Source organism: Salvelinus namaycush, chromosome 5, assembly GCF_016432855.1.
Source record: "Salvelinus namaycush isolate Seneca chromosome 5, SaNama_1.0, whole genome shotgun sequence".
Taxonomy (NCBI): Eukaryota; Metazoa; Chordata; class Actinopteri; order Salmoniformes; family Salmonidae; genus Salvelinus; species Salvelinus namaycush.
The window spans coordinates 50,635,151-50,779,329 of record NC_052311.1 but is presented as its reverse complement, the minus strand read 5'-3'; the positions used below and the strand labels follow the sequence as shown (position 1 = coordinate 50,779,329).

Here is a 144,179-nt window from a genome sequence, read left to right as displayed (position 1 = left end):
CTTTCAATAAATGACAGTGTCAATCAAAATATGGACTGATAACTTCCAATGAAATAATAAATGTGTTTTCACAAACGTTTAGTCTGGAAGTAAATAAACCATCGAATCAAAGTTCTGCATTATCCAATTATCCTACCTTTTATTCCTTCTTGGGTAAAAAACAAACAAACAGGTGGTACATCTACCACCCACGGTAGTAAGCCTTTATGAGCGACCCCTAGAACGGCCCATTCCTTCTCCCCTGAGTGTGTGTTCATACCTTATCTAACTCCTGCTCTGAGACCAGCATGACCACCAGCGAAACCTTCTGCTCCCACACCATGAGCCAGAAGTCGGCGGCCGTGCCCGACAGCGGCGCCTGCGTGGCGATGAGGCGCGGGCAGTAGGGCGACAGCTCCTCCACAAAGCTGCCGTTGATGTAGTCGTCCTTCCCCGAGCGCAGCAGCACGCGGTTACAGTCGTAGGGCATCACGTCCTGGTGACGGTTCTTCATGGTGTAGCAGCGGGCGATGGCGATGGACAGCTGCCTGGCATCCCTCTCCTGCCCCTCCTGGAGCTCCTTCCACCGGGCATCCAGCGGCGACAGTCCACCTTCGTCCACCGACGGGCGCTCCAGAGACTCCACGGCCGACCGGAAGCGTTCGAGTTCGCCGCAGAGGCGGGCTACGCGTTCGGGGGCTTGGTACGGGTCGCCCTGGATCAGCCGGACGCCCTGGGAGCTCTTCTTGCGGCGCTCCCCGTCTTGAGGGTCAGCCTTGGTGGGTTGGAGGACGTTGGCGGGGGCCTTGGGGCCGCCGGGCTGGCTCTCTGGGCTGGAGGAGAGCAGGTCGTCTGTGATGGAGTTCTGGCGCGGGAAGAGGGAGGTGGAGGGGGATGAGGAGGAAGGGAGAGAGGGTGGACCGCCAGGGGTGGGGGCTGGGGAGGGCCTCTGGGGGGCCAAGCCTAGGGAAGAGGGGCCTGGGGAGGGGGAAGGGGAAGGGGAAGGTGAGGGCGAGGGAAGGATGACGTTAGGTGGGAGGGCCACTGGAGGAGCTCCAGCAGTTGGTGGAATCATGTGTTGGGGAGGAGGCCGAGGTTGGCCCATAGAGGTGGGCTGTGGTGGGGCTCCGGGAGAGCCGTTCACACCTAAAGGAGTAGCGTACATGGTGGGGGTCATGGGGGCTACAGGCTGGGGAGCCTGGGACTGTTGGGGGGCTGAATGAGGCATTATAGGTGGCTGGTAGCCCTGTGGTAACTGGGGCTGGTAGACATGTTGGGGGGGTTGACCAGGGAGGGGCATCTGGGGCCCCTGAGGTGGGAGGGGGCCCCTGGGCAGGTAAGCCTGAGGGAGGTGGACATGATGGGGCTGGGAAGCAGGGGGCATCTGCTGGTGCAGGCCAGGGGGCATGGGCTGGCTGGTGGGGGGCAGGTAAGCCTGGGAAACTGGGGGCATCGGCTGGCTGTTAGGGGGCATCTGCTGATGAGGGCCAGGGTGCATTTGTGGATGAGGGTGCATTTGCTGGGCGTTGGGATGCATTTGTTGTTGTTGGGAAGGTAGCATCTGCTGATGAGGGTGCGAGGGCATCTGTTGGTTGGCAGGTTGCATGTATGGTTGGGAGACAGGGGGCATGGGCTGGGAAGTGGGGGGCATCTGTGGGTGAGGGCCCCTTGGGATCATGTGTTGGGGCTGTTGGGGAAGGTAGCCCTGCTGAGGGTGTTGAGGCTGATAGCCCTGTGGTAACTGGGGCTGGTAGCCATGCTGGGGTTGTGGCTGGGGCTGACCAGGATATGGTTGTTGATATTGGGGGGGCATGGGCGGCCGGGGCTGGTGCTGGGGGGGCATGTACTGTGGGTAACCCTGCTGGGCCTGGGGTCGGGGCCCGGGCATAGCCCTGGGGGCAGACTGGTAGCCAGGGGGCAGCTGCCCAGGAGGGTGTTGGTACTGCTGCTGTGGATGTTGGTGTGGTACCTGGCTGGGCGCTTGCATGGGCACCCCAGGCTGGGTCATGTACTGTGGGTACACACCCATCTGTGGGGGAACAGCGTAGCCTGCAGAGACAGTAGGTGGTACAGTGTGGCGTGGGGCTGAGTTATAACTGGGGATGGGGGTCTGGATACTATCTACTGTAGTAGTGGAGGGACGGAAAGGGGCACGGGCAGGCCCGACTCCCCCAGTTTGGGGGGCTTGCGGCTGGGGATAGCCAGAAACAGGGGTCTGCTGGGGGGGTAGCTGAGGGAAGGGTCCGCGAGGGAAACCCTGGGCGGGGAGCGGGCCAGGGAAATGGTGCGGGCGAAGGTTTGGGGGGAACTGAGGGGTATAGAGCGGTGCCCCAGGTGCCCCTGGCCAGGGTAACGAAGCATTGCCACCCAGATTGGCACCAGGAAGGAAAGCCTCAGGTCCCGGGCGAAGGGCAGAGTGCAGGGAGGGGTGGTTGGGGGGTAGACTACGGAGCTCGTCAGGCAGGTCTCCTCCCAGGCTCAGTATAGCAGCGTTGATCTGGGCTAGCTCAGCATCCTCCAGACTAGAACAGGCAGAGTCCACGTCTGAGCCCCCCTTGGACCCCAGGGACGGTTTGGCTGCAGTGGGCCGAGAAGGGGGATTCTTCTGAGTCTCCCTGTCCAGCACGGCCTTCCTCTCCTCCTCCCTGGCCTGACACAGAGTCTTAGCTCTCTCCAGCAGGCGGGAGGACTTGGTCTCCAGGTCCTCGTAGAACTCCTTCCCCTCCTGGGACTTCTTCATCAGGTCCTCGTAAGCCTCGTAGGACGCCACCAGGGTCTGCACCGTGCCGTTCCACCTGAGAGTTGGAGCGAGAGAAAGGAAGGAGGAGAAGAGAAAGGGAGAGGTGAGATATCTTCTTCAGTAACAATGACATGAGGCGAATGCTTATGTTTCTAGTGTTTCCATTTGTCTGCTCCGATTTGTTTGTGTGTTCTGATTCTCTTTATTGGCCCCGTCCCTATGGCCTTGGACTGGAACAGCGTCAAAGTCCTTTGACCAATAGTACTGGTGTCCCACTAAAGCCCTTCCCAAGCCCTTGCTCACTTGTGTTCCGTCTCGGCGAGACCCTTGCGGACCGAGGCGTATTGCACGTTGGCTTCCGTCAGCGCCTTGAGGATGTTCTCCTGGGCAGACAGGTTCTGGTCGATGTACACCTTCACCTGCTCATACTTCTTCAACTGCTCCTCAAACAACCTCTATAGGGAGGGAGAGAGGGGGGAGAGAGGGGCAAATGTTACATATAGTGTGTTAAGAGGCATGCATTAGTCTAGTATTTCCTGAAGATCAAACCCACACACAATGTCCTGTACCTTCATGTCAGTGCGCTCGGTAGTGACAAGGGAGGAAGTGATGTCGTCCTGCTGGATGAGGTCACGCAGCTGTTTTTCCAGGGTGCTCCTCTGGTCCCTCATCTCCTGCACCTTACCCAGGATCCTCTTCATGCACTGCAGCCCTGCCACCTCCTCTGTAGGAACACACACACACACACACACACACACACACACACACATTTAGAAACACTCCAAATGACACCATAACTCTTTTCCACTTTCCTATACCCACCCTGGTTGAGTTGGGGCCTCGGCAGGGCGTCTCTCAGGGCATCCAGTGGTCCCCCCAGCAGCCTCAGGTTACTGATGTGCAGGTTCATGGCTCTGTGCAGCTCTGTGTTGGTGAAGCTGGCCTTCTCATGGGCCTCCATGTACTTCTCCAGGTCCCTGCGGATCTCAGCCAGGGTCTGGGCATGTGCCTGAGGGTGCAGCTCCGCCGCGGGGCCTCCTCCCACCGACTCCTGCAGCGCCCGCACCCCGGCCTCGTCCTCCTCCAGCACATCCCGGATCTCCCTCAGAGACGCCTCCACGTCCGTGAACACACCGGACAGGACTGAGGGAGAGAGACATAGGGATAGTAACAAAGGCTGTGTGAGTATGTGTGTGTGTGCGTGTGACATGTGTATGTGTGTGTCCCAGGCCAACCACTCACCCTGCATGGACTGAATGAGGCTCTTGACGGTGTCTGGTCTGACACTGAGCGCAGCACACTTCTCCATCAGTACAGGGGGGATGTGACTGTACATGTCCAGGTTATCTACTGAGTCTGGCTCCAGACCCAGAGAGTCCATAAACTGCCTGTAAACCCAGAGCTAGATCAGTAACCACACAAAGTCACTATATTAAATCGTAAAAGGCGTACCGAGACGACACAAATACACACACAGCCCTTCCGACTCTCCTACTCACTCTAGAGTCTCATTCCTGCTGTCTATCTTGGCCATGATGTCCCGTAGCAACTTGGCCTTCTCTTCACTGTAGAGAGAGGAGGCCTCGTGGGCAGCCATGGGCACCAGCTTGGCAAACAGGTCTGGGCCTGTGACACTGGGATCAGTTGGGTTCACGGGCAAGGCCTTCACCAGGGGGGCACCTAGAGAGGACATGATGACAATGAAAATCCAAATATAGTATATGAAATGCAGGAGAGGTTGTGTGTGAGGAGAGGTCATAGGTCAGGGTTCAATGTGACCTTTGACAGAAGCAAGAGTCTCGACCGAGGGCACAGTCTCATGGTAGATGAAGTCATTGTCTTTCTTGGCAGAGTTGAACCTACAAGGGACAGGGGATAAGGAAGAGCAAAATAAAAGGAGAAGACGGATCAGAAAGAGTGTGACTGTCTACCTATCTCAAAGATTCTACCAACCTACCCACAATCAGAAGTGAATATAGCTGCTTACTTTCCCCCTATCACATCCATGGTGAACTTCAAGGCCTCCTGCACACTGTCCGGCTGACCCTGCTCAAACAAGAGAGAATGAGAGATGAGGGGAAGGAGCATAAAGACAGTTCCTTTGTTATTGTAAGCTTGATAACAGATACAAAAGAATCCATTTCAGAATGCCAAATGAAAAAGGTTACACACACAGAGTCAATTGGAAGGTGACTGTACCTTGGCCAACTTGATGGCTTCACTGAGTTTGTCTAAGGAGCTCTGCAGGTAAGCCAGCTGTTAAAAACACAAAAACACACAGCTTTAGAAAAATAGGTGTATGAGGAGAGACATTGGTATGCATGTAGAGGAATGGAGGTATGCAGAGGAATATACACAGGGGGAATAGGGATAGTCAAGAAGGTGACATACCCGCTCTCCATATTTCTGTTGCTCCTCAGCCTGCTTCCCCATATGCAGCTGAAAATAAATAATGTTATTCAATAAAAGAGTATCCGTAAACCAAATTGAGAACACATTCGCAATACACTCCCTCACAACTCACTGTCCGGTCTCAAACTCACATGGGCGATGGACGCAAAGTAGTAGATCTTCATTTGCACCAGTTTCTTCCAGTCCTTCTGGATCTTACCCAGCATGGAGGCCGTGTCAGAGTTCTCCAGAGCCCTGCACGCCTCCTTATAGTAGTCCACCACCTAGACCAGGCCAACAACAGAACAGTCGCACACCTGGGTCATACTCATTAGGGCATACCGTAGCGAAACGTTTTGCAACAGAAAACAATTAGCATTTTCTTATTGGATAAGTTCAGTTAGTCCCTCCCCGTTTGATGCCTATTGAGAATGACCGCTCTATGGCAACTGAGGTCTAGAGGGTGTAATCGTGCCCTGCTACTACGTCTTGTGTTGAGAGGAGAGAGATTTACCTGAGCACTGATGCGGGCTACAAGGAAACTCTTCCTGTTGTCCAGCATGGACTTCTCCAGGAGACACTCCTGAGCCTGACCCTGAATGGAGACAAATAATAACGATGAAGTGTGTGTGTGTGTGTGTTCATGCTTGTGAGAACACATGCATGTGCGCACGTGTGTGTGTGCGATAGTTACCAGCATGAGGTTGATGTTGAGGTTAAGGATCTGGTGACTCATGTCCACGCTGAAGTTGTGGCTGAAGTGGTCCCTCAGGTAGGAGAAGGCCCCCGCGGAGCACTGGAAGTGTGTACATGACACCTTCATCCCCTAGAGGGAGAGAGAGAGGGGAGGAAGGGAGACAGAAGGGAGTGAGGATGTAAGCGATAGAAAGAAGAGGGCAATACAATGGATGTCAGTGTGAGATGTCATGGAGAGAGAGGTTAACGTGTTGCTTCTGCTCACCTCTTCGGACACCCTGTTATCCATGGCTCCCAACATGGAGTGGAGAGCACCTACAGAGAAGACAACATCATGGCAATCAGGACATAGCTGTTTGACGGCTGGTTAGGCCCTCAGTGCGGATCTAAGGTCACTTTTACACTTCACCACTCAAATGGTTCAACTCACCCAGGTTGTAGAGGATGCAGGCTTGCTCATAGCTGATGTCATCATGAGTGACTGTTTTTCCAGAAAATATTTCTGTCCTGATAGGAGAGAATGAAATTGTTGACACACTGTTTTGCATACATAAGGGTGTGGTGTGTGTCTACATGTTTGGGCCTGTCTGTATTTGTATGTATTATGGATCCCCATTAGTTCCTGCCAAGGCAGCAGGTACTCTTCTTGGGGTCCAGCAAAATTAAGGCAGTTATATGCAATTTTAAAAACATTACAATACATTTCACAACAGATTTCTACGACACATTAATAAGTGTGTTCCCTCAGGCCACTACTCTACAACCACATATCTACAACACAAAATACATGTGTATGTGTATAGTGAGTATGTTATCGTGTGTGTGTCTGTCTGTGCATGTGTGTGTGTCTTCATATTCCCGGCTGTTCCATAAGGTGTATTTTTATCCGTTTTTTAAAAATCTGATTGTACTGCTTGCATGAGTTACTTGATGTGGAATAGAGTTCCATGTAGTCATGGCTCTATGTAGTACTGTGCGCCTCCCATAGTCTGTTCTGGACTTGGGGACTGTGAAGTGACCTCTGGTGGCATGTCTTGTGAGGTATGCATGGGTGTCTGAGCTGTGTGCTAATAGCTTAAACGGACAGCTTGGTGCATTCAACATGTCAATGCTTCTCGCAAATACAAGTTGTGATGAAGTCAATCTGACCTCTACTTTGAGCCAGGTGAGACTGACATAATGTTAACTCTCCATGTACATTTAAGAGCCAGCCGTGCTGCCCTGTTCTGGGCCAAATGTAATTTTCCTAGGTCCCTCTTTGTGGCACCTAACCACACGACTGGACAGTAGTCTAGGGCCTGTAGGACCTGCCTTGATGATTGCATTGTTAAGAAGGCTGAGCAGCGCTTTATTATGCACAGACTTCTCCCCATCTTAGTTACTGTTGGGTCAATATGTTTTGACCATGACCGTTTACAATCCAGGGTTACTCCAAGCAGTTTAGTCACCTCAACTTTCTCAATTTCCAAATGTTTCATTAGTTGAGGTTTAGGGTTTAGTGAATGATTTGTCCCAAATACAATGCTTTTAGTTATTGAAATATTTAGGACCAACTGCTTTCTTGCCACCCATTCTGAAACTGACTGCAGCTCTGTGGTAAGCGCTGCAGTGATTTCACTTGCTGTGGTTGCTGATGTGTATAGTGTTGAGTCATCAGCATACATAGACAAACAGGCTTAACTCAGAGCCAGCGGCAGGTCATTAGTAAAGATTGAATAGTAAGGGGCCTGTGTTCTGTTATACAGGTAACTCTCAATCCACAATATAACATGGGATGTAAAGCCATAATACCAATGCTCCCTCTATGCTGTGCGCGTAGCCCGGGACTGCCACACAGAAATATCAGCCAACAGAGAGAAGCACGAGATTGAACCACTCAACCTTCTAGAGCAGCGGTCATCAACCGGTAGATCTCCAAGACATTCCTAGTCGATTGCCAAACATTTCTGTAAAAAACCCAACGATAAAGCCTATTTTTTGTATTAGTCTTGAGCTGTTGGCGGTAGGTGCACCCGATTCAGCTGCCCTGCGAGCCGGGGAGGCGAGCTGTTGCCATTTTGAACCATTGCATTTATTTTATTTCACCTTTATTTAACCAGGTAGGCCAGTTGAGAACAAGTTCTCATTTGCAACTGCGACCTGGCCAAGATAAAGCAAAGCACTGTGACACAAACAACTACACAGAGTTACACATGGAATAAACAAACGTACAGTCAATAACACAATAGAAAAGTCTATATACAGTGTGTGCAAATGAAGTAAGATTAGGAAGGTAAGGCAATAAATAGGCCGTAGTGGCGAAATAATTATAATTTCGCAAATAAACACTGGAGTGATAGATGTGCAGAAGATGAATGTGCAAGTAGAGATACTGGGGTGCAAAGGAACAACAATATATATATATATTTATATATATATAAATAAAATAAACAACAATATGGGGATGAGGTAGTTGGATGGGCTATTTACAGATGGGCTATGTACAGGTGCAATGATCTGTAAGCTGCTCTGAAAGCTGATGCTTAAAGTTAGTGAGGGAGATATGAGTCTCCAGGTTCAGTGATTTTTGCAATCGGTTCCAGTCATTGGCAACAGAGAACTGGAAGGAAAGGCGGCCAAACGAGGAATTGGCTTTGGGGATGACCAGTGAAATATACCTGCTGGAGCACGTGCTATGGGTGGGTGCTGCTATGGTGACCAGCGAGCTGAGATAAGGCGGGGCTTTACCTAGCAAGGACTTATAGATGACCTGGAGCCAGTGGGTTTGGCAACAAATATGAAGCGAGGGCCAGCCAACGAGAGTATACAGGTCGCAGTGGTTGGTAGTATATGGGGCTTTGGTGACGAAACGGATGGCACTGTGATAGACTACATCCAATTTGCTGAGTAGTGTTGGAGGCCATTTTGTAAGTGACATCACCAAAGTCAAGGATCGGTAGGATAGTCAATGTGTCTGAAGGTACAAACTCTGCCTTCCCTGCGGGCCCAGAGAGCAAATTAAGTGCACTATAGGCCTACCGCTGGCCAATCAGATGGCTCAGATGACCGTGTCTGCAGTAACGTAGTGTGGCATAAAAGAAAGCTTCAGAAAGTTGCTACTGTGAGATTTCTAAACGTTTAAAACCATGACTAGAGAGACTGTCAACGAATACAGAAAAGAGATGCTGTTTTTATGACTGAGTTCATGTTTAAGTTCTTACTCAGCACTGTCAACACTTTGTATTCAACACTTTTATAAGCCAGAAAATGCACGTTGTTCCTATATCCACTCAGAGCTACAACAAGCACTGCAGCAGTAATGAATAAGTAGGAAAGTGTATCTATAGGCTTGCATTGTTGTTATTATTAGCGGCTTGGGTCTTTTTTAATATCGAGGAATATTTCACTTTTTCTGTTCAACATGACTTTGTGCATGAGGCAGAAATAATGTGGTGCGTGTCGAGTTTCGCCAGATGGAAGATGGTGTCCCTTTCTGGTCAGTGTCAGTGGACGGATGTGGAGATGCGAGATCCTCAGTCTGTTGCTCTCTCCCTCCGCTGAGACTGATCATCAGATGCAGGCACCATCCCCCCCAGCTGTGCTTCACAAGTAATACAACAACGGATCTATTACCGGCGTGATCATATAGCCTACCTCAAATGTTACAATGTCATTTTTAAATGCCCGAACAACAATGCATTGGCAGGGCAATTAAAGCAAAGCCAATATGCAGTGATAATGTATTGGACCTATAACTTACTGCACAAACCTCACTGCTACAGTACTAATATTAATTGATTGTTGCAATGGCTTACGTTTTTTAAAGTCATGTTAAAAACAATCTGAGCGGTAGATCTCGGCTTGCATTTTGACTCAGTGATCTTGACTCAGACAAGGTTGGTGACCACTGTTCTAGAGTTTTCCCTGTTAACACTATCAACGTATCCATTTGCCATGGCAATTGTGATCGAATCAATGCAATATTACCGAAACAAAACAAACTATGTAAGAGATTTTGTTGTCGGCAGAACGCACCAGAGTAGGATTCTATTACATTGACACACACTACTTAGCCCGGTGCGGTATAAACAATCAGAGTTGCAGTAGGCCTATATGCAAATAGCTCATTGCCATATATGGATATGTGCCATTTACTTTGAACTGGAGTGTGTTTGCAGCATGAGGGGTCGTGAGTAGATGCACTTAACTTGAAGTCAAAGTAAGAGCTGCTGTAGCCACGTGTGTACATTTTGTTCATATCCTTTGCTAGTTAGTGAGTTATTAGCCCAGTTATAGATCATTTGTAGTCAGCAATAGGGGAGTGATTGCTTCTTACAAGAGCACAAAACATATACATCTCCAGACGTCTTTGAAAAGTGAGTCAGGTAAAGAGCTTTTTTTTTAATGTCTTAAAGGGGCAGTGTTGTATTTTGAGACATGCTTGAATAAGCTAAGTAGCCAATAGGCAGAGGGTAGAATAATTTGTCTGATTCTCTGTCGTAATGGTATGGGAATAATAATGCATTTTATTTTGTAAAGTGGTTTCTTGCATCAAACAACACAACAACATTTTCAGTCACCTCCTTGTCTGAAGGACAAGTGGATTAACAGGTTCATGTCAAGCCCTGTATGTTTTTTCAAAAGTCTCATGGAATGTAGGCCTACATTGAACACCACACATTGGTTGCTAAGTTAGGCTGAATGATAGAACAGCCGTTTCCACGTTAAAATGTTATGGGATGCATTTTCTCAATTGTTTTGATGGTAGGCCACTCTGGTAGGCTTACGTTATGATCAAATAGCCACAGTAGCCGACATGGCCACCACTAAAACTGTAACTTAAAGCGGGTACAGCCTCCGGGTTCACAGTAAACGCACACTGGAAGTTGCACAGAATTTTCACAATGTTCAAAGTTCACGTTAAGCAGACCTGAAATTTGCTCAGTGTCTGAAAAGAATTGAGGGAACATTACATTACACATACGCCTTCCAGCAGCAGATTATTATAGATCATGTCAAAAGTTGCACCGAAGACCAACAAAACAGGTCCCACAATCTTTTTATTTATTCATTATTATTTTGTTAGCCAATCATCAGTCATTTGTGTAAGTGGCGTACATGTTGAATGCCCATCCCTATAAGCGTTTTGAAAATCTGCTGTTCATTTGTTTACTGTGAAATAGCATTGTATCTGGTCAAACACTATTCTTTCCAAAAGTTTACTAAGGGTTGGTAACAGGCTGATTGGTCGGCTGTTTGAGCAAGTAAAGCGTGCTTTGCTATTCTTGGGGAGCAGAATGACTTTTGCTTCCCTCCAGGTCTGAGTACACACACTTTCCTGTAGGCTTAGATTGAAATGATGGCAAATATGAGTGGCAATATCATCCTCAGTAATTTTCCATCCAAGTTGTCAGAACCAGGTGGTTTGTCATTGTTGATAGACAACAATATTTGTTTCACCACTTCCACACTCACTTTACAGAATTACAATGCTTGTCGTTCATGATGTGTAGGTTCAGAATTTGTTGTTGGCATGCCAAAGTTTGCTAATCTTGCCAATGAAAAAATTATTAAAGTAGTTGGCAATATCAGTGGGCTTTGTGATGAATGAGCCATCTGATTCAATGAATGATGGAACTGAGTTTGCACAACATTTTATTTAAGGTGATCCAAACCTTTTTACTATCATTCATCTTTGTTTCATAGTAACTGTTTTTCCAGAAAATATTTCTGTCCTGGTAAGAGAGAATGAAATTGGCGACACACTGTATTGCATACCCGAGGGTGTGGTGTGTGTCTACGCATATGGTAGGGAGAGCTTATGAAAGTGTGTGTGTTCGCTCACACTTTATTTGGATAGTCCAGATTGTCCATCTGTAGATGCTCTGTGGATGCTCTAGAGATATCTGCTGATAAGCAACTGCTTGCTAAGGTTCCAGTTAGGGAGGGTTTAGAATAAGGGTTAGGGTAAGAGTTAAGGTTGGGGCTAGGGTTAAGTTTAGGGTTAGGATGAGGGTTAATGATAGGGTTAGTAGATAGTTTAAATTTTACTGATAGTCTGTCGAGCATCTACAGATGGAATATCCAAATAAAGTGTTACCTTGTGTTCTTCCGGTCTTTCCGTAGCTGTCTGCGAGTTTATGAAAGCAAGTGTGTGTATGATAAGCATCTCATGGGTAAGTGTGTAAATATAGGGCTCCTATGTGTACTTCATTGCCTCATACCATGAGATGGGTACTGCTGCCTCCTGCCCAGGCCCCAGAGGCACACGGCTCTGGAGGTAGTGCAGCTGCCCAAAGTACTTCCTCAAAATGCTGCAGCCCTCAAAGTCCCGCGTCACATTCACCGCACCCTGCCACAAACACTTACTTATTATATGATAGAAAGACAGTACAGTATAGTATATGACCTACATAACAAATAAATCACAACATATGACATTTGCATAGCACAACTCGCTCAGTCCCAGTTCATACCTGTCTCAGTGTCTCCAGCTTCTTCAGCTGTTCATTATAGCTGTCTGGATTCTCCCCATAGTTCTTCAGAATGAACTGAAAGGACAGAGGGAAAGCAGATAAGAGGGGCCATTGGGAGCTCAGCAAATAACCTTTATTTAACCAATAAGGTCTATTCATTCAATCAGAAATAGATTTACAGTACCAGTCAAAAGTTTGGACACCACTACTCATTCAAGGGTTTTTCTTTATTTTTACTATTTTCTACATTGTAGAATAATAGTGAAGACATCAACACTATGAAACAACACATATGGAATCATGTAGTAACCAAAAAAGTGTTAAACAAATCAAAATATATGTTATATTTGAGATTCTTCAAAGTAGCCACCCTTTGCCTTGATGACAGCACTGCACACTCTTGGAATTCTCTCAACCAGCTTCATGAGGTAGTCACCTGGAATGCATTTCAATTAACAGGTGTGCATTGTTAAAAGTTCATTTGTGGAATTTCTTTCCTTCTTAATACGTTTGAGCCAATCAGTTTTGTTGTGACATGGTAGGGGTGGTTTACAGAAGATAACCCTATTAGACAGGTGAAAATCTGTCCTTTGGTCTGATGAGTCTAATTTTGATATTTTTGGTTCCAACCGCTGTGTCTTTGTGAGACGCAGAGTAGGTGAACGGATGATCTCCGCATTTGTGGCTCCCACCTTGAAGAAGGTGGTGTGGGGGTGCTTTGCTGGTGACATGGTCTGTGATTTATTTAGAATTCAAGGCACACTTAACCAGCATGGCTACCACAGCATTCTGGAGCTATACGCCATCCTAAGTAACTTCAATATTCAATGCCCTGCATCCCCACCATCTCATTGTTCAAGCAGGATGCAGCATAAATTTAGCACTGACATTCATAATTAATCCATCATCCAATCCAATTAATCCATGTAATAAAAAACGACTAGGTCTGCACTTATTGTGTGGACAAAGGAAATTAATCTGAATCTCCCAGACAGTTTGTGTTTAATTCATTTTTTTGGTCTTTGTTAGCCTAAAGCCACGTTAGGTCCATGTTAGATCTACGTTATAGCCACAGAACGCTGGTGGGAGGAGATATAGGAGGATGGGCTCATTCTAATGGCTGAAATGGAATAGTGGAACAGAGTCTAATATGTGGTTTCCATATATTTTATGTGTTTGATACCGTTCCATTTAATCCATTACAGACATTACAATGAGCCTGGCCTCCTATAGCTCCTCCCACCAGCCTCCTCTGGTTATAGCGCGGTTGACATACAAAGGTTATTCCCGATTGAGCCAACATGCACAGCTTTTACTGTGAATGAGATCTGGCGAACGTCTGGGAAAATGCCTATAAAAGCTGCATCGTCAGCTTCCCAGCACGCTGCTCTATGAATAGAATCCAGGCCTAAATCTAGTCTCTTGTTTTATTTGGTCGTCAAGAGACCCCGCTTTATTCTCCTGTAGATGTTGAGAAGAAGAGCAGCAGTGCCGTCTGGATCCGAGCCTGAATCTTCTGACAACGGAGAGATGAGAGACTCCCCTTCAGCCCCACAGACTGACCAGGATGTGGAGGTTCCCACAGACGACAGGTAATCATGGAGATATCTGGAGATGGTTGTTTGGGGACGGTGGACCAAATGGATTAAGACGATTGAAAGCCCATATGTCTTGATTTTCCCTGCCTGATTGTTCATTGCATCACTGATAAAATTCCTGTCAATGTTTTGATTATCACAGGGATGATGAGGATCTTTATAACAATCATGATGTTGTTATCAATGTTGTGTTATCATCATGATTGTTGATTGGGACACATACTCCTACAGATCCGGTGACTGACCTGCACCAAACCAGGAGTCAGTTAGGGAAAGTCTGTTTGATCATCCTGTGTCTGAGTGTCACACTAGGGCCATTGGTGACTTTCAGAACCAACTCTACTCAAGCTTGCTCCATTGCTCCCCCTTTCCACTCTAGCTGCCCTGTTCACACTGCCAAATACACTATAACACCAGTCAAGGTTTCAACGCATCTAATAGTGTCTGCATACAAGGACCACAGGGGAAGGGGAGCCATGCGCATCATTGCCATGGTCAACAAAGACCGAACCACGTCTCTGTACTGTGTGTTTTGCTGCTCTGGACAGGCACCCCAGGTCGCTCCAGCCGATGTCGTAATGCACAGCGTCCACTATGGATACCTGTATGCGGCCGCAGACATGCCCGGCCTTGAAGGACCAGGATGCAAAGCCACACACGTCACTCTCACCACACACCTCGAGAGCCAGGATGCCCTCAGCCAGATATTTCTAACTATCCTGACTATCCAGAACAGGGAGAGATGGGAGGACTTCCCCATCCTCCAGTACTACGCAGAAGAGGGCACTCTGGAAGTGATCGACTGGCCCATCAACCACTTCCTCAAGCCCTCTACTGGGTAGGAGGCCCAGGAGCTGGAAGGGGACATCCACCTCAACGGCCAGCTGACCACCATGAACGAATGCATCTACAGGAATATGTACAGGTCGTGGAACGTGCTGCTGGCTGACTTTGATCAGCTCCTGGTCCCGGCCTCAAACATCTCTCTGCGACCCCAATTTTGCTCAATTGTAGCAAAATCGGAAATATCATGTTTACATAAGTATTCAGACCCTTTACTCTGTACTTTGTTAAAGCACTTTTGGCAGTGATTACAGCCTCGAATCTTCTTGGGTATGACGCTACAAGCTTGGCACACCTGTATTTGGGGAGTTTCTCCCATTCTTCTCTGCAGAGCCTCTCAAGCTCTGTCAGGTTGGATGGGGAGCGTCCCTGCACAGCTATTTTCAGATCCCTCCAGAGATGTTCGATCGGGTTCAAGTCCAGGCTCTGGCTGGGCCACTCAAGGACATTCAGAAACTTGTCCCGAAGCCACTCCTGCATTGTATTGGCTGTATGCTTAGGGTTGTTGTCCTGCTGGAAGGTGAACCTTCGCCCCAGCCTGAAGTCCTGAGCGCTCTGGAGCAGGTTTTCATCAAGGAACTCTTGGTACTTTGCTCCGTTCATCTTTCCCTCGATCCTGACTAGTGTCCCTGCCGCTGAAAAACATCCCCACAGCATGATGCTGCCACCACCATGTTTCACCGTAGGGATGTTGACAGGTTTCCTCCAGACGTGACGCTTGGCATTCAGGCCAAAGTGTTCCATCTTGGTTTCATCAGACCAGAAAACCTTGTTTATCATGGTCTGAGAGTCCTTTTGGTGCTTTTTGGCAAACTCCAAGTGGGCTGTCATGTGTTTTTTACTGAGGAGTGGCTTCCGTCTGGCCACTCTACCATAAAGGCCTGATTGGTTGAGTGCTGCAGAGATGGTTGTCTTCTGGAAGGTTCTCCCATCTCCACAGAAGAACTCTGTCAGAGTGACCATCGGGTTCTTGGTCACCTCCCTGACCAAGGCCTTTCTCCCCCTTCAATTTAAGAATGATGGAGGCCACTGTGTTTTTGGGGACCTTCAATGCTGCAGAAAGGTTTTGGTACACTTCCCCAGATCTGTGCCTCAACACAGTCCTGTCTCGGAGCTCTATTGAATTTACCAAAGGTGGACTCCAAGTTGTAGAAACATCTCAAGGATGATCAATGGAAACAAGATGCACCTGAGCTCAATTTCGAGTCTCATAGCAAAGGGTCTGAATACTTATGTAAATAAGGTATTTCTGTATTTTGCAAAAATGTCTAACACCCTGGTTTCGCTTTGTCGTTATGGGCTATTGTGTGTAGATTGAGGACATTCTTTAAATTGAATCCATTTTAGAATAAGGTTGTAACGTAACAAAATGTGGAAAAAGTCAAGGGGTCTGAATACTTTCCGAATGCATGGTATGTTAGTAAATGTTGTATACAACAACACATTTAAAAATTACACACAAACGTATTACAACTGGCCAATCCTTCTCCTGGAGGTACACTGGGTGTGCAGGCTTCTGTTTCAGCCCAGCACTAACACACCTGATTTAACTTACCAAACCTAATCAGTTGATAATAATGTGTATTATTACTGGGCTGGAATAGAAGCATGCTCACCCAGTAGATCAGAGAGTGGAGCAAGGTTGGCCACCTCTGGTATGGACTTTTTTGTACACCTGAAATTATGCTTTAGTAATAATAGCCTAATTACTAAGATTTGTAACATTTACAAACAAGTTAGATTATTTGTACTTTTGAAATTATATTTTGATTCATTCAATGTTGATTCATTGAAGTGAAGTGTTTAAACTTGTTTTAATTGTTAACTTAAAAACATAATTCAAGATGAACTACAGTAGTGTCAATGTTCATTCATCACAGATCACAATTCTGCAATAAAGGTGTGAACAGGATCCGTCTCTAATTTGTCTGTGTTGCTTTCTTAAATGAAAATGACCTTTTTGTCCAGTTGTGAGCTCTCCAATTGAAAATGATACCAGTAGATAATGTATATGAAGCTAACCATGAGCCAGATTTTTACATAATTTTTCTCACCTGAAATTGTTTAGTGCAAATCCAACCCTTATATTCTAAGTACAGTATTGTACATGAAAATAAGGAGCTAGCAACTTGTAGGCTAATTAAACGTGTAAAAAATGAAAATAATATGGTGTGTGGAGTGTTGGTAATTTTACCTTAGAATAGAGACTAAATCAGATGGTCAATTGCAGAGATGTTGATGGTGGGTAAAGAGAAATTTACACAACAACATTTGCAAGTCAAAGCCCGAATTCCTTTACTCAAAGTACCCATTCGTGTACATGTACGCCTATGTATTTTACAGGGAGTGAGCTATAATCATCAATTTCATGACACAAGTATAATGAAAAGAGCCATAAAACTATAATATGATAATCATAATGTTAAAATACCATTATCCAATTAGTAGAATATTACATGGGAAATGCATGCATAGTGTATAATTTACAATCTTATAATGCGTCTTACTGGCGTTTTATATCCTTCGGATGGCAAATTTCACAATTGAATTTACTCAACACATTCACGAATGGTGGCTTTGATCACAGTTTCGAGGTTTATGAGCACACGCACATTGTTGTGTAAATCTCTCTTCACCCACCATCAACAATCTCTGCAATCCTCCTCCATGCCATGTACTTTATGATTTTGTCTCTGTATTCTAGCATAGCAAAATCATATAGAATTGGAATCCCAGACGCAGCGATGATTGGCTTTCCTCCATCTTTTTTTGGTTGCGCTTGCTCGGAACTAATGACAGGCGGAACTACCTGCCATGAATGAAAGATTATCAAACAAATATCTGCTCCTCACTTGATTGATTAGCGGCAGCGGTGGCCGCGTGCAATTTGCATAAAGTAGAGCAGAGCTGAACTTTTTATATCGCTCCGCTAGCAGAGTTCGCGCCGCTCACCTTCCCACAATCCCCTGCGCATTTCTCTGCGCGTTCCCATTGAAAATGAATGGGGGCGGGATTTCGCCTGGCGAATTTGGAAGCGGTGGAATCCCTACGATAGAAGTACCTGGCCTGCTTCTCGCTAATGTCAAATGTAGAAGAGTGCCCAACTGGGCTTCTCAGTAATATTTTCTTCACCTCACACAGTAAGTCAACAAATACCTTCTTTTTTTTTTTAAATTTAACCATTCAAATTAATGTGACATTATGAGAATACTTTGTTTGAATGGTTTTGTGCGTCGAAATTGGAACTGTATAAATAAAATGTAGCTATATGCAGAAAAGTCAACAGACAAGGACAAGGTAGGCATATCAGTGGAGGCTGGTGGGAGAAGGATATAGGAGGGCAGGCTCATTGTAATGTCTGGAATGGTATGCATGGAACAGTGTCTGACATATGAAACCTTGTTTGACTCGTTCCAAAAATTTAATTCCAGCCATTAGAATGAGCCCGTCCTCCTATAGGCCAGAGGAGGATGGTGGGAGGAGCTATCTCTGTTAATGTTGTGCCAAGACGAGAAAGTGACAGATCATCTCCAACCTGGCATTTCCTAATTTGTTGATTAATATAAGTAATAATCTGAATAACAATAATGAAATGCCATGATAATAACAAAGTGTAATTACTTGTTTCAAAATGGTTTTATTAAAAAGCATAGCAATGTTAAAGTGTACAAACAGTTGTGAACAGTTATGTATGTCGGTGACCGTGTACATTGGCCTGGACAATTACAAGACAGTCACAGTCCCACTTAAATGTCAATTACTAAAAACACTTAAATTGTTCTAACTTAGACCCTATTTTACATGATCTGAGGTTTTTGTGTGTTGCCCACCATCGGTTGAGACACAACATGCTCTTGAATACAGGATGGGTGTCATGTTTGGCTGATAATTGTACTAACATTTTCAGCAAATTTTTACTTTCAAATGGTACCACAAAGATGTTTGGAGCTTCAAATATCAGATAGTGTTGACTTGAATGGGAATCTGTTGTCTTAAATAACACTGGCAATCCTCCAATGGAAACCTATTGAAATCAAATTTTATTTTTCACATGCGCTAAATACAACAGGTGTAGTCAACCTTACAGTGAAATGCTTACTTACAAGCCCTTAACCAACAATGCAGTTAAGAAAAAATACAATAAATAAGAAATAAAAGTTACAAAAAATTAAAGAGCAGCAGTAACAACAATAGCGAGGCTATATACAGGTGGTACAGGTACAGAGTCAATGTGCGGAGTAATTGAGGCAGAGCAGTTGCCATACCAGGCAGTGATGCAACCAGTCAGTATGCTCTCGATGGTGCAGCTGTAGAACTTTGAGGATCTGAGGACCCATGCCAAATCTTTTCAGTCTCCTGAGGGAGAATAGGTTTTGTCGTGCCTTCTTCACGACTGTCTTGGTGTGCTTGGACCATGATAGTTTGTTGGTGATGTGGACACCAAGGAACTTGAAACTCTCAACCTGCTCCACTACAGCCCCGTCGATGAGAATGGGGGTGTGCTCGGTCCTCCTCTTCTTGTAGTCCTCAATCATTTCCTTTATCTTGATCACGTTGAAGAGGTTGTTGTCCTGGCACCACACGGCAAGGTCTCTGACCTCCCTATAGGCTGTCTCATCGTTGTCGGTGATCAGGCCTACCACTGTTGTGTCATCGGCAAACTTCATGATGGTGTTGGAGTCGTGCCTAGCCATGCAGTCATGAGTGAACAGGGAGTACAGCAGGGGACTGAGCACGCACCCCAGAGGGGCCCCCGTGTTGAGGATCAGCGTGGCGGATGTGTTGTTTACCTACCCTTACCACCTGGGGGCGGACCATCAGGAAGTCCAGGATCCAGTTGCAGAGGGAGGTGTTTAGTCCCAGGGTCCTTAGCTTAGTGATGAGCTTTGAGGGCACTATGGTGTTGAACGCTGAGCTGTAGTCAATTAATAGCATTCTCACATAGGTGTTCCTTTTGTCCAGGTGTGAAAGGGCAGTGTGGAGTGCAATAGAGATTGCATCATCTGTGGATCATTTGGGGCGGTATGCAAATTGGAGTGGGTCTAGGGTTTCTGGGAGAATGGTGTTGATGTGAGCCATGACCGGCCTTTCAAAGCACTTCATGGCTACAGATGTGAGTGCTACGGTTCGGCAGTCATTTAGGCAGGTTACCTTAGTGTTCTTGGGCACAGGGACTATGGTGGTCTGCTTGAAACATGTTGGTATTACAGACTATCAAAATTTAATGGGTATTTACCAACGTTTCGGCATCACTGTGCCTTGTGTATTACATCACTGTGCCACTGTGTATTACAGACTTAGGCAGGGAGAGGTTGAAAATGTCAGTGAAGACACTTGCCAGTTGGTCAGCACATGCTCGGAGTGCACATCCTGGTAATCCGTCTGGCACTTTGTCCCTGTTTAAAGGTCTTATTCACATCGGCTGCAGAGAGCGTGATCACACAGTCGTCCGGAACAGCTGATGCTCTCATGCATGCTTCAGTGTTACTTGCCTCGAAGTGAGCATAGAAGTAATTTAGCTTGTCGTGTACTGGGCAGCTCGCGGCTGTGCTTCCCTTTGTAGTCTATAATAGTTTGCAAGCCCTGCCACATCCGACGAGCGTCGTAGCCGGCGGTGTAGTACGATTCAATCTTAGTCCTGTATTGACGCTTTGCCTGTTTGATGGTTCGTCGGAGGGCATAGCGGGATTTCTGATAACCTTCCGGGTGTGAGTCCCGCTCCTTGAACGCGTCAGCTCAACCCTTTAGTTCAGTGCGGATGTTGCCTGTAATCCATGGCTTCTGGTTGGGGGCATGTACGTGCAGTCACTGTGGGGACGACGTCATCAACGCACTTATTGATGAAGCCAGTGACTGATGTGGTGTACTCCTCAATGCCATTGGAAGAATCCCAGAACATATTCCAGTCTGTGCTAGCAAAACAGTCCTGTAACTTAGCATCTGCTTCATCTGACCACTTTCTTATTGCCCGAGTCACTGGTGCTTCCTGTTTAAGGGAAGTATAGATAATAGAATAAACATGACCATTTAAGTTGAGATTCAATGGTGGGTGGACCGGCGGCCATCTTTGTGGTCGTAATTAGAAGTTCAAATTTGTATTCAATTTCAATTGTGTACCCACTGTTCCAGATAAATTGCAGTGGTCTGAAGGGATAGGTCCATTCTATGAATTGTATTTCTATGATTCAAATGACACTCACCCTGTACTTAAGAGCATGTTGTGTCAACTGATGGCGGGCACAACACAAAAACCTCAGATGATGTAAAGTAGGGTCTAAGTTACAACATATGTGAATATGAAGGGGGAAAAAACTGAGTTTAAGCATTTAGATAATTGACGTTAAAGGTTCAAATCTGTTTTTATGTTATATCTAGAAATTATGAAATAATTTGACAACCCTGTTTGTAAGCTTTTAAATGATATCAAACTCAACAGTTTATATTTTCCAGGGACGAAGACAATGGCTGTCTCATGGTATGGTGGGGTATGCAAAATGGGTAAACTTTGAGCAGTTTTATCTTTTATGTTTTGGCATTCGGGTAAAAAAAACTTTCTGACCACCTCTTCCATGGGCAAACATGTATGGAAAGTTTTGTTTAAACCAAAAGGGATGCTGTCAAAAAGTGATTGATTTTAAAATGGATTTACCCTACTGTGTTTCTATTTGCATTGAGGTCAAAGGTGACCAACGCCATGATACATACACAGCAGTACTGTAGATAAATATTTTTGAAAAAAATACATGTTTAATAAACAATGATGTGTAGTTTTGGAAGGATGTCATCAATTTTGAGATTTTGTCAGACAGATTATTAAACACTTATTCAAATCTAGTTAGTGGTGGACAAAATATTAATAGTATTTACTCATGTACGCTACATGACCAAATGTATGTGGAAATCTGCTCGTCAAACATCTCATTCCAAAATCAAGGCCATTAATATGGAGTTGGTCCCCCCTTAGCTGCTATAACAGCCTCCACTCTTCTGGGAAGGCTTTCCACTAGATGTTGGAACATTGCTGCGGGAACTTGCTTCCATTCAGCCACAAGAGCATTAGTGTGCTGACTTTGCTTACAGAGGCAGTTTGGAACTTGGTAGTGAGTGATGCAACTGAGGACAAATGATTTTACGCACTTCAGCACTCGGCGGTCCCGTTCTGTGAGCTTGTGTGGCCTACCACCTCGCGACTGAGCCGTTGTTGCTCCTTGACATTTTCCCTTCACAATAACAGCAATTACAGTTGACCAGGGCAGCTCTAGCAGGGGAGAAACTTGACAAAATGACTTGTTGGAAAGGTGGCATCCTATGACGGTGCTACGTTGAAAGTCACTGAGCTCTTCAGTAAAGCCATTCTATTGCCAATGTTTGTCTATGGAGATTGCATGGCGGTGTGCTCGATTTTATACACCTGTTTGTGTCTGAAATAGTCAAATCCACTAATTTGAAGGGGAGTCCACATACTTTTGTATATATACAGTGCATTCGGAAAGTGTCAGACCCCTTAAATTTTCCCACATTTTATTACAATACAACCTTATTCTAAAATAGAATAAAATAAAATACACTTTCCTCACCAATCTACACACAATACCCCACAATGACAAAGCGAAAACAGGTTTTTAGAATTTTTTGCAAATGTATAAAATAAAAACAGAAATACCTTATTTGCATAAGTATTCAAACCCTTTGCTATGAGACTTGAAATTGAGCTTAGGTGCATCCTGTTTCCATTGATCATCCTTGAGATGTTTCTACAAATTGATTGGAGTCCACCTGTGGTAAATTAAATTGATTGGACATGATTTGGAAAGGCACACACCTGTCTATGTAAGGTCCCACAGTTGACAATGCACTTTAGAGCAAAAACCAAGCCATGAGGTCGAAGGAATGGTAAGGAGAGCTCTGAGACAAGATTGTGTCGAGGCACAGATCTGGGGAAGGGTACCAAAACCTTTCTGCAGCCTTGAAGGTCCCCAAGAACACAGTTGTTTCCTTCATTCTTAAATGGAAGAAGTTTGAAACCACCGAGACTCTTTCTAACGCTGTCCGCCCGGCCAAACTGAGAAATCAGGGGAGAAGGGCCTTGGTTAGGGAGGTGACCAAGAACCCGTTGGTCACTCTGACACAGCTCCAGAGTTCCTCTGTGGAGATGGGAGAACCTTCCAGAAGGACAACCATCTCTGCAGCACTCCAACAATCTGGCCTTTATGGTAGAGTGGCCAGACGGAAGCCACTCCTCAGTAAAAGGCACATGACAGCCCACTTGGAGTTTGCCAAAAAGCACCTAAAGGACTCTCAGACCATGACAAACAAGATTCTCTAGTCTGATGAAACCTAGACTGAACTTTTTTCCCTGAATGCCAAGCGTCACGTCTGGAGGAAACCTGGCACCGTCCCTACGGTTTAGCATGGTGGTGGCAGAATCATGCTGTGGGGATGTTTTTCATCAACAGGGACTGGGAGACTAGTCAGGATCAAGGGAAAGATGAACTGAGCAAAGTACAGAGAGATCCTTGATGAAAACCTGCTCCAGAGCGCTCAGGACCTCAGGCTGGGGGCGAAGGTTCACCGTCCAACAGGACAACAACCCTAAGCACACAGCCAAGACAACGCAGGAGTGGCTTTGAGATAAGTTTCTGAATGTCCTTGAGTGGCCCAGCCAGAACCCGGACTTGAACCCGATCAAACATCTCTGGAGAGACCTAAAAATACTTGTGCAGCGACGCTACCCATCCAACCCGACAGAGCTTGAGAGGATCTGCAGAGAAGAATGGGAGAAACTCCCCAAATACAGGTGTGCTAAGCATGTAGAGTCATACCCAAAAAGACTCAAGGCTGTAATCGCTGCCAAAGGTTCTTCAACAAAGTACTGAGTAAAGGGTCTGAATACCTATATAAATATGATATTTCAGTTCTCTCATAAATTTGCAAAAATGTCAACCTGTTTTTGCTTTGTAATTTTGGGGTATTGTGTGTAGATTGAGTGAAAAAAAATATTTGATCCATTTTAAATTAAGGCTGTAACTTAACAAAATGTGGAAAAAGTCAAGGGGTCTGAATACTTTCCGAATGCACTGTACCTGCATCACATGTAATCTGCTAAATTTGAACCTGGATGACAAATACATGATCAATCTGTCTTAACATTGAATCCCGAATCTTATCAACATTCCCTTGTCATGGTTGTCTATGACCCTTTTGGCTGGACTGGGAGGAGTTGGCCTCCAAATGGCTCTGGAGCAATCCCATCATGCCCTGCTGTGGTAAGTATTCTCCAGTCAGTGATGAGCCTCTCTAATAAGCAGCTACTTATAGTCAGACTCACTGGAGCCACAGTCTGGAGGTAAACAAGACCATTATTTGTCCTTATTACAAGCCACACACACCTCCAACATAATATCTGTCTTAAACAAAATATATTTATGTCAGCCGTAGCCAAATAAATCACACACGGTTGTCTATATGTATTGTGCTTCAACAGGACAGAGATTGTCCTGTTACAAAACTCCAGCTGCACTGCTAGCCTAAACAAAGAAACTCTATTATTCTCTCTCCATTCCTCTCCCAGCTCTCTTTCTCCTCCTTTCCATGGACTGTTATCCTTCATTTCCTTTCCAGATAAACAATCTGTCATACTGCTATAATAAAAATCGTAACCTTCGTTGAATGTCATTGACAAACGTTGCTAGAAAATTGATCTGGGACTAAGGCAGCAAAAAAGGACCAGAGAGGGCAAAGGTCCTCTAGTAATATCTGGAGCATGAGGCGGAGGAGGAAGAAAGGAGATTGGATAGTAAGGCATAAGACGTAATTGTAGTGGGTGTGTGGGAGAATTTCCTCAGACATATGTTATGATGACTATGGCAGAGTTTTCCCTGGCCGGATCACATGGCCAGAAAAAAACCCTGTCTCTACTATGACCCTTCACCTAACGTTACTCTGCTGTTCTCTAATTTTAACTCATTCCAGCACTAATTTCTGAATGTCTTGGCCATTTTTTACCATGTTCTTTCCCCCTTAATGACCACCGACAGAGGTGTGAACATACAGGATTCCAACCTGCCAGACTTGCCTCTACATCAAAGCAAACTAGTCCAGGGTGCATGTGACAATGACATCATTATTAGCTAGACTATCAGGCCTGCACAGAAACCAAGACAGCTAGTTCGTTAGCTACTATAATTTATTTATTTATTGTGACTGGGGTATCTGACACATTAACTACATGTTGACATAAATAGCTAACTAATTATCAACTTAGCTAGCTAACTGTAAACAAAGGCGATTGTCATGGCTGACACAGCTAACCAGATACGAGCTAGTTAACTACCTTCACTTGATGCGTCAGGCTAATAACTGTCTAGATGTGCTCGATACTTATGATTATCTTCCGTAATCCTTGTCTGCTTGACTTCCAATCTCAACCGCCCGGCAGTGCCCTGTTGCTCCACTCCCCCACCCATCTCACCTGCCTCACCGACGGGCTGAACTCGAACTCCCCTGCCTCTTTCAGATCCAGCCAGATCATTGGCATACGGGGGACCGCCTCCATCGCGGCCAGCGACTGCACCGAGCCTGAGTTCAAGTGACTTCAATTTAAATATAACTTCAGCAGTTTTTAATTCAGTGGATTTCTAACTATATATTGTTTCTTATAATCCCCAAACAACTGTGTCATGTCTCCATTTACACTTCAACAGGAAACGATGGACGCTAAGGGACGTGACGTCAGAAGGAACATTCCAGTGCGTAAATGTTTATGGGAAATGTAGTTCACTATATTAGATCAGACTAGTTGTTTCACTAGATGGTTTGAATTTGAAACATCTAGCTATATTCAGTATCTTTGGTTAGGCAATAACTACATGACATAATAGTATATCTTATGTAAAGTGATACTAATTTATTTTATCATCATGTTTGAGCGTGGGAACATTTGTGGAACATTTTTGCTGCACACTACATACTATTACCACTTCCGGTGTGCCTGGCCGCCATATTTGATTCTGTAAAAAATATAAATATTATGATATTTGTTTAGCTGTCTAGCAAAGTTACGAAAGTGTAATAAACACACATTCGGCGGCAGAAATTAGAAGAGTTGCACTTTTAGCGAACAACTATCTAAGGTAAGCAACACTTGAAAATCGAATCCATAGTTAGCTGTAGCTAAATAACAAACCGTATAAAAAAGCTCTGCAACTTAGCTAGTTATCTAACGTTAAGCTAACGAGCTAGCTATTTGTAAAACTAAGTCATTGACATAGCTAGCCAGATAGACAGCTAACAATCTTGCAATGTAGCGAAATACCCCAAACGCCAACGCGAAATACTATTAAGATGGTATTGATTATGTGTCGTGGATATGCTCCTTTTGAAGTCTTGTGAAAATCAAAGCCATCTTCAGTTCTGAATGCTAGTAACTAACTAGCTAGCTAGCAATAATAGTGCGGATGTGGAAGTAGCCAGATTTGGTGCCCACTTTTTTGACATCCGTAGTTTCATATTCGACTTCCACCGGAACATAACATTAACCAAGTATCAAAGCATATAGTTAATGTATTGTTAATTTATTCGATATATTACTAGCTAACGAGAAAAGTTCAAGCCCAGCTAAATGAACTGTGCGATCATTCAGTCAGTGTTTCTTCAGCTAGCCTGTGTTCAGCTAGCCTGTGACACTGTATTTTAGCAAAATAAATCATTTCACTTTTGCCAAGTTGGTTCTTATTGCTGCCACAATTGCACATGGGTTCTGACTACGATTGCTTCACATTTACAAAAACGGAATATTTCCTAGTACTGAAATGTTTCCTTCAATACAACCATCAACATTACACCAATAAAACATATTGATGCAACATGTTTCACAGAGCATAAACAATACTATTTTGGCAGAAAAAAACCTTCTCTAGACTTTTTAGAAATGCCTGGCTTATATTCACTCAAGAGGTTTGTCTTATTGTTTTGACACTTACGCAAAAGCACTCTTTCTGTCTCCCAGTAGATGTCACTGGTTGACCTGGGGAAGCGGCTGCTGGAGGCTGCGCGGGCAGGGCTGGATGATGATGTCAGGACCCTCATGGTCAATGGAGCTCCCTTCACCACTGATTGGGTAAGGGTCTCACTGTAGGGATACTCACATCCACTCACCTCATGTAGCCTAACACAGAGATATTGTTCCTCAGATCTCTTGCGGTACATCACAAATCTACCTATGTTGCAGTGCTGGCTTCTTTCACACAATCCAGACACAGTGTTGTAGGGACTGGGTCCTCATAAACCAAACTGTGTTCTAGCTGGGGACATCCCCGCTCCATCTAGCGGCTCAGTACGGACACCACTCCACTGCTGAGGTGCTTCTTCGAGCAGGCGTTAGCAGGGATGCCCGGACCAAAGTGGACAGGACCCCACTCCACATGGCGGCCACGGAGGGCCACTTCAATATAGTGGAGCTGCTAGTCAGTGTAAGGGCAACCAAAGCTGACAGTATTCAGCTGTTTTATATGAAAAACTTAACAGTTCTATATTTAGTAAAGTGACTGAAATACAAATGTTATTTTATTCATGTTGAATGTTCACCAACCTCATTTTGGAATCTAGGCTACCCGTCTCACTTTCCTATCTCTTTTCCACCACTGGGGGGCGTGCTGTACTCCCTAGCAGAGCGGAGCGGACATCAATGCTAAGGACATGCTGAAGATGACAGCCCTGCACTGGGCGGCCCAGCACGGTCACAGAGAGGTGGCAGAGCTGCTGCTCAAATATGGAGCAGACGTCCACTCCCTCAGCAAGTTTGACAAGACGCCCTTTGACATCGCCATGGACACCAGCAATACTGAGCTCATGATACTGTTACAGGTGAAGGGACTGTGTGTGTGTGTTTTGTATTTATATGGCTCTGATGTTCATTTGTTTTCACGAAAATGCCCTTATGTTTCTATAAGAAGGGAAGTGAACACGGGGGAAAAACATCTAAACACATGCAAGTATGTGTTCTTATCGCTGGTTTATGTAACACGTGTTGAGACCCTGAAGGTTGAACTGTTGCCCAGTATGTGGGAGGAACTGTGTCTGTTCTTGTTAGATAACATCTTCAAGGTGTGTTTTGTGTATGTACACAGGATGGCATGCAGAACCAAGTGAACATGAACCCAGAGCCCCAGTTCATCATCTCCTCTGCTGGGGTCGTGAACCTCTCTGACCTCGTCAACACCACCGCCAAGTCAGGTATGGGCAACTGGAGCACAGGTTACAGTAAGTTGGGTACAAATTTAAGTAGAGGTATATCAAATCAAATATAACTCACTGACATTTATAATTGATATAAATGGGGAACCTTAGTTACCACCTGACCTCACCCAAGACACTTTTAAATGGGATGACTTGATTGAGGTTTTGCATTGTCTTATTATTCCAGGAGAATCTGTCTCTACCACCTCAGTCCTGGCAACACTGGCAGCCCTGGCAGAAGCCTCCGGTCCCATGGGTAACAATGCAGGTAAGTGATGTCTATGCATAACCATGAGGATAACACTACAGATTACTCTGAGCTACTCATGTTACAATTAATAGTACTTTGATCTATATCATTCTATAAAATTATGATAACTCTCTGTGCGTTAGGGCTAACACGATCTGTATTATATTTCTTAGACTGCAATGGTAAGTAACTATCTTTCCCAAAGGCAAATCTGAGGATGCGATCGCTGCAGATTCTGTGGACTCGGCCATTCAGCATGTAGTGGGCGATGGAGGTCAGAGGGTCATCACCCTAGTGACGGACCAACACGGCAACCTGCAGCCAGCAGGAATTGGACAGCAGTTCTTTGTCACTATGCAGGGGCAGCAAAGTAAGTAGGAAACCACAGCCATATATAGCCATTTATACACTCAGTGGCCAGTTTATTAGGCACATCACCCGTTCACAAATGGTTCGCTCCTACAGACAGTGAGCAACGTGGCCGTGGCTTGCTATAAAAGCAGATAGACAGGCATCGGGGCATTCAGTTACTGTATGATTTACTGTTAGAATGGGCAAAATGAGTCACCTATGTTACTTTGAGCATGGTATGATTGTCGGTGCCAGGCTCACCGGTTCCAGTATTTCAGAAATGGCTTTTCCTGGGCTTTTCACGCACGACAGTATCTAGGGTTTACAGAGAATAGTGCGACAAACATAAAAACATCCAGTCAGTGGCAGTCCTGTGGGCAAAAAACTTGTTGATGAGAGAGGTCGAAGGAGAATGGCAAGAATCATGCAAGCTAACAGGCAGGCCTCAAACAGGCAAATAACGGCACAGTACAACAATGGTGTGCAGAACGGCATCTCGGAACGCACAACTCGACGATCCTTGTTACGGATGGGCTATTGCAGCAGACGACCACACCGGGTTCCACTCCTATCAGATAAAAACAAGAAAAGGCCTCTTGATAGGTCCCTTGATACCAATTGAGCAACATTTGAATGCCACAACTTATAGAATCCGTTCCCTGAATAATTCAGACTGTTCTGGAGGCAAAGGGGTGTCCGACCCGGTACTGGATGGGTGTACCCAATAAACTGGCCACTGAGTGTATATTTATTTAGTTTACATTGTGCTCATGTCAGCCTTTTTCAAGACATTACAATGAATGCATTCATTAGTTTGTGTTTTGTTTCTGTAGTGGTGGCTGTCCCGGCTGGTCAGATCACAGAGGAGGTGGTGGAACAGGAGCCTTATCCCTCTCCGGCACGCAAGAGGAGAATAGAGCCTGCAGCCATCTTAACCAGACCCAAAGAAAAGGTCAGCAATGGTCCCCATGTTTGTTGCTTGGCATAATATTCTGAAATCGTTTCTCTCTTCTTACTGTATGTGCCCATTGTTCTCAGAAAGCGAAGTCAGGGGACAGCAGTCGGGAGCAGCTCCAGAAGCAGTTGCAGGAGGCCAACCGGAAGGCCCAGGAGTACCGCACACAGCTCCTACAGAAGGAGCAGGAAGCTGAGCAGTACCGCCTCCGACTAGAGGAGGCCATAGAGCAACAACAGAGCAACAATACCAGCAATGCTACTGGTTCTACCAGCACAGGTGTCCAGGAGGTAGAGGAGGAGGTGGTCCAAATAGAAAAACAATGTGAGACAGAGGAGAGAGTTGTAGAGGAAGACAAAGTGGAAGGGGAGGAGGACGTCCCATTTCCGGAAGAAACCATTCTGGTTAAAGTGGAGGAGGAACTGGATTCAGGGGAGGGAGAACAGATAACAGTGGATGAGACCGAGGAAACGGAGAAGGCTTCAACTAAGGTCACAACAATCCCCAAACGGGGGAGAGGGAGGGGACGAGGACGTGGAAGGAGGCGGTAGTCAATTGTCCCTCTGTTCTCTTGGTGTTCTCTCATGATATGTCTTGTTTTATGCTTTTATATTAATATTAACGGTTATTACTTGTTTGTTATTTTAGAACAATAACATTGTACTTGTATTTGTAACTAGGTTTTGAGATTATTTTATTTACTTGCAATACTTTTGATGAAGAAGCCATTGGCGAGCACTTGTAAGCTAACGCTGAGCCATATGTGGGAGGAGTTAAGGATGCAGATAGCTCCACAGTGTACAAACTATTCTGTGAATTTAGAGAAAGTAAAAAAAGGTATGTTTGCATAGGAGTGTAAATACTAAAATGTGGGTTTGATTGCACTGTGCATTCATTCTCCTAAGAATAAGGTTTGCAACACATTCTAAATAGGATATTCAATCCACAGCATTTCCGGTTCCTGTCATCAGCGTCATGTTTAAAATGGTAGAATCAAGGCTGGCTAAGTTGTAGTTATTTGCGTACCTCAATGTGTGAGTGTTTGGGCATGTGTGGGTGAGGTCGAGGTGTGGGATATCGGTGTTTCTTTGCTAGTTGGCCAGCTTTCTTAAATCTCAGTCTTAAATATCCTCTTCTAGTACTATTTTAGTTGCAGACCACTCAGACACTAAGATACTGTAGGTTTTCATTTTTTGTTCCAAGTAATGTTAGATTTTAGAGTTAATGTGTAAGTTAATGTTATTCTTAACCTCTTATTTTTGTTCTTTTTGAAATTTTAAAGCATTACACTCTGTATAGACCAGCGTCTGTCAATAGACGTTGATCTGTCATCGCAGTCCAGTTTAAACTAATACTCTCAGAAAAATATTGTTTACATATGCTCTCTTTGATGACTAGTTAGTTTGGCACTATGTCCTCCTATGTGTTTTTATAATGTTCGTAAAGGAACACTATCAGGGGTTATCTTCCATTTGGTTAGGATAAAAAATAAAAAAAACATTTTGCTACAAAATAATGTTAGTGAGTCAATATGGGAAAATGTTGAATTGTTTTTTATGTGGAATACCCCTTTCTTAACAAATGTATTTTTAGAATTCAATAAATAAGCACTTATTGTTATTCTATCCATGCATGTTACTTGTCCTTTTTGATTATTTATTATATGACTATTGCTCATCGACAAACAATGCATCTACATACACTGAGTGTGCAAAACATTAGGAACACTTGTTCTTTCTATGACAAACTGACCAGGTGAACCCAGGTGAAAGCTATGATCCCTTTTTGATGCCACTTCTTAAATCCACTTCAATCAGTGTAGATAAACGGGAGGAAACAGGTTAAATAATGATTTTTATGCCTTGAGACATGGATTGTCTATGTGTCCCATTCAGAGGGTGAATGGTCAAGACAAAATATTTAAGTGCCTTTGAACGGGGCATGGTAGTACGTTTCCCATGTGTATCAAGAATGGCCCACCACCCAAAGGACATCCAGCCAACTTGACACAACTGTAGGAAATATTGGGGTCAACATGGGCCAGCATCCCTGTGGAACGCTTTCGACACCTTGTACAGTCCATGCCCCAAAAGGGGGGTGCAACTCAATATTAAGGTGTTCCTAATGTTTTGTACACTCCGTGTATACCTGCAGGAATATAAAACAATCTAAATCTTATGTGTTTTGAATTAGCCCTGACTGACTAGTTTTAATGAATCTTTTGGTTGTATAAGGTTCACCATATAGCTTCTGTAAATAATTATTAGAATGGAGCATTTCTTTTTTGCCTCGTTGAGCCTGAGAGGTTTTTTTTATTTCATATTTTCTCTTGAGGACTGCTGAATAAGTTCATCCAACTTTACTTCTATTTATAGCATTCATTTCACAATGATGTCCCTGGTGACCAATCAGGAAAATTACAAGCAATTTTTTAAAAGTGCTTAGCTATACATGTACAGTGTCTATTCTGTTCTCTATACAGCTGTGATGGTTTCAGCGATGTACCATAGTACATCGGTGTCTCTATGTGGTCAAGGTATGAGCTGTGCACCATGTTTCAACCCAAGAAGCTTAGAAGAAAGAAGTAATATAAAGTGCATGTACCTTAAAGGCACAGGAGTCTTTTCAAAGGATATTGGTTAGATTCATTTTCCCTTTTTACCTACTGGACATGTATCCTGTAGCTAGTTTTCTCCACGCCCATTTCTTCCTCTTGTCAGTAAATGGAGGTATGATAAATGTTGCACCCCAACAGAGGAATCATTCCCCTGCACTGCAAAATCGATTGTGCAATTCCAATATCCTCTTTAAGTCCTACTCATGGCCATTCCCACTCACAGGGGAACATTACCAAGAAAACTGTTTACAGACCATTAAATAAACTTGAATAGATTACAGCAGAAAAACTAAAACGGCTCCTTTGGGAATGAAATTAAGTCAGTGCATATACAGTTGAAGTCGGAAGTTTACATACACCTTAGCCAAATACATTTAAACTCAGTTTTTCACAATTCCTGACATTTAATCCAAGTAAAAATTCCCTGTTTTAGGTCAGTTAGGATCAACACTTTATTTTTAGAATGTGAAATGTCAGAATAATAGTAGAGAGAATGATTTATTTCCATTTTTATTTCTTTCGTCACATTCCCAGTGGGTCAGAAGTTTACATACACTCAATTAGTATTTGCTAGCATTGCCTTTAAATTGTTTAACTTGGGTCAAACGTTTCAGGTAGCCTTCCACAAGCTTCCCACAATAAGTTGGGTGAATTTTGACCCATTCCTCCTGACAGAGCTGGTGTAACTTAGTCAGGTTTGTAGGCCTCCTTGCTCGCACACGCTTTTTCAGTTCTGCCCACAAATTTTCTATGGGATTGAGGTCAGGGTTTTGTGATTGCCACTCCAATACCTTGACTTTGTTGTCCTTAAGCCATTTTGACACAACTTTGGAAGTATGCTTGGGGTCATTGTCCATTTGGAAGACCCATTTGCGACCAAGCTTTAACTTCCTGACTGATGTCTTGAGATGTTGCTTCAAAATATCCACATAATTTTCATCCCTCATGATGCCATCTATTTTGTGAAGTGCACCAATCCCTCCTGCAGCAAAGCACCCCCACAACATGATGCTGCCACCCCTGTGCTTCACGGTTGCAATGGTGTTCTTCGGCTTGCAAGCCTCCCCCTTTATCCTCCAAACATAACGATGGTCATTATGGCCAAACAGTTCTATTTTTGTTTCATCAGACCAGAGGACATTTCTCCAAAAAGTACGATCTTTGTCCCTATGTGCAGTTGCAAAAAGTAGTCTGGCTTTTTTGTGGCGGTATTGGAGCAGTGGCTTCTTCCTTGCTGAACGGCCTTTCAGGTTATGTCGATATAGGACTCGTTTTACTGTGGATATAGATACTTTTGTACCTGTTTCCTCCAGCATCTTCACAAGGTCCTTTGCTGTTGTTCTGAGATTGATTTGCACTTTTCGCACCAAAGTACGTTCATCTCTAGGAGACAGAACATGTCTCCTTCCTGAGCGGTATGACGTCTGCGTGGTCCTGTGGTGTTTATACTTGCGTACTATTGTTTGTACAGATGAACGTGGTACCTTCAGGTGTTTGGAAATTGCTCCCAAGGATGAACCAGACTTGTGGAGGTCTACAATTTTTGGCTGATTTCTTTTGATTTTCCCATGATGTCAAGCAAAGAGGCACTGAGTTTGAAGGTAGGCCTTGAAATACATCCACAGGTACACCTCCAACTGACTCAAATTATGTCAATTAGCCTATCAGAAGCTTCTAAAGCCATGACACCATTTTCTGGAATTTTCCAAGCTGTTTAAAGGCACAGTCAACTTAGTGTATGTAAACTTCTGACCCACTGGAATTGTGATATAGTGAATTATAAGTGAAATTATCTGTCTGTAAACAATTGTTGGAAAAATGACTTGTGTCATGCACAAAGTAGATGTCCTAACCGACTTGCCAAAACTATAGTTTGTTAACAAGAAACTTGTAGAGTGGTTGAAAAATGAGTTTTAATGACTCCAACCTAAGTGTATGTAAACTTCCGACTTCAACTGTTTGTAAGGTGGCTAAGTGTGTGTAGTAGACCTTAAAGAGCCAATGGTGTATGGGGAGGGGGAAACTGAAAATTAGTTGCCATTGGCAGAGAGGTTTGGTACGCTCTTTCTTATTGATCTATTAACTAATTTACCGCATGGTGATGTCACCATGGAAGGCCAAAACTCCATCCCACTGACAGGCTGACATTTCATGCATCTTTCAAACAGCTCTTACACTGAAAGTGCCCTTAACATAATTTTCACAATTTCATAATATTATTCCAATCAAATAGTGTGTAAATATACAGTGGGGTCTGAAATTATTGACACCCTTGATAAAGATAAGCAAAAAATGAAAGTATAAAATAAATAATTTAAAAACTCAGGTATATTGAATGCAAACAAAAGGGGGTGAAATTATATTATTTTATACTAATACAATTGCTCACAGAAAGAGATTGTGTTTAACACGTAATATTTTTTTTCTCAAAAAGGTAGGGGTCAAAATTATTGACACCCGTTTTCAATACCTTTCAATACATCACCTTGCGAGGATAACGGCACTGAGCCTTTAAAAAAAATTGGAGAACACATTGGGAGGGATCTTAGACCATTCCTCTATACAGAATCCTTCCAGATCATTGATATCCTTCGTCTACGCTTATGGACTGCCCTCTTCAATTCAATCCACAGGTTTTCAATGGGTTTCAAGTCTGGAGACAGATGGCCATTGCAACATTTAGCCACGCACACCAATGGTGGGTTTGGTGTTGAAAGGAGAATGCACGAGCAGAAAATAACCCCATACTACTGTAAAATATGGTGGTGGATCTTTGATGTTATGGGGCTATTTTGCTTCCGCTGGTTCTGGGGCCCTTGTTAAGGTGAACACCATCATGATCTTTACCCAGTACCAGGACATTTTAACCAAAAACCTGATCTTCCAGCAAGTCTGTTGGTGCCAGACTTGATGCACCGGTACCGCTTGCAGTGTGGAAGCAGAGAGAATAGTCTATGGCTTGGGTTGGAGTCTTTAACACTTTTCTGGGCCTTCCTAACACACCGCCTGATATACTATAGATGTCCTGGATGGCAGGCAGCTCGGCCCCAGTGATGTACTGGGCTGTCCGCACCACCCTCTGTAGCGCCATGCGATCGAGGGCGGTGCTATTGCCATACCAGGCTGTGAAGCAGCCAGTCAAAATGCTCTCAATGGTACAGCTGTAGAACTTTTGGAGGATTTGAGAGCCCATGCCCTCAAATCACATGACTGTGTTTGGACCATTTTAAGTCTTTACTGATTTGGACACCGAGGATCTTGAATCGCTTGACCTGCTCCACTGCAGCCCCGTCAAAGGATTCTGTATGAAGGAATGGTCTAAGATCCCTCCCAATGTGTTCTCCAACTCATAAAACATTTTAGAAAAAGGCTCAGTGCTGTTATCCTCGCATGGTGAGGTATCGAAAGGTATTGAAAATAAGGGTGTGAATAATTTTGACCCCTACCTTTTTGAGAAGAAAATATATGACATCTTAACAGTGCTTGACTTGGACTGAAATTGGTTCCGGTAGTCATTTTGGGTGCCGGTACAGTTTATATTTAGGTGCAGGAGCGCCACAATACTTTTGAGCTAATATTCTATAAGAAGAACAGGAGCTCAAGCAGTAGAACATTTGAGGTGCCGGTACTCAGCTCCAGTGAGTTCCTGCCCAAATTAAGCACTACTTGTTAAACAAAATATTTTCTCTGAGCAATTGTATTAGTATCCATAATATCATTCCCTCCAAAAACGTAGCATACAATATAACTCAAAATTTGAATTATTTGTTTTATACACCATTTTTTGTTAATCTTTATCAAGTGCATCAATCATTTTTGACTGCACTGTGCCTTTAAAATGCTCATGTAATTAATGGGTGCATTTATCAGTTATTAATAATTGATAGTTATTGATCCCCATGTCCTTACCATGAGCAGAGAACTTCAAATTACTGTAGTAGATTGTGTGGATATGGGAATGGAATGCCTGCTTCTAGCAGGAAGACACACAAAGGCTTTATATCCATGTTCCAATGTTAGTGTATGTGTATCTTTAAAAAACAGACAAAGAGAAGTGTTGACAATATCAAAAATATATTTTGAAAAAATGTAAGGTAGATAATATGAACTACCGAAAACCTCTACAGCTTTTTTGAAAGATATGTAACAGCATTGTACTAAATGGCACAATAACAATTGCTTATTGCTTCACACAAGCGTTTTAATATTTTCACAAAATGATTGTACATAAATGTTTTTAGATGTAATATTAAATAGGTTCCCCATCACTGTCTGTCTATACTATAACTATATATATCAAGGCACCCCATTTGTGTGTCACAGTGAATTGTTATTCTGCATGGTATTGGATCCGTCTCGCTCGAAAGAGCAGCCCTTGCCTGCGGCTGGAGCAATAGCAGGTGTGTCTATTGGCCTGATGAGAGCCAGACAAAGCGCTTGGGTTCACACAAATGATACAGACGGCTGCGAGCCACCCCTGCCACAAGCTGAGAATGTGTTAAAGAGAAAGTGTTAACGTTTTTACCCGTATCATGAGCTTGGAAAGGGCATAATAAAAAATAATTATGTTTTTTCCCCTTAACTTTTTGTCTGATGTTTGATTCTTAAAACAAAAAACTAAAAAGGTAATGCATCGTAATTACTTTTATTATGAAAGGAAAGAGGCTCAAGGCAAGCATAATACATGTTCAAAAGAAGGCTCAAACGTTGACAGTGAATACTGTACTGTACCAACTAAATAACAGCAGCATCAACATGCGTAAAGCACTCAACATGCTTGGAGGGGATATTTAGCAAAAACATGCAAAGACACTTGTGCACAGAAAGGTACCACTAAACTGATACATTGTGATAGGAAAAGGCCACAGTTTATCACAAGAACATGACATGTCAAAGTTTGAAAGCACTCATTTGGTAGGTGTATGACATCTGCTTGAAGTGCATAACATATTTTTCTGTCATCTATTGACTATCTGTAAACATGCTACTCTATAAGGCATACAGTTAAGGAGTTGCCCAAATAAAGAGCCACAGACATTGTCCATAAAGGGATAGACCAAGGTGTGATAATCTGTTCAGATGTAGCACACTGCTAACATGCCATCTGTGGGCAGTGATATGCTTTATTTTAAGGATATTACATAGAACTATAGCAAGATGCTATCTACGACAGAACTACTGGAATGAATCTTTCGTAGATGTTCATAATTAGGCACAAGTTATGGCACAGTAAACATTTCAATAAACCTCATTTGGTCATTCAGATTTATGACTCTGGATCCTTTTCATTAATAGTGATTTGTCATTTTTTGGATTGCAGACATTGAATAGTTAACACTTATCCCACTGCTGACATCAAACATCGAAGGCCCATTGAAGCCACCCAAAAAAACAATGAGGTCTCTTTAAAGGATACTTTGAAACATTGTCTACCTCTCTTTCCATGATGGCAAGAAAACAAATAACTTGGGTGACAAAGATATGGATATCAATGGTATGTTATAGGCTGGCTGATGTTAAAGGAAATATCTGTCTTCCAATTTCAAAAAGTATTAACCAGCTCAATGAGGGTGAGAGCCTTTGTGAGTGCACACGGCGCTGGTTGGCATAAATGTAACTACATTTGTTTTTTCTGTGTAAGTGTATTTTTGTTTGAGCAATGCTTGATTGATTGTTTGTGCATTTTGTACCTTGGCCAAAGTGGACAATTGAAGTAAAAGATTCCACAGGATACACTGTGTATACACTGAGGACCTTGCCGCAAACAAGCAACTTTATAGCTTCAAACGGCATTCAAATGTTTTTCTTGTTCTTACATGGAGTTTTATTCCTTTACTACTACAAGTACACAATTGAAATGTAGGCCTATTTGCAGGAGGAACTGTTGCATAGAGCACCTGTAGCCCTTTCCTGCAGTCAAATGACCAAAAGTGGTCTCATGGGTGGAATGTTATTAATATTTCTCATACTTTCATAATTAATAAACATCCAGTGTTGCTATGTCAAACGGTTGTGTTATATTTCAGTATTCTGTGATGTATATAAAATGTAATATTGGGATGCAAACTCAAAATTGAATACATTTCAACTCTATATCTGACTTGGTAAAATTGTCTTATTTTTTAAAACCCATAACCATGTGCGTGAGGTGTATACATTTTTTCTAAGTAGATTTGTTTAAGACTACCAAGAAACACTCTGTGTGACCCTAATTTAGCCCATCGCAGTAAAAGGTTAAGGGGATGGGGTGGTGAAATTATGCAATAGTAGTGGCAACGAGTTAGCCTGGAGTGTGTCTTTGGGAGTTAGATTTGATAGGTATTACAGCAGGTACCTTAGATGATGCCATTTGGTAGAAGATGTTCCTTATAAGTGATTCCATACGAAACCAGAACAAATAAAATACCATGATTTAGGGATTTTCGCAACATTTAATCCATAGAATGGTCCTTTGGAGGAAAGCACAATTGAGAAATACTGAATCAAAGTTGCCATATTATGTCATTTTTGCCTTACCCAGGCCTCCTGTAAGACTCCATAATGTTTCATCTGTAGATGCTAAAAAGTTCAAAATGGTGTCATATGAAACTTTAACGCTTGCTCTGTAATATGAGTAGTATTATGATTTCAATAACATTTTTGTACATTCATTTATGAATATTTAAAAATACAAACACGAATATTGAAAAAAATTACCAAATGTTTCAATATATTGTCGAACATAATATACTCTAGGGGCATATCAAAGTTCCATAATGGGATCTCTGCTAGTTTTAATTTTATGGACCATTTTATATTGAGAAATTGGAGGCAATGTAACCAATCACAGCCCTCCTTTGACTTGCATCATTGCACATCATGCAAATTTAAGGACTCCTGGGAAAGGCCAAAATGTCATAAATATGACAACTTTGATAAATTATTTCTCAATTATGCTTTTAGATACAAATGTCAAATATATATCAACAATATTTCTTACAAAGGACCATTCTATGGATAAAATCATTTTTTTATCTGCAAAATTATGGCCTTTTTTGTCCTGGTTTCGTATGGAATCACTCGCATGTGTTGTCATTAGGGTAATAATGGCTGGCAATTACTGCTTATGACTGCAGTAATTGGTGAAGCAATTGATATAACATGTTACAATAGAGCAAACAAAGAAAGGTCTTAGGTGATGCATGCTCGAAGGCTGCCTCTAATACAAAGGTGTCCCTGGTGGTTTGGCACCTGCAGTCATACAGCATGTGGTCCTTGGGAAAAATGGATAAACAAAGTTGCTCCTCGAGCATTGCAATATTTGACAGTGCTTCAGTGTCAAGGGAGCTCCTTCTCCACACGGAGAAGGACACTGCAATACAGTGTCGAGGGAGCTCCTTAGGTCCTCCTTAGACAATGCGGTAGTCAAACGTGTCCTTCTCCGTGTGGTCTGTCCAGTTGGAGGAGGGCATGCTGCGGTATGGGTCCAGCAGGATGCGGAAGCAGCGCACGATGAGCAAGGCCAGGGCGATGAAGAGGAGGAGGACGAAGACAAAGGCAGCCTTCCCCTCAGCCATCCTGGACCCCTCATCCATTTCGTCACTGCTCCTCCTGCCTTCCTTAGATAATCACTTTCAGAAGTGGGAAGATACTGAAGCACTGGTGGCTCCTGTAGTGAAAGCCAAACAAATCAAATATGAGTAAATGCAATGTATATAATCAGTGGCGACCTGTCATTCATGGCAGGTGGGGCTTGCCCGTTTTGCATGTTATTTTGGCATTAATACGTGTCACATATCAGTTTGCAAACAATGCAAAAAAAATATATATCATTGAGTTAATAAAGCTGCATACAAACATGGTCTCTGTTTTGTTTTCTTGAGTAAGGCAGCTCCAAAATGCAGGTGTTTCAGCCTAGCTTAGTGCTTTCTGTGGTGGTGGGGCAAGCCAGCAGAAAATACGGAGCATTGCACCGTGATTGGCTCAGTGTTCTGTCACTCATGGGGACACTACGTCACCGCCAAGTCTAAGAGTAGACATCGAATATTCTATCCCCTTGGGTGCTGCCATAGAGTTACATTAGAAGTGCCCATCCAAAAAGGCTCAAGGTCATTGGCCACAGATAAAATGACGTAAAGTCCTGTTATACAGTAGCTTTGAATGAACTGATCATGTCAACATCATACTGTCAAAATATTAGCTAGCAGTCATCAACATGAATCAAGTCGACAATCTACAGGCAAATCCTTTTAAATCCTTGTCATATGAAGAGAAATAATGAAGAGAAATCAAAGATAAAACACATCGGTGCTCATCGGCCATTGGACATAAACATTACAGAACAAGTTGGAAATCGCAAATTCAACAATGAGTGGTTTGGAAGGAATCAGTGGCTAACTGGAAGTACTGCAAAGCAATCATTAGCCTGCAATTCATCGGAGTGGCTGTGGCTGTGTGGTCCCAAGTCTAAGATTAAGGGTCTCTTTTCCTAGTTTAAAATTATAAACATTTAACATTGGCCATGCTGTTAATGAAGCAAGATTTGTGCCGCACTCAAAACAACTGTTAACTCAGAATTGCAAAATCTGACTTTAGTGAGTTCAAGACAACTGGGAACTCGGGTAAAACGAGCTACGACTGGGAAAATATATTTTGAACTTTCATCCAACTCGGAATTGTAAATCCGGAATTTGAGCCTCTATCTAGAGCTACAACCTTAAGATCACAGACATCAACAAGATTCAACCATTTTTCCCCCAGTTTCCAGTTGTCTTGAAAGCACCATACATCCAGAGAATGCCAAACTTTGATGACAAAATTGTTCAAGTGAGTACATCACAAGGTGAGTCCAAAAATGTCTTGTATGCTGCTGCATAAATTATTTAATATGCCAGGGAGATATGTATACTGTAGCTAAGAAAGTAATACTAAGTGTATGGTGTGTAGTAAGCTGTTAGTAGCCCATGTGCCAACAATTTGGTCTATTTTTCACCTCTTAATTCACCCGACCAAGATTTACATGCTTTGAATAGTTCAGGCTCCATGCAGCAGCATTGTCTTAGAATGTTTTGCTCTCTCGATTGTGAGCTTTAAGAGGCTCTTTTGGGCTGGATTTAGGCCTCATGGTTCTGTAAGCATTAAGCGTTGTCACAGAGATTGAGAACGTCACCTGGGAGGGAATGACAGGCAAAGCCGGTGGTGTTATGTGATGGCTTATGGTGAGGATGAAGACGAAAGAGCCCGTTGTTCTAGACATATCTCTGCCAGTGACTCTCGGGAGAGAAGCCTTCAACCCTGCTTCTCTGTGACGGGCAGAGGATGAACATCCTGTAATCCATCACACTTAGGACTCAAGAATGATATTTCACCCTGCTGGCTTATTGTGTTGCCATAGGAAAGTGACAGGTGATGTGGCAGTAAGCACAGCTGAAGGAAAAGGAACCAAAATGAACGTCTGGTTTACGGTTTTAAAACATTCAGTCTGATGTAAATCTATATTAGTTAATACAATATACTTGTTGATGAATTTAAGCTAATAACCATGTCTTACTATGATGAAATGAATAATTTAGACTACAAAAAAGAAAACATGTTTAAGCAGTGCTTTTGATATAGGCTACCTTCTTCAGTTCTTTAATTCTGTCCTTTCAAGGTACAATTGTTGAGCAATTAAGTCTAGCAACTGCATTTTACTCTGCTGATTGTTGTTAGGCAATATAAAATCAAGTGTCCTCACATTTACTTGACCATTTTGCATTGTCGTTGCATTATGGAAGCCTCAGTTACACACAAAAAATCAGGGAGGCAGTTGACACATTAAAGAATATGATTGTTCATGCCTGTGTAGACATGGACAGAGTTGACTATCAAAGTGGCAAGAGAATGAGTTTTGGTTTGATTTATGACTTACGATTCTACAGCTGACTTCTAGTGTCATTTTGTAGGGTGGGCTGTGAACAGCATCAATTAAATATATGTTTTTATTAGTCAATCTGGAGAGAATAGTACTATTGTATGATGGGTTCCATACGTTTGTTCTTGATTCTACAGTGTCGAGAATGGATATTGTAGGCTATATCTCATAACAAACAAGCCTGGGATGTACTGACTTCTGAAATAATATAACAGAATGGCACGTGTTGCGCATTGACAAGCCACACCATTTTGATAATAGAAAACAAGCTATTTTTAGAAAACAGGACACACCCTTAAATAAATATTTATTTTCATATGTTTTATAAGACTTTATAGACTATTAGAATTATTTTCTGATATCGTGTGTTATTGTATCAGGGCAACATTGGGAAATCAAAATGAAAATTCAATGCATTCTCTCGCCTGTGCGCAGGTGCCAAAATGACAATACACAAAAATAGGCAAGTTTTTCTCTATGTCACTCAATGAGCAGTATGGCATTTAAACGCTAAAATAAATGACCAAAACATTATTCAAAATAATTAATGTATTAGGCCTACTTTAGACTAGCGAGAAGATGGCGTGACGCTTACCTGTTGTATCAGAAGAGCGCGGGAAATTCCGTCAGCGCGCGCACCAAAGGCAATACATTTATGAATAGCATCATATTTTTCAGTATTTTGCGAGAAAAACAATAACAAGCATTTTATCTAAACATACCCTGCTCTCCATTTTCAATCTCTTTCTTTCAAGCTGTTAATATTTCTGCCTACTCATCCACCCAGAGCTTTTGTCGTCCACCTCACTCCCACCAAAGCGATGTAGTAGAATATCTCGTCGCCAGTGGCAACCTGTTGCCATAGTAATCCATCCTTACAGGTGTAAGTGCACGAGAGAAAGCAAGGTGTGGTTCTGTCTGTGTATTTCATGACATAGCAAATTGATAAGCTTCTGTTTGAGACATATACGAATAACTGTTTCTTCCACAACCTTATTGTTAGATAATTATTGCAAAAATGTGCAGAATATCTCAATAAATAGAGATAAATAGAGATATAACACATAGAAAACACTTAATTCTGGCCTTTGATATATATATATTTTTAACTTCGCTGGAAGAAACATGTAGAGAAACCTTGCACACACTAGTATCTTGGTTTTGACTCATATCCCATTCCCCGAGTCCCCCGATAGTCCAGGCTACCAAACTATTGCCTAATATCCGAATTATTTTTCTAAATAAACAATGATGACCATGCAAGTCAGTTTATTAATGGTCTGTGAGTAATAGGCTATATTAGACATACCTCAGTGGTAAGATGTGATTGAATTACTTGATTCATAATATAAGAAGCCCAATACTGTTTTGGGTCACAGAGAGTGGGTTATTTGACCTCAGTGTTCAATTAGCATGATTTGCTCTGAGCCAGATGTCAAGCAGTTAGTCTTCCACATTTAAGAATGATGGGTCAGACTGCTTGCAAAAACCAAATCCCCATTGAAGTTGTTTACTAATCTAAAACTCAGTGATGGGCCTGGCATACAAAGCCCCACAGAGCTCTCTGGTGGATATTTTATGCATTGCAGTTTAAAGCACACAATGGTGACGTACGCTGAATGTATAAAACAGGAACCCTTGCACTTTACATGACATATGCTGACCAGGGGAATCCAGGTGAAAGCTATGACCCCCTATTGATCTCATCTATTAAATCCACTTCAATCAGTGTAGGAGGAAGGGAAGGAGACAGGTCAAAGAACCTTGAGACAATTGAGACATGGATTGTGTATGTGTGCCATTCAGAGGGTAAATGGGCAAGACAAAATATTTAAGCGCCTTTGAACGGGGTATGGTAGTAGGTGCCAGATGCACCGGTTTGAGTGTGTCAAGAACTGCAACACTGCTGGGTTTTTCACGCTCAACAGTTTCCCTTGTGTATCAAGAATGGTCCACCACACAAAGGACATCCAGCCAACTTGACAAAACTGTGTGAAGCATTGGATTCAAAATGGGCCAACATCCCTAGTGGAACACTTTCAACACTTTGTAGAGTCCATGCCAGATGAATTGAGGCTGTTCTGACTGCAAAAGGTGTGCAGCTCAATATTAGGAAGGTATTCCTTATGTTTTGTACACTCAGTGTATAAGAATATACTGTATAACCTGGTATTGAGCCTCAGGCGTTTAGTTACCGGACAGCGATGGGCCTATACCAGTGCTGTCATTGGCTCAAAGGGAAGCTGAATCTCCATAAATCTACACCCTCACTGCATGCAGGCTATTATTATGCAAAAACAATACATGTATAGGCAAACAATAGTTTATGAGTAAGTAAGAATCAAAGATTTACTAATTTGTTGATTCCTATGGAAGTTCCACTGTTAACACTTCTGTAGCCGCTGACTGTTTCTTGCTTTCTTTCCAATAGAGAACAGAAAACACAGTCTTTGATCAGCTACCCTCCTAATTAGTAGACATTTTCACTTCATGTTCTTTTATGGAAATGAATTGAAATGAACACAATTCATATCAAATACCATTTGCATAGTTCATTCAAGAAGCTATATACTCAAGAAGCTGGGTACATTTGACCATAACACTTTAGTTCACACACGAAAATCAAACCCATATGAATTTACATTTGAAAGAGGAGCATAAGAAATATATTTTACCCAGGGGGTATGTGGTATCAGAACAGATGAAACAATATTCAAACATGCACTCACACCATCCCTTGATAGATGCTTTCATGTTGGCCACATAGTTTACTGAGCTTTTAAGTCAAATTTCTACTGATAAATGAGTGGGCACATGTGCACACACATACCCTTTCATGTGAAACACACACACACAAACCACAGGAGGCTGCTGAGGGGAGGATGGCTCATAACGGCTGGAATCGAGTGAATGGAATGGTATTATACATGTTTTTGATGAGTTCAATACCATTCCATTTATTCCGTTCCAGCCATTACTATGAGCCCGTCCTCCCCAATTACAGTTTTTGTAAATCCCTTTGGTGCAATTTTCACAAGTATTTGGTACATTTTTACAACTCTTAGTACAAAACTCAAAACAGATCATCAAAAATGCAGTTGTTTCAAAACTCTAAGCACATTTTCAATTGACTAAGGCCTAGATTTGATTAGATCAAGCGTTAACTGGCAAAAGCCAACACCCACATAGCTGATATTTCAGTTGTGTCATAGCTGTTTTGGCTGTGTCGGAGGTGTAACTGCATTGGAGATGTCAAAATCTGTGAGCAACGGCTCTTGATCAATCACAAAGCCGTAGGCCTACCCCTCCCGGCTGACATCTGATTGAACAACAACACACAAAATCATAGTCACTTTTTCACCAAACTTAATCAGTGTTTCAGAAATACATGTTTCACATTTATATGAACAACACATGTTCATATAAAGTAATTGCCTTTTACAATGCAATGCTCACATTACTTTTGATATGATTTTACTTAATCAGACGGCTCTTTATTGATGATCACTTAAACTTTTGGTTAACCTATAGATTTGACATATAAACTGGTTTGTCTACCGCAGATTTTGAGAACTACATCATGAAAATGTATGTCTATAAAGTAGAAATATAAAAAGTAGGATATGTACTCCAATTAACTATTATAGGCTAAAAGGTGACATGATTTTACTTCAGAGTAAGTTTTCAAAAAAGTATATTGACAAGATCATAGATGTACTGCATGTAACAAATCCAACCAAATTAAAGTTTATTGGTCAGTACACAGATTAGCAGATGTTACAGCAGGTGCAGCAAAATGTTTGTGTTTCTTGCTCCTACAGTGCATTAATACAATACCAATACGCAATACAGTACTGTATACCGGAATATAAGCCATTTACGTAGCAGACACTTTTATCCAAAGTGACAACAGTCCACACATTTTGGTATTTGACCCCAGTGGGAATCGAACCCACTTGTCACGTTCCTGACCTGTTTTCCCTTGTTTTGTATTTATTTAGTATGGTCAGGGCGTGAGTTGGGGTGGGTTGTCTATGTGTGTTTTTCTATGTTGGTATTTTGTGTTCGGCCTGGTATGATTCTCAATCAGAGGCAGCTGTCAATCGTTGTCCCTGATTGAGAATCATACTTAGGCAGCCGGGGTTTCACGTGTGGTTTGTGGGTGTTTGTTCCTGTGTCCGTGTTTGTGCCACACGGGACTGGTTCGTTCGTTCGTGTTCGTGCGTTCTTCGTTGTCTGTAAGTTCTCATGTTCAGGTCTGGTTACGTCGTTTGTTGTTTCGTAATTTATCAAGTGTGCTTCGTGTTCGTCTTTCTTTAAATAAATCATTATGGATTCAACCTACGCTGCATATTGGTCCGATCCATGCTCCTCCTCAGACGAGGAGGAGAACGAACGTGACACCACTGCTCTGGTGTTGCTAATGACATGCTCTTATGAACTGAGACACGTACAGGACCACTACAATACATACGTACAATACTGTAAAATAAAACACACGATTACAATTCAGGTGGAAGACGTATGACTTCCATCCCCATGAGCGTACCACTCTCCTTCAGGCCATGGATGTTGAGGATGCAATGATTTCAATCCAGACCAGTCAGGCTTGGATTAGCCATGCCAAAAGGTTTTTCCCCAAGCACATTTACTGTGATGTTGATGAGAACCTATGAACCTACGGCCAAATGCTCAAGACATGCTTGATGCAATGGTGCCTGCTAAACACTGCTTCTTTAATTTGATCACATTGTGAAAGATGTCTTGAATGATGACACCTTTGATCACACATGGGAGGGAAATTATGTAAATGTGATGTTCAGTCAATTTTAATGGGCTGTGCAAGTGTTTTGCCTAATGTGAAAAAGTGTCATGTACTGTAATTAACAAAAAAACTAAATTGAGAAGATATCAATATGTTTTGTTTTGGTGATTAAACCAATATACTCATTATATTTCACAGTAAACTTTTATTTTGAATCAATGGTTGTGTGGTCAAAGATGTATACAAATGAAATGGATGCACAATGAAAGGTTTTGAATGTAAGACTGGCTGCGTAACAAGTGTTACCAGTGTGGAGTTTAGAAAATTCACCACATACTTGTGAAAATAGTACCAAAGCGCAAAAAAAGGTGCCAACAACTTCCTGTGAGACACACACACACAGTCTTGTACAACTAACCTTGTGGGGACACACAATTCAGTCCCATTCAAAATCCTATTTTCCTAACCCTAAACCATACCCTAACCTGCACCCTAAGTGTAACCTTAACCCAAAACCTTAACCTTAACCCTAAACCTAGTTCCTAACCCTAAACCCCCTAGAAGTAGCATTTGACCTTGTGGGGACTAACAAAATGTTTGTTTGTTTACTATTCTTGTATAGTTAAACACATCCACACACACAAATGCCCACTCGACAAAAACAGACATATCCTCTCATGTGAAAGCCCGATTTTCCTAAACTATTCATCAGGCACAGCCTCAGAAGAATAACCATTAAAATTGTTTTTTTTAAACTGGTGGGCTAAAATTGATTTCGTTTCATTTTTTTTTAATTGAATGTATGTATACTACCTGACCAAAAGTATATGGTCACCTGCTCGTCGAACATCTCATTCCAAAATCATGGGCATTAATATGGAGTTGATCCCCTCTTCACAGCTATAACGGTCTCCACTCTTCTGGGAATGCTTTCCACTAGATGTTGGAACATTGCTGTGGGGACTTGCTTCCATTCAGCCACAAGAGCATTAGTGAGGTCGGGCACTGATGTTGGGCAATTAGGCAATTAGGCCTGGCTTGCAGTTAGCGTTCCAATTCATCCCAAAGGTGTTCGATGGGGTTGAGGTCAGGGCTCAAGTTTTTCCACACCGATCTCGACAAACCATTTCTGTATGGACCTCGCTTTGTGCACAGGGGCATTGTCATGCTGAAACAGCAAAGGGCCTTCCCCAAACTGTTGCCACAAAGTAGGCCAGCACAGAATCGTCTAGAATATCATTGCATGCTGTAGCATTAAGATTTCCCTTCACTGGAACCATAAACAACAGCCCCAGACCATTATTCCGCCTCCACCAGACTTTACAGTTGGCACTATGTATTCGGGTGGTAGCATTCTCCTTGCATCTGCAGATTCATCCGTCAGACTGCCAGATGGAGAAGCTTGATTCATCACTCCAGATAACACGTTTCCACTGCTCCAGAATCCAATGGCAGCGAGCTTTATACCACTCATGTCTACGCTTGGCATTGAATTTCCCGATGAACAGTTCAGTTCTTGTGCTGACCACGCTTCCAGAGGCAGATTGGAACTTGGTAGTGAGTGTTGCAACCGAGGACAATTTATTTTAACGCTCTATGCGCTTCAGCACTTGGCGGTCCCTTTCTGTCCCGTTCGGCTGTGTGCTCGATTTTATATGCCTGTCATCAACGGGTGTTGCTAGAATTTCCAATACTTTTGTATATATAGCTAATGTGTATGTATGTGTGCATATACAGTATATTATTATTTTCTTTGCTACTGCAGATGCAGTGTCTTATAAACCCATGTGGGTTGGGCATCCTGAAGATGTGACACTATAATAAGGAAATCAATCAATCAATCAAATCCTTGCTTTACTTTAGACATTCCCAGCTAAGACATACTTTGTCTGACACCAATAGTTCCTCTCCATTCCATGTAGACTCATCTGTGTGTTCTTCCCAGCTTCCATGAATTAGTAGCTTTGTGCTGACTTCAACAAATCTAATCCCTGTATTTCTTAAACAAAAATCCCGGCAGGAATAACCTCAATAATGTAATTTGGAGAGGAGTGTAATAGTCAGGGGCTGCTCAGACATGATTAAGTATTAGTTTATCTGAACCAAGAATAATACCTACAATGCACGTGTCCCACTTAGCTAACGTTACACTCCCAAGACATTTTCAAGAGTGACAAGGAGAAATGTTTTGCGTAACATTTAAATGTATTAATGAAAGGTCTATTTATGAGAATGATGTTTAGTGGCTTTGGGGCCTGGATGGACTAGGTGTGATGAACATATATTCTATTTGGAAACATACCTAACTCCATGTCTCAGTAGTCTGATTGACTTCATGTGTGTATTGTAGTAATATGCTATGTTGTTGGATGGTGTTGATCTGTCAGTAAACATGTGGCCTATTGAATGTGTAGTGAAGAAAAGTTAAGTAAACCCTTGAGTCTTGAACACGAATGTCAAAATAAAGATCATTCATTATTGACAGTTCATGCAACAGTTAAGATTGCATTTGTCCATCAAAGAGCTCATATAAGGGCATGGAAGGACGTCACAAATGGATTAATGGTTGCTACGTTTCTATCCACAAGAGGGCAGTATAATATTATACATCTCATGTACATAATCCAAAAAGGATCTTTAGTCAGACGCCATTCATGTATAAAGCAGTAAATAAACATCTCAAATGTTTATTGATCAGTGCCTAGATCCTGTCGAACATGGAGTTTATGGCTCTGTAAATTTGATTCATTCACAACAGCAGCCCTGAAAGTGGCTTTTGAGCCTGGAAAATATCCTGCATGTACTGTACAGGAAGTTTGACAAGTGTTTAATTTCCTGAAGTGACTGTCTGGGAGAGTTGTGGCCTCTATGCTCATGGCAGCTCTGCAGCAGAGCAGGCCCACTGTATACAACTGTAGAGTAGACCACTAAAAATATCAAAGTCCCAATCGCTTGCTCGCACGCTCTCTCTCTCTCTGAGTTATTACAGCATATTTGCTGCTCTTCCATAGAAATCAATGTAGAAATCACTACACACTCATCTTTAGTGGTGATGTGGAGCTCATAATGACTGGATGCTTTTGACTTGATCCTGCTCTGTTTACAATGTAAAATAAGGGGATCACAAGCGCTTTTAAAACATATATTTTGCTGTTAATTACCATGAGTAATCAACCTTTCGATTGCCACAACAGAATTCTATGATGTATCACATCATTTGAATTAATGAGGTAGAGGGCAGATACATTTGGTGTGAAAACAGAAATGAAATACAACAGGAACTATTGGCCTCTCAGACAGAATCCCTATTGGTGAGGATTCTTCATCACACAAAGATTCCTCTGTTCTGTGGCCCATCTTTATTTTGTGTTCTTGTACTTTGGGGGCAATCTACTGTATGTAATATCCATTGCCAGATGAATGACAGATTTCTTTGTTTGATTTTCTTTGTGAAAGTGAGAAATGAGTAATTACATGATACACACCTCTGCGTTATCAGCAGCCTTGCACTATGCACGATGGGCAATGTACATTCCTTCTTCACAAAAACAAGTTTAAAAATCAATGAGATAAGGTTTCATGATCAATTCTTAGGCAGTGTTTCTGGTCTTCACTTTCCCCTCTCTCATTCTCTGGCTTTTTACCTGATGGAACTGTAGAGAATCCGGAAATAGCCCAACTTATTTAAAATGACAAAGACTAAAATGTTACTGCCTGAAAAGAAAATCAGCATTTCTCCAAACTGTCATCTCCTCAATCTCCCAAAGACAGTAATGATCATTAGGCTGTGCAATTTAAGGAACAAATTTGTGTGGGGAAAAAAAGAAAGAAGGAATCATGTCTCGGGGAAGAATGGGAAGAGGTTCCGAATCATTAGCTCTGTGGAAGTGCCGCTGTTACGGGACTAATTGAGTGTCTGGGTGAGCCATCGTTGGGTCGGCCTCAAAGCGCCGGCGTCAGCATAACCAGGTGGGCGGCTGTAAAGCTAGGAAAATGAAGCCCCACTTCCAGGCAGGAGTAATCAGTGCAGTTTAATAGGGGCGACTTTGAGCCGATTCAGCTGATGAGCGGTGGGCGGCATAAAAGGTCATGAAAGGCAGAGCGAGGGAGTGTATGGCGTGTTAAGTGAGGTTAGGTACACGTACTGCTGAGTTAAGCAATTTAATTACAATGTACAAACACCTGAAGATGTGTAAGGAAGTGGAAAAATGGTCTATTGTCACACTACACTCCCCGTTCTGTTTGATCTTGTTCATTTCAACAGTGACTTTAGAATCCAGGTCACACCGCCTTTCTCAGACACTGGAACAAAGTGAACAGTGGTTGAATGCTTTATCAGGGTCTTCCCTCCTTGCAGCCTTGAGTCTCGCAGAATCACCACACACGGGTGGAGGAGCTTTCAGCTTTGTTAGTTGTAGATCTGAACTTTTAGGAAAGTAATGATATCATTCCCTTGCTTTACATCCTGCAAGTCACATAAGTCATTTACATAACTCAGTGAACTTCACGTAAAGTTGATCTACCCACCCTTTTTTTATGTCAAGAATTTAGAAATGGTGGTATTCCTCAAGAGCTATAACCACATAGCTGCTAGACAAGCTACCCACTGAGCTGGAAGTGGAAACCAATTTCATCATCCATTTCACTTCATCATCCACAGCTGGACAGGACGTACAGTTGATGTCGGAAGTTTACATACACTTAGGTTGGAGTCATGAAAACTCATTTTTCAACCACTCCACAAATTTCTTGTGAACAAACTATAGTTTTGGTCTGTTAGGACATCTACTTTGAGCATGACACAAGTAATTTTTCCAACAATTGTTTAATAACAGATTATTTCACGTACAATTCACTGTATCACAATTCCAGTGGGTCAGAAATTTACATACACTAAGTTGACTGTGCCTTTAAACAGCTTGGTAAATTCCAAAAGAAGCTTCTGATAGGCTAATTGGCATAATTTGAGTCAATTGGAGGTGTACCTGTGTATGTATTTCAAGGCCTACCTTCAAACTCAGTGCCTCTTTGCTTGACATCATGGGAAAATCTGAATAAATCAGCTAAGACCTCAGAAAAATGTTTGGTTCATCCTTGGGAGCAATTTCCAAATGCCTGAACGTACCACGTTCATCTGTACAAACAATAGTATGCAAGTATAAACACCATGGGACCACGCAGACATCATACCGCTCAGGAAGGAGACGCGTTCGGTCTCCTAGAGATGAACGTACTTTGAAAAAGTGCAAAAAGTGCAAATCAATGCCAGAACAACAGCAAAGGACCTTGTGAAGATGCTGGAGGAAACAGGTACAAAATTATCTATATCCACAGTAAAACGAGTCCTATATCGACATAACCTGAAAGGCCGTTCAGCAAGAAAGAAGCCACTGCTCCAAAACCGCCATTTAAAGCCAGATTACGGTTTGCAACTGCACATGAGGACAAAGATTGTACTTTTTGGAGAAATGTCCTCTGGTCTGATGAAACAAAAATAGAACTGTTTGGCCATAATGACCATCGTTATGTTTGGAGGATAAAGGGGGAGGCTTGCAAGCCGAAGAACACCATTGCAACCGTGAAGCACAGGGGTGGCAGCATCATGTTGTGGGGGTGCTTTGCTGCAGGAGGGACTGGTGCACTTCACAAAATAGATGGCATCATGAGGGAGGAAAATTATGTGGATATATTGAAGCAACATCTCAAGACATCAGCCAGGAAGTTAAAGCTTGGTCGCAAATGAGTCTTCCAAATGGACACTGACCCCAAGCATACTTCCAACGTTGTGGCAAAATGGCTTAAGAACAACAAAGTCAAGGTATTGGAGTGGCCATCACAAAGCCCTGACCTCAATCATTTGTGGGCAGAACTGAAAAAGCATGTGCGAAAGGAGGCCTACAAACCTGACTCAGTTACACCAGCTCTATCAGGAGGAATGGGCCAAAAGTCAGCCAACTTATTGTGGGAAGCTTGTGGAAGGCCACCCGAAACGTTTGATCCAAGTCAAACAATTTAAAGGCAATGCTACCAAATACTAATTGAGTGTATGTAAACTTCTGACCCACTGGGAATGTGATGAAAGAAATAAAAGCTGAAAGAAATCATTCTCTCTACTATTATTCTGACATTTCACATTCTTAAAATAAAGTGGTCATCCTAACTGGGAATTTTACTTGGATTAAATGTCAGCAATTGTGAAAAACTGAGTTTAAATGTATTTGGCTAAGGTTTATGTAAACTTTCGACTTCAACTGTATATCTCTGCATTCAGGATTTCATTGCAGAGGGAGAGCCTGTTTTATTGCACCTATCATCTTCAGAGACAAGTTGAGAACGGCCTCTGTTTAGCACTAGGATAACGGGGCTCGCTGTGACCACCACTAACGGCCCACGATAAGAACACTCAACCTGTCTCTTCCTGTTTCCTCTGGCTCTCTGTTTATGCTCCCCGACCATTCACAGCACAGAGGCTTTAATGGGGCACCACAGAACCAACCAAACAAAAAATAATCACCCTGTAAGGTGTCAAAGCAGGAGGTGTTCACCACATGGCGAGGCAAGACGGTCAACATACCCTCCCTGAAGACATCGATAGTTGATGTCGTGGTATTGGTGTCGGGATCATCGATTTTGGTCCGCGCTCGCCTGCAACAGAAAGCCTTGGGTTTGTCTAAGGACACAGTCTAAATATAGGAGTAGGTTCCGGGGCAGCTGTGGTTGGGGTTGTGTGTTATGCGTGTGTTTTTGTTTGATAGGTATCAGTGTGGACTGGACTGGATGAAGGCTGTTTAGACTGGTTGTGCTGTGGGACTTCCAGTTGGCTGACAATACTCTGGCAGGTCTGAGGCCAGCAAGTGGTGTGTGTTGGGGGTTGTAACTGGGGCGGGATGTCCTGGTCTGGACAGGTGCAGGGTGAACAGGTTGAGACAGGCATGGAACATGGGAAGAAATGGGAGGGGGCACGAAGGGCGGGGAGTGGGTGGTGAAGGAGGGGAGGGGCAGAGGAGACTTGTCAGAAACGGACAAGCACAGGTGGCTTCTTGTCTCCGGGTGAAAGTGTCAGAAGTGCTGAGTCGAGACCTCTACTGTGCCAGAATGGGCCGGATTGAACCGGCACCCGCCCCCTCCACCAACTGTAGCATTGGGGGTGTGCTACGGTCCACAGGCGCCAGACGTGCCAGGCATGCCAACCATACAGCATAGCTCTCTACTGACATAAGCCCTGATTGTGGCTGAGCCCAGCGCGACAAGCCTCACCCCACAGTGTAAAGGCCACGTAGCTGGAACAGAGAGTGTAGCACTGTGGATATGGGCATATGCTTCACATTCCCCATGGAACAACATACACACAGTCTGTGGCTTTCTCAATCGCTAGCTCACAAAGGATTAATGAATAAGCCAGTGAAGTTGAATAAAATTAGCTTACAGGAAAGTTACTATGTTTAGCTAAGCCCATTTTAAATGTACTGTATATATATATGTTCTAGGTCGAGGAAATAGGATCTTGTTTTAGGCAATAGTTGAAATAGTCCTTGAGGTCAGAATTGTGGACAGAAAAAAAAGGAAAGCAATTTCGAAAGCCCTGAAGAGAATTATACAATCAATCACAAAACATACAGAAGAGAAACAGAGAAACTGTCTGGTAAACCAATACATTTCAGAGGGAGACTTGACGGTACGTGGTTGACTGCTTTGCAGTGGTAGGAGGACAGAGGGTAAGGGAGGACAAGTTCAGTTTGATCGTGTTGGCCAAGCTACTGTAAGATCTGCATGGGTCCAGAGTCAGATGCTGAACAGGGGCCATAAGAGGCCACTATATGGTTAGTATTAGTGTAAAAAGCCTCACCCCATGAGACCTATAACTTGATAGGATTTCACCCTTAATCCATAATAGGTATGCCTGTCAATTACCTTCGCATGACACATTTGTGTTGGCGATAATGAATTTTGAACACAGAATGGATCCTATAATATCCATGTGGTGTAGACGAAATACTATTACAGCAATTTTCTCCCACATTCTTTTCAGAATGAAAGGGTCTTTCATGAAAGGCAATAAAGGAAGGAGAGCATGAAAGAGAAATTTAATATTTTTCATACTGCAATTTTCAGGAAAATGAAATGGTTTTCACCCTAGTAGAAAGGAGACTAGAGGCTGCTTGTCTCTGTGTGCTGGTGAAGCCTTGTGTTTCTCCACCAGTGTTTATGGGCCATTTAAAAGGCTCCAAATGCACTGCGGTTTGTGGCCTACTAGTCCTTCCCAACTCCTCTCTGGGAGCGAGGCCAAACTGGGCCTCCTGTAAAAACAAATACTGCAGAAATAGTGAGGAGTCTGAGTTATGGACACTAGTCTTGTGGATAGAGAGTTTTTGGCTTATATGTCTGTAAGCGCTTCCATCGTTCTGGCATCCATTTTTATTTCACTGAGTGTAGCTTCTACAGAGCTTAGCAATGATCTGGTCAATAAATGTTTCCATTTTTCAGAAGGAAATCATTCTGAGGGGGATCTATTGCACATACTCAAGCACAAGACCAAAACAATATATTTGAGGATGTGTCCCTGTTCTTATCAAAGAGGAACATGATTAACTATGATTTTAAGCTTTCTTGACTAAATGCACTAAGAGAGTCTGTAAGGAACGTTTGCATCAAAGACCAACGTATAATAAGCATCATAGGGTACTGGACCAAAGTAGTCATTTCAATAACCAACTATCTTATCAGATGTGTACTAATGCCCTTCAAAGCATACCAAAGTTAATTCAAAACTGACTTGAAAAAAACCTAACCTTGGTTTCCTCATCCCCTTGTGATACATACTGACTGAAGATAGTATGCCACTGACTTTTAAGTGAAAACTTCTTTACGGTCAACTTCAGCAAGATGTTTCTGTCACCAAATGAGATGAAAGCCTTGGTGGTGGAGTATAAAACAAGCTCAAATTAATATCCAGTTTAATGAGGAGCTTCCTCAGATCGTTTCCATCAAGTCTTGGGGGCATTCATAAATGGAGTCCTTGCATTCTACTCTCTAGAAAAAGCATAGTGTTGAATTTGCCCTCAGAACGCTGGCGTACATCTCTTAGTTGAAGCACACATGCGCCGACTGTGAAAATAAAATGAGGAACTTTGATGTTAGAGCTTTCACAGTATTCATCATTCATCAAATAATGTGCAATCAAATAAAGTGTGTTAAAATACTGTAAAGCCTGGATTCACATTAGTTGACAACTCAATCAAGTGTTCGCAGTGGGAAAAGACTCAGCTGTATTTCTTTATTCTGTGGTCATATTTGTTGCCTGGATTGTCAAACAGCAGTGCTGTGGTCTGTATAGTGACAGCCAGGTGCAGTGAGGCCACCTTCTTTGTTTAAGGCCAGTGACAGTGATGAATGGGACTATATGAAAGCGCCACAGAAAAACACAAGAAAGGTTGATGGAGGGAAAAGTATGAATACAAGGAAGGGACAAGCAGCATTACACGTGTCCTGAAACCTGGATCAATGTTCACAGCATCGTCTTTTTTTTGCAGGCAAAACCCAAAACCCTGTCAACTTTGCAGCGACAGTGATTATTCCACTGACAGGTCTCGCTGGTAAAAAAAAATGGTGACTGCGTCTGCCCAGCCTTTCAGACGTTCCGTTGGGAGATATGTAATGAATTCTGATGCCAGCTGTCAGTGTGCTGTCGCTAGGGTGGACACGTCAGGAATAGGAAGTCATTTTAAGGCGATTCCATGATTCCACTGGAGCTGTATTTCTTAGGGGAGGGGGAGGGGGTGGGTTGAGGGGAGCGGGATGGTTGGGGGGGAGGGGGTGCAGGTAGGTCACAATGGAATAGCTGACAGCATATAAACCTATTTAGAAGGAGAAAAATACATGGTTTGTGAAGTCAACAGTCAGGCGGATTAAGGGAGGTGTGGGACCATGCAAGGTAATTGGAAAATGTATTTTTCTGTCAATCATACGTGGTGTTTTCTTACATCGGTATTCTATTAGTTTTTCTTCGATGTAGAAAGTTGAAGGACCAATCTAGTTCTGGAATTTGCCAGACAGTGACTTATTTCAGGGCGTTTGATTTTTCTCATCAGGAGAACAAGTGTAGGTGGTGTTCTGATCAAATTTGTTTCACATGAACTTCCAGCGGTGAAATTCCTTTATTTGAGGCCAGAAGGCTTTCTCATACACCTCAATTCAAAGACTAGACACACACAAAAAAACTGTCTTCCCATATGAATTCAAGTCACACAGGTGTAGGCCTGCTTTGCATCAGATAAAGTAGCTTTGCAGTTAAAAGCACCAAAATTGTAACGGCTGTCATAATCTTCCTCCTCCTCGGTCGAGGAGAAGGAGTAGGGATTGGACCAAAACGCAGCGTTGTATGCAGACATAAAGAATTTATTTAAACAAGACGAAAATACGAAGAACACTTGAATAGATTACAAAACAACGTAGACAGACCTGAACTTGAGAACTTACAATATAACACGAAGAACGCACGAACAGGAACAGACTAACCAAACACGAAACAGTCCCGTGTGGTGCCACAGACACAGGAACAATCACCCACAAACAAACAGTGAGAACAGCCTACCTTAATATGGTTCTCAATCAGAGGAAACGTCAAACACCTGCCCCTAATTGAGAACCATATCAGGCAACACATTAAACCCAACATAGAAACACATAACATAGACTACCCACCCAGCTCACGTCCTGACCAACTAAACAAAGTTAAACAAAGGAAAATAAGGTCAGGAACATGACAAAAATAAGGTTTATACATTTAAAAGGACAGCTCTTTCATTAAAGAAAGTGGTTTAAGTGATACGTCTCTGATAAGCCATCATAAGTTATTTCAAGGGCCGTCTACAGTCGTGGCCAAAAGTTTTGAGAATGACACAAATATTAATTTTCACAAAGTTTGCTGCTTCAGTGTCGTTAGATATTTTTGTCAGAGGTTACTATGGAATACTGAAGTATAATTACAAGCATTTCATAAGTATCAAAGGCTTTTATTGACAATTACATGAAGTTGATAGAGTCAATATTTGCAGTGTTGACCCTTCTTTTTCAAGACCTCTGCAATCCGCCTTGGCATGCTGTCAATTAACTTCTGGGCCACATTCGGACTGATGGCAGCCCATTCTTGCATAATCAATGCTTGGAGTTTGTCAGAATTTGTGGGTTTTTGTTTGTCCACCCACCTCTTGAGGATTTACCACAAGTTCTCAATGGGATTAAGGTTTGGGGAGTTTCCTGGCCATGGACCCAAAATATCGATGTTTTGTTCCCCGAGCCACTTAGTTATCACTTTTGCCTTATGACAAGGTGCTCCATCATGCTGGAAAAGGCATTGTTCATCACCAAACTGTTCCTGGATGGTTGGGAGAAGTTGCTCTCGGAGAATGTGTTGGACCATTCTTTATTCATGGCTGTGTTCTTAGGCAAAATTGTGAGTGAGCCCACTCCCTTGGCTGAGAAGCAACCCCACACATGAATGGTCTCAGGATGCTTTACTGTTGGCATGACACAGGACTGATGGTAGCGCTCACCTTGTCTTCTCCGGACAAGCTTTTTTCCGGATGCCCCAAACAATCGGAAAGGGGATTCATCAGAGAAAATGACTTCACCCCAGTCCTCAGCAGTCCAATCCCTGTTCCTTTTGCAGAATATCAGTATGTCCCTGATGTTGTTCCTGGAGAGAAGTGGCTTCTTTGCTGCCCTTCTTGACACCAGGCCATCCTCCAAAAGTCTTCACCTCACTGTGCGTGCAGATGCACCTGCTGCCATTCCTGAGCAAGCTCTGTACTGGTGGTGGCCCGATCCCGCAGCTAAATCAACTTTAAGAGACGGTCCTGGTGCTTGCTGGACTTTCTTGGGCGCCCTGAAGCCTTCTTCACAACAATTTAACCGCTCTCCTTGAAGTTCTTGATGATGCGATAAATGGTTGATTTAGGTGCAATCTTACTGGCAGCAATATCCTTGCCTGTGAAGCCCTTTTTGTGCAAAGCAATGATGACAATTAAAATGACAATTGTGATACGGAATGTTTACTCATTGAACTTTTAGTGCAATCATTTTACATAAGTAACACATTTTACAGAATAACAGATCTACAGGAAATAGATAGTTTTGTAGGGTACAAGGCTTATTCAAGTCACAACAGTATACACTGTACATCACTGAAACAAATACTATTTTCAATATAACTGTCAAGCACAAAGCTTTAACTCAGTAAACCATAACTCAATTTATCAACAGGCAATAAAGTGTTTGAAAAACCATTACACAAATAACGCCGCAAAATATCTTATTAACAACGCACCTGTTCATTCACAATCGACATAAAATGGCAGCTACGTAGCAGTACCTAGCAGTACGAAGCTAGCTGCAACCGAGCAGGGCTCATATTACTCTCTGCAAACTTAACTAACTTCCTCAATATGTTACTAAGACAAACCTTAAACACTCTTGACACGTTAGCGAGTTATTACATTTAAATTACTCTTTTTTATCATCAATAACGTACCTGAAAAGGGGAGAAAGAATCACAATTGTGATACGGAATGTTTACTCATTGAACTTTTAGTGCAATGAGAAAAAGACCGCGAATTCTCCGTGAACTTGAGTGGAGACCAGAGCAATCGATCTCAGGCTCATAGATTAAGAGCATTTAGTAGATCACAGATTAACACTTTTACCCACGACAACATAAAGTAATCAACATAACTTTTACACATTCCTCTCACAATTCGTACCCGTTGTATGCTTGACGGATTTTAACACAATTATATAAATGTTATCAATCTATCAACTAATACTGAATGCATGATCTTCTTAACCTTAGATGTTTTAAGATCCTCACATACTTTGAATTTACTAATACTTTTTAATGTATAACAGGCTATTAGTATTTCCTTTAACCTGTCACACTCTCCCCGACAAAATAAATGTTGTCCCAACATTACCAACATTGTCTTCTTCAACAGTCTGTATCCACTGGACCTCGAAAATCCTCTTCCGTAAGGTAGTACTTGAGCAGAGGTCAAGGGTCACAGTTCAAATATAACTAACAAGTTATTCACAGTCCATATCTGTTGACCAGCTGTATAACATAAACAGTCCTTTCTCATACTATTGATCAACAGTCCATCAATTTTAATGATCTAAATGCATAGTCTGCAAATTGTCTCTTGTGACAGTCTGTGAAATCAGTCAGTAGTCCATGGTCAAACATGTCAACTCTGTAGCCTCATGTTTGCTGAAGCCCATACATGTAAGGTGGCTGAAAGTAACATTGCTGTAGTGATGGCAGCCATGGAACCAGTGCTGGTGCAGAGTAGACAGGGAACAACTGTGGCTGGATACTGTAGCAGGAAGGGATACCAAGCTGATCATAGGTGATACGTCTTGGAGGGTGTCTCTCTCTTTGTGGCAGCTGGTAGGCTGGTTCCTCAGGTTCAGCAGCATCAGTTAATGAAGGAAAGGCACTTGGTGGACGATCATCAGGCAACTTTTCAGCAGGCAAGTTCATCTCCTCAGCAGGCAGGTCTTGAACTGTTGTTGTCTCCTCCAGCCGCTTTTCAACAAGAGGCTGTGCTGGTAGCGTATCAGGGACTGGCACCACAACTGTCTGTTTCACTGGTGGGGGCCTGTGTTCCCACTCTCTCGCTGGTTCAGCATTCCTCTCCTCAGGTACTGTAGGAGATGTGGGAACCTGTAGCGGCTTATGATGAAGGTCATATTCATCCTCGCTGTCTTCATCAGAATCTAGAGGATGTGATGCAGGCTGATGTCCCCTTTTTTTCTGACTTTTGTCATCTTTGGTCATTTCTGGTTGTGTCTCAAAAGGTAAGTGGTCACAGGACATGAGCAGGTTTCTGTGCAGGACCCTGGAGCGTCCCCTACCCTTTTCTGGTCTCAATTCATAAATCGGCAGATCTGAACCCATTTGTCTCACTACTGTGTGAATTGTATCTTCCCAATAGTTACGGAGTTTGCCTGGTCCTCCTCTTGGTGTCAGGTTTTTAATCAGAACTCGCTCGCCAGGCTGTAGCACTGAACTCCTAACTTTAGTGTCATAGTACTTCTTACTTCTTTCAGCAGCTTTCTGAGCATTTTCATTTGCAATGGCGTATGCTTCTTCCATCCCTCGTTTCCAGTTCTCCACGTAGTCTCGATGGTTACTGGAACCCGCCTCTGTGCACAATCCAAAGAGCATATCAACTGGAAGCCTGGGTGATCTCCCAAACAGAAGATAAAATGGTGAATAGCCAGTCACTTCGCAACGGGTGCAGTTATAGGCATAAACCAGTTTGTTCAGAGACTCCTTCCAATTTGACTTTTGTGTCTCAGTTAGTGTCTTTAACATTTGCAACAATGTTCTGTTCATGCGTTCCACTTGACCGTTCCCCATCGGGTGGTAGGGTGTTGTTCTGGACCCCGCCATGCCACTGAGTTTCTTTAACTGATGGAACAACTGATTTTCAAATTCTCCCCCTTGGTCATGGTGGATGCGGGACGGGAACCCAAACTTCAGGGCAAAGTCATTGAAGATGAGATTTGCAGCAGTTTTACCTGACTTTGATGTGGTGGCGTAGGCTTGAGTGAAACGTGTAAAATGATCAACAATCACGAGGATGTACTCATATCCCCCTTTGCATCTGTCGAGATGAAGGAAGTCTATACATACCAGTTCAAATGCCTGTGTTGTCACAATGTTTGTCAGAGGAGCTCTTGCTTCATGGGCTGGCTTTTTCTGCTTGACACAGCTACAAGTTTTAGTCACATAGTGCTCGATGTCAGATTGCATATATGGCCAGAAGAAGCGGTCATGTACTAGTGATACAGTGCGGTCAGTACCTTGGTGTCCCATGTTATTGTGCAACTCTTCCATCACTTTACCTTTGTACTGCTCTGGTAGAACTAACTGCTTGCGGGCTGTAGTGATTCTGTACAGAATGCCATCACTGTCTATTGTCAATTTGTCCCATTCTCTGAATAGGCATTTTGTCTTTGGACTGAATTCCTTTTGCTCTTTAACTGGTGGTTTGGAACCCGACAGTTTGAAATTGAGCACAGGACGGATGACCGGATCGGATTCTTGTGCTTCTCTTATCCCATCTTTTGGGATCGAGCTGGTTGTTGCAGTGGTTGTCTCACCTTCAGCTGACACTGACATAGCTGCAGCTGAAAGTGACCAAGGTACAACAGCCTCTTTCTGTACCTCAACTGCTTGTATCGTGGCGGCAATGGTGTCTGGTGGAAGCTCCTCAGAACATTCTCTCAGTGACTCTACATCCAGTGGCATCCTTGACAACGCATCTGCCTGGCCTGTACTTTATTGTGAAGTGGAAATCAGCCAATTCTGAAACCCACCTGGAAGTGGTTGCGTTCAGTTTTGCAGTAGACAGAATGTAGCTGAGCGGGTTGTTATCGCTGTATACAGTGAAGGACGGAGCATAGTACAAATAATCATGGAACTTATCAGTGATTGCCCATTTTAGAGCTAGAAATTCTAGCTTGCCCGAGTGGTAGTGATAGTTCTTCTCAGCTGCTGTTAAGGTTCGAGAGCCATAAGCAATGACCCTAAGCTTCCCATCTTGCTTTTGATAGAGAACTGCTCCCAAGCCTTGGTGTGACGCATCAGTGTGTACAACAAATGGCTGAGTGAAATCAGGGAAACCTAAGACTGGTGGGTGAAGCAAACACTCAATCAGCTGTTCAAGTGCCTGTTGATGCTGGTCAGTCCACAGGATTGGCTTGTTTGAGGGCACCACATGACTTAGTTTCTTTGTTTTTGTTTTCCGTGGGTGGTCAGGTAATTTCTCTGAATCTGCTTTCAGGAGGTCATACAGGCAGCTGGCCCTCCTAGAAAAGTCTTTGATGTACTGTCTGTAGTAAGTGAGTAAACCAAGCATTTGTCTGAGCTGGCCCACAGTCTCTGGTCTGATTTCTTTCAATGCTCTTACTGCTTCAAAATCGGCTGGGTCAACTCGGCTGCCCTCTGCAGACACTACTCTGCCCAAATAACGGACCTGGGGTTTAAAGAGATCACACTTACTTGGTTTGAGTTTAATGCCATACTCTCTGAGACGCTGCAAAACTTTTTGCACATCATTCACATGGCTGTCGAAAGTTTTACTGAAAACAAGCGTGTCGTCCAGATAAGGAATGCAGATGTCATCCCGGAGCCCTTCCAAACACTCCTCCATATACCGCTGAAAAGCTGCAGGAGCGTTCATGAGGCCGAATGGCATCCGTATCCACTCATAGAGTCCCCACGGGGTCACAAATGCTGTCAGTGGTCTGCTTTCTTCAGAGATGAACCCCTGGTGATACACTTTTCCCTGATCTAAGAGGGAGAACCAGGAATTACCACCTAAACTGTCCATGATGTCTTGGACCCGAGGGATGGGCTGGCGGTCGGGATGTGTCTTTCTGTTCAGGTCTCTGTAATCTACACAACCGGAGGGTCCCATCCTTCTTACGAACGCACACGACAGGTGAAGAATATGAAGAGTTTGACTTCCTAACCCAGCCCTGGGCTATGAGGTCATAAAGGTAACCCTTCATCTCCTGATACAGTGGCCTGGGCACTGACATGTATGTGCGCTTGACTGGTTCAGAGTCCTTTAGAGAAATAGTCATTTTCAATCGTTCAATGCAGCCAATGTCATTGTCTGATCTGGAGAAGGAGTGACACTCTTCTCTAAGCATTTGCCTAACAACCTCTCTCTGCTCTTCGGCTAGGTGAGTTAAACCTACTGGTGGATCCCACTGTTCAGTAGCAGTACATGGGGTTCGAACGCTGGTGTGATTCACTGTGGCTGGGGTGACAGTTTTTTCAAAGACTTGGGCAGGTAACACAGTCATAATGGTTTGTACTGTACCGATTATTGTGCGTCCTAGCAGAGCAATGTCGTGGTCAGTAGGGTTAGAGACATCAAGCCTGATAACTGGAAAAGCACCTTTCCTGACTCTGACTAGTGTGTCAAAGAACTCAAGGTCGTCTGGCCACTGCGGGTTCAGGTCTGGCTGGAAAAGCATTGTCATGTCCTCTTTGAAAGGCTGGGAAGCGACACGGCACTCAATCTGAATGCTACTGTGTTTTGGTACAGCAACCTTCTCTTTCTTGGTTTTCACTGCGTATTCATCTGTCTGTTCTGCGCTAACAGCCTGTATAAAAGCTCTCACCTTGTTTCTTTTGAGGCTTGGGAAAGCTGTTTTTACTGTACTGTATCGTTTAGTCTTTTCGGTCATTGTCAGGATGTGCTCGATAACATTGAAACCTATGATGGGATGAGATAGGTGACAGCCTTTCATTACCAGCACTGGGATGATCAGTTCCTTTGTTTCGTCAGTTTCAGAGGCTAGCCGAAAAGTTGTTTCAATCCATCCCAGGTACGGCATTTCAGTCCCATTTGCTGCAGTCAACCTTAGATCAGCAGGTGAGTCCAGGATTTCTGAAACATCTCTCAGCCTTGCGTTTGGGAGAGATTCCTCTTTCCATCGTTCATCAATGACTGATACCTGAGAGCCTGTGTCCCATAGAGCTTGGAGGTGGTGGCGATTCAGGTGACACTCAATAAGGCACTGTCTGCCGACTAGCGAGGTGACCTTACGGGGGTGGCGACCTTGAGCTAGGGATGGTAAGGAGTGGGCATTTTCCTCTGTGCAGGAAAACCTTTCACTGGTAGAGTTAATTTTCAGGTGAGTGCATTTTTCCTTATGTTTAATCCAATGTTGGTTTTGACATACTTTGGAACAGTACAGTGTCTCTTTACATGATGAACATTGTTTCAGGTTCTCAAATGAATCTTCTCTGGCACAATTTGCACATTTCTGGGACTTTTTGGTAGCTACGGTTAACACTCGTCCCTCAGCGGTAACCCTTGCCCGTTTAAAGGGGCCTCCCTTGAAGGTCTGACTCCCCGGATTTTACATCCAGCTTGAAAATGTTCTCCACTCCCACATCGGAAGCAGTGTGTGCAGCGTGCATCTGTTGTGGCCTGCTGGCAGACAAAACACCTCCTTGGAGCTTGAGCAGAGCGGTTGGCATACCGGTTAGGTGCATATTGATGCTGCACAGGGTCAGGTGCTTGGGACTGACTGTAGTTGCTGTAATACTGCTGCTGGGACACAGGTGGCTGGGGGTCCCTATCTGGCCTCCTAACTGGAGGTGGGGCATAGGCACAAGGCGGTGACCGAAACATAGGCTGCTGTAATGTCTCCTTAATCTGAGCAATCTCTGCACTGAGACCTTTTAGAGAAGCTACACCTGTCTTAAGTTCAGCTAACTCTGTTAACAGTTCTGCGGGTATCTTAACTTTGGCTTCCTTCACAGGACACTTTGTGGATGGCGTATCTTCTAACTGGACTACACTTACAGTTGTAGCAGGCTGTGGGGCATGAAACCGCTTTTTGTTTCGTCTTTCTATCTCATTAGCACAAGCAATGTTAAGCTTCTCTAGCAAAACCTCATCTGATGTTTCGCTATCTAGCAGGAGAGGCTGCATGTCTATCCTGATACTGTCACTCTGGAGACCTGTAAGGACTGTGTGTAAACACATGCGCTGGACTAGAGCAGGGTCATACTTAAGCCCTGATTCTGACTCCTGGGATGCAAACAGTACTTTCTGCCTCAAATCTAAGACGCGCATCAGGAAGCTTTGAGGGGTCTCTTTGCTATGCTGTGCTTCTGAAGCTAGCTGTTTGTAAAGCTCTGTTGCACTCTTCTCTTGGAAGTGGGAACGCAGGATACATCTAAGTGTGGGAAGAGTTAGCTGGGGTTTACCTTCCAAGTAACTGTGTAGCTGTGAGCCTGGAGAAATAGCCCTGACTACTGCATCTACTATTTCTACCTCAGGATAGCCTCTGTTAAGTCCACTCTCAATCTGATGGGCAAGGCTGGAAAAAATCAGTTTATCTTTCTGGCCCGGTTCACCTATCTGACCAGAAATGTTAAACTCTTTGCGCCAGTATGAGCTGGGCTGTGCATTGGGTGAGAGCGGCACGCTCCCCTGAAGATTGGCATGGGGTTGGGGCTGACGCAGAGAATCACTGGCTTTGGCTGCAGTAATCTGCTCAGTTCCCACCCTTTGTTGTGGGGTTACAGTTCTCAGTTCCTCTATTCTGTGATGTATTCCGGCTGTTTCAATATCATGGTCAGTTTGCCATGTTTTGTTATCTATGCCACTGATCATCTCTGTCATTTTGTCTTTAAGTAGCAACAATTCCGACATGCCGCCATCTTCTAACTCTGCAACTTCCTCTCTTTCAAGGAACATCATAATGTGAGTCATCAATGATATGCGGGATTTGTCTTGAACATCTCTTCTCTGTTCGCCTGATATGTCAAGGAAATCACATATCTCTAGTAACTTGTCTTTAGTCAGGGTGTGCAATTCTCCTACTACCTCTTCCTGTAGTTCTTCCAAGGCGGTTGTCATGTTGACAGAACAGGAGGAACTTTTACTGTGCAGGAGTTGACTCTGAATTAGATGGTCCTTACTGTCTCTGATGGTCGATCAATGGCCTCAGGTGACACGTACTTAACCACCAACTTCCAGCTCTCCTCGAACAGCAACACTTTCCTCACTGCAGCCTGCCTGAGTTATTATGTGGGGATTTAGCTGGCTCGGAATTCAGCGACCAGGATGTGGAAACTGGACATCTGAGCTTCCAAAAATGTTACACCCCTGAAAAGGGGAGAAAGAATCACAATTGTGATACGGAATGTTTACTCATTGAACTTTTAGTGCAATCATTTTACATAAGTAACACATTTTACAGAATAACAGATCTACAGGAAATAGATAGTTTTGTAGGGTACAAGGCTTATTCAAGTCACAACAGTATACACTGTACATCACTGAAACAAATACTATTTTCAATATAACTGTCAAGCACAAAGCTTTAACTCAGTAAACCATAACTCAATTTATCAACAGGCAATAAAGTGTTTGAAAAACCAATACACAAATAACGCCGCAAAATATCTTATTAACAACGCACCTGTTCATTCACAATCGACATAAAATGGCAGCTACGTAGCAGTACCTAGCAGTACGAAGCTAGCTGCAACCGAGCAGGGCTCATATTACTCTCTGCAAACTTAACTAACTTCCTCAATATGTTACTAAGACAAACCTTAAACACTCTTGACATGTTAGCGAGTTATTACATTTAAATTACTCTTTTTTATCATCAATAACGTACCTGAAAAGGGGAGAAAGAATCACAATTGTGATACGGAATGTTTACTCATTGAACTTTTAGTGCAATGAGAAAAAGACCGCGAATTCTCCGTGAACTTGAGTGGAGACCAGAGCAATCGATCTCAGGCTCATAGATTAAGAGCATTTAGTAGATCACAGATTAACACTTTTACCCACGACAACATAAAGTAATCAACATAACGTTTACACATTCCTCTCACAATTCGTACCCTTTGTATGCTTGACGGATTTTAACACAATTATATAAATGTTATCAATCTATCAACTAATACTGAATGCATGATCTTCTTAACCTTAGATGTTTTAAGATCCTCACATACTTTGAATTTACTAATACTTTTTAATGTATAACAGGCTATTAGTATTTCCTTTAACCTGTCACAACGGCACGTGTTTCCTTGCAGGTAACCATGATTGACAGAGGAAGAACAATGATTCCAAGCACCACCCTCCTTTTGAAGCTTCCAGTCTGTTATTCGAACTCAATCAGCATGACAGAGTGATCTCCAGCCTTGTCCTCGTCAACACTCACCCCTGTGTTAACGAGAGAATCACTGACATGATGTCCGCTGGTCCTTTTGTGGCAGGGCTGAAATGCAGTGGAAATGTTTTTTGGGGATTCAGTCCATTTGCATGCAAAGAGGGACTTTGCAATTAATTGCAATTCATCTGATCACTCTTCATAACATTCTGGAGTATATGCAAATTGCCATACAAACTGAGGCAGCAGACTTTGTGAAAATGTATATTTGTGTCATTCTCAAAACTTTTGGCCACGACTGTACTTATTTGACCACAGCAGTAGACTCCTATTAAATAAATTAATGCCTCACCTCTGTGTGAGTGGTTCCTTTTGACTCCCTACTCCCTCCCACCACTACCCCCATGCTAATGCAGTCATGATTACCCAAGAGGCACTGAGGATAATTATGTACGTTAATCAATACAGGCTTGTTAGGAGGAGCCAAAGTCAAACATTTTCAGCACAGCATTATTGTACCTCATCAACAACATGGAGAAGGTAACAGCCAAGACATCAATCCCAGGTCACATCAATACATGTAAACAGTCCTCTTGACTAGGGTTGAATATTTTCCCGGTATTTTCTATCCCTAAAATAAATCACTTTCTTCTGGGTAACCCGGTATTTCCCGCCAAAACCAGAAGTGTCATTCTAAAGCATACACATTCTGTATGTCTGGATATGATTCGAGCTTTGATTGGCATGAAAATTCAAGCCGGAAGTGCCATACACTACGGACATTTTATTAGCCCTACATTAAATACATTTTATGAGCCCAAACTCAAATAAGCCCAAATGACTGTGCAGTCATCCAATACATGACCTATGGTGACTTCCTGCTTATATAAAGGTAAAATAAAATATATAGGTTACCTCACATTACGCACGACAGAAAACATAAAAGCCCATAGATGTAGTTATTCTGTCTTGGGTAAATAAATGAAACAAGCTCCAGTAGGCTACTCTTTTTGAGTGTGGACTGTATTACTGTACTGAATTGTATTATACGGACTGGAATTACACACTTGTTCAAAGCATGAAGATGGGAGAGAACATGCGATGCTGGTGCAGTTACAATTATAGGCTGGCGAGTTTGATTTTGAAATATAATAGGGTCTATTTTACTTTTTTATAATTAGTAGGCTGACGCAATGAGTGTATTAGCCTACGTCCTCGTTTTCTCTATTGCTTCATTGCTTCCTAGCTTTTAAGTCGTTTTCTTTTCAAGTCAAAGTGTACTGTTAGTTAGCTAGCTAATGTTAGCTGGCTGGCTCACTAGCTAACGTATGATCTGTGTAGTTATATTATTCGTATCTCAGAGCCAGCTAACATTGAACCTGGTTGGTTAGCTACCTGCAGACACATGCAGGCTAGTAACGTTTTAGGTTGGGATTATGTTTAATTTGTATTTGTATTTGTATTTTTTATGGATCCCCATTATCTGCTGCTAAAGCAGCAGCTACTCTTCCTGGGGTCCAGCAAAATTAAGGCAATTTATACAATTTTAAAACATTACAATACATAAACAGATTTCACAACACTGTGTGCCCTCAGGCCCCTACTCCACAACTACCGCATATCTACATGACTAAATCCATGTGTATGTGTGTATGTGTATGTATGTTATCATATGTGTGTGAGTATGCATGTGTCTGTGCCAATGTTTTTATTGCTTCACAGTCCCCGCTGTTCATAAGGTGTTCCTTTATCTGTTTTTTAAATCTAATTTTACTGCTTGCGTCAGTTACTTGATGTGGAATAGAGTTCCATGTAGTCATGGCTCTATGTAGTACTGTGTGCCTCTCATAGTCTGTTCTGGACTTGGGGACTGTGAAGAGACCTCTTGTGGCATGTCTTGTGGGGTATGCATGGGTGTCCAAGCTGTGTGCCAGTAGTTTAGACAGACAGCTCGGTGCATTCAACATGTCAATACCTCTCATAAATAAAAGTAGTGATGAAGTCAATCTCTCCTCCACTTTCAGCCAGGAGAGATTGACATGCTGTCAGGAATCAAGGTAAGACCCAGATGCAGACTGCTGAACAGACTGTTCGATAATGTCCATAATTTATGTCCATTTATGTCAAAATAGCTTCTTTTGTTAGGGCGTTTGGTAAACAAATCCAAAAGCGCGTTCAGGTCCAATCGGACGAAAAGTTCAAAAAGTTATATTACAGGTCGAAGAAACTTGTCAAACTAAGTATAGAATCAATCTTTAGGATGTTTTTATCATAAACGTTCAATAATGTTCCAACTGGAGATTTCCATTGTCTGTAGAAAAGCAATGGAACGAGAGCTACCTCTCATGTGAAATGCGAGGCTGCTGGCACACCCCTTAGTCAAACAGCTCCCATCCGACCCCCCTTCACAGGAGAAGCCTGAAACAACGTTCTTAAGACGGTTGACATCTAGTGGAAGCCTTAGGAAGTGCAACATAACCCATATTCCACTGTGAATTCGATAGGGGCTGAGTTCAAAAACTACAAACCTCAGATTTCCCACTTCCTGTTTGGATTTTTTCTCCGGTTTTTGCCTGCCATATGAGTTCTGTTATACTCACAGACATCATTCAAACAGTTTTAGAAACTTCAGAGTGTTCTCTATCCAATAATAATAATACTATGCCTATATTAGCATCTGGGACTGAGTAGGAGGCAGTTCACTCTGGGCATGCTATTCATCCAAAAGTGAAAATGCTGCCCCCTGTCCCAAAGAAGTTAACAGTTACATACTTTTATCTGTCTTTATCATTGCTATGACATCCTTGAATAATATAGGACTAGAATAAAATGCAGATGGCTTTCTTTCACTTCAAGAATTAATGGTGAATAAATAACTGCTATAGCCTACCACCATCGCAATCTCTTAGTTTCTTTCTATAGGCTGCTGTATTTAACATTCAGCAAACGAGAGCTTGCATTCTTCTTCAAATAGTCTAGTAGTATAAGAAATGCAAAAAAAGTATAAAAATAAATCCATCAAGCTATTCTAGTCTAGCTTTTCCTGGGACTCCAAGAACTAAGGAGTGTTTAAGGATAGAGGCCAGCAGAGCACAGGTGTGTATTGAGCAAGAGGCTATAAATGAGAAACTTATGCATAATCCACCATTCATTCATTAGCTAAAACTGAATTTATTACCTGAAAAAGGTAGGCTAGGACAACTATTAATCTAACTATATACAGTGCCTTCGGAAAGTATTCAGACCGCTTGACTTTTTCCACATTTGTTAACATCCCTGTTAGTGAGCATTTCTCCTTTGCCAAGATAATCCATCCAACTGACAGGTATGGCATATCAAGAAGCTGATTAAACAGCATGATTATTACACAGGTACACCTTATGCTGGGGACAATAAAAGGCCACTCTAAAATGTGCAGTTTTGTCACACAACACAATGCCACAGATGCCTCAAGTTGAGGGAGCATGAAAATGGCATGCTGACTGTAGGAATGTCCACCAGAGCTGTTGCCAGATAATTGAATGTTCATTTCCCCACCATAAGCCACCTCCAACGTTGTTTTAGTGAATTTGTCAGTACGTCTAACCAGCATCACAACCACAAACCATGTGTATGGTGTCGTGTTGCCGAGGGGTTTGCTGATGTCAACGTCGTGAACAGAGTGCCCCAAGGTGGTGGTGGGGTTATTGTATGGGCAGGCATAAGCTACGGACAACGAACACAATTGCAATTTATCAATGGCAATTTGAATGCACAGAGATACCGTAAAGAGATCCTGAGGCCCATTGTCGTGCCATTCATCCGCCGCAATCACCTCATGTTTCAGAATGATAATGCACAGCCCCATGTCTCAGGGATCTGTACACAATTCCTGGAAGCTGAAAATGTCCCAGTTCTTCCATGGCCTGCATACTCTACAGACATGTCACCCGTTGAGCATGTTTGGGATGCTGTGGAGCGACGGGTATGACAGCATGTTCCAGTTCCAGACAATATCCAGCAACTTCGCAATAGCCATTGAAGAGGAGTGGGACAACATTCCACCGGCCAAAATCAACAGCCTGATCAACTCTATACGAAGGAGATTTTCTGATCCACGCCCATCCTTTCTTCTTTTTTTTTTAAAGGTACATGTATCTTTCTTCCCCCCCCCCTTTTTTCTCCCCAAATTCGTGGTATCCAATTGGTAGTAGTTACAGTCTTGTCTCATCGCTGCAACTCCCGTACAGACTCAGGAGAGGCGAAGGTCGAGAGCCATGCGTCCTCCGAAACACAACCCAACCTAGCCGCACTGCTTCTTGACACAACGCACATCCAACCCGGAAGCCAGCCGCACCAATGTGCCGGAGGAAACACCGTACACCTGGCAACCTCATCAGCGTGCACTGCGCCCGGCCCGCCACAAGAGTCGCTAGTGCGCGATGAGACAAGGATATCCCTGCCGGCTAAACCCTCCCTAACCCAGACGACGCTGGGCCAATTGTGAGGTACATGTATCTTCGACCAACAGATGCATATCTGTATTCCCAGTCATGTGAAATCCATAGATTAGGGGGTAATTCATTTATTTCAATAGGCTGATTTACTTGAATGTCTTGGAACTCATTAAAATCTTAGAAATTGTTGCATGTTGCGTTAATATTTTTGTTAAGCATATATAAATCTTGAACAGGATGATCTATTTGGGATGCAAGTTGAATGAAATTGATGGAGAGTGGGGAAACAGAGTGCTCAAGTATCCACTGATTTAAAGCAATTCTATTAGAGTGATAGGCTGCTTAAAAACTCTGCATCTTCAAATATATAAACAAGTATTGTTACAATTAAAAAGGGAACCCCGAAAGATGGAGATGTGTAAATTAGACGTGCATTCAGTCCTTATATTATCCTACTGTGGCATAGGCTATGCTGCAGCAAATGTAGACCTACCTGTCACAACAAAAATAAGTTACCAAGATAAGATAATGCATTGTGGACTGCGCTCCATAGCCTACTGAGATGCGCTCTGTCCCAACCCTTAGCGTTGATGATTGATCATGCAGATAGCAGAGAGAAGGCCGGTGAGAAGCCAGATATAATTTAACAGTTCAATTTCACATCATGCTGTTGATAGAAATGATTTATTACAATTTACTGGTTTCTCGCAGTGATTTATCCCGGGGAAAGGGGATTGGGTTTGGGCGGGAAGTCTCGGTAAACCTGTTCCCGCTATTCAACCCTACTCTTGACAATGGTTTATAAAGTTAAATATTTTTGCAATAAAACAGGTAACTTCTATGTGAGAATAATGTGACACACATCAAAGTCAGTGACACACTTGCAATGTATTTTCATTTATTTCTATTATAAGAGACATACAATGGTATTCTGTGAAACCAAATTCATAAGCGCCCAAAGAATGAAAACATTATGAATCAACGAGAGCCCCCCCAAGAGAATGTATTTACACTCTGTGCAATAGCTATTAAAAGTAAAATAGACCATTCCCTTTCCCATACAATCTCAATGCAAACTCAAATAAACTTCACTTCAACTCACCAATAAGTACTGTAGCTGCCCTTTTCCTGTTACGAGATATGGTCACATTCAAATCAAATACTGGTTTCATGTGTAATGGGAGTGATCCATAATGTCTGTGAGGATTCTACTTACGCGTGTGTTGCATCCAAACTAGTTTGCCTAAAACGCAAGAATGTAGCCATCTATAACTAATGTTGTAGTTCAGGCTCATGTATCTATCGGCCAGTCCCAAGGTGAATTCACGTGTGAAGGGTAAACTTGGGGTCAGACCAGCTTCAGGAATCTAGGGCATAAATACTATTTTCAGATACAGTAAGTGTTTTTTTTCTCTCTCAAATAATTGACCATGAATCCAGCAACCCATGAAGAAGCCCAGAAAGTGCAACAACAGAGTTCCAGAGGGAGTGGTATTTCTGAGGCCGATCTGACTGCTTTCCCTCTCTCTCCCTGAGGAGAACGCCCGGCAGACGCTTCCGATCCCTTCCGGTCTACGCTCATCGGATCAGGGAGTCCATTCCATTTCTACCTAAAACAATTTCAACATCTTCTGATCAGACAAAAAAACACTAAATCCCACCCTTCGGATCTTTTCCGCTACCTGTGGTGTACCTGTGGTGTACCTGTAGTGTTGAGGTTGAGACCAAGTGATATGTAGGGAGTATCAGAGAGCCTGAAAAATCTTAACATCTTAGGGACTGATGTCCCCCTTTTAATCTAATGAGTAGCCTGCTATGCTACAAACAATCAAAAGGTAAAGTTAGCAATCAGAGAAAAAGCTAACCCAGTGAAAACACATGAAAAGGAGGCAAACAAAAAAGATGCAGCCTCAAGCTGTGGTAGTCGCTATGCCAGTGCTGGCAGGCTCACAGTTCAGGGATATCAAAAACCCTAGTTAGAAATACAAATCTACAATAGATATGACACATTCCGACGACCATAAAAAAAAAGAAAAATCTAACACCTATTATATAGCATCTTGGCGCCTTGCATTTACCCCTACCCCATACCACATACTATATTAAATAAGGCACACATTTACACATACAATTAACATTTGGCTAGTATTATTCCTTTATTTACAACCAATAGCCACAAAGTTAATAATTATAATAACTGCAGTCTGTACCATGTTAAGAGTGTTGTTTTGGGGGCGGATGATCTGATCTTGATCCTGATTCTTTGGGGGTTGAGTGTCTGGTCCTCTTTGGGTATGATACATGATAATTATATTAGAATTCATGAGGATCAAGTAAGCACCAATGTGATAAAAACATTCTTTAGGAATTGTAGTAGGCCCTACTTCATAGACCCGCTGTATTAATGCCTTTCATCTGTTTCTCAGGCCTTGGCAGGATAGTAAGGTATCCATTTTCCAAAAAAGAGAAACACCTAGCATAGTTGCTTTGAGTAGTTTCCTTTGCTTGTCAGTATCCACCAGCTTGGCTCTCTTTTTGAATGTGAGTAGCAAAAATCACCATGAACGTGTTAATATGGTAAATGATTACTTATTCCCCTAGTCCACATACTAACCATGCTGAAACAGGGGCAGGCAGGGCCTTGCCTCATTTCGAGAACTTATATTTGAGATGCCAAACACCAACCAGTAATGTATTTCAACATAATGGGTTCAGTTTCAAAGTAAGGCAAAAAAGACAGAGCTACCTTTAAAGGAGTTTTGTTGATGTCGCTCCACAGGATACATATACTGCATATGTATATGTATACATATACGGTGTAGATATAAAACACACATATATATACACACACATGCATATATAGAAACACGTTAGGGGGATCAGGACTTTTTGTCAACACTACATAAGAAAAAGGTAAGCAAAAGCAAGTTTCATAGGCATCGCAAGAAGCTCTAGATTCAATCTTAAGCTGTCCGATGTTTGATGGCAAACCCTTCCATAACTAAGTTGCATGGTAAATCCACACTGAGGACATTGGCAGCATAATATAAGGGGGTCGCGTTTCACCAACCCCAGTCCCTCACCTTCTATAAGCAAGTAGCTGAGCAATACCAATATGGTACAAAGATATTCATTGGACAAAAAGGGGGAAATAACAAGTTTGTTTAAGGTTTGTCGACAGCAAGAATGGCTGCCACATAATCCAGGGCACGTCTTCTCATAAAGGTCTTCCACTTTTCACCCATTGACAGGAGAGGACGAGGCACAGTCACTCTTGTCCTGTTCTCCTCTCCTCTTCCTCCTCAGTAGTTGAAGTTTCCCTGTTGGTTGACGGGAGAGGATGCAGGGATGAAGAGGGGTTTGGGAGGGACGTCGGGTTTGAGGGAGGTGGTCCGGCGGACTATGGCCCCCCGGTGGAGGTATCCTCCGGTATCCTCCTGTTGCTCTCCGTTGTAGCTCTGCTGGCGTGTCAGGTACCCGTTGGGGATGAGCGGGTAGTGGATCTCGCAGGCGCTGCCGGTGGAGTTCATTCGAGCCAGCATAGGGGGCGGTTGGTGCTGGTGGCCGTTACGCTGGCTGAAGCTTTGCTGTCGGTGGACCATCCCTCCACCACCCCCTCCGTTGGCAATCTTAGTGGCAGCGGTAATCAGTGAGTGTCTCTGGGAAGAGTGTCTCCGCTCCAGGGTGGACTGGTGGTGAGGGGGCATGTCCGGAGGTACGTCCATGCGGCGGGTCAGGCTGTCTCGGGGCAGGGTGGATGAGCTGTAGTAAGGCGCAGACTCCGTCTCGGGGATGTGCGGCTGGACACGGTTGGCAAAGGCTAGTTGACCCCCATGGCACCCGCCGCTGGCTGACAGGCCGGATGAGGTCATGACCTGGGCGTTCTTGCTGGCGTTGGCCTCGTGGATGTGTTTGAGCAGCTCATCCAGCGACGTGACCTCCATCACCTTCTGTGGGTAGCAGGGGTAAGGCTGCTGGACCAACATGCGCTCGGTATTGTGGATCTTGCGTTCCTCCAGGTGCTGAGGTCCACCGACCAAGGCATGCCCATTGGCCAGAGCTTGCCCATTGGAGAAACTATGAGAGTAGGGGTAGATCTGCTGGTGGAGCTGGCCTGAGCTGGGCCTGGAGCCTTGTCCCATGTTGTGGGACTTGGGCTCTTTGGCATTGTTGCAGTTCTGGTTCTTCTCCCACTGGTTCTTGAAAGCCTTCATGTTCTTGATGGGCAGTTCAGGGGTGGAGTCTGGGGTGGGCAGACCCAAGAGCTCCGAAGAGTGGTGTAGGTGATGGGGGTGGACCTGGTCTCCCATGGACATCCCTGGGTGGTGACCACCGTTCCGTCTGGGTGCTCCTTGATGATGCTCCTTCCCGTTCTGGAAGAAGGAGTTGTAGAGCTTGGGCGAGGACACCTCCATCTTATCCTCCTTGTTCTGGCATTCCAGCAGGCCATTGAGCTTGGCCAGGCTGCGTAGGGACAGGGCGTGAGGAATGGGGGCCTCTGGGTCCTTGGCCAGCCTCTTGGTCTTGTGGCCGGTGTGGTTGCAGTAGCAGGAGACCAGAAAGCCTGAGAGGAAGGCTCCAAGGACAAAGGCCACCAGCACACAGGCAATCAGCAGGGTGTAGTGGACACTGTGGTTGGTCTTCTCCATCTCGGGAGGCCGTCGGACACCTTCACAGAAAAAGAGAGCGAGAACAAAATGGTCTTTAGTGTAATGAAACCAGAGACCTAGAAGAGACTATAATTTCTATAAGGTCAAGCAGGCAGCAGCTGGAAAAGACAGGTTGTGTTTACAGAAGCTCTACTATGTGGGAAGCAGCATTGCAAAGGTGTTGTAACTAGCCTCTTGGCTTGCCTCCCTCTCTGTTAATGAATCAATAAAGTATTTCTTGCCAAAACCTCAGCTTTCGTCGCCAACTGCAAAGAGTGGCAGAGGGCAAGAGCTCCCCAGTCACTGAGAAATCAACTCCAAAATTAGTTTGGGTTTTAAATATTGATGGGTGCACTGGCAGGAGTCTGATGTCATTCACACAGGCTGTGCTTTCAAATGCATGGATCAGGGTGAGTGCACCTGCGATGAACTTGACAAAAATAACCAACTCGACCAACCAGCTCATAGAATACGTCACTCTTTAATTGAACGAGAGTCTGACTGATTAAAATGGTTGTCTGGGAAAACATCTGAACTGCCGCAACTAAGCGCCTCAAAATCTCAAGGTTATCTCAACACTATGAAAACGCCCTTGGATGGTGTGACCCTGCCACTATATTTGCCTCATGTCATCTGAGATTCAACAGGAGGAGTGATACTAGCCACCTTTCTCGCAATCAGAGCTCATTTACAAAGGCTGCTGCCATCTGTGGTGTCAGGCCCTTCTCCAACCTTAATGATAGTCTCTGTGAAATTGGGGAGGGGGAGGGGATGGGATCTGCTCCTGGGGAGGGGATTTGGGCCGCCCAGGAGCAGAAATGCAGGTGTTCCAAACAGGCTAATTTCATCCCGTAATGAGAGCTCAGGTTAGGCAGTAATGGGCAATGATAGTGCCAGCTTTAGACGTAATGGTGGTGATGGGATGTTGAAGATGATGATGAGGAGGAGGATTTAAGTGATTGGGCCTAAGAGAGACTTGTCGAGGGTTTTTCTCTTTCGATGAAATTACAAAGAGCTGCCACATGCTTCAGCTTTAACAGAGTGAGGGCACTTGATTAGAAGGGAATTTCACTGAGGGAATTTACAATTAGGCGTTTAGTGGAATCAAACATCTCGTACAACAATTTCAATGACAGCAGTGTCTTACACTTCATAATTTCTTTAAATAGGTTTTGTTCAAATAGGTTGCCAATACATTATTCTGTCTGAATAAGGAAAACTGGAGTCTGTGAGGGTAAATGCAGGCAGCATACCAATACCATTTGAAAGAAAGATATTCATTAATTTATAAGGGAAAGGGAGATGTGAATAATAACTCGCATGAATCTACAGTACACGCAGAACACAGAACAGAATGTCCTTGGATACATATTTTTTAAAATGCTCTTAGGTCAAGTGTGTGTGTTTGTCTTCAGGTATTTATGTGGAGAACAGGTATGCAGTACACACACACACAGTATGTCTTTAGGTATATACTGTATGTGGAGAACAGGTATTCAGTGCACACATTGTAGGCTGAAGAAATGAGTAACAAAGCTCCACTGCAGCTTCAAGCACAAACTCATCATGAATCTATAAAAGTAACAAAAGCACAACAGGGAAAACCTCGATGTGTCAATAGAGGAGCACAGGCATCAGCCTTGAAGCTCCTGGCACTTTGCTAGTAACTCTAAAGGGTACTTGTCACCATTACCGTTTTTCTTTGACAGCCTCTTAATACAAACAGAGAGAAGATGTGGCAGAATTAGCATCAAACAAGACTTCGTTCTTTGGTCTTGAAGTAACTGCCAACACGAGTGTCTCTTTGCCTGGCGTTGATGGAAAGTTATATGTAGGTCACAAAGTTACAGGAAAAGTGTCTGCTCCCTGTCGCTCTCCCAGCACTATCAGGAAGTAAAGGCTTTTAGAGCACTGCAAAGCTCTCTATCATTATCAATTGGGCCATTTGCTCTACATCAGTAAGTAGAATACTGGGTGCCATTCCCCTATAGAGAGATGCAATATACTGTACTATCACATTCTCCTGGTGATAATGTTAAATTCACAGAATATGTTTGACGTTCTGCTATGAAATCGCAAGTTCTATCCATTCAAGTGCTATATCCATTGTATTTCTATGGCGTAAAAAAAATTAAATGTTCACCTTTATTTAACCAGGTAGGCTAGTTGAGAACAAGTTCTCATTTACAACTGCGACCTGGCCAAGAATAAAGCAAAGCAATTCGACACATACAACAACACAGAGTTACACATGGAATAAACAAACATACAGTCAATAATACAGTAGAAAAAGTCTATATACAGTATGTGCAAATGAGGTAAGGGAGGTAAGGCAATAAATAGGCCATGGTGGCGAAGTGATTACAATATACCAATTAAACACTGGAGTGATTGATGTGCAGAAAATGAATGTGCAAGTAGAGATATTGGGGTGCAAAGGAGCAAGATAAATAAATAAATACAGTATGGGGATGAGGTAGTTGGATGGGCTATTTACAGATGGGCTATGTACAGGTGCAGTGATCTGTGAGCTGCTCTGACAGCTGGTGCTTAAAGCTAGTGAGGGAGATATGAGTCTCCAGTTTCAGTGATTTTTGCAGTTCGTTCCAGTCATTGGCAGCAGAGAACTGGAAGGAAAGGCAGCCAAAGGAGGAATTGGCTTTGGGGGTGACTAGTGAGATATACCTGCTGGAGCGCATGCTACGGGTGAGTGCTGCTATGGTGACCAGTGAGCTGAGATAAGGCGGGGCTTTACCTAGCAAGGACTTATAGATGACCTGGAGCCAGTGGGTTTGGCGACGAGTATGAAGCGTGGGCCAGCCAACGAGAGTGTACAGGTCGCAATGGTGGGTAGTATATGGGGCTTTGGTGACAAAACGGATGGCACTGTGATAGACTGCATCCAATTTGGCATGGCGGTGCTTCATTTATCCTATCTGTCCTAGGCCAGTGTGTCAGAGTGAGCCGAGGCAGTATGGGGGTTTTATGAATAATACAGGTCAGGATGCCCATGTCTCTGTGTGGATTCCCCCAACCTCCCTGTGGCTCCCAGCTCTCAGTTCTGTGACTCATCTGGGCCCCCTGACCAGGACCCTATGACTATTGAAGGGTTCCACATGGCCGAGGAGCTATGAGTCAAGAGCCACAGTGGGGAAATGCACAGCGGAGGTACACAGATCTCCAACCCCACGCACAAACTGTCACAACACGTTTGGGGCTGGGGTGGATGACTCAATCGGGCCGTATGCGTGACATATGGTGGCATGGTCACAGTGAAATTAATACCCACTGAATCATGGCATGTGGGAGACTGGTGTGCTGCTAGATGGCACACAGGAGGCATAGCATGCAGGCAAACAGTATAATGCATTGCCTCAATACAGTGTTGAAAGAAAATTCCTTTAAAAAGGGTCAAATGAATCATTTTATGACCCAATATTGTATGACACCTCTGATAAAGAGGTGAGACAAAAAGGTTTGAGAGCTTTGCTTTAATGTAACATGTGACCATTAATTGGAGTTGCCTGCACCTGTGTAGTGGTAGGGGTTGCATACATTTTTTTTGTAAAATATAGGTGTGTTATATAAAGATATGTGGTGCCGCAGGATAATTGAAGCTACTCAAAGCAACAATAACAACCTCCTCTCAATGGTTTATATAATGTTAATAACTGAGTGTTTTTCCATGTTTGTTTTTCTCGGTTGTCACACTTTATCTTTAGCCAAAGTGTGGGTTCAGCATGATCTCTGTTGAACAGAGGCCTACTATACGTGTAATGCGTGAAGAACAGGAACACACACACACATTAGGAACTCTCAGGTCTTCTAAAAGGTAAACACACATATGGTTGAGAATGGACAGGAGGGAAGGAGGAGAGAAATGGTGACAGAAAGGGAGAGGGGGGGACAGCTGGAAACATTCATGCTCGAGAGAACGAGAGACAGAGAGAGAGAGATACAGTAGGGAGAGAAAATATAACTTCAGTAAGAAACTGCCAGGCAACAGAAAAGAGAGAGAGCGGAACAGGACAGAAAAAAAGATGAGCAAGAGAACTAGAGAAAATAAAATGAAATAGAATGTGACAGAAAGTTGGGGACAAAAAGTGACAGAAATAGAGTGTGAGAAAGAATGTGCAGGGAACAGATTGTAAGGGGGAGGCTGGGAGAAGATGATGGAGAGAGAGATGTGTCAAAGTGAGTGACAGATTGTCAGCCTGGTGGGTTTTGAAGCCTCGCTCTCAGAAGCAGCTGTGTTTTGGTATGTAGAAGGCCCCCGCTTGACGCTCTCATAGCGCTGCATGAGAGAAACACTGAGCGATTATATCCATAATGGTAAAAATAGACAAGGCTGTGCATTATGTAACCAAGCTAAAGCTATACGCAACCTGGAGTCTGTTCTGCGTGTCACTAATTGGGGATGGGTTGCGCCAGGAGCCAAAGTTGAGAACGTGTCGATTCTGGAGTGTGAAGTGCTATTTCAGCAGGTGATTAAACAAAACAAACAAAAACAAAAGAAGTGAAACACAAACAAGGAAAGCAGAGGTTTTCACCTGTGACTCACGTCTAACCCTTCTCTGAGATGCTTAAAACCGATAGTTATATAAAATCATACAGATTCATTTAGCTCCAACTGAACTACTACAGTACATACCTAAGAAGTGTTTCAGAGTCAAGCTGTGTTTTTATTCTACAGCATGTGCACCATAGAATCAGCTAGCCATCTGCAGTGTTGATGGCCAAATGGATGGTCTTGAGAATCAGGGATTTTGGATAAGCTGGACATCAACCGATTATTGAACTGGGATACTACAGTGTTTATGGTAATCCTGATTGCTGATGCCTAACTATGGTGTGGAATATAGACAGCTTGACTTTGGGACAATTCCAATGTTGTTTTCAGAGTGAACTACCCCTTTAAAGATTACTGACACAATGGAAAAGTTCACTGCTCAAGATCACATGTACAGTGCCTTCAGAAAGTATTGATACCGCTGGACTTATTCCACATTTTGTTGTGTTATAGCCTGAAGGAAAAAGGAAACCGCACACTGCTCTTGATAGTATCACTGATCTTTAATAAGTTTACGTATCGGCCTCACGGCCTTCGTCAGAGCTCTGCGGTTTCCTTTTTCCTTCATCTTGTTCAACTGTTACCATGCATCTGCAAAAAAGATTGCTCAGATGTGTGAGTGCCTTTTGAATGTTGTGTTATAGCCTGAATTCAAAATGGATCAAATGTATTATTTTTCTTATCCATCTACACACAATACCCAATAATGACAAAGTGGAAACATGTTTTTAGACGTGTGCAAAATGTATTGAAAATGAAAAACAGAAATATCAAATGTATTTAGTATTCACACCCCTGAGTCAATACTTTGTAGAAGTACCTTTGGCAGCGATTACAGATGTGAGTCTTTCTGGGTAAGTCTCTAAGAGCTTTCCACACCTGGATTGTGCAACATTTGCCCATAATTTTTTTCATAATTCTTCAAGCACTGTCAAATTGGTTGTTGATCGTTGCTAGACAACAATTTTCAGGTCTTGCCATAGATTTTCAAGTAGATTTAAGTCAAAACAGTAGCGTGGCCACTCAGGAATATTCACTGTCTTCTTGGTAAGCAACTCTAGTGTAGATTTGGCCTTATGTTTTAGGTTATTGTCCTGCTGAAAGGTTAATTAATCTCCCAGTGTCTGGTGGAAAGCAAACTGAACCAGGTTTCCTCTAGAATTTTGCCTTGCTTAGCTCCATTCCGTTTCATTTTTATCCTGAAAAACTCCCCAGTCCTTAAAGATTAAAATCTTTAAAATGTATGAATTTGTAAACATTTCGAAAAACATAATTCCACTTTGACAGAACCAAAAATCTCAATTTAATCCATTTGAAAAATCAAGCTGTAACACAACAAAATGTGGAAAAAGTCAAGGGGTGTGAATACTTTCTGAAGGCTCTGTAGCTAAGCACTGGAAACGACTCCTGAGTTCTATATCTGCGTCAAGTAAAGACGTTCCAAAATAGCCTAATTAGTTTCTGTTTCTCTACAGCTGAGGGGAGAATGTAATAGTTCCATTAAAGGGTACTTCATTCCATAGTGCCGCAATGAGTCAAAATGGCCCCAGGCTTCGCAGGCAACCATTAACCCCAACTAATGCCAGAGATGTATTTTCTGCCATGGAAAACACAACAACAAATCATCGGCTGCAACACTCCAAGCACTGAGAGTGTTTTCAAAATTAGACACGAACAGGAGTCTGCTAACTAAAATTCGGAGTACTTTGACAGTTCAAATAGCTGATGCTTGGGTAATGATGAACAGAGTTAACGCTCTGTGTTCGTGTGTGTGGTGTGTGAGTGTGTGCGAGAGGGGGTCTGGGTGATCGTGTGAATGAATTCAATCATGTATTCTCATTATTAAGAATATGCATAATATTACACATCAGTGCCCAACCAATTGGATGCAGCTTGATTTATGCACACACGAGGTAATATGATACGCTGTAATGTAACTGGTTCACTCCAATTGAAAAATAGTGCTAATGAACATGGCATTTTATTAGAAGTGTGCTGATGCATGTAGAGCATCAAGAGGTTTCACTGAGGAGACTTGTGTTGAAAACTGGTAAAAATAATATACTGTTCCAAACTTAGACTATCCTCTTTTTTTGTGGTACTTTTACCCATTTTTCGTGATATCCAATTGGTAGTTACAGTCTTGTCCCATCACTAAAACTCCCCTACGGACTCGGAAGAGGCAAAGGTCTAGAGCCATGCGTCCTACAAAACAAGCCGCAATGCTTCTTGACACACTGCTCGCTTAACCCGGAAGCCAGCCTCACCACTGCGTCGGAGGAAACACCGTCCAACTGGAGACCAGTTGCAGGCGCCTGGCCCACCACAAGGAGTCGCTAGAACGTGATGGGCCAAGGAAATCCCAGCTGGCCAAACCCTCCCCTAACCCGGACGACGCTGGGCCAATTGTGCGCCGCCTCATGGGTCTCCCGGTCACGGCCGGCTGTGACACAGCCTGGGATCGAACCCGGGACTGTAGTGATGCTTCAAGCACTGCAGTGCAGTGCCTTAGACGCTACGCCACTCGGGAGGCCAATATATGCTCTTTTTTAAACAATAGCCTGAATAGAAATCTAAATGCCTCCGGTGCTGCAGCATACGCTCATTCGTTGTCATGCTCTGTTGTGGTATAAAAAAAACATTCTGCTGGTCTCTGGTCATGTTCGTAGAATTGCATAGAAATGCATTATAAAAGGCTATGTTTTTCGCAGACCGCAAATAAGAGGATAGATTCATGTAGTGCTTTTATTATAATGAATATCTTTTCATCCCCCTTATCCGTGGTGGTTTGCAAATCCACAACCTTCTGGCTACTTTGCATTGTGAGGCTTACGAAATGAAGAACAGTTTTTAAAACTGCATACAGTATCTAAGACTCTCGTCTGTCCTTGGAGTGAGGGTAAACCCTAGGCATGTTTTTTGATATCCACTTTATATTTTAATTATTATTTGGGGTATTGCGGAGGGTCACTTGTTTTTTTTTTCTCTCCAAGCATTCAGAGAGGGTCGGATAAAAATATATTTTACTGAAGGGAAGGCCATCCATTTTCTCCAGGTATCCCTCATTACAAATAACGTACAATACCTTAGAACCTGGCAAGTAGAGACCAATTTGCCATAATATCTCAGTACAGTACATCACTCAACACTGACTTTGAAAACCAAGATATTATCTGTCAAAACATGAGCGATAATACAGTTCAAAGACACATTTTCCATTTCAAACAGCTTTGGAACAGACATAGTTCATGTACTGATAGCCTCATCATCCACCATCAAATCAAGCATGGCACCATATGCATTGTGCGACACATTTTACATGCAGTTGCATCTGGAATAAAATATAGAGAATAAAGAGGGCATTCACCATTCAGCACCTGGTAAAGCTACTGTATTCCAGAGCCAATCCCTAACATAACTCCCTAAACAAACAAATTAACTGTCTGAATAGAAAAGCAGCTCTGGAAGAACCATAGCTTTACCAAACAGTGGCCTGAAACCCACGCCTAAAGCCACAGAGAAACAACTGCTTGTAGGCAACAAAAACACAGTTTCAGTCATAGGCTTTGAAACTGGGTAGAGAGGTCATATGGGGAAAAGGGGAAGAGAAGGCGAGGAGGATTCAACAAAGGAGGCAGATAAGGGTTAGTCCAACTGAAAAACAAGCAGGTTAATAGAGAACTATTCCCCAGGGGTCAGGGGTCGAGGAGACAGAAAGGGGTAAGGGGTCGGGTTTAGGAGTCAGGACAACTGCGTGTGTGGATCTGTACACTGTGGGCCCAAACGTCACTCACACTGTGGGACACTCAACATTCTGATGTTGACTAACACTCTGGTCTCCATGGTGTTATCATGATAATACAAATGTCATGGTGACACTAAGCACTCTGAACCTGAGGGTGACAGTAAACATATAGGAAGTTGCCCAGACACAGTTTAAGCCTAGTGCTGGATTTAAAAGCATGCCCAATGGAGAATCACCATCAGCTTTTTTTGTCCAGGACTAGGGTTCATCTGTGAATGGGAAACCAGCCCCTAATGTTGACAGACAGGCAAGAACATGTTGTGAACAACTTCAGTAGAGTTCATGTTTTGAGGTGTTCATTTTGCTGCGTATGGAAAGATGTAGTATTGTGCATGTACTGTATATGACCCATGGGGAGCTGTACAGTACAGAGCTATACAGTGTGTGTTTTCATAGTCAAACCTGATGTCAATCATAGCCGTCATAAAGAGCGAGTAATTCGGGCAGAGGAATGAAAGGAAACAGTGATCTAGGTAAAGTGACCTTTATTTAGTGTCATTACCACATGACTAAGTAGTGATGCTAAATTGGCTGTAACAGCTGTGACTGAGGCACTTTAGTGAGATGGGCAACATTTTCCTGGTTATGATGAATAGCTTAATGTACACACCCAGCTTGAGGAGGATGCTGCATAGGATTGTTGATATGCCTAAATTATCCATGTTTTTTGAGTTTATAACGCACATCTTAAAATGAATTTAGCGACATAGGATGACTTATGATGTCGTAATCAAGAAGAGAGGTGATATGAAAGTTGAGTTGTATTTATGGCTAGACGGGAAGTCTATATTCCTCGATCCACTGAGATATAAATAAGAGTAAGGAACTGGCACCGTCCCACCAGGACACCGACCCCTCTTCAGCAGCAAAGAGAAGTTCAGCCTGAGTTCATTCTCTGCTCTTCTCCTAGTGCTTCAATGAGTTTCAGAGCCCTGCCTGTTTGCCTCTATTATTGAGTTGTTTCCCTGTACTTGTCGGCTAAATTAGCTGCTAGCAAGTTTTTTTCCCGCCGTACCCAAACAGGTGAATTTGAATATGCGGACGACCCCGGAGAAGGTCTGTTTAAAATAAGCTAAGCAGGAAATAACACTGGGAAAACAAACAATAGTGAGGTCTAAAAGCTGGGTCTAAATAATGTGTGTATGTAAACGCGTAGGTTGAAGCATTCTGACACTATAGGGAGGTAGGCGTTCTCCCTTGAGGTAAACATAGGGCCGAACCGCAGCTAAATGATTGCTGGAAATGTTCATAACAGCGAGGTCTCACAAGGGGTGCTTGTACTTGTATTTTGGTCAGTCATAGTCTTTATATAATACATTGCTTCTACCCGTAGCTGGATGAATCATGTCACCTTGTATTTGCGTCTGTGTAAGCCTTACATAAAATAAAAACAAAAGCTGTTGGGATGCAATTCTAGAGTGCTTCAGAATTGCTATTACTGTAGCTTGCGGTAAATAGTTTGCTTATTGTGCCAAAGATGTTTCAAACCTGCTTCAAGGCTAGCCTTAAACTTACATCAGAGCTAACTAGACTCTTCTCAAATTAACCTCAGTTTACAGAAGTACATTATGAGTTGTGTTGGTGCTGAGCTAGAACAAAAGCCTGCACCCATGGCTGCCCTCCAGGACCAGAGTTTCTTGACCCCTATTCTACCTATACTGCATCTCATCTGAAGTTTCCACGATGTTCCTTAACTGAAACCAATAGCATCATATATATATATATACACACACACACACACACACACACACACACACACACACATATATATATATATATATATATATATATATACACATATATATATATACATATATACATATATACACACACACACACACACACACACACACACACACACACACACACACACACACACACACACACACACACACACACACACACACACACGTACGTGTGGGTGCATCAGAGAGAGAGAGGCCTTCCTTGGAACTGCCAAGCTGTTACTTCCAGAACAGTTCCTCTCTCGCCTTATCAGCCAGGTCCCCGTGCTTTTGATTGAACCGGCAGCCAGGCGACACTAGCCCATGCTGAAATAGATTGCGTTGCCCAAGTTTCTATTATGGTTTCCCCTTGTACGCTCGCCAGCTGCTGGTTATTTATTTGTTACAGGCTTTTCTCATTTGAGCCTGAGTGGCTCATCATTGCAGCCGGAGACTCTTGGCCTGAATTGGAACCCATCACTAGCAAGGATTTATGGACTCCTGACAAGGCGCCAGAGGAGCGCAGCAAGGAGAGCCTGGGCTAAAGGAAATAGCATCAACGAACAGTCTTCCCATCCTGCTGAATATTAGGAGCTCCGGTTGGTTTCCTATTGGGAGTAATCTGGGAATGACATTCAGGAAGCAGCGCACTAGACAGCGTGAGAAGAGAAGACGTGCTTGGTCGTGTGATTGTTAAAGTGTGTCCCGCTGGAGAGCGGAGAGTAAGCTACCCTAGTAGATGGACTAAATAAGATATGAGAGGAGACATGCAGGAGTCATTTTGTTAGGACATTGTTTGGAAGAGTTAATTGAAGGGTTAATTGGATCCAATGCAGTATCTATTTAAGTGATTAAGCCTCTCTAACTCATGGTTGCTTCATTAAGTGAGTGGATATATGGTTAAATGTTTAGTGTCCTACACACAGAGATTAGAGTGTTAGTGCTCATCTTGGTTAGTAGTGTGCAGTGAAGCTTCAGGGCCCATCAATGCAATCCAGTGCAGGTCAAAGTTCAGCAGACACAGACACCCCACCCCCTTACCCTCCATCTCCACACTGATTGGTTCCGAGTCAGGTGACCCCTGGTCCCCAACTGGGACTGGAGGACCGCCATCAGGACCTGTACCTCTTTCAGAGTCACCTGCCACCTTAGGGAATGGGGCCACCTGATTGGTTGTGCTGGCAGTTGTTGTGGGTGTGGTCTTCCCTGTTGTTGTGCAGGTGGGGGAGGGGTAACAAAGTAACCCGTTAGTGAAATGGAAATGCAGCACACAAAAACACCTAAATATAATGTTGTTTTATGACAAGGGAAGGATTCTTTGTACCTTGGAGAACAAGATATGTAAATCCAGCATGAAAAAAGATTACTGTCATAATTACTGTTAAGCTGATGATGACAATGAGGACATTAACATAAAGAGCGCTTTGAAGAGAATTCAACTGAATCCATGACTGCAATAAATAAAGTAGGTAGCCTATACATTACACGTAAAGCACTCCTCCATAGGTGCAACATGATTCAGTGCTTTAGAACCAACGTTTTTCCCACTGTTTAATGCCCTTAATAGATAAAACATTCAGGCGTTGCAGAAATTACGAGACATTGGAGAAAAACACTCAGGGCCAATATGGTCATGATTTGGCTGCAGTGCCGGCCTTAAGATTTCCAAACCTGCTACCTTTGTTACTGAACCAGTGAGGAATCTCTTGCACCTGGCACTGCAGTACATTCTACACAGCAAAACCCTGTTGTTGTGGACGCTACCAGCTGGTGCATGAATGACTCTTCCAGCACATACAAACTTTGATATACAGTTACCTTTCACGTCCGATTTGCTTTACTAAGTAGTTTGACAGATGAGTTGAAATAGATACCAGTAGCTGAGGTAATGGTAGGTAATGACTTACAGCAATTTTCAGTTCTCTGCTTCACTAAACTGTTTTACAGGTAGTTACCGTCTAACCTACATAGGGAATGGTCTATGGAAAAGGTGACAATGTTTATGGAAAATGTGACAATGGCAACATATCCAATTAGGATCTGTACTGGTACTGTGGGGTTATGTGGTGTCTGAGTCTGTGGATCCAATACGGGTCTGTATTGTGAGAGACCTGGCAGAAGAAAGCACTGTCATCATCACAACAACCATCATGAGTGTCTTCCTAATTCTCTGACACTGGATGTCCTTGAGGCCTTGTGTGCAGCACGCCGCTATAGACGTGGACGTTTCGCTAATACGCCGGCCATAATGTTAGCATACTGGAGGGTGCCAGCCCAGATTGAAAGCGAAAGGCCCGCTCTCGATGCCAGTTGATAGTTTTCACTCTGAATAAGGTGCCCTGTCAGAGCACCATCTGCACCAGGCAAATTAAAACAGCACACCGGGGGAGTTCAGCCTTGGCATGCCAGACAACAGCTCCAGGGCTGCATTATTACTTCAATTTATCAACATTGTGTGTGTACATTGCTTTCTCCTTTACAGAGAGAAAAGAAAGGAGAAAAGCACAATATGCAATGGGGAATGATTTGATTGTCCACACTGCTGGGTGTTTGTCTCTCGCTGCTTTCTCTATGGGATGGGATTGTTCCATTCTGGGGAATAGTAAGGAAGAGGACTTAGGAACCAATGCACACCAGCGAGAATGGCATTGTTCAACATTATGGGGTGTTCTATTGTGGGGAAACCTTGATCTTCAGTTTGGACCCATCAAAGGCTTTTGTCATTCTGCAAGTCTGAGTCTGAAGTCTGGCAGTGTGTGAAGTACTTCAAACAGAGTACAGAGGCATGGATGGAGTAATCGCCTGGCGGAATTAGCCAGTGGGGTGGCTCATCTAGTCCCACTGCCCACTGAGCGGCACTACTTCCTCCAGCAGAGAGGATACGGAGAACAAAGGCATTGTGGGAATGTGGAGGTCTGAGGCTAAGTATTGCTTGTGTTCTGAAGTAGATATAGAGGCTGGACTGGACCCTGGATGGATGGTATTGTTGAGATATAATGGCCAGCAACTCTCACTAAGATGGTCTCAATGCTGTGTTTATCACTTCTAGGGAAAAGCAGCCACCATCAGTACCCATGGGTACTAGTTAACTAACTACCCGGCTAACTCAGCTAACCGAAAACCACTGAGCTACGTCAATAAGAGCAGTAAACAATTCTGCTCTCTAACAAAAAAAACAATCATTAAGTCATGGCCCAGGGATGTCACTATCATAATTCAAATATAATTCCACAGTAATTGTTTATTAATGCTACGTTAGACTACATCTCAGCTGAGAGCTAGCAATGTGCTTCCTGCCAGCCGCTGAGCTCTGTAGCCACCCTGCTCTATGGGAGGCAGTGGGGAGTAACGGAGCGTTACAGGGATGATGATTCTTCTTGATAAAGCGAAGTGGGCAGCTTGGCCACTGGCGCTGCTAGCCTGTCAAACATCCATGCTGGTGCTGCTGCCGCGACTAGCTTTGGACAATAGCTCCAATGTTGAAGATAGCTGTTTGTGTGAGAGAGGTGGTGTTGCTGTTCTACGCAACAAACTCTCCTGAACTGCTCATGTTGCATAACAAGTCCAAAAAATGGGAATAAGAGATGTTGCTTATCAGGCTTTGCTAGCGTTAGCCTGTTCGCTAACAACCTCAGACAGTTTGGACAAGCTTTAAAAATAGAGGATAAAGAAATGTCAACTGACCATATGCTGAATCAGCAAGAGTGCTTTGCTTGCGTGTGGTCGCCAGGACGTCTAGAGAAGAAAAGGGAAAGCAACAGACATATTGACAGAACAGTACATTGTGTAAGTCTGAGTAGTGGTTAAATACTCAAACTGTGCTTAGTTAAATGTATAATTGACTGCTTGTTTAACGTGCCCATCTGCAAAGGAAAATTGAGAGCAAAATTCCCACCGGGGTACTCTTCAGCTAGGAAATGACAGGCTACTTAAACTTCTACTGACTTGCTGATGCATTTCATTGTACTATCACTCCCCAAGTATGGCAATCACTTTTTCTGTATCATTTTGGACAATTAAATGCACTTGATAAGCGTCGCTTGTTATGAAAGAGCTTTTATGATGGCTCTGTGCATCTAGTGGAGAGCCATTAAGAACAGATGATTGGTCCACCTTACCGTGGCAGCTGTCTGGGTAGTGAGGGTAGCCGTTCTCCACATCCTGCTCAAATCCGCCCCTGAGGAAAAACAAAAACAGAAGAGGACAAAACGGCCTGTCAGCGTGTATGTCATTCCTCTTTCACCATTTAAACACAACCCCCGCTTTCATTAATTGGGTACATTGTCAAGCTTTCCAAAATGGTTCTGTTGAAGACAAAGACTTAAATAAATGGTGCTGCAAAAGAAAACCATTTCATTGTTTTTGTCTCTGCAAGGTCACAGGCTGACTGTTTTGTTAATGTCTAAATTCTAATGGATGTGTCGAGGTGCTATCACCGAGGACGAATAATGTTTCACCACCAGTTGCATCCATGGTTCCACTTTTTCTCTTATACTCTAGTATTTATTTACATTTGGTTGTGCTCCAGTGCATTAGACACTTCATCTTTCTTCTATGAATCAAAGGCGTGTACACATTCAGAAATCATACATTCCCCCTGGTGAGTAATGTGATTGCGTTGATGCAGTGGAGTGACTGGCCCCTTAGTCAAGCAGAACATAACATCAATGACACTGAATCTTCTACGACGCAGTATCGACTGTGCAGGCAATCAAAGAAAAGAACAGATGTAAATACTCATGAACATTCACACATATGCAAACACACGCGCTCACACACGCACGCACGGGCAATCAAACACACATCTACACAAAAACAGACATTCCAGGCGCGGCCAAAAACAAATTACATCTAAATGAGAAGCAGGGCTAGATGAGTGAATACAGACCCAGTGAGCAAATCAAGAGTGAAAAAAATACAACAGGGAATTCAGAGGGGAGAAATAATAACTTCACTTATCTTTCCATGCTCAGCAGTGGGCCCACTGACAGCCGATAGCATTAGTTGTATTACCACACCAGAGTGGGTTTGCTTGTGAGTGAATAGGTCGGCCTGGGGGGATTTTGCGTGATTGTGTGTCCGTGTATGCGGACCAGTATTACCGTATGCCTCCATTCCCTTTCTGTTTGTTTTATTAATGTATTTATTTATTCTGAGAGAGCCTCTTTGGCACGCCGTCCCCAAGCGCTGACAGTGAGGGGAGAGAGACAGGAAACCATGGAAACAATTCACCTCTGGCTCAACACCCCCCCCCCCCCCCCCCCCCCACCCCAAAGCAGCCGGCAGAATTTATGCCACCTCTGGAGCGAGAGAGTAAGGGAGGAGAGAGTAAAGGGGGATGTGTCCCCTGTTGCTCTCCGGTCCAGCCCCATTACAGCCTTTATGAGCTGTTGCATCTGTTCTGGTGGCATGGCCATGCTCGGGTTCTGACTATTTCACACCATATCACTCTCTCGCTCTGACGTGGACAGAGCAGGAACAGCGTAATAGCTCTACTGACTGCATGTATAATATTTGCCAATCTCTTCGGTTCTACTCCATTGGCTTGCTGCATGGCACTGTCCCGCTGGTTAAAAATGTGATAAATCAAGCCTCAGTCCAATTCTGATTACCTGCCCAGCACGTACACACCGCCGCATGCACGCGTACACACACACACACACACCTTTGGAATATTCCATTAACCTCTGGCTGTGAAGCTATGGCAAATAAAACCCATGGGTGGCCAATCACAGGATATGCAATGAGTCGACCCCCAGCAGAATAATCCATTTGAAGCAGTCCATATGACTATTAGGATAGTGGCAGCTGCCTCTGCTGTGATGTCTGTCCACCCATCCACACAAAGTTTACAGCCCATGTTTGCAGAGGCGAATACCTACAGCAAGTGATTTAAGGCCACACTGAAAATCAGAGGAACAGTGACAGCCCAGTCCCTGAGTGTCAGGAGGCAACATAGGAGGTGAAATAGTGTGTTCTACTGCCTCTCCTCCTCTACCTCTCTCCTTCCCTCCCTCCGTTCAGAAGACAGTGAGGTACACACGACATGATTGAAATCCACCCAGCAGAGCATTACTTTCGATTCCATGCTACAGTGCAGAAAGAGAAAGACAGTGGGTCAGGAGGGAGTCTCAGACAGAGGAATTGATTGGCTTGTTGTTTGCACACACACACCCTGCTTGGCGCTGACGCTGAGCCAGTCGATAGCTCTAAGTGTCAAATGGCTTCCTTCCAGTTCATCAGAATGGATCAGTAAATTACATTGAGGTCATTTTGATCGATGCCTTTCAGTCCCACCCCAAGTGACGCACGACCCCTCCAAGCGGGTTTCTGGGGTTTCATTTCCGAGTGATTGCAGACGTGATGTATGTCCGCCACTTAGAAATAAACAAGATGGATGCTCGTCCTATATGTGAAATGGAGCCGACAGACCAATGTTTTTACTAGAATTTCGAGGCCGTATTCATCACGTTGACAATCTGGGCAAGTCAAACTCCAGATTAGGTATCGATTATTGAAAGCATACAAGGATGTGGTTTGCAGAGTACTAGGAAGTTACTGCTACTTCATTCCTTTACTGTATGTTTCATGCAAGGTCATGTCTATGGCCATTTAATGTTGATAAATTGTCAGTAACATTACTTTTTTCTGATCGAAGACTCAACACTAATATTTGACACATAGTACTCAACAAAACAAGGAGTAGGGGCTAGGGATGCGTTTGGTACTTGGCCTCTTAACCTGCTGTCATATAATTGGCTGCGTGGTGGGGTGGTCCTTACGCAACATCTGTGACTCACCTGAATCCGGGCACCACCGTGACACAGCTCCCAGTCCTCTGCCACACGCAGTAAGGGTCCCTCGAGGACAGACAGCTCCTGTGAGACAGACAGACAGTCAGAGTTCGGTGTGTGAACACTATCAAAAGGTAAGAGACCAAATACATATTTTAATGAAGACTCTTTCGTGAGGCATGACCTGAAGTGACATGTGATATCTATTCACCTATCAACACCCCCATATTCTGGAGTGTCTCATTAACATCACAGGCCACAGTCACACCAGACGAAGTAAAACAGACCAGGCCAGGGTGTCATTTTACCACACAGAAAAAAACCTACCATTTCAATTTGCATTTCAAAAAACCTGCCATTTCAATTTACAAGCTAGGCTCACTGCAGAGTGAGCCTAGCTTGTAACTCTCCTATCTAGGAGCTCAGAAAGAGGCAAAGATGAATATGAGAGATGGTCAATGTAGTGTGACTGGCTGTCGGTCTGTGAGGCTGCAGACAGCAGTGTTTGGTGAGAGCCCCCTGGGTGTCTGGTAGCCAGAGGCAGTCTTGGACAGGGACCCAGTGACACAGCCCAACTAACAGGCCAGTATGTAGAAGAGATGTAGGGAGCCAGAGAGGAGGACAGAGTTCGGTCAGTCATGCTCAACATGGTTTACAACACAGAGGGCCGTGTAGAGAGGGAGAGTGGAGGAGTCTCCACCAGACCGGCATTGACAACATGTCAGAGTTAAAAGGTAATGACCCCTATCTGTAGGGGAGACTTGAAGCATTCCTGCTGGCTCCTTTTCTCTGTGCCTGTCAGGACACGATGAAGACACAGGTGTTCCTCTCACCTATGGACCACTAGAGCTGTGTATATCTATAGCTCTGTATGGAACCACTCATTAGAAACTGTCTGTCTGGAAGAAAGGTCCACCATGTCTCTCCTCTCTCTGTGGTGTAAATTCATGATGTCACCTCCCTACCTGTGGCTTGTCCTGTTTTGCTGACTTACTGTTCTTTACTGAGAATATCACCCCTGGTCTGTGGGGTTACAGCTGACCTATTCTGGGGGTTCTCATTAACCTTGCACTGAGGGAAAACAGTTGCAAATGTGACAACTTTTTGTAACTTGTGCTTTAATAACTAAAAAAGGGGGGAAATGAAAATGTTATGAACATTTTGTGTGGGTCAGAGGGTCGAGACTTTCACACAACTGTTGATATCTCTTTGCCATCTTTTTCACAAAATCTCTTTTCTCTATATATTCAATTCAATGTGTTTCTGCTGTCTGAATCATATCCATTGCTGAAACCTAATAGAAACAGCAGCTGCAGCGAGAGATAGAAAAACGGTTTTGCTTTGTGCCAAGATAGAGGCTACAGTAAGGTGGAGAGACAGACCAAACCAGCCAAACCTAATTTGGAGGCAGACAGATGGGGAGGGTATGGAGAGGAGGATATGGGCCTGACACCTGACCCCTGCAAAGCATCATGGGGCTTAAGGGGCCCCTAATCCCTGGTTGAGGTGCGCTGGGCTGTTTCGGAGTGATCCAGCGATGGAGGGGCTTTAAGCCCTCTAAAGTGAGACAGGCCCTATCCTTCTCCTCGTCGTCGCGTTGAAACCCTGGACGTGGGTTGGCCTGCCGCCAATCAGCTGGTTCCAATTTGTGCGTAAATGCTGTTGAGCACTTCTCTAAGGCTCACAATGAGGGTTTAGCATTCTACGTGGGATACGCGTCCCTGGTCAAATTTAATACAAATGTTTTTCTTGGGGGGTTGGGTAGAGGCGGGGGGAACATTCCTCCACAACCCCAAAATAGGACACAAGATGGTCGAGTATACTAGCTCGGCAAAAACATCCCTGACAAAATAAATCACCTCCAGCAGTTTGCTCTGACTGCAAGGAAGCCCTTTTCACTGCCCTCATAACAACGTCAGCTTCTAACTCTTGGTGATTCATAATTTGAATATAGTCTGTTGCATACAGCATATTTACAATTTGACATAAACGATAGCAGCAACATTTTTATTTAGTTCACCTTTATTTAACCAGGTAGGCCAGTTGAGAACAAGTTCTCATTTACAACTGCGACCTGGCCAAGATAAAGCAAAGCAGTGCGACAAAAACAACACAGATTTACACATGGTATTAACAAACGTACAGTCAATAACACAATAGAAACATGACTGATTGTAAGTCACACATGTGTAACTTCACATCACCATAGCAGCACTGGGGGAAGGAAGCCTCTATAGCGGCAAACGCATGACAACCGGAATTCCACAGCAATATTAACATACACTTGGCAACTGCTAACAGTGCAGTACTAGCTCTATATAATGGACCGGGTATCACTCACTTCTTGCAGGAGCCGTAGTCGTTGCAGCGGCTCAGAGGTACTCGGACCACACAGCTGGAGAAGGCCACAAACAGAGCGTGATGTTCCCTGTCCAGCTCCAATCCCAGAACCCGTCTGTCCTCTCCGCGGACATTACATCTAGGAAAGGGGAAACGACAAACACGTCTCATTATTTCCTAAATTTATGCTGATGGATGGCGACAACTACAGCACCCTGGGAGACTGTATGCAAATGAGAGTGGAGTTGAAAAGCTGTTCAGGACACGTACTAACAGCACCACAACACATATCACTGTCTTATTACAGTGGACTCTGCTTGGAAGCATCACATACAATAACCATCCTCTTACAGCGGGCAAAAAAATGAGGGACTTCTGTTTGTTGCTGAACCAATAAAAGTGAACGTTATGAGAAGAGTGCACTATATTATAAAACGGATCGTTTGCATCATGTAGATGTAAAAGAACGGAGAAAGGGATGCTGACTTGGTGGGGTTGTAGACATCGATGTCCTCCAGTAGCTGTGTGCTGAAGGAGGCGTTGAGCTGGGTGCTGGCCAGGATCTTCAGTACCCTGCCGTCCTCGCTCCCCAGGAACAGCACCGTGTGGTTCTTATAGGGCCCAGCAGACGTATCCACTGCTAGCTGGGTCAACTTGAACCTGGGTGGACACAACAACAGGGTTGGGGTTCAGGGTAAACATAATGATACCTCCGAAGAGACAAAGCATCTGCAATTAAAGATGTGAATTATTGTCGGAGTGTGTGCATGCACTGCAAAGTGACAACACTGTGTAAGAATACGCAGGACACTATTGTAAGTAAAAACCATTGTACAGCTGCTCTCAACTTTCCTTCAGTCCCACACAAGTTGACGACATGTTGTTTACTCAGAGCATCACACTGACTGGCACTACGCTAGCTAAATGACTCAACAACGTGAGGTATTCATCGTTAAAGTTCTGTTGTTCAGCTCGTCTCGGGAGAGTTCTGAAGCAGATGTGACGTTTGGAGGCAGATGTGAGACAGACAGCGTGCCCTCCCTCCGCTGTGTGAAGACGCCTGGTTGTCTGTCAGACTGGCTTGGCTTTACCATGTAAGTCACAGCAGGGGCCCGAGCTAGGTGGCTGTCTGACAGCCCTCTGACAGCCACTCTACATTCAGCACCATTACATGGCTGGGCTTCTAACGAGCCACTGGTGCTATTTCCTGTGTTAGTCTGGTAGACCACATCCGGACGGTGTCTTTAATTGATGTGCTTTTCAGATTTTCACAGAAACCTTCCGGTTGGATCAATAATTTTGGGGAGGCCCTATCCTTTTTGGGTCTATCTTTGATGTGGTGTTATGGAATGCCTCATCCTGACTGCCTCAAACGTTTATACTTAATGGGCTTTTCATGTTGAGACAAGGGACCAAGTTTTTTACACATAAATTTTCCCTTTTACCTATCCATCTTTTCATCCCTCCAGCTACCCTGCTGCTGTAGCTACCTGCTGGTTGTGCGTGTGAAGTAGGGCCGGTGGTTGACGGAGGGAACCGCCTCGTCCATCAGGGGGTGGTTCTTGATGAAGGTCAGGGTGTCGTCGGGGAAGGTCGTGGACGACTTGTAGGCAGCAGCAGAGCCGTCGCCGGCACAGCAGCCTGGTCTGTGAGACAGAGAGGAGGGGCAGAAGTTAGTCAGTGGAGTTTCAAAGTCAGTGGGCTAGATTTACTAAGAACTCACGGTGAGGGAATATAATACTGTAGATGCAAACTTTTGTTGACAGTGTTAACACTGGAATAAAGTAAATATGTCTGGACTGAGGCTGTCAAAGTTCCCACTCATATGTGTTGGTCTTACCTGGGTTTGGGTACCTGCTCCTCAGGCACGGGTGTCCAGGCTGACTCACTGTTCCTCTGCTCCTTGAACTTCCCGTTGAAAGCCTTCTCAATGTCGTCCATGTAGAATGCACATACTGCTGAGCCTGTGATACTGATGAGGAAAACAACAGAGACATCTGTCATGGGAAAGGCCCATATTAACCCAGGTTATAATGGATTGTATAGCTAAAGGCATTCAAGACTGCTGCCCAAAGTTGTATAGGACATTAAACAACAATCTTATAAAATAGGCTTTTAAAAATATGCAATATCAAGGGGTATGATATTGCAAATGTGAGCATTATCTTCTGTGAAAGCATTTGGCTGTTTTTTAATTTATATTTTCTATAAAAAGAGGTACAGTAAAACCTCATTATACTCATTGTATGAGTATGTACTGTATAGCTGTATGGCCGTCTGTAATGTTGCTGCCTGGTACTGTGACTGACCTGTTGGCCTGTGTAGTGAAGACCCCCAGCACGGCTGGTCTGAGATTGATCTGCAGCACGTTGGTCAGCGACTGCAGAACGTCAAAGTAGAAGAAGGAATCGCCCGGCACCGAGCAGTTGAGCCGCGCTTTGAGGAACGACGTCCAGTAACGCTCTAGAACCCTGGGAGAACCTCCGTTGTCGTTCTTACATACACGAGCCACTCTGGAGAACACAACCTGATTGTGTGGGGGGGGGGGGGGGGGTTAGAGGATTTTAGTTAGAAGATTTTTATAGGATTTTCAACAAATTGTCATTCCTTTTGTGTTCATTCAGTAACAGAACACAGTGACATGACATGACATGGTTTCACATTTGACATTACATTGCAGCCTATCCAATAGAATCCAACATTATTGTCCATATGTTACAGTGAACAACAGAAGAAGTTTTGTCTTCTCAACCCCTCCAGACAGCACATATCACACATACAGTTGAAACAAGGGGGGATTCTACTAAGCTATATGGAATTGTTTTAAGGTCATACGAAGGATCATTTAGCTATTTGATTTAGAATTTTAAGACACCTTGAAGTATCAAAGAAATATACACAAAAATTATTTGATGAAAAATTGAATTTGGCTTACTGCTATTAGCCCATACAAACGCATTGAATAGCAGATTCTCTACATGGCACAACAGATAGTCCCCCAAAAATATAAAAAAGGAAGTTTATGTTGAAGTGTCTGTCCTATATCTGAGGGGGATAAAAAAAGATCAGGAAACTTTTACGATTTAAAAAAAATGTATTTGACCCCTTATTTGTGGCACAAAACTATTCAGACCCCTTCACTTTTTTCCACATTTTGTTACGTTACAGCCTTATTCTAAAATGGGTTAAATAAAAAATCCTCATCAATCTACACACAATACCCCATAATGGAAAAGCCGAAAACAGTTTTTCTGAATTTTTATCAATTTTTTTAAAATAAAGAATATATTATTTCCATAAATATTCAGACCCTTGAATTACAACTCTCTTACCTTGCCAAGTGTGGTGTACTCCACAGCAATCTCACTGAAGAAGAAGTACACGTAGTTCCCGTACTCAATGGCATGGAGGAAATGAGGCTCTGAGGAGACAAAAGGGAGAAATATGAAACACTGACTGTACTACTTGGTATTCACAACAGTTAAGCATTAGGCAGTCAGTGTTTTGGTAGGAAACATCACTCAAGTGGATACCACACATTGATTTAGAATGAAATACCACTCTAATATTTAATGTACTGCATACAAATATTTAATGATATGTGGCAATGCAAAAGTAAGAAGATTGAGGAAGGAAGATTGAGGAAGATTCTAAAGGTAAATTCACAAGTTGTTTCAAATTAAGACCTGAGGCCAAGGCCAGGTGCTCACCTCGTAGCCATTTGGAGTCGTACTTCACGGTACGAAGCACTGGGCTGCTCTCTCCCAGACTACGGTAAATTACCGCATCACTCGCCAGGAAGTCTGTCATAGTGGCCGAGTAGAAATCGCCACCTGAGAGGAACAAAATAACTAATTTAAGAAAGGCGTGCTTTTATTGAAATATGAACACAATTGCAGTGAAGACTAGAAACCCATGTCTCCCAATGTGTATTTTCATCTCATGGCTACATTTGATATAGGGGCTGTGCTGCTCTCAATAACACTGTGTGAACTATGTCTAAATGTCACAGGCAAATTGGCAAGATTGAGGGCAGGTTTACTGATCAAGTTGCTGCCCCCAGCTGACATGTCTCTCTGTCTCTGTCCAGAGCAACTCACCAGCAAAGAGGCCGACGTTGGATTGGCGAGACTCAAAGGGACAGCGGGCCTGACCCACCACCTCCTCACCGTCCTGTTCCAGTGTAGACATCTGGGAGAGAGAGGGACGAAAGAGAAGAGGGTACTTCCTTAAGCTATTTATAGGAGTGTAACTAAAAAGAAATACTCCACGGAGCTTATATTGAAAAACCTCAACTAAAATAACTAGGTCATTGTTTGCAGTTGTTAAGTTTAATATTTCCCCCTTACTGAAAAATCGATTTCAGTCCAAACTTGAGTATTGTTCTGTTCTATATCAGGTTAACTTTACTGCTAACTGCCAAGTTATAAAGTCGACCCCTTAAAGTCATGGACAGAATGAGCCTCTAGTCAATCCTGATGAATAAATGAACACGTGTCATAAAGATAACTTTTATTTAGTATGTTTTACACTGCATTGCAACAACAATGAAGTCAAAAGGTCAGGAGTAACACTCCTGTCAGCCTGTGCTATGGCTGTTACTCTGGCAGCACTGTGAGGATACAGTATCTCCTAACCACAGATCTTTAGCAGCTATTCCTGCCCCACCGTTAACAAGGTCGTAAACCTCAGCTCAGACAATACGTGTGAATCCCGCTGGGGTGGGGGGAGGGAGTGGCAGAATGCGACCCGGAGGAGAGGTCATTCTCGGCAGCTCCAGCACACTCCAGCCTTCACAGACACACACAGTGACAGCCGTCAACATGTGTGTTTATATTTAATGCTGTGTCATTGCTCAGTGTTCCCTATGGGTACACTCTCTAAGTGACAAATCCACCAATGCTACTGTGGCTGTTACTGTTATATCTCTGATCTGTCTGCTAAACCATGGTTCTGGGGCTTCAGTACAGTGTGATTTAGACTAGAGGCTACAGGTTTTCACTTCCTGGTCTAGCTACCACCTGATCACACAACCTCTGTCTTTGATCCAGCTGGCTCATTGGGCAGAGTGTTTTGTGGCGATCAATTTACATGGAAAATGCACTCTGTGCAAAATAAAACATCTTCCACCCGTCCACACCCACAATCCAATCCCCTTCACCCTAACAGACCCTCTCCTGAACCCACTGCCCTCCTCAGTCTTTCCAAGGAATGCTGCAGACAGATTGCATGATATGATTTCCACTTCAGCACACTATTCCCAGTTCTCCGGGTAGTCATCGCTCCCGGTTTTTCCGAGCCGGGAGGGAGCGGGACAGGGAGAGGAATTTGTTCTGGATAAAGTGTAAATCAATGTCTTCCATTGGGAGTCTATGGCGGAAAAGGTAAATCCTCTGCAGTGGTCTGTATGGATTTAGCCAGCTCCCCATTGGACTTCTCAGACTGTAGACGTTATGTCCCCTCTTCCAAAAAACACACCGTGAATCATTGCCCAGAACCGTGATGTCATCTCAGCTCAACCAGACTTCTTTTGTATTGGTAGACATCCTGGGGAGTATGAGTCTATCTACGCACCGTTGTCACGATTAACGTATCGCTATTTTCCTTTGTATGTTTCCACTTAGCCGAGATCTCGCTCTCGCACACTTTGGGTTGTTAATCATTTGAGCAGTCAGATAGCCATGGAGAGTAGGTGGCGTGAGTTCTTTTGGAACTAAAGTAGTGGCTCCCCTGGGATTCTGACTCTAGTTTTCAGGCATGTTTTGTTTTCTCTCTCCCCTCCCTTCTCTCGCTCTCTCCCTCCCTCTCTTTCCCCCACTCTGTCCCTCGGAGGATGACATGATCTCAAATCTGCGGTTGCAGTTTATTCCTCAGATGTGTAAATAAAGACTGTTATTATCATCCTGGATCTGTGTTCAGTCAACAGACCGCTGCCAACCTCGGTTGAGTCAACATGTTTCTCCATCAACATCCAGGATAGCAGCACTCATTTGAAGTGGTTATGCAATCTGGAGCCCTATCTGTGCACGACAACGTCGACTTGATGATTTTCTACTGTAGATAGAGAGGACACTTTTTTTCTCCCAAAAAGTTAGGAGAAAGTCAGGATGTCAACACCTGTAGGCATATGCTCTGAATGCAGTGCCCTTAACCGCTAAACCACCCCATGCTACGGAAAAGAGCACTTTGACATTGGTCCAACAATTTTTTAAACTAATCTTATTTACCCCATCTGTTAGGTTTCAGAACAGTGCTGGGTATGGAGCTGGGGGCTTTAGATCGAAAGGTGACTGAGGTGTAGTGTCCTACCTTGTAGTTGCGGCAGGTGGGGTTAAAGGCGTTGGTACCGCAGGCAAATAGCGTCTCGTCGTTGCGTGGGACCAGAACTTTGATGTAGTTGTAGCACTCATCCTGTCAAAGGGAAACAGCTGGGTTTCAGAGGACGGCAATGTGACTACTGGCTGCTGGTGTTATCACCCCACCTGCAGTGTCATTGCACAGCTTATTATGCACTGACTGGTATTTTGCTAAGCGCACGCACGCCCTCTCGGTCATACTTCTGTTCCTATTCTTGTCATTCCCATAATCCCTGTGCTGATCTCTATGGTTTCACTAGAGCTCTGGGAGGCTGACGCTGCTTGTGCCAGAGACTGGTTCTGGAACTACAGATACCTGTGGTGCTGATTTTGATAAGCAATCTATGCTATTGTTAGTGCTACCCTCCCACATCCCATAACAGACAGTCGGAGAGCGAGAAACAGAGAGAAAGAAAGAAAGGCAGAGAGATACTCACGCTGTTCTTCCCCCTCACTGTGCATTTATCCACGTCCTTTGTCTTCCAAGTCAATTTCTGCAACACACAGACAACCAACTGTCAGAGCAAGAAAGAGACCCTTTTTCACCCAGCCATTCAAATGCTATTAGGAGAGAGCAGTGATGAAAAAAAAGCTTCTGACAAACAAACAATCAGACAGACAAACATCTGAAACACCTGAGGAGCTGTGTCTAACTTTGTCAGCGTGCAACTAAAGACTATTGGTTCCTCTTACAACCCATCTCCCATACAATCCATCACAATCCACCTGCACTTCTTAACAACAAGACATCTCTATGGATAATTCGACCAAAAAGAAGATCAAGGAATCAGAAAGGAATCTGCAATGCATTCCTATGGGAAGTAGATAGCTAGTATCAGGACAATCTATGGTCCTCCTGGACGTCCTTATCTCCTAGCATTGACCCCCCAGTGACCCCTGCTAGTGGAGTGAATAGGAAGAGATCCATCAACTTGTTAACAAGGTTGCCTGGTTGAAGGTGGTTTAAACCTCTTGGCAATAGGGGGTGCTATTTGCACTTTGTAATAATTTCGTTCCCAAATTAAACTGCCTCGTACTCAATTCTTGCTCGTACAATATGCATATTATTATTACTATTGGATAGAAAACACTCTCTAGTTTCTAAAACCGTTTGAATTATTTCTCTGAGTGAAACAGAACTCATTCTGCAGCACATTTCCTGTCAGGAAGTGAGATTTCTGAAATCGAGGTCCCTGTTCTAGGGTCAGTTTATAAGTCCCCATGTAAGCTATGGGGCTACATGCACTGCATACGCCTTCCTCTAGATGTCAGTAAGCGGTGAGAATTTGAATGGAGTGGATTGCACCATCTGGGGCGCTATAAAAGCTCATGGAACGGAAGTACCGTTCTTTTCAACGGGGCGCCTGGCGCAAGAGGGACATCACAATGGCGTCCTGAAAAGCTTTCGTTTTAGCAGTTCTATATCTCCGGTCATGTTTTTATTCGTTATAGGTGTTAAAGACATCATAAGGTAGTTAATTTAAACCGACTTATAGCAGTTTATATCAGTTTATTGCGATTTTCTGGGATTTCTTTGTGACGCGCTATCAGGAGTTGGACACCTTTCCGGCACATAGCTAGCGTTAGCTGCTATTTCTACAGGAGAAGAGGACATCTTTCAACCAAAAGACGATTGTTCTGGAGAAAGGACACCTTGCCCAAGATTCTGATGGAAGCTCAGCAAATAGTAAGCAGTCTTTATGCTGTTAATTCGTATTTATGTTGACAAATGTCAAATAATAATTCCGCCATGAATTTCGGTGCGGTCTCGCTTTAGCGCACGCTGTATTGCGCAGTAACGTTAATTTTAAAAATCTAACACAGCGGTTGCATTAAGAACTAATGTATCTTTCATTTGCTGTCCAACCTGTATTTTTTTAGTCAAGTTTATGATTACTTATCGATTAGAATAGGTGCCTCTCCAAGATGGCGCCGGACAGATTGCTTGAAGTTTTGGCCACTAATCACATTGTATAACCACGATTTGTGCCGCTAAATATGCACATTTTCGAACAAACCATATATGCATTGTGTAATATGATGTTACAGGACTGTCATCTGATGAAGAATATCAAGGTTAGTCAAAAATTATATATCTTTTGCCTGTTTGTTACGATCGCTTACCTTTGCTGCTGGTAAATGGTGTTGTGTTTCTGGCTATTGTGGTAAGCTAATATAATGCTATATTGTGTTTTCGCTGTAAAACACTTAAAAAATCTGAAATATTGGCTGGATTCACAAGATCTGTGTCTTTCATTTGCTGTACGCTGTGTATTTTTCAGAAATGTTTTATGATGAGTATTTAGGTAATTCACGTTGCTCTCTGTAGTTATTCTAGTCGCTTTGGAGTTGTGATGGTGGCTGCAATTGTAAACTATGATTTATACCTGAAATATGCACATTTTTCTAACAAAACATATGCTATACAATAAATATGTTATCAGACTGTCATCTGATGAAGTTGTTTCTTGGGTAGTGGCTATTTATATCTTTATTTGGTCGAATTTGTGATAGCTACTGATGGAGTAAAAAAATGGTGGAGTAAAAAAGTGGTGTCTTTTGCTAACGTGGTTAGCTAATAGATTTACATATTGTGTCTTCCCTGTAAAACATTTTAAAAATCAGAAATGATGGCTGGATTCACAAGATGTGTATCTTTCATCTGGTGTCTTGGACTTGTGATTTAATGATATTTAGATGCTAGTATTTACTTGTGACGCTATGCTAGGCTATGCTAGTCAGCTTTTTTACTGATGGGGGTGCTCCCGGATCCGGGTTTGGGAGGAATTAGAGGTTAATGCACTGCCCACCAGTGCAGATCCACTGTTCCACTGCCGACTGACTGGGAGGGTGATTTACTGACCCCGCTGTCCTCCCTGCAGGAGCGACAAACTCATCAACACCATGGGGCATGCTGGGAAATAAGATTTCTCCAGAGACTAAAGTGAAGTCCCCCTTTTGGCTCAAGACTCAACCGCTACCCTTCTGGGCCTTAAAGTGGAGTGAAATGTTTCCCCCAAGGCTCTTCTCACTTCCCTATTGAAGATCCAATATGATAGGATAAATAGGATAGACGTCAGCAATATGCTAATAGTTCCCCCTAGACCTCTGGCAGAGTGAGGTGGAGTTAGCTATTTATTGCTTATACCCATCCAGGCCTTTGAAATACAGTATCTCTGAGTGGGGGATCATGAAGGGTCTGGTGAGGAGACTGGGGATTAGAACTGAAACTGGGCCATAGAAAAGGAATAGATCCATGATGAAGCAGACCCTATGTTTTTGATTATGACTCAGGCGCACACTAATGAGCTCACTGAGACAGATAAGAAGCATGGGAAAGTGAGAAAGCCAGGTTGGTAATATGGCTGATGACCAATGAACTATGTACTATGCAATGCACATATTCTTAGTTCTCCTAACTTCCTTTAAAATACATACTTTCTCTTCCGACAATTCTCTGCACTACACATCATTCTTCTCATGTATTTCCACTGCAATCATATACGTCAATAACGTTAGATCTCATTGATGTTGAGTGGGTCCCTTATAGGGATGACTCATGCTGTAAATGAATCTAAATACGATAGGCACAAGCAAACACAAACCCAAGCCTTAAAGTGATTTTTATTTAAGTGCAATCATGTTTGACAAATGCGATTCAGATGGGAGAGAGAGAGCACAGCACTTCAAAACCAGGAGTGCACGACATGACTTCTATTGGATATCTGTCTGAAGTGAAATGACTTCGTATCTGCATGAATGAAGAGATCGGCTGAGTAAGAAGAAAACAACACAAATAAGCTATATTTAAAAGATGAGCAGAAAAGTAGGAGCCATTGAACCACCAGTAATGCTCTTATGTCCAGCCAGCTGCAATGATACACTAGTCTATGACCCATGAGGTCATGACTCATGTAAATTATGTGTTTGTGAGACAACATAAGGCTTACCTGTTGTGGGACGATCTGCTCAGAGGAGTCGCTGAGACTGACAGCAAACACATGATCCCTGTAAGAGGTCAAAGGTCATAAAACATTTGAAGCTGTCTCCTCTCTGCCCTGAAACCACACCACACCCAAGCTGCCTGTTCTTAGCCTAAATTAGATTGATTAGGGTCCGTCACACAGCTCTTTAACGCAGGCTTATTGATGTAGAATGGCTTCTTGCTGAGCCTGAGGAACCTTTTAGATAATGAACCTACTGTATGACAATATGAATGTAACGGGAGCTATCCAATACGGTTGACTGATACAATGACAGAAATAATACAAAGGGATTCAATGAAGCGCTGTCAATACAGGGATAATGTAAGGCAGTCCAGTGCATTAAAGTTAAGTGAACAATACTGAGAGGCATGTTGACTGACCTGGCTGCGATGTAGAGCATGTGGTTGATCCGGAGCATCCTCTGGAAGTCCAGGCCCAGTCGTACTGTATCGTTGTCCGACATGAGGCCCTGGAAGCTTGGGTACAGGTAGGAGTCTGCATGGGGAGGGGGAAAGAGTAGCAAGCTCAGTTCAGTGACAGTGTTCATCTGGGAAAAAAACATCTCCATAACGACAAACCAGGCACTAAAGAAATCAAGTGTGTGAATCTGAAAATAGGGTGAATTCAAGCACAAAAATAGAGATTGTTTGAGAGAGTACGAGAGAGAGAGAGAGAGAGAGAGAGTACGAGAGAGAGAGAGTACGAGAGAGAGAGAGTACGAGAGAACGAGAGAGAGAGAGAGTACGAGAGAGAGTACGAGAGAATGAGAGAGAGAGAAAATAGGTTGTTGACTTGATAAAACCCTCTGATTGCAGTATGCTTTCTCAGTTTCTATTTTGTATGCTTTTCCTTTGCCCCACATTTGCTGCAGATGCCCAGATTGCAATTTGTTTTAACTGTCAGGTGGTTGTTAATGTGGGCTATCCCATGACTCTATTCTGTGCTGCTAGAGATAATACACTTAACTGTGTAAATTAAGAGGGGGGAGCGGGAAGCATCTCTAGACCCTAAGTTTATCACAAGAGCTGGACAAAACAAAAACACTGCAACAACTGGGACATGCTTAAACCACCTGACCAAGTCCTAAAGCAATGGGACTCCCGAAATCTTTCTCAGATTATTACCAATCCCACAAGGGATGACTCCAAACACCCAGAAAATGCTACTCTCCTCGATGTTATCCTCACAAATAATCCTGATCGGTATCAGTCTGGTGTTTTGTGTGTTGACCGTAGTGGTCACTGTTTTACAGCCTGTGTCCGTAACGGCTGCTCAGTGAAACGGACCTGTCCTGATTTGTCATAGACGCTTGCTAAAAAACGTTAATGAGCAAGCCTTCCTTCATGAACTGGCCTCTGTAAAATGGTATAGAATCAGCTTGATCCCCTCTGTCGAGGACACTTGAAACTTATTTTTTGATATTTTCAGTGGTATTATTAACAAACCCGCCCCCATAAAGGAAATGAGAATTAAAAACATGTTCAGCCCCTGGTTCGACCGTGATCTTACAGAGTTACTCCACCTCAAGAATTGCATTTGGCCAAAGGCTCGGCACACACATACTCAGGCTGACTGACTATCGTTCAGGCAAATGAGAAATAAGTGCACTCAGGCTATCCGGAAGGCCAAAGTTAGTTCCTTTAAGGAGCAGTTCTCTCTCTGTGGGTCTAACCCCAAAAAGTTCTGTAAAACGGTTAAAGACCTGGAGAATAAACCCTCCTCCTCACAGCTGCCCATGTCCCTTAATGTTGATGATGTGGTTGTTACTGTCAAGAAGCACATGGCTGAGCACTTTAATCACCACTTCATTAAGTCACGATTCCTATTTGACCTCCTTGCCCGTCCAACATTTCCTCATCTCCCACCCCTTCTAATGCGACTAGCCCTGATACTCCTCCCTCTTTTTCCCTACAAAGTTTCTCCCTGCAGGCGGTCACGAGGTGCTAAAGGAGCTCCTTAAACTTGACCCCAAAAAAACATCTGGGTCAGATGGTTTAGACCCTTTCTTCTTTAAGGTTGCTCCCCCTATCATCGCCAAGCCTGTCTCTCCTTTCTGGGGAGGTTCCCATTGCTTGGAAGGCAGCCACGGGTTGTCCTTTATTTAAAAAGGGGAGATCAAGCTGATCCTAACTGTTATAGGCCTATTTCTATTTTTGCCTTATTTATCAAAAGTGTTGGAAAAAACTTGTCAATAATCAACTGACTGGCTTTCTTGATGTCTATAGTATTATCTCTAGTATGCAATCTGGTTCCCGCTCAGGTTATGGATGTGTCACTGCAACCTTAAAGGTCCTCAATGTTGTCACCATTGCCCTTGATTCTAAGCAATGTTGTGCTGCTATTTTTATTGACTTGGCCGAAGCTTTTGATACGGTAGACCATTACATTCTTGTGGGCCGGCTAAGGAGTATTGGTGTCTCTGAGGGGTCTTTGGCCTGGTTTGCTAACCACCTCTCTCAAAGATTGCAGTGTATAAAGTCAGAACATCTGCTGTCTCAGCCACTGCCTGTCACCAAGTGAGTACCCCAAGGTTCGATCCTAGGCCCCACGCTCTTCTCAATTTATATCAACAACATAGCTCAGGCAGTAGAAAGCTCTCGCATCCATTTATATGCAGATGAGACAGTCTTATACTCAGCTGGCCCCTCTCCGGATGTTGTGTTAAACGCTCTACACCAAAGCTTTCTTAGTGTCCAACAAGCTTTCTCTGCCCTTAACCTTGTTCTGAACACCTCCAAAACAAAGGTCATGTGATTTGGTAAGAAGAATGTCCTTCTCCCCACAGGTGTGATTACTACCTCTGAGGGTTTAGCGCTTGAGGTAGTCACCTCATACAAGTACTTGGGAGTATGGCTAGACGGTACACTGTCCTTCTCTCAGCACATATCAAAGCTGCAGGCTAAAGTTAAATCTAGACTTGGTTTCCTCTATCGTAATCACTCCTCTTTCACCCCAGCTGCCAAACTAACCCTGATTCAGATGACCATCCTACCCATGCTAGATTACGGAGACATAATTTATAGATCAGCAGGTAAGGGTGCTCTCGAGCGGCTAGATGATCTTTACCATTTGGCCATCAGATTTGCCAACAATGCTCCTTATAGGACACATCACTGCACTCTATGCTCCTCTGTAAACTGGTCATCTCTGTATACCCGTCGCAAGACCCACTGGTTGATGCTAATTTATAAAACCCTCTTAGGCCTCACTCCCCCCTATCGGAGATATCTACTGCAGCCCTCATCCTCCACATACAACACCCGTTCTGCCAGTCACATTCTGTTAAAGGTCCCCAAAGCACACACATCCCTGGGTCGCGTCTTTTCAGTTTGCTGCAGCTAGCGACTGGAACGAGCTGCAACAAACACTTAAACTGGACAGTTTTATCTCAATCTCTTCATTCAAAGACTCAATCATGGACACTTACTGACAGTTGTGGCTGCTTTGCGTGATGTATTGTTGTCTCTACCTTCTTGCCCTTTGTGCTGTTGTCTGTGCCCAATAATGTTTGTACCATGTTTAGTGCTGCTACCATGTTGTTGTCATGTTGTGTTGCTACTATGCTGTGTTGTCATGTGTTGCTGCCATGCTGTTTTGTCTTAGGTCTCTTTTTATGTAGTGTTGTGTTGTCTCTCTTGTCGTGATGTGTGTTTGGTTATTTTTTTTTATTTTTTTTTATCCCAGCCCCCTTTCCCGCAGGAGGCCTTTTGCCTTTTGGTAGGCTGTCATTGTGAATAAGAATTTGTTCTTAACGGAGTTGCCTAGTTAAATAAAAATCAATAAAAATCAATCCGTCGAGGCTGGCCTGTAGACCATCTTCTCTCCCGTCGTGCTGCATTAACTGCTCAGGCCAGGGGTATCAAACATATGGCCTGTGGGTTGGAGGGGTCCAATCTGGCCCGCGGGTGGTTTGAGTTGGGGTGTGTGTGAGTGAGAAACTAACTCAATATACTTTGAAATTACAAAAAATTCTAAACTGTGTACAAAAGATGGACCTATATTCATACAGTTTCTTGATTGTCCAGCTCGCTAATAATCACTAGACAGTCAGGAAGCAATTTCTAGCACATTTTGACGGAAAGGAAATGTAACAAATGATCAGTGCAGCCCTCCGGACCTCGATGAAGACCGAATGCGACCCCTGGGAAAAATGAGATCGACACCTCTGGCTTAGGCCTTCCCGTCCAACTTGACCTCTAAAATGGGACACTATCTGAAATTACAATCTCCTCAGGGGAAGCATCTTTCCCCCAACTAAGCAAGTCCGGCTCGACTGTTTAAAGATTTTAACTCCGGGGTGATTGGGTCAAGCGGAGCAGTGATTCGCTGTGGGGCAGAAAGGGAGCGGGATAAGTCCACCCCAGCGAACGCTCGCTCGTCCCTTTAATTACTCCTCAGCACATTCACTTCCTTTAAAGTTTTGGCCGCCGCGTCGCCATGGAAACCACTAACCCAGTTCCTTCAATTAGCCTCTGTGAGGGAGATGATTCTGGCGGTGGAGCTGGGCGCTGGATGTATTACCATACATAATGGACATCCTGGGGAGTTGTGAGGGTTTCTGACGCCTAGTCACCTACAGACCTGCTGACAAATGGCCCTCATTACACCTGAGATGGGCTCCACATATAGATCTATTAGCGTGGCTATTTATGCTAATGGTCCACTCCTCCAGATAGATCAATTAAAGCGCCAGGCCTCAGTCTCTGTCACTTCTTAAATAAATGATGGGGCTGGCGACTGTAACCGCCAGGACCTCCTGACCACACCACCTATTGATCAGGTGCCACTGACGTGTGGCCCAATCAGACGCTGTATGATGTCATATAGCTAAAATGTATAGCCATTTTATTTCGATAGTGGCAATTATGTATTTGAAGAAGTCATCCTATTACTGACATAGATCTGTAAGACAACTGACAAAATATGTGTACATACAACTAGACATGATGCTGCCCTTTAACAGTACATCAGAACTTCATTCCCCCCTGAACTAAGGAGCAACATTGCATCATGACGGGCTTGCACTCACGTTCTCTCCCCCCAATGCTGATTGGCTCCAGGTCCTGGGGGAAGGGTGTGACTGCCATGGCCAGTTGAGGTAAGAGTGCTGTGAGGGCTAGAGCCAGGACCACCGCCAGAAGGGGGAGGGGCCGAGGCGACCCGGGCACCAGCCTCATGTTGGCAGGGGTTTACCACACCTCACCAGAACAGCATGGCCAACAGCGGGCACACCACCACCTAGAAGAGGAGAGAGAGTGAGACACAGGTTAACATAGCTACAACGAAAGTTAGCTGTACCCATATCTGTTAAAACGGTCACAGGCTAATGTGGATGACTACAACAGCAGCATCGGCTTCATAATGCTCACAATAATTCTCCCATCATGTTCTACAGTAGCTGTTGGAACTTTGAGTTTGGATGCTAAGCTCTCATTAGCATGCGATGCTCACTGCCAGTGCGGCATTGTGATTGAGTGTTAGCTGAACTGTGATGGCAGCCTGAACACAGAGGGAGAGGGAGAGAGAGGGAGAGCGACAGGAACGGAGAGAGAGGTGAGGCCACAAGGGCCACTTACTGGGACACCTGGCTCATTTACTCCCAGCATTCAGTCTTTCACAGGTGACTTCACACAATTAACCACCGCCCCCACAGGGGAACACGACCCCCTCTGTCTGCACCAAGACACCAGGCCCAAGGGGGAGGCGACAGGTTCCCACTTTCACCTAATATACAAAAAAATAAACTATAAATTGTTTGACTAGATGGGAAAAACGAGTGGATCCTGTAAGAAGGTCAGACGATTCATGTTTGAGCAAAGTTTACTCTCTATTATTAATCACTCAGGTAAGCTATGCGTCAGATCTGAATTGTCTCGAAATGCTAATTTCCACATCTGCTTGATTTCAGGGATGAGAGACCGGGACAGATGGATGCGGATTGCGCAGGGATTTGTTCAACTAAATCTCCAGAATGCTGTGACCTGTGTTTTGGCACCAACTTAATAAGGGCAGCGTGTCCTCTAAGGGTTTCAACTCAGCACAGCCCAGATTGATGTACTGCACCAATGCGATCCTGCCACACAGCTTTTAAATGGGGAGCCGAAAATAAAGTCAACAGAGATATGAACTGCCATCAATATTGATAACGTGCTGCCTCATTCTGATTCAGAGGAGACGGTTGCATTTAGCGATGAGGTCAAGCGATGATCACAGTGTCATAAATCGAGGGGAGGCGGTGTCTGCTCCTGTTAACTTCATGAATTACTGCCTCCTGCGTGTCCTGCCTGGGCGATATATGAGGACATTACTCCCAATGGATTAACTCACAGGCTTTTCGGCTTCTCAGAGGAGGTAGACAGCTTGAGCAAACAGGATATGATGCGGTGGCTTCCTGCCTGAGCAGGCCAAACAGCATGTCCCCCAAACACCACTGTCACCCCATCTAATCTGAATCTATCATTGAAGATCCAAGATCTTAGGACATGCTCTGATGGTTGAGCAATGCCCTCAAGTTAAAGAGTATGCTCACATTTATACTGATTATGCAAATGCTTGAGGGATCTTGAAATAAATAAAAAACCTTGGTAAAGTCGCAGTTAAAAACATGCTAAATAAACTCAATAAAACTACAAAATTATTTGCATAACTGTCTCTCTGCTCTCATGAATATGCATAGACTAGACCGACGATCATAAACATGTAGAGTGTGAAAATCAAAGGTTATGGAGATGGGGCAGAGATCAAATATCGACAAGTGCAGAGTATATATCCAATGGCTACAAAGCCAGGAAAATGACAAGCACAGTGCACAACAAGACAAGCACAGTGCCTGCAGGAGCTTATGCAAGACAGACCAACAGATACACTGTCCCTACAGACCCTCTGAGGCTTCTGGACCTTCCACAGATTTCCACACAAAGGCACTGAGTGGATGAGCTTCTTGGCGTGTTAATCAGCAGCACCCTGAATAGTTGCGGTTTCTGTTTGTGAAGTTCTCCACACGCTGACGAGCCTCACAGCTGGGAATGGATGTGGAGCTTGTGGAAATGGAAAATGCTTTGACGAAATGCCCAACGTAATCCAATTAAATCCTAGCTACAGTAATGTAATATAAACCAGAATAAGTCCCTTCGATCTGCTGCATACACTGTTGTCCTGGGGTTCACTTCGAGACGGGTGCTGGTGGTGGAGATTTGGCAAGAGGCCTTTATCTAGGGCTTGATGACAGTGACGTGGTAGAAAGAACCCTATCATGTAGACTTGAAACGTACTGTATGTGAGGCACGTCCAGTCTTTCATGCCGAGTGAGTGACAGATGTGATGGTAAGCATCACTGCGAGAGCAGGGGCCGATTTACGCCTCTTTAAAAGACATGCATAGACATTCCACAGTGACAAAGTCAACTTCTTTGGAAGTTGCAAAAGGGACATAAACTCAGACACTCACTATGCTCAAGCCCCATAAAGCCAATGGCTTCATTTAACAGTCTTTTAAGATGTGGTTTTACAAATATATTAGGGGCCTGCCTTCAAATTGCCCTGCATGTGGAGCATCTATTGTGTTCATGTTGTTAATCGCCTCAACCCGTAAATTCTTCAGCATCTTCTCAATGGGATATTTCCATAGTGACAGGGGCATGATCTAAAACCCGATACCAGGGTCCAGCTGCTACCGCCACACCGAATGCCCCCCGCCAAAACTTGCCATGTCACAAACACACCACACCCTCCCCATAAACATGTAAACCATGCAGCACCCTTTAGGAATTTGTTGCTGTCCGTTTTCTTTATCTAATCAAATCGCCTTTTACAGAGTGAATGGAGAGGCAGGCTGATGAGCTGACAGCTGTCGATGGGATATAAGCCACTGCTTATCCCGACCCACACTCTCTCTCTGTGTTCTGTTTTGGATGGGAGGTGTGGGATCATTTTGTTTTAATGAACTGGACTTGTCAAGCCATCTGGGAGAAACTGGCAGTTGGTCCTCTTTGTAGGGCAAGGAATTGAGGGCCGCTGGGGCCGCACATTGATTATCTGACATTCATTTGGATTAGACCACAGTGCTGGTTCTGTGGTTTGATGAGATGTCTTCAGTCTGGTGGTTTGAGGGCTTTTTCACAGCACTGTGTGAAAATGAAACTTAATGATGAGAAAATGGGAGCCTTTATGAGGGGTGGATGAGGCCACGGTGTCATCTTTTAAAAGGATCCATTTTAATTCATACATAAACCTTAACAAGTCAATCTTTATGACCCAGCTTCAGTTTGGCCAGGGACCACAGTTCCATAAAAAGACGCAATTAGAATAAATGCCAATTTTATCCTCAATCAACCGCTTTATGCACCTGTCTGCTCCAGGGATGTTTATTTTCTGCCAACACCTGTCGTACAAACTCAATAGAGGCGCATTATCCTAATGCAGACCCACCCCCTCTGATATGCTGTGACCTCACAAACTGAACACGCTGCCGTTTCACTGGGGGGAGGCGAATCCCTTCACTGTTTTGGATAACAGGGGGATAGCTAGCCAACACCCCCCCCCCCGCCTCTGTGCCTTGGGACGCCACAGGGCCCCAGAGAAGTAGGAATTGAATGAGTCCACCCCCAGTATACATGGGCCTACATAGTGAGGGTGCATGTCCCTGGCATGTGTCATTTCAGACACGATTAGTTACATTACCCCCTGCTCTTCATGGACCATTACCCACCCGGGGCTCTGCTGGGGACTATCACATCACCATGGCGATGAGCAGGGACAGGGGGCCTGATGATCTGCCGCAGAATGTGTGTGTGGTCGGAGTGTGTAGGCCTTTGTCGATGTGTGTCTACCTCATTTGGGAAAGGGAACACTGCGATGCCTGTTTAGCTCTCTAACCATGTATCCCCTAGCTATCGTGACTTCTCTCTGGTCTGTTTACTTCCAGTGATCCAATGATTATGACTGTGTAATGGCCATTGTTCTGCTTGATAAATAACTAGAAAGTCATCCAAGTGCATGGAGTACACAGTACAGCACATGCATTGATCAATAGCAGTTCTGTGTGAAAATCTACAAGTTAGAAGACAGATAGAAGACAGATGCTGTTACTTATTTCTCATTATAAGTTACTCAATAGAGTGACAGGGTAACTTCACAACTCATAGCTGAGGAAGCACATTGTTTATTCAAGACTGAGGTTACCTCAGGAAATGGCACTCAGTTTTCTTTTCATTCCGACAAAGTTTGACCAACACCTTATACATTTTCTGCTGTGCAAAAACAACTTCTTTGGGGAGAAAACTCATCCGAGGCATGTGTCTTGTGAGTGACCTTGCGCTACAGAAGATTCCGTTGTTAAGCCTGGGCAACATCATCCTTACTCTACTCTCTGAGAGTTCATCTGACTGTTGATACCTGAACACTGTGCCATGATGCACATTCACAAGGCTGACGATTAGCTGCTGAATAGAGACTGATTTCTAGTCACAGACAACTCTCCTCTTACCTCGAGACATCCACTCCCCTACAGAGTGCTCAGTGTGGCAGCACTATATGCAGCTGATGATTCACATACGGTTTTCAGGAAGTATGATGCTCCTCCTATCACTCTGAATTCTCAACTCTCCGCCTTCTGTAGACTTTGTGTTAGATGCTACTTCTCAACAAGCCCCTCTTCTGCCCGAGGGCCCTTGCAACTCTCTACATGAGCCACTCAAAGAGGAACTTCGCTAATTAGATTTCCAATGGCTAACCACACAGACGCCGCCGAGGCAAATTGGAATTGGGATCAAGGAGCATTGGACAATAATTGGGGAACAGCTCCCGCAGGATACGGAGGAGATTACTATGGGTGATTTTCAGATGACTACAACATGCTGGTGGTGATAGGAGTTCATCCTACTGTTGCTCATAAATTAACTTACTGGAGTCTTTGAAAGCACCTCTACAAGTTCAACCACATCCAGCAAGCCCAGCAGGTTTCAGGCCGTTTATAGCCTCTGCTGGTTTAACTACTTTCACAGTAGTTTTAAACACTTCTTTATCAGTTACTTTGAATTCTACTTTCAGTTGGGGCAGGAGTGCAACAATGTTGGATGTCAGTGTCAGAGTTGCAATATCGGCAGACTTTGACAGGCCAAGTTCTGTGAATGAAGTCAACACTTGATCTAGACTAACTTAAACTTGCTGTTGAATAACAACATGTCAGTTGAAGTTGATGGGGAATTTCAGAGGCCCCGCAGTAGCAACATGAAAGCGGCTCAAGGGAGGCCTCAGTGACAACATTCTGAAAGCCCTATTAGCATGCTGGGTCAAGAGGGAGTGACGGCTGGCTGCTTTCCTTTTGGCCCCTATAGTCCCTTAGTTCTGGAATTTGCATTTCAAATGGATGGTGGCAGTGTCGTGGAATCTCTCCTTATAGTCTTTATCTGACAGTTGCATGGGCAGGAGGAAAGAGTTTGGGAGAGGGGAGCGGCGATACGGGGCACCATGGCATCCAGGGTGAAATGTGTCTGTCAGTGGAGGTCAGGACCCTCCCTGCCATCACTGCCACTCAACTTGCCCCAAAGGGATGCTGTGATGGCCTCCTCGCCCATAGGGTTTAGACAAAGTGACTGGTTGTCCTGTGAGATGGGCCATCTATTGTCACCCTATGTAAGAGTGCTCTACGCCTTCCACATGGAAGGGTCCCCACAGATTAAAGCCTGTTTGTCAGCCACGGGCAGCGCATCAAGCCTCCAACTCATCCCCACCAGCTCCTCTCCCTAGTAATGATGTTGGGCTGAATCAAGTTGACAGTGAGAGTCAACTAAAGTTGTACTATAGGAAGAAGTGATACTGTACAAAGTCCATGCAAAGGTTCAGTAACCGTGGGCTGAGGGCTCTCTAAAAATGAGACTGAAAGTGAGCATCTAAACATTGGTTTGAAATATCTTACCAATGTTCAAGGACCGAGAGATGTTGACAACTCAAACACACTACAGCAGTGATACATAAAAAAATAACTAGCACCCATTACTTTCTGTTTACTGGTATCAATCTCTGAGAAAAGTGCCTCTGCCACCAGTCTGGGCCTAAACCTGTAAGGCATGCCGCCACAGCGGGTTGAGCTGGCCAGACTTCAGACAGGGATCTATGCGAGACACAGACACTGAGACGGTCGTCCGATCGATCGGGAGAACCGCTGAGAGCGTCATCCATCGTCTTTGTGTCTACTTGAGATGAAAAAAGCACCAAAGGCTATAAGCGAGAGACGGATCAGACACACACTAAGGTTATCCTCTTCATTTGTCTGCCTCATCTTCATTATTTATTTTTATCTTCAGACAAGCCCTGTAATTCACTGGAAAATCCCTCTCTCTGTCTATCCATCTACAGTATCCATTCATCCACAGTATCCATCCATCCATCTCAATTTTCCTCTACTGTTTCTAGTGTGACATCTTCGGATGAGTGTAACCCCGGGTCACCTCATCAGACCTACTGGCAGGAAAATGCAGATATCGTTCAAGCTCCCTCCTCGACCCTCCTCCCGTCGTCTCCACCTCATAACTAAAACTGAATGTTATCTACCTCCTTCTCTCAATCTCCCCATCATCAATAATTCAAAGTGTTATTGAGAAACACTACCTGAACCTCTATTGACAGAAACTCCAGCACTGTCATTCCCTCAAGGGCATCATAATTGGATCCTCAAAGTCTGCTGCTACAGACCCAGGCGGGGGAACAGGAGTCTGTGTTTATGTTTTTTTGTTGAGGTGTCATTGTGTGTGTGTGTGTGTGTGTGTGTGTGTGTGGTGTGTTTGTTTCTATTTTTACATATTTATTTCAGTACTCCAAACCGGCTGCCTCCAGAACCAACAGCACACAGCAGGAGCCATCCCGTGCATAGAGTGACTCGGCCAGTGTTCAGAAACATTCCCCTCAGGGGTGTTTTAAAGGTGGGCGGGAAAGTGTTTGGTTATCTAGCACCGTGGAGAAAGGATTGTGGAGGGATTGCGGATGAGTCATATTGGGAAGGGCAGTGAAGCTCTTTATCAATTGCAGTAGTGCACTTTCTCAAACCTGGAGAGGGCAGTTGTTTGGCACAAGTCAAAAGGTGAAGAGAGTTGCATTGCAAGCAGGAGTAACAGCTTCTGAGAAGGTTAAAATTTGGAGAGTTTGATTTCACAAAGCAACAGTTTAACTCCCACAGTACATGCTTAAAAATAACAGGCTCACAAGTATGACATACAATTGTATCATAACATGCAGTATGTCAACAACTTTAATATTTCAGTATTGATGCGGGTGGTAGAACAAAAAAAAGATACATCAGTCATAGAGCTAAATTAAAGTTTAAACAATAACAAAACTGTCAGTATTCACACTAAACGTATCTTCAACATCAAAGTCAGCGGTATTCAAAGCCTCGCTTTTATGCACAATATACAAATATGGCAAACTCAGCGCTGCTGTCGTGCAGTGTCCTCTCCTCTGACAGCTCAACAATAGGAACAGAGATAGTGCTCCCTCCCACTACGCTTTGTAGACTAAAGTACCAGCGGAGCCTATCATTATTTCACCAGAACTGCCGACCGCCCGGAGGGGAGAGGAGAGGCGGGTAGAGGAGAGAGAGCAGCCAGATGAAGATGCTATTTTCCACACTCCTGCTGGGAAAGATGAAACGCGCCACACCGATATAAGCGAGGGAGAGTAGAAAGGGAGGAGAGGATGAGGTGAATAAGCAGCACTGTAAGTGCTCATCAGGTTGCTGATCGCTCAGCGTTCTCCAGTGGCTCTTTATTACCACCAAGGGGGGGGGGGGGGGGGGGGGGGGGGCTAGCCCTGGACCCTCCTATCACTTAGGACCCCTGAGTTCAGCCTTGGTGGTACAGTACAGAGCAGCAGCGGTGTGGAGATGTGTCTTCCTGCTGGTGCCAGGGCCCCTTGGGTGGCGGTGCAAGCTAATGGGCGGGGTGACCGAGCTAAGCGGCTGGTCTGCCTCCCTGTGATTAGATTTGGGCTCGTTGAGAGTGAGAGAGGGTGTGTGTGTGTGTGTGGCGCTGATCCCCCTCATCACACGGCTCTGATTAGGCACTGCGGTGGTTCTCTGGCTTGGCGAGCCCTCGTTCTGCTGCCAGTGCAGAAATAAAGCCTGTCTATCAGCGTATCGGTGCCAGGCTGATTCTGAAGGACAACAATAATTATGCTCACTGCAGAGCGATGAGAAAAATGGAAAAAACAACATTTACGGTTATGGTCAACCTTGAACTGTACACTAGGTTTAATAACTAATGTTCTAACATAACGAAAGGAACAATTCATGAAGGAGACGGAGTGTTCTTTGGTATTTTCTTTCTACCCTTCAATACCATGGCATTACAAGGAGAGGTATTGAGACTGAGCCCCTTAGAAACGGGGTCAATTAAGTAAATAATATGTTTTAAAACATGTGGAGAGCAACCTTTCTTTAAGGCACTGAATGGTGCTTGAGCTGAGGACTGCTGTGATGATGCTCTCATGATGCCTTTGTATCCGTCTCCGTATTTAAGGTGGGGAACAATGAGAGAGTGCAACATCTCTATTAACAGAAAGCTCTTTGATCTCCATCTTTCTCTATGCTCTCTAGCAAATGGAACCTCTCCAGGCACCAATTAGATGGGTGCACTGTTTGCACTTCAATCTCTGCATTCCAATTCTGAAAGTTGGAAGACACATAAATTATCGAAGTGAATTTGGAGTGTCACGGTGTTCCGGAGTTAGGTTTCATTTGTGAGTGAACTTTAGAGGTAGTGAAGGAAGATGAATCAAACCCCTCAATTTACTCATCTCAGGTGCATTGTGCCAATTCAATATATTTCTTTCATTCTGTTTGAAGGACCTGTACCATGTTTGTCAGAGCCATAGATAGAGCCCTTATGATGCAGGACAAGCACACACTGATACGTGTGAAAACATGTAGAAAGCACCCAGTCAAGGACTCAGGCGTAACATTAGAGACAGAGTAGTTGTGAAAGGAAGATAAATAGCGTGTCACGTTCCTGACCTGTTTTCTGTTATTTTGTATGTGTTAGTCGGTCAGGGCGTGAGTTTGGGTGGGCAGTCTATGTTATGTGTTTCGATGTTGGTTAATGGGTGACCTGATATGGTTCTCAATTAGAGGCAGGTGGTTTTCATTTCCTCTGATTGAGAGCCATATTAAGGTAGGTGTTTTCAAATTGTTTGTTGTGGGTGGTTGTTTCCTGTATCTGTGTTTGTTGCACCATACGGGACTGTATCGTTCGTTCGTTTGTTTGTAGTCAGTACTGGTTCGTTCGTTCTTCGTTACGTGTAAGTTCGTAGTCCAGGTCTGTCTACTTCGTTTGTTGTTTTGTATTGTTGTTCAAGAGTTTTTCCGTCTTCGTCTGTTCCTTGTAATAAATAATATGTATAACTCCAACGCTGCATTTTGGTCGAATCCTTGCTACTCCTCTTCGGATGAAGAGAAGGAGGAAGCCCGTTACATAGCGTCCGCAATCACGCTGCTGTCACCCACCAGATCCATCCTTGTCACAAGGAAATATAATTTCTAAAAAAGGAAGTGGGCACGCAAGACGGGTTGGTGACAACAGTATGTTCTTTAGCAGCTGGCGCACAAAATGGCCGACCTCTTTAATAAATGAATGATTTTCCAATCTGAGAAGTCGATGCTGATGAAGGGACATATAAATCAGGTGAGGAGCGGTGGAGGGGTTCTGGAGAATGCTCCTCGCTGTAATGGTATTATCATGCCTGCGTGCTTCACTGTTCCTGTGGAGATTAAACGCTTTATCATTGTCTTGGCTACAAACAGTCCCCATTCCCAACATGCATCCCATAATCTAACACCTTCCCATTCAGACCCACCAGGCTGCCACTCTTAACACTACCATCACACACTGCCTGAGGGAGAGTCAGGAGAGCGCGAGAGCGAGCGAGCGAGCGAGCATAGGGTTATCAGGGCATCCCTACATTCGGGGTAATGGCCTCAGTGGATGAACCGGACATCATTAACGCCTTCTCACAGCTGATGACATCATCGAGAGGCATCCCCGAGACCCCGGGGGCTTTTTGCTCCATATATCTCATGTTATTGCTGTGGCACTTCTTTCTCAGCTCAAGAAAGTCCATGAACATTGGCTGCTCATACACAGAATGTGAAGTGGGCTCTTCTCGGTGTGCTGAAGGCTACATTGTGTCAGTCTGAAGTACAATCAAAATGCTTGGGTTGGTAGCCTGTCTGACAAGACTATGTCCTGGGGACATGTAGTCTAGCCCTGTTGTGCTGAGAAAGAACCAGTCGCTGTAAATGAGGATGATGTCTGTGACCTCGCAGTGCACTGATCTGGAATCAGCCAGGCAATCAATCCCACTCAATCTCAGTTCAGCAGATGTACTGACAGCTCCACACAACATTGAGAGGTTAAGGTGCCAAAACAACAACAGCTAACAAAACAGGCACACTAGAATAACACTATTCATGATTTTTATTTTAGGACATATTTTATTTCTGGATAGTGTATTACAGTAAACAATGGATCTGATGACTCTAGCCCAGACCAGAGCTAGAGGTGCACTAGCCCAGACCAGAGCTAGAGGTGCACTAGACCAGAGCTAGAGGTGCCCAGACCAGAGCTAGAGGTGCCCAGACCAGAGCTAGAGGTGCACTAGACCAGAGCTAGAGGTGCACTAGACCAGAGCTAGAGGTGCCCAAGACCAGAGCTAGAGGTGCCCAGACCAGAGCTAGAGGTGCCCAGACCAGAGCTAGAGGTGCCCAGACCAGAGCTAGAGGTGCCCAGACCAGAGCTAGAGGTGCACTAGACCAGAGCTAGAGGTGCACTAGACCAGAGCTAGAGGTGCCCAGACCAGAGCTAGAGGTGCCCAGACCAGAGCTAGAGGTGCACTAGACCAGAGCTAGAGGTGCCCAGACCAGAGCTAGAGGTGCCCAGACCAGAGCTAGAGGTGCACTAGACCAGAGCTAGAGGTGCACTAGACCAGAGCTAGAGGTGCACTAGACCAGAGCTAGAGGTGCACTAGACCAGAGCTAGAGGTGCACTAGACCAGAGCTAGAGGTGCACTAGACCAGAGCTAGAGGTGCCCAGACCAGAGCTAGAGGTGCCCAGACCAGAGCTAGAGGTGCCTAGACCAGAGCTAGAGGTGCACTAGACCAGAGCTAGAGGTGCCCAGACCAGAGCTAGAGGTGCACTAGACCAGAGCTAGAGGTGCCCAGACCAGAGCTAGAGGTGCACTAGACCAGAGCTAGAGGTGCACTAGACCAGAGCTAGAGGTGCACTAGACCAGAGCTAGAGGTGCCCAGACCAGAGCTAGAGGTGCCCAGACCAGAGCTAGAGGTGCCCAGACCAGAGCTAGAGGTGCACTAGACCAGAGCTAGAGGTGCACGGGAAGAGAAAGGAGTCATTGAGGAGCAGGACCGGCATACCAGTATCGCGATACTCGTTATTATCATGGCAAGGAAACAAAACATGAAGAGGATGTAACTTCTTCAGGAAAACAGTCCTAATGTTGGAAACAAACATTATGTTGTCATCCAGAGTCACATTTATTCATTTCCCAAGCTACAGCACACAATATTTTACATACAGCAGGATTTTAAAGGATCAAAGTGTTTTGTCTGCTTGGTGTTTTCATTTTTGCCACGGAAAAAATATTACGATGCTGGTATCGTCCCGGCCCTACTAGCTGGTGCCACCAATGCTTTCTCTAGTCTACAGATTGTTGACTAAGGTTAAGTATGGGCATGGAGACTGAGGGTTGGAGTGTGTGTGTGTGTAAATGTGTCTCTGAGCTGTTAAAGTGAGTCTCTGATCACAGTGCAGATACTGTAGATCCTGCAGCCCTTAGGGAGGATAAGCTCTTATCTTTCGGCTAAATCCCAAAAGTCGTTAAAGGGGCTCCGGAGTTGCTTAGAAGTCCAACTAATTAGAGTTCAAATCATTTTCGGTAACACTTTACCTGACACCTAGCGTCATAACACGTAATGACACGTCCATAACCATGTCATAACAGCTGACATAACTTGTCATAATATGGACATAGCACTGTCATTACACATATTTAGACCGGTTGTGACATATATAGCATTATTTTATGGCTGGCTATGACACCTACATAAGGCAAAACATTCCATTACACCATAGCCTACTTTAAAACAGTATGTTTATGTTATATAACATTTACAGAAATTGACCATATAACATTTTCATTGTAATTGCGCACAAATCAGACATGCACCTAGCCCAATGCTCTGTTGCTGATGACTGGGATGAGTGCATAAACAGATTTTAGGAGCAGGACAAGACACCCTCTTTTTGACTGATGACTGACATAAGGGCATGTACGTGATAGGTCTATCTGGCTCATATGACTATGATGGTCATAATGCTTCTTGACAGTGTCATAAAGTGTATTTTCTACAAGTTATCTAAAATATGATGGGGAAAAAATTGACAAAATAATTCATTACAACAACAACAACGGACTTTAAAAAAAAAAAACTTCTTGGCAGGGAAAAAAATATTGAATAAATGTGGGTTTTGACACTTATGTAGATGTCACAACCAGCCATAAAATAACCCAATATGTTACAACAGGTGTAAATATATGGGTCATGACAGTGTTATGACAAGTTATGTCAGCTGTTATGACATATTATGATATAGTTATGACCATACCATAGCATGTTATGACGCTGGTATCAAGTGTTCACACATTTTCTCCTTCTAGATAGATCTTTATGATGGACATACAGTATAAAACAGCCTGTGTATCCAGCCATTCTACCATTCAGTTGAGACACTGACTACAGTTCACAAAGCACGATCAATGAGTTATCAAGCTAGCTAAATACTGTACAATGCAGCAACCCTTTCTTTCAAATGTATAGAAAACAATAAACCAGACTGGTCATTCTTGACAGACATTCCATTAGGGTCGAGATGAGGTGAGAGCTGTTGTATAGAACGCTGCCCACTCTCAAACAAAACAACAGTCACAGTGTGGATCAAAGCGCTGTATGTAGTATTTTTCTGTCGAGCCTCCCGCTGCTCCTCCGTCCATGCACAAACACTCATCTGCATTTGTTGTCCTGAAGTCAAAAAGCGAAACGCGGCAGGCACAAAGAGAGACTAGACAAATCCACAGGGCGAGGGTGAGAATGAAAGATGGACAGAAAAACAGAGAGAGCGAGAGATTTGGAGAAAAACAAAAGCTGTCTGTTGCTTCCAGCGTCCCCCCGACTTACCACCACCCACTTCTTCTCTCCCACAGCAGCCCTGGGAAGCACAGGAGGTTGGTGGCACTTAAATTGGGGAGGACAGGCTCGTGGTAATGGCTGGAGCGGAATTACTGGAATGGTATCAAATACATGCCAATCCATTTGCTACTTTCAAGTCATTATTGTGAGCCATCCTCCCCTCAGCAGCCTCCACTGGTGGGAAGGTATGAGGAGGCAGCCGTAATGGAAAAGAGAGGAGACCAACAGGCCCATCTATAACAGGCTAGATAGTGGTGTATGGGTGCCGTTAAGCCTGGGCGATGGTGTCATTAAGTGTGAGTGTGTGATAAATGCACTCTGCTTGTCGTATTTGAGATTCTCATTAGTCTGTGTGCAGGAGGGAACCGGAGGCTATTACTCTTGTGGCTGTGGTGACACCGCGCCGAGTGTGTGTCTGTATCTATTGTCTGTGTTTTGTTGTGTACTGGACGTGTGTACGAAGGGAACGTGTGTTTTGTGTGTGGCAAATGTACAACTGTGGGGGTGTGTAAAAGAGTTTGATAATAATCTCCTTCTGTGTCATGGTGAAATGCTCTGTAGGTGTCTACATACACTGAGTATACAAGAACACCTGCTCTTTCCATGACAGACTGACTGCTATGATCCCTTATAGATGCCACTTGTTAAATCAAATTCAAATCAGTGTAGATGAAGGGGAGAAGACAGGTTAAAGAAGGATTTTTAAGCCTTGAGACATGGATTGTGTACACGTCCCATTCAGGGGGCGAATGGGCAATTCAAAAAATGTAAGTGCCTTTGAATGGGGTATGGTAGTAGGTGCCAGGCGCACCTGTTTGTGTCAAGAACTGCAAAGCTGCTGGGTTTTTCACGCTCAGAAGTTTCCCGTCTGTATCAAGAATCGTCCACCACCCAAAGGACATCCAGCCAACTTGACAACTATGGAAAGTATTGGAGTCAACATAGGCCAGCATCCCCGTGGAACACTTTCGACATCACGTAGAGTCCATGCCCAACGAGTTGAGGCTGTTCTAAGGGCAAAAGCGGGGGCGGGGTGCAACTCAATATTAGGAAGGTGTTCTCAATGTTTGGTATACTCAGTGTATATAGGAAGTGAACGTGTGTTTTTGCTTTGTGTGTTGTGTCAGGTTTCTCAAATGCTCCCTTCAAGGTACAAACAGCCACAGCTATAGCAGCAGCCAGCCGCAGAACGACCTGTGGGTCGTCTGGACGTCTGCTCTGCTCCAATCAATACTTGGAGGTGTCCTATTACCCTGTCGTCCCTAAGCCTCCTCTCCCCCCTGCTCAACGGGCAGGCAGGCAGCCCTTTGTTGGCAGTTGTTCATATCAGCGCTGGCTTATCATAGAACATCACAGGAAATGTGAGAACAGCCACGTACAGGTCGGTGACACTTTTAATTTGTCTCGGGTGATAGGGTTGGTCAAACTATTCCTGGGCTGCCTCATCATCACCGACCGCATTTGCTCACTTAGAGGTTGACTTTCCCCCCTCATGTGAAATGTGGCGACGCTGTACCGCTATCTTGACCTTGATGTTAAATTGCATCATGTTTTGAATTGAATTTATTTTCGAATAGGAAGTCCTCTAGAATGGAGACTGCATTGTACTCCAATAGAAAGTGGTGCGACGCATTCCGCACAACAACTAAGAAGGATATGAGAAGAGTTTTTAATATAGATGCCCTTTGCAGTATCTGCTCTACAAATCATCACGTTAGAAAAATAACTAGCTAAATCTAAATGGAGTGAGATTTTTAAAGCTATAAGACGACACTCTATAAACAGGTCCCTGCTTGGTGATTGCGGATGTCTAAGGAGTCAAATTAACCAATATGGTACTGGGGTACAAATGAACTTTTCCTAAATAGGTGTCCCAAATAAAGTGTGCCAGGATATTCGATTTTCAAGTTGTCATTAAGGCGGCATCAAAATAGCTTTTAATGGATTTCTAAATATAATTTTCATGGTTCACTTCTCAATCTGACCTAGGTCTTACATTGAATGACCAAGATAACATGCTACTAATTATTTGGATGGTCAATATTACTTTGAAAATAAGGGAAATATGATTTGAAGAAAACTGAAGCATGAAAAGCTGAGGCGAACTCAACTCTACGTGCTATAAAACAGCTCCTTCTGATAGTTGTATTGTTTATTTACACAAATCTGCCCAACAGACTACATTAGCGCAAAGTCAAAATGTGTAAACATGCAATAAAATGTTCATTTCATGACTGCACCCATTTTTTCCCCTCTTAAATCTTTCAAATTTGTGGTCTGGCATTCATCCAAATCAAATCCATTTGAAACTGTGCATATACACACACACACTTTTAAATGGACCCGTCAAAACATTCCATACAGTGCTACGCCTGGGCGTTAGGGTTCATAAAATCCCCAAATAGCAAGTGATGCCTTGTAAAGCGAAGGTCGACTTTGCAAGTCAGGTCTCTTACACCATAACCCTACGATAGTTAAGTTTCAATCGAAATAGACTGACATCTCTAACGAGGCCCAGGTATAGTTACAACCCAAATAAAAATGATCTAATGTTCAAATTGTCTTCCAGAGTAGAAACTAGCAATATTATTTATTTTGGGAGAGGGTACAATTACATTTGAGTCTATCCTATTAAATGACTAATCATACAGTAAAAAGACAAAAGTAGCTTCCTTTGTGTTGAAATTCCATGTCAATTAAAGTCTGGAAGTAGCAATAGTGACGACTACCTTCCATTACGTTACATCCCTGTGCCATCTAAAATTAGCCATGCTCATGGATTTAGTCTCTCTCCCGGGTAGAGATACACTTTAATCTGTTATTTTTTCTTCATTCCTGGGATTGGCAGTGCAGATGTCTTTTCTGTGTGCTAAAGCTCCACAGCCATATGTCACCACTGCCCTGTCCATGACACGCACACTTTTAATCAGAGCTCAGTGATGGACCACATTGTGTCCTTTAGGCCTGAAGCTTTGAGTCCTGGACTGATACAGCCGTGCTCTAAGCCGGTTGGCTGCCTGCATCCAGTGCTGAGCTTCATCACACACATTCCTGGGTAGCAAAAAGTTAATAACTGTGAGTTACTGTGACCCATAGGAGTCTCATTATATTTACATCTTTTAGTGGCTGGCATTTAACAAACAGAAAATATACAGACGATAGAGGGAAAGTCCTCTATCCCTATAGCCCAGGGAACATCAACTAGCGGATGGTCGGGGGGCCGGAACATAAATACAAATAATTTGTAGACAGCAAATTGACCGCAAGAAGCCCAAACAGATACACTACATGATCAAAAGTCAAATGCTCGTCGAACATCTCATTCCAAAATGTGGTGCATTAATATGGAGTTGGTCTCCCCTTTGCTGCCATAACAGCCTCCACTCTTCTGGGAAGGCATTCTACTAGATGTTGGAACATTGCTGTGGAGACTTGCTTCCATTCAGCCACAAGAGCATTTCTGAGGTCAGGCACGGATGTTGGGCACGGATGTTGGGCAATTAAGCCTGGCTCGCAGTCGACGTTCCAATTCATCCCAAAGGTGTTCGATGGGGTTGAGGTCAGGGCTCTGTGCAGGCCAGTCAAGTTCTTCCACAACGCTCTCGACAAACAATTTCTGTATGGACCTCGCTTTGCGCACGGGCTAATTGTCATGCTGAAACAGGAGGGCCTTCCCCAAACTATTTCCACAAAGTTGGAAGCACAGAATCATCTAGAATGTCATTGAATGCTGTAGCATTAAGATTTCCCTTCAGTGGAGCTAAGGGACCTAGCCCAAAACACGAAAAACAGCCCCAGACCATTATTCCTCCTTCACCAAACTTTACAGTTGGCACTATACATTCGGGCAGGTAGCGTTCTCTTGGCATCTGCCAAACCCAGATTCTTCCATCGGACTGCCAGATGGTGAAGCGTGAATCATCACTCCGGAGAACGCGTTTCCACTGCTCCAGAATCCAATGGCGGCGAGTTTTACACCACTCCAGCTGACGCTTGGCATTGTGCATGGTGATCTTAGACTTGTGTGCGGCTGCTCGGCCATGGAAACCCATGTAATGAAGCTCCTGACAAACAGTTATTGTGCTGAGTAGTGAGTGTTGCAACTAAGGACAGACGATTTTTACAGGCTACGCGCTTCAGCATTCAGCGGTCCCATTCTGTGAGTTTGTGTGGCCTACCAGTTTGCGGCTGAGCCGTTGTTGCTCCTAGATGTTTCCACTTCAGAATAACAGCACTTACAGTTGACCGGGGCAACTCTAGCAGGGCAGATATTTGACGAACTGACTTGTTGGAAAGGTGGCATCCTATGACGGTGCCACGTTGTAAGTCTCTTTAGTGAGGCCATTCTACTGCCAATGTTGGTCTATGGAGATGGCTGTTTGCTCGATTGTATACACCTGTCAGCAACGGGTGTGGCTGAAATAGCCGAATCCACTAATTTGAAGGGGTGTCCACATACATTTGTGGATATATAATGCATAATTGTTGACGAAAACAATAATTTCAAACCTTGCGTACATTTGTATATGATCACGTGTTTCTCTATTATGCGCAGGAATATTTTTTTTTATTTTTTATTTTTTTTTTAACAGGGAAAACAGACTGAGACCTAGATCTCTTTTACGGCTGTGCCCTGTGTAAACATGTTGACATGTACAGTTTTAGACATACAGACAAGAACATTTCAAAACATACACAATTCAACAGAAACAATCACAGACAACATCATATTGATCCTCCATAAACATTTTAAAATGGGCAAGGGACACCAGAGTGTCTAACTTAAGTTGGATCTGCAGTTTGTTCCATAAATAAGGTGCAAAGGAACTGAAGGCAGTCCTACCCAACTCTGTGGAGACCGCAGGAGTCTAATGTAATCCACATCTGTGATCTGGTTTTAAAATTAGTACATCTTGTGGAAATTAATGATGATATATATGGAGGTAGTTTTAAAAGAAGTGCTTTATAAATAAACAAGAGAGCATGTTGCTCTCGCCTCACAGATAGAGAGACCCAACCCACATGTTGATATAGGATACAGTGATGAGTTCTGTAACTATCACCCGTGATAAACCTGAGTGCACAATGGTAAATAGCATCCAGTGGTTTTAATGTGTTTGCCGATGCATGCATATAGATAATATCACCATAATCTAAAACGGACATAAAAGTAGCCTGCACAATTTTTTTCCTATTTACAGAGGACAGACAAGCCCTGTTTCTGTAAAGGAATCCTATCTTGAATTTGAGCTTTTTTCCCAATTCAGTAACATGTTTTTTAAAAGAAAGCCTATCATCTAACCATACCCCTAAGTATTTATATGCAGAGACCTTATTGATTTGAGTACCATCCAAGCTAGTGATTACAAACGTGTTTCTAACTGGGAGTTTAGACCTAGAAAAAAACATGACATTTGTTTTCTTAGCGTTTAAAACAAGTTTAAGCTGTAAAAGAGACCCCTGTAGTATCCTAAAATCAGACTCCAACTGCATTAAAGCTTGGTCCGCTGTTGGAGCAATAGAGTACATAACTGTGTCATCTGCATATAAATGGAATTTACAATATCTGACATCATCACCAATGTTGTTTATATAAAGTGAGAACAATAGTGGGCCAATTATTGAACCCTGAGGGACCCCTTTAAGTAACTAAGGGGTCAGACTTGACCCCATCGACCATGACGGCTTGAGTTCTATCTTTAAGATAGTCATAAAACCATCGGCAGGCATCAGTGCCCAGTCCTATAGATGACAGCTTACTCAAAAGGATAGCATGGTCTACAGTGTCAAAAGCTTTTGACAAATCTACAAACAACGCAGCACAGTGTTTTCTATCGTCTAAGGCATTTGCAATATCATTTACAACAAGCATAGTGGCCGATGTGGTACTGTGTTTAGATCTAAAACCAGATTGATTGGTACTAAGAATACTGTTAGCAGAAAGAAAAGATTGTAACTGTTTGTTGACTATAGATTCTAGAATCTTTACCAGACAAGGGAGCCTAGAGATGGGTCGATAGTTATCCAAATCACTACCGTCACCTCCCTTATGTAATGGCAGAACAAAAGCTGCTTTCCACACCTTAGGGATATTTCCTGTGCTTAATGTTAGATTAAAAATGTGTGTTACTGGACCAGCAAAAATAGGTGCAGCACACTTAAGTAAGTACGGGTCTAAATTGTCAGCGCCTAAGGATTTCTTAGTATCAATGGCACACAGGGCAATTAGAACCTCTGCTTCAGTTATTTTCTGGAAACTAAAAACAGGGTTACCATTTTTCAGAGTAACGGTTGAAAAGCAAGACGAAAAATCAACTAACTGGCCAGTACCACAAAGTCCACTTTTCCTTTCAAATAAAAAACCAGCAGAGATGAAATGCTTATTAAAAGCATCACAAATATCATTTTTTACAGTTAGAATACAGAAGTCTGAGGTAATTTGCTTAGGAAGAGAAACAGCAGAATTCCCCCGTTTCAGTGAATTAACGGTTTTCCAGAATTTTGCAGGATCTCCTGCAGAATCTGTCATAGCATTAAGGAAGTAATTTGATTTTGCCTTTTTGACAGCTGCAGTACATTTATTTCTCAATTGCCTAAAAAACAGCCAATCAGCTGGAGTACCTGTTTTCCTCGCCAAGGCCCAGGCCCGATTCTTTTGCAGGAAAAGACCTGACAATTCAGGAGAGAACCAAGAACTGGTTCGGTTTCTTACTCTGTGATTCTTAAGCGGGGCATGTTTATCAGACATAGAGGTAACAATAGAAGAGAAAAAAGCAAGGGCTAAAACCGGGTCCAGAAAGCAGCAAGTGGATAAAAGCTCAGAGTGATATAAGTCAAGGATAAAAGCTTGCTGTGAGAAATGTTTATAATTTCTCTTAGAGATTATACAGGGATCAGAGTGTTTCAGCCTGGTATCTCTAATACAAGCAATAGGGCAGTGGTCACTGATATCATTTGCAAAAACCCCACTGGCTGTGTATTTATGGGGGGTATTTGTTAGAATAATGTCTAGTAGAGTGGATTTTACTGGGTTCTTAAAGTTGGGACGGGTTGGTTTAGTTATCAGCTGAGTTAGATTTAGCTCAGTACAAATGCCTTTTAATTTATCGGATACTGGTGAGAGCCAATCCAGGTTAAAATCTCCCAAAATCAGTAATTCAGAGTTTGCATAATTAGACAGTATATCAGATAAATTGCATAGAGTACAAGGAGGAGCTGAGGGGGGGCGATATACCCCTGCTAGAGTTAAATGAGCATTATTACCAAGTACCACGTTTAAAACTAGACATTCATATTGCTTTGAGACAGAGGTTGATATGGACACAGAAACATTTAAGCAGCATTTAACATAAATCGCAATACCACCACCTCTACCAACTCTATCAGTTCTATAAATATTGTATCCAATCAACTGAACATCTGAATCTGGCACAGAATCACACAGCCACGATTCAGATACAATCAGAACGTCAACATTTGATTGTGAGACCAAAATTTCAATAAAGTCCAACTTTTGGATCAGGCTTCTAGCATTCAAATGAATTATTCCAATACCATTGCTACGGGAATTCATATCAGATGGAGTATCCAAGGTAGCACCTGAAGCTGCACTAGATGAGCAATAAACCATTTTCGAGCTATTGACAGAGCTCAATTTTATGGGGACAAGATTACTACTAACAATACCTCTCTGCATGTGAGTAGTATTCGCAATACGGTGATTGGACAATAAACTAGGAATTGCAGAAGGGTTGTTAACTGTAGTTTGTTCCATATTTGCAATTGAGGAACTAATTAATGAAACTGGGAGAGGAGCATTGAACATAGTCTGATAGGGGAGCGTACAATCCCAAAAGTCAACCCCCGAGAATACACAACGTCAGGTATCAAAGGCTCTACATGAGGCAAGAGTAAGAGACATGTTGGTGGAGAGGATGCTGGAGCCATACCTGTTAAGATGTAAATTGTCCCGAAGAAATAGACCTGGTCGGTCTGTAAAAGCTGCAAAGTTATCCACAAAAGGAATTCTCATCGTGCAGCAGTATCCCTTAAGCCAGGTGTGTAATTGGCGTATACGACTAAAAACCATATCCGTGTAGCGTGGGGATGGAAATGGACCGGAAACAACACACTGCTTCCCAGATTCCAGCAGCGTATTTATCAATGTTTTAAAATCGTCTCTCAATTTCTCTGACTGCTGGAGTTTAATGTCATTTGACCCAACATGGACAATGACAGTTGAAGCGGCGGAGTGCTTGCTAATAAGTAGCGGTAGCATGGAATCTAGGTCAGAGATCCTAGCGCCAGGGTAGCAGAAGGTCTCAGCTTTCCGGATTGAAACGTTTCGGACCATGGATGAACCCACCACGAGAACGGAAGGACTACAGATGGGTTTATTGGGTAAATGACGTGGCCTCTCCCGGGTGATCTGCCTCCTAGCAGGTTGAGGGGGGCTAGCAGCTGAGACTGACGACCTAGTGGCAGGCAAGGAGCGCAGATGAGTGTGCTTGGGCACTTCCACCTGAGAGTGAGATGGCAGCAGTAGAGATGAAGCGGAGGGACCCTGTACAGTATGATTGGAATGCACTTCCAGGTCTTCCAGGACCTTGAATCTCCTCCCCAATTGTAGCACCTCCGAAACATTTGATGGATTCCGTTTCCTGGAGTGCTTTCCTCCCCGGACAGCAATCCAGGCATCCTGAGGCGGAGTAGAAGGGGTGGAACAGACCAGGCCCTTCGGTTTAGCTCCTAGTCTGGGCCATGGCTCATTTAAGGGAACCGAATGGAGTTTCACAGTTACAGGCTCCCCAGAAGTGGAGGTGCCGAGCCAGGGGCAGGTGACGTCGTCGATTTTGGAGGTGGTTTGTATAACCATGGAGTCCAGGAGTTCTTCGTCCTCCTTGATCTGGCGCAAGACAGATACTCTCCCCTCCAGCTCAGCGACTCTCTGGCTCAGGTACTGGCAGGTGGTACATCCAGGGGCGAGCGAAGCCATGAGAGACAGGTGGGTTTGGGCCCGGAGGCTAGCAGTTAGCAGTTTGTTTTTAGCCTAAAGCCAGCTTTTTGCCGAACTTTTCCAGAGAGAAAAAACACTTTCCATCCACCGTGGAGCGAGATTCCGGGACAAGAGAGAGTGGTCCTAGCTGGTAAAAGTTAACCGCGATGCGGAATCCATGCAAAAACAGATTGGGAACAGATTTCTTAAATTAAAGTCATTTGTAGCTGATTTCCTGGTGTTGTTAGTCTTATGCTCTAGCCTCTTAGGCAGCCAAGCCAAGGGTGTAAGTAGTCAAGTCAATCAAGAAAGGTCAAGTGTGAAACAGGCTGATGCGGATTAATGTTGACAATATTGACATGATAATGCAGATGGCAGATGAAAGACTTCACCCACACTCATGTTCTACTGTTCAACATCAAATCAGAATTCCTATTCTCTCAGAATGTACTGTACTTTAAGGACAGTGCGCGCACGTGTGCGTGTGTGCATGCATGTGCGCCCACCAATTATGTAGATTTTAAAAGCATTCTAGGTTCACCTCGATGCCCTGCACTGAAAAAGCACAGACACGGGGCAATGTCAAGATGACAAGTGCAAACAGCCAAAAGCTAAAAAAGGACTTCCTATTAAAACTAAAGTAGCTATTTTGGATGACAGCCAACTGTCCAAGTAAATCAATTTGAATTTGTTCAGGAGTTATCTGAAGGGTGAAAGTGATGTAATTTTAATAAGCAAATATGAACTTTAAGATGATTAAATGAATTTTGATTTTTCCCCTCAAAGTGAACATTATTCAATAGCTGAACACATTTGCATACATGAAGTTACATTCCAAGAAAGCTCAGTACATGTCTTAAGTCAAATGGCAAAAACAAACAAGTCCCATTACCTTACAGTGCATAGTTAAAGGCAAACCTGCATTCATTAATGTACTGAATTTTCTTTCATTAGTTTCACGTAAAACATCGCAAAGGCTTTAGGACTTTCTAAATCTGCAACAAAACCAGGACTCCTACTTTTAGAGCCAACAAGCATCATATAGCCACTTTCTGAAATGAGAGCACTTTCAGTATTTATTTAGACCTCAAACAAAGAGTCTGGAAAAGAAACACCCTGGGAGGTGGTTTAGTGGGGTATAGCAAAACACAAATCAGGAAACCTGCATCTCCTACCTGACTGATGTCCTCATCCAGAACTGACGGTGAGGAGAGGAGGAAAGGAGAAGAGGAGAGAGAGTAGGACAGAGGGTAGTGGAGGTCAGATAGGCCATACATAACCAACCTTGCTGTTGACATTGTAGAACTCATTCTGTGGTTGTAGAGGCATTTCTCTTCCACTTTGGTGAGAGGATTTATTTACATGTTTCTGCCTGCAGCTTTCATTTGGCTAGATTTTACGGAGTGAGAGAGTCCTAGGGTTTGGGGGAGTAAGGTCTGCAGATAGTCTTGTTGACAGTAGAGCTGTTATCACAGAGGGAGTGCTGCTTGTCTCCTCACAGCTTAAGTACTTAAGGGTGTGTGTGTGTGTGTGTGTGTGTGTGTGAGAGGTTTGGATCGAACCCTACAGCCTGGAGTGTCTGAGAGGACACCTCATAAAAAAGTCCATGCTGTGTGAAGTTCATATTTTTTCAGAGGAACGTTAACTGGATGAAGAAGTTGCATCACTTATTTGGCCCCTTTAACATTCCATGTGGAAGGAAAATGGCCGCCAAGTTACTTTGAACTCAGTAAAGTACAAAAGCAGAGCATGTCCGTAACTACATATGGAGGACACCGAGGGTTGGACCTCAATTTTTTGTAATAAAATAAAAATATATATTTTGTACACAATAAAGAAAATAAATTACGGGTCAACATCTAAATATTGTTCCTGGCATTCATCAAAGCTCAGAACGCTAAAATAATTTATTTGAACATTCTAATCGCGCCTGCCTTTGCGAACAAGGAGAATTATGAACAGTGGTTTGTTCGTTATGATCACCTGCATCCCTCTGATTTGCCTCCCAGATCTGCCTTTTTAACAGCACGTTCACCACTCTCACAAACGGCTAACTCGGCCCTCTTGCGACACAGGCCGAGGGCCTGAGTTATTTTACTTCTTCCACATTTTGTTGTGTTACAGCCCGAATTCAAAACTTACACACAATAACCCATAATGAAAAAGTGATTTTTTTTTCAAATTTTAACACATTTATTGAAAATGAAATAGAGAATTACCTAATTTACATAAGTATTCACACCCCTGAGTAAATACTTTGTAGAAGCACCGTTGGCAGCGATTACGGCTGTAAGTCTTTCTGGGTAGGTCTCTAAGAGCTAGACAACCACTAAGTTCTTGCCATAGATTTTCAAGCAGATTTAAGTCAAAACTGTAACTCGGCCATTCAGGAACACTCATTGTCTTTTTGGTAAGCAACTCCAGTGAAAATATGGCCTTTTAGTTTATTGTCCTCCTGAAAGGTGAATTCATCTCCACCTGTCTGGTGGAAAGCAGACTGAACCAGGTTTTCCTCTAGGATTTCTCCTGTGCTTGGCTGCATTCCATTTCTATTTTATCATGAAAAACTCCCCAGTCCTTAACGATTACAAGCATACCAATAACATGATGCAGCCACCACTATGTTTGAAAATATGGAGAGTGGTACTCAGTAATAAGTTGTATTGGATTTGTTCCCAAACTTGGGGTCAGGGTCCCATGTGGAGTCCCATGAGAAATTCTGTACTAATCTTATCAAACAAGTTAGGAACATAAAACAAGAGGATATGTTTCAATATGAACATCTCCACATCTTCCCTATAGGCCTACATTAAAATGCAATCAAAATGAAAACAACACAGTTGAAAGTTTTCGCTTCGTCGCTATTTAATTCCTTGAGAGGAAGAACACACAGAGGAGATATTGTGAACGCTTCTCCAGCCTAGCTCGTTTCTTTCTCACTCATCTCCACTGTGTTGCCTCCCATGGTCTCTAAGGACCAGTCGAGGTTGGGGTGCATTAGCATTCCCACACAGAAGATCCCACAGATGCTCAGGGGAAAGTCCCACAGGATGCAATGATCTGTGGATCAATATCCGGAGCTTAACGCATTGTGTTCACAGAATATTAAGTCATCGTGGGAAAGTTATCCCATCACACTCCAGGTGAAAAGAGCCAAAGCCCACAATTATCCTAAGCTAGCCACCCACCCACCACGCTACGGGTTGAGATGATAAATGCAAATCGTATCAATGAACAGAGGAAAAACTACTTTGAGGCAGGAGTTTGTCGAGTTACAAAATACAAAAGCTACATCTGTAAGCAAAATATTGAAGCATAAATCAAAAGTAAGCAACATGCATCAACCTGCGTTGAAACGCAGGAACTGGATTTATTTGAATAGTGTCCACAGGGACGTCGGGCATTCAGACACAAACTCGTTGCTCAAATGTCGAAAACGGCAACTGTGTAAACAGAACATCTCGTTGTTGACATCCTGACATGTACAGTGCCTATATTGCTGTAAACCCCTGAGTCTCCTAGACCTACCATTAGTCTGACTCGTCTCTGTCAAATCCCTCCTTGTCCCTTCTTTTCCAGGGTAGCGGAGCGGAGAGCCTGTGACAGGTTACGCGCGCATCCACTGCACACATCATTGATAGTAATGGGGGGGTAAAGGAGGCAGGGAGGGGTGTGTATGAGAAAGTGTGTATGCAGGGGGGTTAGCAAGTCAGGATTACACAAGCGGAGCATGAGTTCCGCTCCGCGAGATCAATTTATGTCACCAAATGGCGTGACAACCAGTCCCCTCCCAGTCACCATCTGCATTGTCCCCAAGCCAATTTGTCACAGCACATTCATGTGTGGCGATGCCCTCCTTTAACATTGAGGAAGATGGCTGTGGGGAAAAGGAAGCAAAGAAGGAAGGAAGTAAAGAAAGGAGGAAGGGGAAAATAGCACTGGCAGCACACTTATTGAGGTACTACTGGTTTGGACTGGTGTCAGAACTTAGTTCTCACCCAACTGAATTAGAATGACCTAATTGAGGTGAACACTCTCCAGCATTTTCTCATGTAAGATGGCGTCATTCTAACGTGACATACAGTTGCCAGGAGCCATCTGCCTAAACAAACGTGGAACTCCTCTCTAAGAATCATGATTCTGCTCAACCACCTAACACTAGTTGCTAATTCTACACTCTCCGTAGCTATGATGCACTGGCTACTACGGCAAACAATGCTCGATCAGCTGAGCCAACCAGTGCTACCCTGTTTGAATGGCAATTAGAGTAGGTAGTTTGCCAGCTTGCTGATGAAGAAGTTATGGGACTGTTTTAAGAAATCAGCATGTGTCTGACTGACAGCTGGCACTGTGCCTTGCTACTTTGTAACATTTGGCCAATGCCATAACGCCGCGAAAGAGCAGTCATCTGTGCTGCAGAACTCAGCCCACTAGTCACGGCAGAACAGAAACTGCCTTATCATGAAAACTCACTAGTGCTATTAGCTAGAATTTCACTACACTAGCTAACGGGAGTATTCAGCACTGAGTGTGTGAACTTTTTGGAAGCTCTTTAATTTCATATAGGTTGATTTGAGACTGGAAAGATGGCGCCGACAGACATGGCAGCTCTGCTTCTAGCTCCGCTTCTAGCTCCTAAGGAACTTTGCAGTATTTCATTTTTTGTGTGTGTTATTTCTTATATTATTATTATAATATGACACCCTAGACCCACTTCAATTTGCTTACCGCCCCAATAGATCCACAGACGATGCAATCGCCATTGCACTGCACACTGCCCTATCCCATCTGGACAAGAGGAATACCTATGTAAGAATGCTGTTCATTGACTATAGCTCAGCCTTCAACACCATAGTACCCTCCAAGCTCATCATCAAGCTCAGGGCCCTGGGTCTGAACCCCACCCTGTGCAACTGGGTCTTGGACTTCCTGACGGGCCGGCACCCAGGTGGTGAAGGTAGGAAATAACATCTCCACTTCGCTGATCCTCAACACTGGGGCCCCACAAGGGTGCATGCTCAGCCCCCTCCTGTACTCCCTGTTCGCCCATGACTGCGTGGCCACACATGCCTCCAACTCAATCAAGTTTGCAGACGACACAACCATAGTAGGCCTGATTACCAACAATGACGAGACAGCCTACAGGGAGGAGATGAGGGCCCTGGCGGAGTGGTACCAGGAAAATAACCTCCCCCTCAACGTCAACAAAACGAAGGAGCTGATCGTGGACTTCAGGAAAAAGCAGAGGGAGCATGCCCCTATCCACATCAATGGGACCGCAGTGGGGAAGGTGGAAAGCTTCAAGTTCCTCGTCGTACATGTCACTGACAATCTGAAATGGTGCCCCCACACAGACAGCGTGGTGAAGGCGCAACAGCACCACTTCAACTTCAGGAGGCTGAAGGAATTTGGCTTGGCCCCTATGAACCTCACAAACGTTTACAGATGCGCAATTGAGAGCATTCTGTCGGGCTGTATCACCGCCTGTTACGGCAACTGCACCGCCCGCAACAACAGAGCTCTCCAGAGGGTGGTGCGGTCTGCCCAACGCATCACCAGGGGCACACTGCCTGCCCTCCAAGACACCTACAGCGATGTCACAGGAAGGCCAAAAAGATCAACTACCCGAGCCACGGCCTGTTCACCCCGCTATCATCCAGAAGGCAAGGTCAGTACAGGTGCATCAAAGCTGGGACCAAGAGACTGAAAAACCATTTCTATCTCAAGGCCATCAGACTGTTAGATAGCCAGCTACCCACAGTTACTCAACCCTAGACATGGAATCACTGGTCACTTTAATAATGTTTACATTTATTTTTATTTCACCTTTATTTAACCGGGTAAGCCAGTTGAGAACAAGTTCTCATTTACAACTGCGACCTGGCCAAGATAAAGCAAAGCAGTGCTGGAGGGCAGCTCATGACTGGAGGGCAGCTCATGACTGGAGGGCAGCTCATGACTGGAGGGCGGCTCATGACTGGAGGGCGGCTCTGGCGGCTCCTGACTGGCTGGCGGCTCTGGCGGCTCCTGACTGGCTGGCGGCTCTGGCGGCTCCTGACTGGCTGGCGGCTCTGGCGGCTCCTGACTGGCTGGCGGCTCTGGCGGATCCTGACTGGCTGGCGGCTCTGGCGGCTCCTGACTGGCTGGCGGCTCTAGCGGCTCGGGACAGACGGGCGGCTCGGGACAGACGGGCGGCTCTAGCGGCTCGGGACAGACGGGCGGCTCTAGCGGCTCGGGGCAGGCGGGCGGCTCTGGCGGCTCGGGGCAGGCGGGCGGCTCTGGCGGCTCGGGGCAGGCGGGCGGCTCTGGCGGCGCTGGGCAGGCGGGCGGCTCAGGCGGCGCTGGGCAGGCGGGCGGCTCAGGCGGCGCTGGGCAGGCGGGCGGCTCAGGCGGCGCTGGGCAGGCGGGCGGCTCAGGCGGCGCTGGGCAGGCGGGCGGCTCAGGCGGCGCCGGGCAGGCGGGCGGCTCAGGCGGCGCTGGGCAGGCGGGCGGCTCAGGCGGCGCTGGGCAGGCGGGCGGCTCAGGCGGCGCTGGGCAGGCGGGCGGCTCAGGCGGCGCTGGGCAGGCGGGCGGCTCAGGCGGCGCGGGGCAGGCGGGCGGCTCAGGCGGCGCTGGGCAGGCGGGCGGCTCAGGCGGCGCTGGGCAGGCGGGCGGCTCAGGCGGCGCTGGGCAGGCGGGCGGCTCAGGCGGCGCTGGGCAGGCGGGCAGCTCAGGCGGCGCTGGGCAGGCGGGCAGCTCAGGCGGCGCTGGGCAGGCGGGCAGCTCAGGCGGCGCTGGGCAGGCAGGCAGCTCAGGCGGCGCTGGGCAGGCGGGCAGCTCAGGCGGCGCTGGGCAGGCGGGCAGCTCAGGCGGCGCTGGGCAGGCGGGCAGCTCAGGCGGCGCTGGGCAGGCGGGCAGCTCAGGCGGCGCTGGGCAGGCGGGCAGCTCAGGCGGCGCTGGGCAGGCGGGCAGCTCAGGCGGCGCTGGGCAGGCGGGCAGCTCAGGCGGCGCTGGGCAGGCGGGCAGCTCAGGCGGCGCTGGGCAGGCGGGCAGCGCAGGCGGCGCTGGGCAGGCGGGCAGCGCAGGCGGCGCTGGGCAGGCGGGCAGCGCAGGCGGCGCTGGGCAGGCGGGCAGCGCAGGCGGCGCTGGGCAGGCGGGCAGCTCAGGCGGCGCTGGGCAGGCGGGCAGCTCAGACGGCGCTGGGCAGGCGGGCAGCTCAGACGGCGCTGGGCAGGCGGGCAGCTCAGACGGCGCTGGGCAGGCGGGCAGCTCAGGCGGCGCTGGGCAGGCGGGCAGCTCAGGCGGCGCTGGGCAGGCGGGCAGCTCAGGCGGCGCTGGGCAGGCGGGCAGCTCAGGCGGCGCTGGGCAGGCGGGCAGCTCAGGCGGCGCTGGGCAGACGGGCAGCTCAGGCGGCGCTGGGCAGACGGGCAGCTCTGACCTGCTGAGGCGCACAGTAGGCCTGGTGCGTGGTGCCGGAACTGCGCCTCTGGTGGGTACCGGACTGGAGACACGCACCTCAAGGCTAGTGCGGGGAGAAGGAACAGGGCACACTGGACTCTCGAGGCGCACTATAGGCCTGGTGTGTAGTACCGGCACTGGTGGTACCGGACTGGAGACACGCACCTCAGGGCGAGTGCGGGGAGAAGGAACAGTGCGTACAGGGCTCTGGAGACACACAGGAGGCTTGGTGCGTGGTGCCGGAACTGGAGGTACTGGGCTGGAGACACGCACCACAGGGAGAGTGCGTGGAGGAGGAACAGGGCTCTGGAGACGCACTGGAAGCCTGGTGCGTGGTGTAGGCACTGATGGTACTGGGCTGGGGCGGGAAGGTGGCGCCGGATATACCGGACCGTGCAGGCGTACTGGCTCCCTTGAGCACCGAGCCTGCCCAACCTTACCTGGTTGAATGCTCCCCGTAGCCCGACCAGTGCGGGGAGGTGGAATAACCCGCACTGGTCTGTGTTGGCGAACCGGGGACACCATGCGTAAGGCTGGTGCCATGTATGCCGGCCCTAGGAGACGCACTGGAGACCAGACGCGTTGAGCCGGCTTCATGGCACCTGGCTCAATGCTCACTCTAGCCCGGCCGATACGTGGAGCTGGAATGTACCGCACCGGGCTAAGCACACGTACAGGAGACACCGTGCGCTCTTCCGCATAACACGGTGTCTGCCCGTACTCCCGCTCTCCACGGTAAGCATGGGAAGTGGGCGCAGGTTTCCTACCTGACTTCGCCACACTACCCTTTAGCCCCCCCCCCCCCCAAGAAATGTTTGGGATTTCTTCTCGGGCTTCCAGCCACGCTTCCGTGCTGCCTCCTCATACCACCGCTCCTGGGCTTTAGCTGCCTCCATCTCTTCACGAGAGCGGCGATATTCTCCAATGTGAGCCCAGTGTCCTTTTCCCTCCAGAATTTCCTCCCATGTCCAGGAGTCCTGTGTAGTGGGCCGCTGCTGCTGCTGCTGCCCGTAGCCACGCTGCTTGGTCCGAGTTTGGTGGGTGGTTCTGTAACGGCAGCCTTCCTCCTCTTCGTCTGAAGAGGAGGTGTAGCAGGGATCGGACCAAGACGCAGCGTATTCCGTGTTCAACATATTTAATGACAGACGAAAACGTGAACACTTACAAAACTACAAAATAACAAACGTGGCTTACCGATACAGTCCTTTCTGGTGCAGACAAAACACAGAGACAGGAAACAACCACCCACAAATCCCCAACACAAAACAAGCCACCTATATATGATTCTCAATCAGGGACAACGATTGACAGCTGCCTCTGATTGAGAACCATATTAGGCCGAACACAGAAACAGACAAACTAGACACACAACATAGAATGCCCACCCAGCTCACGTCCTGACCAACACTAAAACAAGCAAAACACATAAGCACTATGGTCAGGACGTGACATACGGGTTTATAGTGTTTGGTAAGATTGACTGAGTCTTAAGGATGAAAGGGGGTTCAGTTTTGAGGATGGAATTAGTGTTTTCGAGTTATCAGACAGATCAGTTAAGACCCTCCAGTGGCAATGGAAACGGTTGGATGAATGTCTTATATGAGCTGTTATAGAGTAGTGAGGTTTGGGACAGGGCAATAAACTGGTGCCAACCAAGGCATTAAAGGAGTGTACACTACAAATCAGAGCTTATTTCTTACCATCTTTCACTAGAAAAAGCAGTGAAACAACCTTTGCAGCGATGCATGGAAATATGAATAGAATATCACACATTTGTGCCAGTGTGTGAGGCCAGTGGGACGGGGACAGTGCTTTATTGCGAAATGAGTGGGTGACAAGGTATGAAAGCAATGTGAGACACAGTCCTCTCATATACACACACACACACAGTGTTTGCTGTGACAATTCTCGCCATTCAGTGCTCCGTCTGATCACATTACATGCCTATGCTCCCACTGACTGGTGTTCCTTCCCATTTTACCGTTTGTGGCAGCCCTAATGAAAAGCAGAAAATGGCAAACCATATCAGAGCCAGCTGTAGACACCCAACTACTCTGCCAGTGACCAATTGAGCACAACACCTATATCCTCTTTCTACATGGCCTGCACACCAAACCCTAATGCATTGTTTGCCTGCTAACATATTTGACAACAATGCAAGTGGCTGGCTTGCACTCACTTTGATTGATGCACAACGCTACACAATGGCCCGTGCTGTTTGTATACATAGCCGGCCAAAAGAGGGCTATCAGTACAAAGCCAATGCACATCAAGGGGTATGAACGCAGGTGTGTCCAATGTGAACCCTCGTCCCATCAAAAGGCTGAAAATACAGGCACCAGGGAGTGAAAAGGGTGACAGAGACAGAATTGCAGCTGTGTTGTTATATAAAGCAGTGAGGGCGGTTGTCCATCAAAGCCGGGCCTATACAGGTAAGGTTTCAAATGAAAGTCCTGAAGGGCTCATTACCACAGCGGGCAACAATCACTTCATGATGTGAGGGCTTATATAGTCAGCTACGGGTGTTATCCGGAAGGCCATTGAAACATCAACTGCAGGCATCATAGCACACCACTCTGTGACCTTTGAGCTATAGAACACCCATTAGATACGAGTCAGCATTTATTACAGCCAGCATGTTTGACGTCATACTCCATCTAAACCCATGGGTTAGACTACTTGGATCCTGTTTCCAAGCCAAGTTTCTACGTCTGAAATTTAGACATGAAGAGGGAAGAATAATGGTGACAGTACTCACTTTCTGTATCAGTACAGATGGATGGTTATTGGTTACACCGTCAAATGGCCCAGTCGATCTTTGGTTCCTCCCAACAGAGGTGAAGAATTCAGAGGGTCCGATCCGATAAGTACGGAGGGGTTGTGCAGTTGGGGGAGGGTCAGGGGGTTGAAACCCCCCTCAGATTTTTTCACAATTAGTTTTGCAATCCTCTGCAAACTTCCTGTGAGAGAAAAAAAAACAAGAGACGAACAACATGAGCGGTGCGCTGCAGCAGTGATGGCCCAGTACGTAAACAACGGGAGGGAGATACTCAAAAGCACAGCTGAGCGGCAAACACACAGGCTAATAACCTCTGCCTTTTCAACGCACAGCCTGGGCAGGATACTGCAACGGGCCGCTGACCCATGACTGAGGAAGACGTGCGGGGGGGGGGGGGGGGGGGGGGGGCAAACATCCTCCTAGCATAATCTCCTCAGTCGCTTTACTGTCATAACATAGCAGCACAACACAAGCAGATGAGCTCTAAATAGAACCAGATGCGTGGGGCTCCACAGGGGTTGAGGCGGTGAGATGGTGAGGCGACAGAGAAGCTGCGGAGCTACAGTATAG

General features: G+C 44.2%; 3 protein-coding genes across 6 annotated transcripts in view; 1 reads left to right on the top strand and 2 right to left on the bottom strand.

Moving 5' to 3' along the window:
- ptpn23a (protein tyrosine phosphatase, non-receptor type 23, a) overlaps positions 1–26,015 on the bottom strand; it is a 28,962-nt gene extending 2,947 nt beyond the window's left edge. Inside the window, exons 1-18 of one of the 2 annotated variants that reach the window (XM_038994379.1) lie at positions 25,174–26,015; positions 12,262–12,336; positions 12,010–12,137; positions 6,237–6,313; positions 6,072–6,121; positions 5,805–5,936; positions 5,625–5,705; positions 5,263–5,394; positions 5,111–5,158; positions 4,919–4,975; positions 4,707–4,765; positions 4,499–4,578; positions 4,219–4,399; positions 3,962–4,107; positions 3,542–3,862; positions 3,289–3,443; positions 3,023–3,174; positions 260–2,774 (exon numbers count right to left, since the gene is read on the bottom strand). In XM_038994379.1, coding sequence (XP_038850307.1) covers positions 260–2,774; positions 3,023–3,174; positions 3,289–3,443; positions 3,542–3,862; positions 3,962–4,107; positions 4,219–4,399; positions 4,499–4,578; positions 4,707–4,765; positions 4,919–4,975; positions 5,111–5,158; positions 5,263–5,394; positions 5,625–5,705; positions 5,805–5,936; positions 6,072–6,121; positions 6,237–6,313; positions 12,010–12,137; positions 12,262–12,336; positions 25,174–25,257 — 4,473 coding nt within the window. In that variant the 5' untranslated portion in view covers positions 25,258–26,015. Of the gene's footprint in view, positions 1–259; positions 2,775–3,022; positions 3,175–3,288; positions 3,444–3,541; positions 3,863–3,961; positions 4,108–4,218; positions 4,400–4,498; positions 4,579–4,706; positions 4,766–4,918; positions 4,976–5,110; positions 5,159–5,262; positions 5,395–5,624; positions 5,706–5,804; positions 5,937–6,071; positions 6,122–6,236; positions 6,314–12,009; positions 12,138–12,261; positions 12,337–25,173 lie in introns of those variants that run through there. The other variant, XM_038994380.1, reaches the window with a different exon arrangement.
- On the top strand, positions 25,524–31,119 carry LOC120048426 (GA-binding protein subunit beta-1-like). 3 transcript variants are annotated; one of them, XM_038994386.1, is made up of 9 exons: positions 25,524–25,834; positions 26,713–26,820; positions 27,005–27,172; positions 27,372–27,566; positions 27,830–27,935; positions 28,126–28,206; positions 28,394–28,558; positions 29,373–29,491; positions 29,578–31,119. In XM_038994386.1, the coding sequence occupies exons 2-9, from the start codon at positions 26,713–26,715 to the stop codon at positions 30,043–30,045; spliced, it is 1,410 nt and encodes a 469-aa protein (XP_038850314.1). In that variant the 5' UTR covers positions 25,524–25,834; the 3' UTR covers positions 30,046–31,119. The 3 variants fall into 3 exon arrangements, with proteins under 3 accessions (XP_038850314.1, XP_038850315.1, XP_038850316.1); XM_038994387.1 differs by having other exon boundaries at positions 26,710–26,820; XM_038994388.1 differs by lacking the exon at positions 25,524–25,834 and having other exon boundaries at positions 26,711–26,820; positions 26,932–27,172.
- A 41,690-nt stretch (positions 31,120–72,809) lies between these two features.
- Positions 72,810–143,672, bottom strand: LOC120048423 (semaphorin-6D-like). The gene is made up of 19 exons (XM_038994377.1): positions 143,589–143,672; positions 111,179–111,387; positions 106,530–106,644; positions 106,114–106,171; positions 102,601–102,657; positions 102,117–102,218; positions 99,908–99,998; positions 99,518–99,640; positions 99,140–99,228; positions 98,117–98,334; positions 97,648–97,779; positions 97,298–97,453; positions 96,294–96,467; positions 95,809–95,946; positions 93,474–93,551; positions 90,792–90,850; positions 90,358–90,408; positions 87,715–87,879; positions 72,810–76,594 (listed from the first exon to the last, which is right to left on the bottom strand). Exons 2-19 carry the CDS (start codon positions 111,324–111,326, stop codon positions 75,228–75,230), a joined length of 3,321 nt encoding a protein of 1,106 aa, XP_038850305.1. The 5' UTR covers positions 111,327–111,387; positions 143,589–143,672; the 3' UTR covers positions 72,810–75,227.
- Between the last annotated feature and the right edge of the window lie 507 nt (positions 143,673–144,179).

Excerpts from the sequence above, each read along its gene's own strand:
- LOC120048426 (XM_038994386.1), top strand. The coding sequence starts at position 26,713 with ATGTCACTGGTTGACCTGGGGAAGCGGCTGCTGGAGGCTGCGCGGGCA. Across the intron at positions 28,207-28,393 it reads TCCCATGGGTAACAATGCAG|GCAAATCTGAGGATGCGATC; the intron begins GTAAGTGATGTC and ends TCTTTCCCAAAG. Across the intron at positions 29,492-29,577 it reads TAACCAGACCCAAAGAAAAG|AAAGCGAAGTCAGGGGACAG; the intron begins GTCAGCAATGGT and ends CATTGTTCTCAG.
- LOC120048423 (XM_038994377.1), bottom strand. The coding sequence starts at position 111,326 with ATGAGGCTGGTGCCCGGGTCGCCTCGGCCCCTCCCCCTTCTGGCGGTG. Across the intron at positions 97,454-97,647 it reads GAGCAGGTACCCAAACCCAG|ACCAGGCTGCTGTGCCGGCG; the intron begins GTAAGACCAACA and ends TCTGTCTCACAG. Across the intron at positions 93,552-95,808 it reads GACTACGGCTCCTGCAAGAA|GAGCTGTCTGTCCTCGAGGG; the intron begins GTGAGTGATACC and ends TCTGTCTCACAG.